The sequence below is a fragment of the Lineus longissimus genome, chromosome 11 (genome assembly GCF_910592395.1).
Source record: "Lineus longissimus chromosome 11, tnLinLong1.2, whole genome shotgun sequence".
In the NCBI taxonomy this organism is placed as follows: domain Eukaryota; kingdom Metazoa; phylum Nemertea; class Pilidiophora; order Heteronemertea; family Lineidae; genus Lineus; species Lineus longissimus.
In genome coordinates, this window is record NC_088318.1 from 6,938,956 (window position 1) to 7,083,134 (window position 144,179).

Genomic DNA, 144,179 nt, shown 5'->3' on the forward strand with positions numbered 1-144,179 from the left:
TACCACGGTCTAGGACCAGGCAAGTATAGCGACGGTACGATTACAACTGAATTTAATATATGACATAAGGTACATCAATCTAACAACTTAATTGGTTTACGGCCAGGAATTGTCAAGGTGTGGTCATCAACATCTAATTTAGCTTTTACATTTTCTATAACATAACCGAAAATTGGGCGATTATGGTTTTAGGCACCCAAGAATCGTCTCTCCATTGACGTTAACAAAATCCAGTATAGTGTCACATCGATCATATGTATGGTCCAAATCTGCTAAGGAATGGGCGGCTTTTTATTGCAGTATGTTTGTTCTTCCTCTGGTTCATCAGTGAACTATTTTGCTGGACATGTTTGATGCTTTTTCAATTTTTGTTCAGCTCCTAGGTAGTAGAAAAACACGTTATTTCCTATTTTTAGTACGCACAAGTCCTGGCGCGAAAGACCTTTCGCGCCACGTGAGTGCATGCGGAGATTCGAGTTCGCGTCACCCCGCTATTAAGACGCACCGTCATTTCGAGAGCATACCTATGTTCCCCGGTACCTATGTTCCCCGAAGAGGTACCAATGTTCCCCGATGAGGTACGTACCTCTGTTTCCCGGTACCTATGTTCCCAGTACCTATGTCCGCAAAGAAAAGTGTGTTTTTTGTGATACGGTTTGTTTCCACAAATTCCTGGAAAGACCTCACAGAATGAAGTCACTGAATTCCAGGAAATTGCAATTCCCAGAAATCCCCCAAAAAGCAGAGTTTCAGTATTTTTTGTTTGTATTAAAATACATTTTTACTCAGCATAGATTCATTGTTTCGAGACTTAAATGCCAAGGTGCACGCGCCTTTGCTTTAAATTGGTACATACACTGTATCATAAAAACTATATGGGGGAACATAGGTACCGGGGAACATAGGTACCTCTTGGGGGAAGATAGGTACCTCTTGGGGGAAGATAGGTACCGGGAACATAGGTACCGGGGAACATAGGGATGACCCCGTCATTTCCATGTATTGTTGGAGTTGCGGGGTAATCAAGCGCCATCAGCGTGACATCGGAGAAATCGATGTCAGCACTAAGACCCTTACTCTAGGAAAGGGATGGATTCTGGGTCAATCGATATACCATTAAAGTCCATTAATAATTAAATAGACTATAATGAATTGGTAATTGCGTGCGCCAGTCCACATCAATTTGTTGGTTAAACAACGAAAGCGCTATTTCTACTTTTAGTTCATATCAACACGCTAAGCTAAATTACCCAAACACGAAGAATACACGTGATGCGACCATGTTGATTCAATATGCGCAATATTAGGAGGGTCGTTCATTATATACAAATTCGTAAGTATCAAACAATATCTAAAAAAATCCGAAAAAGGTTGATTTCATCAGGGCTGAAATTACATCAAATATTTTGGCATTCACAGCTATTCTGTATTTCATCCGCAACGTTTCCGCCAATATTAGCTTAAGGGACACACGTCTTCATGTTAAATTCGAAAATACTGTAAATTCAAGAAAAAAAACACCACTTCATTAACAGCCGGTGTCGCCGCCCCTGACTCATAGGGTGGCGAACAGAGCTGTTGAGTAGGCCAATCATTGGCTGGGATTCCAGAGAGGGTTGTCCAGGCCTCATATCCAATATACTTCAGTTTCGAGTCCAATCCTTATTGTTTGGGTTGTTGAAACCGATTCGTAGGTCTCCTATAAATGGGATCATGGGATCAGGGCCTTCGGCCATTGTACTGAGTGTCCCAGAACATTTTCAACTAATCGTCATTGATAGTGTAAAGGGTGTCCCAGTGCTAATGGCTGATAGTGTACAGAGTGTCCATGAAAAAAGTCCAACTGACATATTGGCTTCTGCTGGTTTTAGGGACTGACCTGCCCTTTCAAAGTGAGGCACTGCTCAGGGAGGTAATGGAGCATGTCTTCGGGTCTTATCATCCCTTACCAGCTTCGGGCTTTCAAAGATACTTTGCAGTGCGAAATTGGTAAGGATGAGAAGTTGTCCGTCACATATCTGGAGACAAAACCGAACATCCCTCTGAATGTACAGTCTTGTCCGAAGAGATCAGTGAAAAAATAAAAAAGGACAATGCAAATCCCGATTCAATTTTTTTTCAAAGCTAAAGATACACATTATTAGATTGTCCAGCGTTCAGAATCGTACCCACAATCATTCACAACACCCACAGTCAATTCAATTCCATCACAATGTCCTCCTCGACTACATTCACGAACTCTGGTCCATCCACGGCAGTCTCCTCTTCTTCCTCCAAGATAGCATGTGGTCCAGCTTCGATTGGCCTTGGTCGAAACGATGCTTCAAATCAGTTGACGATAACGTCCTCATCAACACCATCCCAGGCATCCCTGATGATGTTGGTCACGTCTCTCAGGCCGATGTGAGGGCAGTCTCCTCGTTCGTCCGTGTGGTCCTTCTTCCACGATTTCCATTGTTGCCGTACGTGACATTTGAAGGACTTCATGAGTGCAACGTCTAACGGTTGTACGAGGGATGTGCAACCAGCAGGTACGTAATCCAGGCTGCCTCTCATGTCGCGAAATTCTCTGTCCGGTGGACCCGATAATGATCGACGATTAACAGGAACTGGTCGGTCTCGTTGTCGGCGACGTAGGGTGATAGGACTTCATCTAACCAGTGGTGCGCCGTTTCCTCCCTCATCCAACCAGTTTCCGATTGGGTAATCTTTACATCTGCTGGTGGGTTGTCTTGGAGGGCTGCAAACACCTGGACAAAACCTCTTCTGCGGAAGGTGATGTGCGCCGGCAACTTTGCTCCAGAGGCTGCGATGCAGTGGGTGACGGTGTATCCCAGCTTGGTTGGTATTGGACCTGGATGATCGGATGTCTATGGCCTTCTCCCCCGTGGTGTTGGCCGTGTACATGGTTCTCATGTCAAACAGGACAAAGGTTTGGTCCATGTTAAAGAAGAACCGCATCTGTATATCAAGACGATCGATGCTCCCAGTAACCTCATCTCGGAAGGTCTGGATCCTTGCAGCAGCATCAGCGGGGACGGTCGTTGTATTCTTGGTCACCTTCCGTAGGGACACGTGGCGTCTCTTCATCAAGCACTCCACCCAGCCTATGGATGCGTTGAAATCCCATAGCTGAGGGCGACAATGCTGAATCCCTTCTCTGACATCTTGGGCTAACTCATTCCACCAGCTTTGCCACACTACCAACGCCTTATCTTGAATGTCGAGAACGGAGACTGCGAGGCGACGCTCTCTCATCTGCTGCAGCCATTGGTAAAGCTGGTCCTCAACCTGTGGCCAGCACGGATCACGGGGCTCCATCACCGTCTTCTTCCGGCCATACCCTTGTTCTTGCTTCTGCTCGAGGTCCTCGAGATTCCACCTTCTAAACGTCTCCCAGTGGATGTTATAGTGGGCGGCGAACTCTCATACTGCGCACCGTACCGTTCACCAGTGCCTCCTTCTGGTCTCTCAGGTACGCAAGTTTTTCTGTCACGGTGTAGCGCCGGCGTCGTTTTCTCAGCGGCTCTACAGCATCCATTGTCGCACAGGTTGTCTGCAATGTGGGTACCCTCAGTGGGGCTTCATTTATAGGCCTGAGAGGCCCTAGAATTACAAAAAAAACACCACAAATCCTAGAAACTTCGATTCTGTTTTCTGCCACGTAGGCCTAGGGAGTCTAAATAAAAAAAAGAGGGTTGTAGATGAGCTCGTTTTTCTTCGGAATTTCGTGACTACTATCATTGCCTGAATCTCACTTTGCTTCACTAATGCAAGCGTTCGTAGATTTTCCTTCAGAGTTTCAATAAGGACTTTTTTTGTTTTGGGGGGGTTTGGATCAATCTAAAAAGTGCTTCAGTTTTATGAGACAACCTGTATAAACGGTCGGCGAGTGGCCTTACCATTTACGTCATTCCACATGCGAACTCATCGACCAGTAGGCCCACAACACTTCGAACCAATAGGGCTGCGGTGATAAGTGGTTTAGCGTAACCGTGACAGCTGAGCCGTCACCAGTTACCGACCGACGCCAAAGATATAAAAAAACCCGTATGTGAATATTTCATTTTCATAATGGATCATGTGTACAGCCTCGTTTTCACCACGGAGGTTCGGGTGAGATATTCTAAAATACCTTGGTACCGTAAAGTCAACTTTTAAATGGAAAATGCATAAGCCTCGTTCTGAGAGTGGAGTGTTTTGGACACGCAACCAAGATGCTCTACCAAAGTTCCCTCGGGTTGCACTAAAATGTGGGACCATGCACACAGCTCACTTCAGAAGTTTGAGGCTCTCAAAACACTGCTTCAAACACAAATCAGCCAAGGAAGCATCAACCACCCTAAGTTTTTTAATGAGCACTACACATATTTGCTGAGAAAAACGCTCCAAATAGCCCATTTGCGCGGATTTTAGCGTCACTTGAGCGAGCCGATCCGGACTTCCTATACACGCTGCCGTAACATAATGTAAACAACGGCGCTACCGGCGCTCCGGGCAGGCGATGGATGGAATTTGCCAAATTCGCACATATTCAAGTTATTTCGTGGCCTATCTTTTTAAGTTTGAGGTATTTTAGAATAGAAATTGAACCCTCGGCTTCGGACCTTGGTTGAGTTACCAAGACACTCTCGGGTGGAGCTAAAATTTCGTCCAAACCCTAGCCTGTCGGCTCGGGTTTGGACTGTATTTTAGCTCCACCCTCGAGTGTCTTGGTAACTCAACCAAGGTCCTCCGCCTCGGGTTCAATTCCTTAAACCCAAACCTCTTGCGTTGGTGCAAAATGTGGAAGCATTTAAAAAGCATTTAAACAACATTATTCGATATTTAATTTGAGATATTTTATAATAGAAATTGATACCTCACTATCGGTATTGATTGTCTCACACAGACTACACGGGTGGAGCTAAAATATTGACCAAAACATCGACTACGCCTCGGTTTTGGTCTGCATTTTAGCTCCACCCTCGTGGTTTGGGTGAGACAACCAATACCTCCAATTCGGTATCACTTCCTTGAATAAAAGTGTTAAGGTGGGGTGGAGGGGGGGGGGGGGGGTATCCATGTTTAGTCAGCCAGGGTAATTTCGTGGTTATATTTTATTGGGACGTTATAATGGTAGAATAATGTCTCGACAGTTGACGTAGAACGGAAACGATAAGAATATCCCGCCAACGTTGCCACCGCCTCGGAGAAGGAGGGGCACGGTTTACGACGGCAAGATGCCGTCAACCAACACAATGCTTTGGACGAATGCTTCTACCTTTGGACATACAGTAACGCCCCACAAAGACCGCTTCGACCGCCGAACAGATTTTGTATATTATTTTCTTAGTCCAACGTACATGTCAAATTTACCCGAAAAATAGATGTAAAGGGGCGATTGGATGATTGCGCTATTCAGTCTTCAGTAAGAATGCCTACAGAAAATTCAACCGACGATATTCTTGATTGGGAGAGTGACACAATGATAGCAACAGGCCTATTTTCCAACGGCTGCGTGATTCGCTTCCTTCGCATTCTTTTCTGTGGACAAATGATCACTTGGCCTAAAGTTGAGCAAGATGGGAATTGAGCGGAATAGGATTACGGCTTGATCACTGTTTAATCAGTGTCTTTTTTATTGCATTGAATTGGCATGAATCTTTTCATGTCACTTCATAATGCCTCGTTGGAAATAATAATATTAAAACATTACTTTGGCAATAAATTACACTTTATTTACATTGTCTCGTCTTCAGTATATCATCAGGCTCATCTAAATCCTCGTCATCACTGCCTTCATCATCATCAGCAACTACTAAATATTGAGGATCAACCAGAGGAGGATCTCCTTCCTCAGGAATAGGAAGACCACTATTCCTGCCGGTCTGAATGCAATACGAACAGCTTCATCATCTATCATTTCACAGGCTAGGCTGATTATCCGTACCACCTTTTTCAGCGAAATCTGTGGGCAGTCCCCATTGTCATCTGTGTGACCAATTTCCATATTGTACGAAGTCTGCATTTGAAGGCCTTCATTATACTGATATCGAGCGGCTGCATAAGGCTGGTACACTTTCCAGGTATAAAATCCATGTGACTCCCAGCATCTTCAACTAAATTCCCGAATTCGCTATTTCTATGTGGTGGATATTGGTCTAGAGTTAACCTGAATGGTTCCTCTGCCACGAATGTTATCAATATTTCATCCAGCCAATTGATGAGCGTCTACGTTCGTACCCAGCCTATCTCCATTCCAGTCACCTAGAAATAAAGAATGATGAATTGCAATGTAGTTTGGGTGATTACAGCCACGTTGACTTTGGCATGGCAATGTTTTAGTGGAATGACTTGTCCAATTAGATCAATAAGAAAGCATTATCGATAGAGAAGAATTTCCATTTCCTGTGGAAATGTCATTTTATTAGTTCATACCTATCCAGGTCAGACTTTTGCATGTGTACTCCATTCGGACACACCCGAGGAAGAAATAATCTATTTATAATAGAAATATCTTAGCTAGTTCGCTTAGCCACACCTAGGCGGCGCCCCTATACAGCCTCTGCCTCGTGTGAGCCGCCATCACTAGTACTTATTACTCGAGTGCACCGAGTAAGTCCCGTTGCTGTGGGGACAGGCATGGCGGGTAGTCTGACCTGGGTAGGTATGAACTAATAAAATGACATTTCCACAGGAAATGGAAATTTTATGTCGTTCATACTCTACCCAGGTCAGACTTTTGCATCGAATACCAACAACCAAAGGAAGGAGGGTAAACGGTGACTTACCATGTAGTGAAGTGAACTGTCTCCAAGCTGCGCAGCAGAACCCAACGGGTGAGACCAGGGGACCCAGAGAAAGAATGCTTGGGGGAGACCCAGGCTAGAGGTCAACAGGCCCTTTGACAACAAAGGGAAGCATAACTGGGAAAACCCATCCCCTCCTAGACGGGGACAAAACCACCTCAACACGGTATAAGCTCAGTACATATCGTCAAGAGACACAATGTGGAAAAATTCTTCTTTTTTTTTACAAGAAGGAGAGCAATAACAAGGAGCGGCCTCACTGACTAACTCTCAAAAGTCCTAGGCGGCTGAACCCTAGGACAGCTGGACGGGGCGAACGCGCAGGCCCGAAGACTGCGACAGTCTATATACCCCCCCCCCCCCCCCGCTTAAAATGGAGGGAGGACAAGACAGCCAGCAGGAGAGAAAATCGACGAGTGGTCTAGGCAGGGAAACACCTAGACCACGTGCTGAGCGGCGATAATTGGACCAAGAGACAGCATACCGTCTGTTAACCTGGAACAATCGCGCATATAATACTGGGAGAATGTAGATTGAGAACTCCACGTAGCCGCATCTAAAACCTCGTTCAGCGCCACTCCCTTATACTCAGCCCACGAAGTAGAAATGGCCCGAATCTCGTGGGCCGTAATGGCGCCTAGGCGACGAAGCTCTGGAGAAACGAGTGTCATAGAACAGGCCATCCGGATGGTGGCCACCAACCATCTGGCGACCGTGGCTGCAGCTATCCCCCTAGTAAACCCCTCTCTATAAGACAAAAAGAGGCGCTTCCTGCCTAGGCGAACATCAGGCTCCTTAGTCTTATTAGAATAGAACTTCATTGCCCGAACAGGACAGAGAGTTCTGTCCGGGAGGTCTCTAGAGACCGTAGCGGATAACGAGGGGATAAAAACCGGGCGCCTGGAGGTGTGTGGCACCTGGTTTTTAGTCAGAAAGCCTGGGACAAATTCTAGGACCGCGCCCCTCTCAGTGAAAGCCAATTTATCAAAGGCTCAAGCATGGAGCTCAGACCGCCGCTGTGCCGTGGCCAAAGCCACCAGGAAAACGGTCTTAAAGGTCAAATGTTTAAAATCTGCCTGATGTATGGGTTCAAATGGGAATTTCATGAGAGCCCTTAAGACCACCGAGAGGTCCCACTTGGGGGAGAGCTGAATGGAGCGAGGACGCTCCAAAGACATATTGCGAAGGAACGATGAAACAGCGTCATCCCAAGACGGTTGCCACGATTCAGTCAGCTTTAAGGTGACCGAAACGGCGGAGCGATAACCTTTCACTCCCTGAACCGAAAACTTCCTGACCGAGAATAGAAAATTCAAGAAGTCGAGGAAGTTGGGAAGAGAGGGAGCGACCGGAGAAACTCCGTGCTCCCGACACCAGTCTCGAAAGACAGCCCACTTGCTATCGTATGAATCAAGGGTAGACTGTCTCTGAGGTTGGGCGACTTTACGGATAACGTCTTCCGAAAAGCCTCTCTCTCGGAGGAAATACCCAACAGCCTCCAGGCGTGAAGCCTGTAAAAAGAAGGGTCTTGATGATAGACCCAGCCGATCGGGTGATAAAGCAGACGGTCCCACGCCGGCAGGCGGCGGGGGTATCCGTCAGCAGCTCCAGCAGAACCGGGAACCAGGCCTGGTTCGACCAGCACGGTGCTATCAGACAAAGTCTGACCCGTGAACTGGCCACCTTGTTGAGTACCGGTAGCAACAGAGGGGTTGGCGGGTATGCATAAGCATTGAGGCCGTCCCAGGAGGCCGACAGGCTGTCCACTCCCAAGGCCTCCCCGTCCGGAAGGGGTGAGTAGTACAGGGGGAACCTCTTGTTCAACCGAGTGGCAAACAAGTCCACGACCGGAGCATCCCACAGGGCCCCCAGGCGAGAGACCACCTCGCGATGGAGGGTCCACTCTGTCTGGACCAGACGGTCCGACCTGGAAAGGGCGTCGGCCAAGATATTTCTCTTGCCGGGGATGTGACGGGGGAGGAGCTGGATATCCAAGCGGCGACAAAGCTGCAGGAACTCCCAAGTGAGACGGCACAATGTGTCGGATCTCGTCCCCCCCCCGTCTCCGAATATAAGCGACCACCGTCGAATTGTCGGAGAAAAGAGAAACCCTGGGACCCCTCAGATGAGACGCGAAGGCCCTCACGGCCAGGATGACAGCCTGCATCTCGAGGATATTGATCGAGAGCCGCGCATCCTCCTCTGACCACGTGCCCTTGGTGGTCAGGTCCCCTTCGTTCAAATTGGCGCCCCAACCATAACGGGAGGCGTCCGTGAACAGGGACATCTGGGGCGACGGAGGGCTGAGCTGCACTCCGCGGAGGAGCTCCGTCTCCGAACCCCAGAAGCTCCACACCTCCCCCAGGAGGGACCCCGGGATAAATATCCGCTGGTCGAGGGAGTCCGTGAATGGACGCCAACTCGACAGCAGGAGGAGCTGGAGTGGGCGCATATACAGGCAGCCGAAAGGAACCTGGTCCGCTGCCGAATTGAGCAGCCCCAGCAGCGACAGAAACTGTCGGGCTGTGGCGCTGTCCTGACGGCGAAAAATCCCGACCAAGGACCGAATCTTGCGAATTCGGTCCGGAGGGGGGACATCAGGCCCTCTCGTGTGCGAAATCGCACCCCCACGAAGACATAATCCTGAGCTGTGTCCAGCTCGGATTTGTCCCAATTTAACAACCACCCTGCCTGTCTGGTTGTGACAAGCAGAAACTTTGCCTGCTTTCCCAGACGGCGATGAGCCTGGTGCCGTAGCAGCCAGTCGTCGAGATAGCAATGGAGCTTTAAGCCCATGGCGTGAAAAGGCGCGGCAAACGCCTTGACGACTGTTGTGAAAATCAGCGGAGCAGAAGCCAGGCCGAAAGGAAGGGCCTGAAACTGATAAACCTTTCCTTCGAAGAAGAAACGAAGGAAGGGCTGAAACTCTGGATGGACCGGGACGTGTAAATACCCGTCCTGAAGGTCCAGAGAGATAGCAATGGAGCTTTAAGCCCATGGCGCGACCGCTACTGACCTGGTTGTCTCCATCTTGAAGCTGGGGACCCGGAGGAACCGATTCAAGCTCGACAGGTCGATGACCAGTCTCCACTTCCCCGACTTCTTGGGGACCAAGAAGACGTGGCTGTAAAAGGCCGGGGAGGATTGGTTGTCCACCAGCCTCACTGCCTGCTTCTTGAGAAGAGACAGGACCTCCGATCGAAGGGCAAGCACCCTGACGGGGTCTACTGGCGGGGACACCGGGGTGGGAGTCGACGTCATAGGGGGGGGGGGGGGAACGGGAAAAGTCCAATCGGATGCCCTGTCGGAGCATATCCGGCACGGGGGAGTCTTTTTGACACCACCGGTCCCAAAAGTCTGTGAAGTGTCGCAGTCTGCCACTCACGACGCTAACTGTGGGGGCGCCACCTGGAAGAGCAGGAGGAAGGACTAAAGAGTCACTTGCGCTTGCCCCCGCGACCCTTCTCTTGGAAGGGACGCTTGGGCTGCCCGCCGCTCCCGCCCCTGCCTGAGGAGCGGTGGCGCTTATTGGAGCGGCGAGAGGGAGCCACAGCTTCTGCCTGCCCTTGGGGACGAAAGGAGGAGAAGCCACGCGAGGACGAGGGCCCACGAGGAGCCAACGAACCTCGGGGGCGTCGAGACCCCACCTGTAGTTCCCTACCCGCGGCCTGTGAATAGGAACGCGGACGGGGGGGGGGGCGGCCTGAGGAGTCGAGACTGACTCCATCAGGCGATCAGACTGTGCCTGAGCACCCATGGTGTCAGGCAGGGAGTCATGGAACAAGAAAGGGCCACTCAATGGAGCGGTCCTTAATGCCCCCCCCCCCCGCAGAAACTGGGACCTGACCGTGCTCAACCCCCCCCCCCCTCCCCCCCCCGATGAGCAGGTCACGGCGTTTTAGCACACCGTTAGCCGCCTCTTTAGCAGTCAGATCACTGGCATGCTGCAGGGACTGCTGGAGGGACATCGCGAGAACGCGCTGTTCCTCCGAGGCATCCGCGGCTAAAGACCTGGTAAGAGCACACAGAGTCAGGTCGGCGTAAGATAACACCGCCTGGGTCTCCTTAGCCAGGGCCTCGTCATTCTTCGCATCCTTTAAGGCAGAAGAAGAGAGGACTTTAGGGGGTACCAAACCCGAAAGTTGGATGTCGTCCTTGAGAGGCGACAGTGAAACCAGGTCGGTTCCCGACGGTGAGACCCGATAATAATCGGGTCTATAGGACAGGCTTGGAGGGGAAGCGGTCGTGAATTGCTTCCCAGCCTGAGTCCAGGCACCTGGTCCCGTAGACGGGAGCGTCGAGACCAGGGCGCGCTGGTGACCCCCGCAAGCAGGCGCTGTATCCCTGAGAGCCGTATCCAACCATGTGGAGGCTCTAATCAGGGCCGGAGACGCGGGCAATTCTTGAAAAGCCCGGTCAGGGACCGCATCCGACTCCTGCTCGGAGGCGTCGCCGAACAAGTCAAACGGCACCTTACCGAGGGCGGGGTTGACCGTCGGGAGAGGACAAGTGTCTCGCGGGACAAATTGCCGAACAAGAGCGCGCAAGTTGCGCATACCCGCGACAATGGCGGAGTCCTCACCCCCAGAGGGGGGGGGGGGTCAGCCTGAGAGGCCGAAAAAGACTGTGAGTCGCTAAACTCACAGTCCATTGGCTGATGACTCAAATCAAAGCCACCGGCCTCTCGGCCGGGCGAGCCGAGGACCTGTCATGGAGGTTGGAAGCCTCCATGCGGTCCGTCAGGCTCCTAAGCAACTGCCGTTGCTCCTCCGTGAGAGAGGAAGCAAGAGGCTGAGGCTCAGAGCTCAAATCGGCCTGCCGTGGGGCAGGTACAGGAGGGGGGAGGGGGGCATGCCTGATCGGCAGCCACACCCGTCAACCCCGACATACCCGACAGAGCAGGGTGGGGTCGGACCGAGCAAATGGACGGTCTGACGGCACCCATAACGGGGGGGGGGGGGCACCAGGGCCCCTCGCCCGTGAATAGTGGTCGATCACCGACCCCCTGCCCACACCGGGCAGGACACCTCTGGGTGCGGTGAACGGCGGCAAAGACGGGAAAGTGAAAACCGGTCATGCCCCGCCAGGGGACGTCCAAAGAGACGACCGACTCACAGAGTGAGGGTCGGACGGACGAGCCCGCCCCAAAGCGAAGGGGTGGCGGATCCCCGGAGTGGCCGTGGACTCAACCGTGGCGCCGGTAAGGACAGCGGCCGCAACCCCGTCGCAAACCCCGGAGGGGGACGGGGGAGCACACCTGAAATGACAGGCGGCTCACCGGGGGCGACGCTGCTCACCAACCCATGACGGGTGGGGGCGACGGCGGGGGATCGGGACGTAAAACGTCCAGAGTCCCACCCGGAGCCGTGCCCCCTGGAAAGGGGGCAGGGCTAGCCCTGGGGAATGTCCCTGAATCAGGGTCACCAACACTCAAACCCAAGGCCTCCCCAGGGGGCACACCCCCAAAAGAGGGGTGCCCGGCCTGGGGGAGGGGTCGGGAGGGGTCAAAACCCCCCCAGAGCCCCGTGGACCTCGCCGCTTAGCGGGGGTCCGTGAGGAGGGCGAGGGAGAGAGAGTCAAAGACCCCCTTCCCTTTGAGGGCCGCGCCCCTCCCTCACCTTCTTCGTCTTCTTGCCGGCAGTGCCGGGAGAAGAGGAAGGCATCCCGGGGGCGGAAGGGTCCGGCCTAATCGGGCGGAACTACCTGCACCCCGACACGGGGAAGAACCCGGCCGGGGACTATGAATCCCCGATACACCCGTAAAAGGACCTCGAAAACCCGCTCTGAAGGGCAGGAGGTCCAGAACAAAGGGTGGAACACCCAAAGAAGTAAGAAAGGACGGCAATAACGATGTCATTACGCCGAATTCCTATTAGAAAAAAAACACAAAAGTATAAAACGAACGGTCACGTGACCAACAGCCCGGGAAAACGGAGAAAAAATTTCTTGGGAGACGGCAGAAAAAGCACGCTCCAAAAGCAGAAATCGAGGGAGGATAGTAAAAGAACGATCTCACCCGTCTCCTAGAGTCAATAAGCGTCCCGAATGTGTCCCGGGGTGTCCTTAAATTCTTGAGCGTAGAATCGGCCAGAATTTGGCGAAAACAACGCGAGAGAAACTCGGTACGATGTGCTACAATGTGCCGAGGAAGAAGTACTGATGATGGCGGCTCACACGAGGCAGAGGCTAAATGAAGGTACATTTCAGGGGTTAACATTTTGAGAATTTTTTCAAACTAATGTAGATGACATCCCACAACTCTCCAACAAAGGAAAGTCATATCTGGACATTTTTGGAGAAATGAGAGACATTTCAAAGAGTGGTACAACTGTGCCAAAGCCACGAAAGAGGACAAAATCAACAAAAAGTCATGATTTTGCAGCCAACAGCACCAAATTCAAAGACCTGCCCTGGCCATAACAAGCAAGCTATGGAGCTGAAAATTTAGGATGTGATTTAGGAATATCTTTGCTGCTTAGGGCACAACTTTCAGAATCAAGGCCTAAGTAGTTTCAAAGAAATTACAAAATGAATGGCAACACAACAAGACTTGTAACAAGAGGCCCAAGGGCCTGGCGCTCAGCTGGATGACCTAATAACATAGGACTGAGGGTGTAAAGTAGTAAATATCAGCTTTATACTACTGTTTGAAGGTCAAGAGAACACGTTATACCACTAAAATTTCCAATGCAGAGCTGCCAGCTGGATGAAATATGATTGAACTAATCAACCATGGTATGTAAATATTACAGGAGGCAACGGAAGATACCCCTAGTTCAGTATGTTGTATCGGTAGCTTTACAGAAAAGAAGTGTCAGAGAGGATGAGACTTCTCCATGGACAACTGTGGTATGTCCAGGCTGGGTTGTACAGCACAAGGATACAAAATTCTGTCTGTAATTGAGAGGTATCCTGATTTAACAGAGGTCAAAATAAATAGAAATGACCAGTTTGGGACTAACACGGTATTTTTTTTGATAAGGTAGAGATTACAGGAGTCAACAAAATTAATTTTATTGAGAGAAATTGACCTGTCCTGCAGGTGATTGGAATTTACAATACAAAGGGTCGTTTTCATATTTGAAAATCCCTTCATAATCAAGGGCTACCTCTGACTAAAACAGCACCCATAAACAATAGACCACCAATTTGACCCCAGCTCCTAAATGCGGGAAAACCCAAGTCCAGCAACCAAAAGTACCAAAAATACATTTTTGTTTACATTTGAACTGCACACATGCGTTTGTTTACAATTTCCCGCGAAATCTCGAAAATCAGGTGACCTGCAATCGTGGATTGAAAATAACATTTATCTGGGTTCAGCAGGTCAGCAGGTATACCGGCTGTTTCAATCATCCCCCTACAGCCAGCTGTTCAAAAGGTAATGTTATTCACCCCACAGGGAGTGCAGGTAATTGATTAAGCCCCTGCATAACTTAACAGCAATGGCTTGGCTTCTGTGAGTGGTAAGGAGAATTGACAGTGTCCGATTAAAAATCCCTCATTTCTGCTCCGCTGAAGTAATTTTTTGAATAAAACCAAGACGTTGCATCAGGGTAAGGTGTCACCACCATTCATGCAAAATTTCAAGGCGATCCAACGCCTCTAAGTGTGACTTTATTCGTCCCCCTTCTAATATTATTATATAGAAGATTTAGACCAGCGATGACGTCATTTCTGGTGATTCCCTGCGTTGTCCAATGAACGCTTTTTAAAGTGTGCCATTTGGCATGCATTAGCATGCAATGTATTTTATCAGCGCTGACAATTGCCGAATAGAATGCCGTAGCTCCGTCAATTTGCAATCAATTTTTATGGGAGTAACATTATTGTGTTGCTTAAAACGTCTACTTTTTACTCATGTAAGAATCGTAGTACTAAAAACTAATATGCAAACAGAATCATGCCGATTCACTGCACATACTGTGGGAATTCTCCACTTCAAAATACATCCCGAACAGAGCGTGCACTTCCGATATCGTTTTCACAGAATTGTGGCCAAATTTTCAAGAACTAATTTCTGAAAGTATTAAAATACCTTATGACTACCCACTGAAAGGAACTAGTGATAATATCGCCTACTTGACTAGTTTTTAGCAGAAAATTGGTTACTTGTTGCAAAATCAATCTTCCATCTTTACACTGGTCACAGTGGGTATGCTGAAATATAGTCTGGTTCCCTGGCCAATTCAATGCGCAGAATACAACTGCGCAACTATACGTCATAACCCGGGCTTTTGAATCGTCAAAAAATCTGTCAAATGTGCCTGTAGCGTCAACTGGCGGTGAAAACTAAACTAATTCCACTACAAGTCAAAATGAAAAATTATTAAAAAATATTCGGCCAGATTTGAAAACAATATTTCCTCTGTGGCCCGAGGTATAAAGGAAAGAAGTTTAAACTTCCCGATGACCTCATTCGCCGAATGTAGGTCGGATCGCGCTGATTTTTGGTTTCTGAGTTCCCCTTGGGTTACTCCTAATTTAGCAGCGTCAGCAAAGTGCCTAGACGCAAGGGCCCAACGCGCCGCGTAGCGGCAAAAAAGCGAAGCTGGCGAAACATTTATAACGGGTCACCGTCACTTATTATTGGACTTATAGCGCATTTACGGGGTTGCAACTATTTTGCTTTATAGTGTCACCAGGAAAGAAAAGCATGCGAACTAACGCCGATCTATTTGTATAAAGTGATAATTGGAAGGTATAAAGTAGGAAATATCAATAAAATAATCATTCCATGTCGTCTTTTGAGGGCATTTTTGATTGTAAAAAATATATGTGTACGTCACCGTAGTCTCTGCAATGATAATTTTATCAGAGCAGTCTCGCGCAAGTAGAAGTTCTTTACCTATTAGTTCTTCACTTATTAGTCTCAACGTCTGGCGCAAAGCCAGACGTTTTCCATTACGATTTCACTACGATGTTTGACAAGAAGGAGCAGTGCGCGAGATATGCTAATGAGCAGACTTCCCTCGCTTGAGTTTCTGAAGAATGTTCCATATCGCGCTAAGCTCATCTCTGCTGATTATGACGGGCGTGCAACGGTAGGTATCTGCTCCCCAACTTCCACCCTAATACGGTACAATAAGTTACCATTTGATGGGAATGGGACAATGCCCTCACTGTGTATGGAGTCATAGGGATAAGAAGACATTATTCATTAGTGTTGGTACAAGTGATTTTGCCCAAAAAGCATGCGCATTCAAAAAACGAAATATGCAAGGTATCACGTACATGACCATGACGACGTGCAGAAAGTGCACTGGCCAGTGCATACCCTATGGCTATGTACTAGTAAACATGGTAAACATGAACAACATCATTATTCATCGGCAGTTCATTTTACTCCGAGCTTTTCCTGAAACATATAGCCATGATGATTAGGCCTACCATGTACCATGACCAATAACAGCACCAGATCATGTAGATGTCAACAAGTTCACATGAACCGTATAATCCCGCATGGCACATGTGGGGCATGCGTCTAAACCAAAGCCCCAAAATCACTTGTTTTGTTCTATTTCACTTGTGTTTCCCCCGTCTCCCAGTCCATAATACATTTCCAGTTTACAATCCCCGATCATGGCCCAACAAAAGGTCATCGGATGACTAAAGGAACACAACTGTTCAATGGATTTATAGTTGAATGCGATCAAACTACGTCTTTTCAATCGTGGATTGTAAATTTAACCCCATGGGCCTAGGGAAGGCCCTACAACAATACTTTCGACACAGTTATTATCTCCGCTGCCTCCACCATGTTACACACAGTGCTCACTGCTGATTCTAAAATGCGCCACCTAGTCAAAACAGGAGATATGTTCTTCTAGGAATAGATCTCTTTCCAATATTTCGTCATTCCACTATCGTCATCACCTCATCATACTTTCATTGACATTACAGGCACACATCCACAGAGCACTCTTCAAATCATCTACACAGTGGTTATCCAACTAGGATTATAAAGGTAATTTCTTAGCCCCCCACAGTGGGTTGCAGTCTTGATAAAGGGGCACTATTGCTAGCAGCTAGGTAGGCAAGATAAAGTTAGCCGAAGTAGCCGATAGGGGTCTCTCACCCCTCAAAGTCCGTCACAACTATTCAAGCTTGTACAAGGAATACATGCAGTGCTGACTCTAACATGACCCAATGGGAATGTCGCACAGTCATCTGTCAAAAACAAGACCTATGTTGTAGTATGATCTCTTGCCAATATTTAATAATTGCACTATCGTCATCACCTCATCATACTTCATTGACATTACAGGCACACATTGACATAGACCACTGTTGCAATCAACGACACAGTCGCTATCCAAGTAGCATTATAGAGGTAATTATCATTATCATACCTCATTAGCATGTGAACCAATCGCGTCGCGTCCTTTGCGATCACGGCAAAGCCTCATGGAATAATGTCTTTCACCGTTGAATAATTTTTCATATTCCATGCCTACAACTTCAATTTCTTCATATTCCATGGCTAGAAGTTCAATACTAATATGATATCCAAGATAAAGTTACAAGAAGTAGTCAATAGGGGTCTCTCACCTCTCACTGTATGTCCACACTATTCACGCTTGTACGAGGAATACATTCAATGCTGAATCTAACAACACCCAGTGCCCTTACTCTGTATATTAGTCACTGGAAGATGGCCCATTTCACTCCTTGCTTCTACTTCACCTATAGTCTCATTGCAAACGCCTCAGGTCTATGATATCACATTCACTTTCAGCTGTCATGCAACGCAAGAACTGTGCTATCTGCCATCGCACATCAACGAAGAAGTGCAGCCGCCCACATTCCACCTCACGTCTGTCCGACCAGCTGCAATCCTCGAGGACGCCCCACTGTACCACGATTTCACTACGATGTTTGACAAGAAGGAGCAGTGCGCGAGATAGGCTAATGAGCAGACTTCCCTCGCTTGAGTTTCGGAAGAATGTTCCATATCGCGCTAAGCTGACCACTGCTGACCATGACAGGCGTGCATTGGACTGGTACAGGTTGGAACTGAACATTGAATATGCTGGTGGTGACGCTTTCTGATGAGAAGTTGGTCGTGACTGATGCAGTATCCTTGGACTTGTCCACAGTATCGTTCAATCATTGCTCTCTGAGCTGCCTTGATTCTGTACTTACCCAAATACTAAGACCAAATGCCTGTTGACTGTGCTTTAAGAGAGACTGGCGCCATGCCTAGAGATATGACTGACCCCTATTGGCAAATTTGTATGACTTTATCTTGCCTACCTAGCTGCTGCCTATAGTCTCCCTTTAACTGGGGAACACTTCAAAGTCCATAAAATGCTATGTTCCACCTTTTAATGTGTTCAGACCGCCATTTTCAAAATAATCAAGTCAGGACACTGCCTTCTAGTCTCATAATAAATTTTGCTTTCCTCAATAATAACATTTCTTCTTCTTCAATGCTTTCATCATTCCAAACTTCTCCTCCTCTGACTTTTACAGGGGTACAGTCATGGCAATCAAAACCCAAATACTGAGACCAAATGCCTGTTGACTGTGCTTTAAGAGAGACTGTCGCCATGCCTAGTCTCTCTTAAAGCACAGTCAACAGACACCAACCCCCTCAGACTCAGAAACCACAAACGCCCAACCCTTCCTGCTACCTTAATACCTCTGGGTCTTACGGTTACAAAATGCCCAAAATTGACATGGAAGGATGGCAGGATGGCAGGAAGGACGGACACCATTCCCTTAGTAATATTACCAGCTTCGCTGACTTTGTCAGCTGAGCTAAAAATGAACAAAAAATGAAACCGAACTTAGACCGGGGTTAGGTTGACTCTTATTTGGGTCAAATTAAGTTTTTTTCTCATTATTTTAGCTTGTTTTGACCTTAAATCATCAGCAACACTAGGTGTTGGCCACCAAGAACTTCATAGTTGTATCCATTGATCTGCAACAAAATTGTACGCCTATCAGTTAGGGTTTACTAATGCTACATACTAATTCCTCCTCTAAGGGCTCTTACAGCATTTACACCAATCTTGAGATTTCATCTCCATTGCACTTGCTTAAACCATTACTGCATTAGCTCTCTCTGGGGTATGCGGGGGAACAGCCATGACACAAACATGACAAAAACTAAGGAGGCTCAGTTAATCTCGGACTGCGTGGCAGTATACACGGGCAACAGATGTTGATTCCCAAATTGAACAGATGATTAGTTTTGAATCTTACATTTTTATTCACAATGTGATCTTATTTCTGTTCCTGAAAAGTTGTTTTCAGTGTATTTTCTCCTTGAAATCGATCACTTCAGGTACTATTACTGTGCATACCTAGCTAAATTAGTGTCTAGTTTCGTCTCTGATGACATTTATTTCGTAAAAATCGCTGTTTTTTTCTAAAAAGGTGTTTTTGTGGTCATTTTGGCTGTTTATTTCGAGGGTACGGTAGGAGGTCATCGTTCACTCGATAACTCTTTTTAAAATGAAATAAAAGCGTTTTAAGATACATGATATGAATTGATATTAATATTCGTTAAATGGGATTGTCGGTGGACGTTCATTGTTGAACAGTTGTGCTGGAATTACGAAAATATATCGATATCGTTGAGAGTTCATTCATTAGGGGCCTGTTCTCAATTTTCCTTACAACGCCTCTAGCACTGGGCAATTGCCACCATCTTGAAAAGCAGTGCCGCGGATGGCTATCGCATCGCCACTACGCATGAGAACACGATGGCTGCCCTGCGCTGCATTGATAGTTCGTAATAAATTCACATAAAAACACACCAGAAGATCTCCGATTTTATTTACAAAGATCATATTTTGTTATTTATTGATAAAACAAGCCATTTTACCACAGCAGGTGACACATATTAGGCCTGAATAAGACTTTAGAATTTGAAGTGGTGGTGACGATGCCGATATCAAAGATGGCGGAATTATACCAGTGGTCAAATCTCATCTATTTTGGGTAATTGCATCATTATTTCTTTTTGTGATTGGTGATTTGTAAAATTGAGAATGATTGAAAAATCAGTATTTTTTCACCCAAAGGCATGAGTGAACATTTGATAAGTTTATTGTGATTTAATTGGTAATTTGGTCGACATTTTGACAATTATATTTAGCAATATTTCGATAAATGCGGACCTGCTTCTTCCTCTTTTCGTAGTGGCGGTGTTTCGATAACTCAGGTCAGTTTCACGGCAAAAATAAGTGGTAGTTTTGAAATTCGAATGTGCATTTATTGATGTAACGATAAAGTACATTTCCGAGAATAATTAGTGAAAGTTTCAGTAGGTGTCGATTTTTGTAAAGTAGTGTATAGGCGATGGATTGGCTCAGCCATGTGCTCGTCGTGTCAGCGGGGCGCAAGCCGTCATGGGGGATGTAGGCTACACTACAATGCACGTGATAGATGGTTGAACATTCACTCTCGTTGACAGTGTATTATTGAAATATTTGATTGTGATGATGGTGTATTGTACTAGGCCTTGCATGCTCCCAACGTGTGGCATATTTCACATTGATACTACCAGTATCAATTACAAAAAAATAGATTGTGAGTAACAATAGGCCTACAATACAATCAATGCTACATGTCATGAGGGTGGGAACGGGGAAGGGGGGGGTAACTGTCTCGACGTTCCGTTAGGAAAAAAGGCTTATCCCGTTTCCCAATATGCAATTTTAGCCGAATCGTGACGCAAAACACGGCTTGTCTCGAATCCCGCTAAAATAAGGGTGTCTATCCCGAATCCCGACAGTTATTTTTGGCCCATCCCAGTGTCCCGAAAATACCCGTTCTCCCCCTCATAAATAGTAGACCATATTGTCACATTGATGTTTTCTTTCATTACAGTTAGACTTCGAGATCTACATTTTCGACAAAGGCCTGGTGTATAAATTTTACGTACTTGATGAAGGTAATATCAATTTCTTCAAATTTGAAGCATGACGTTAATGGGGTACCAGCACAACTTCATTGACTGCTACGTGGCGCTAGTGGTATTTAAGGTATTGCATCGCTCATATCACTTGAAAAAAACATTTACCCTAGTTACGACCAAAGCTGTTTAGCAGAGGGCGATACCTCATCAGGAGCGCCACAATCATATCATTGGTGTGAAAGCATTTGTATGAAGTTTTTCAGTTCTCAATGTGTTCAAAACCTTAATTGTGAAATTGTGCACTTCGAATTCAAATTTACGTCACTACGTTAGTTTGACATCCATTGATGTCACGGTAATTTCACTGTTATGCTGTGCTGCTTTCAGGTTTAATGACACGAATGAGTACAAGTACATTACATATTTTCGACGAAGGCCTTCTGTAATTTCATACGCTTCTTACGGTTAGTATTGATTCATAATTTCTAGTAAAAAAGTTAATTTTGAAAGTGAAAAATATGTTACAATACAATAGACCTGCAAATACCATATACGCAAGTTTTGAACAAATATCACACATATTCCCCAGTTGACTTGTGATGATATTGATAATGGTGGTGGTGGTGTTATCATGTACATGGCTTCTAACGTAGTAAATGTTTTCTTTTCAGCAACATTCAATAGATTTATTTACTGTATTATCATTTCGACCAAGGCGAATTCGACACTTCAATTACACAAGGTTAGTAACTTTTGTTCACAAAATCCAAATGGAGGCAAATACAGAACAATCAAACTTAGTCATTCAAGTCAGTTACTGAAGCACAGTGAAAACTGTCGGGAGCAGTGCAACTGATGGCATGTCAAACTTCCAGTGACTGTCCCTGTCCATATATTTCAAGACAGTACAAATCTTGTAATCATTTTGTTTATGCAATGTACGTTATTATGTATCATTTCAGCACAATCAAACTTAGTCATTCCAGTCAGTTACTGAAGCACAGCGAAAACTGTCTGAATTAGTGCTGCTGATGGCATGTAATTACTCTACTACCACTACCAGTGACAGTCAATGTCCATATATTTTCAAGTGTGCGAAATTAGTACTCGTCTACTTCTTAGTGTTATTTGAATGCAATGTATGTTATAAAAATATTTTTTCAACACTATATCAACATTCTCATTCCTGTCAGTTTCTGAAAATCAGCTAAAGCAATCGCTACCAATGCAGCTGATAACAGCAATTCTTTTTGTTCCCAATGCCCATCCATGACAATATATTTCACGCATGTGACAATCATGTAATCATCCTGTTTTTTTGTGTTCTATTCATGCAATAAATAAATTCAGTATTTTCAAATCATTGGTGCTACAAAACTATTCTCATTATAGATTATTCATATTTTATAAAATGCTGTCATGTCAAATTTTGTGTCCTATAAATCATTATGAAGTCGGCATTTTATATACAACTTTTGTACTCCTCCTAAATAAACATACAAATCTTGTTTTATGTAAACTTTGTATATGTGACCCGTCACAGCAAAACCAGACGCATGTCGCTCTGAGCTTGGCAGGTTGAGATGGACTGTTTGTTCATTTATCTATTGTCTGCCTTTTGTAAAATATGAGCACATCAATTTCTTCCATTATCTCCTGGTGTCATTTAGGCTCATCTTCTGTGCGACATGTACCTGGTTTTGCTGTGACGGGTCACATATTCTATAGATATACAACACTCTAATGTCACAATGCCTCTCTCACTCGCTTTTATATAGCAAGATGTATGAATAAACATGACACACCAACTATGTACAAAATTGCTAACAAACTGCACCATTTGTCAGTACACCACATGAAATACAGAGATATGTCTTAATTCTAATCTTTCATTAGCGACACCATTTCTTACCCGAGTGCCTCCTTCATTCATACATCTTGTACTTTAACTCAAGATACCCATCTTTGAATATTTTTAGTATACCAAGTACTACAATGTCAATGTATTGAAGTCATGTTCTTGTAGTGTTATTGGCTTTCTATTATCTTGTCAAAATACCACTTGGTTCTCGCAAAATCTCAATAAAAACAAATGCTATTGCATGTATTGCATATTCTAACAGCTATCCACTGTATCGATTTATCCATCATCTGTACTATTTGTCACAAAAATGTTATATTATGTAAATCATATTTCATTACATAATGCACACTGCCAATTACTGCTGAACCATTCATATGTCATTTAAATAAATAATTTTCAACTTTTTAAAACCGTCTTATAGTACTGTTCTTGTCACTTAGCTGAACCAATTGCTCTATAGCATGAAATTTCCAGAAATGCGCCAGGGACTGAAAAGTGCTGTTTTAACAGAGAGGTGTCCTAAACTGAGAAGTCGAGTTGAATGGAAACAACCAATTTGGAACCAAAAACTACTGTCCTTATTAAAGAGGTTGTCCTCAATAGAAAGGTGTCCACAAAAAGTAGGCCCACTGTATATGAAAGTACAAACCCTGGTACATGTAGTGACATCATCTACTCCTCGATGTGGACACCTAGCATGTTGGTGACGAATAGTGTCGCAGCATTTCGTCACCGAGCTTACACGAAAATGCACTGTCATTCATTCAGCCATAAGTGTAAGACTGTAGGGTTGTTTCCAACCAAAACATGTTCGAAATGTGTCAAGCATTCGGAACACCCAAAGACTGATTAGAGAAGTCAAAATTGAATGGAAACAACCAATTTGGGACCAAAACCAGTGTCCTTATTGGAAAGGTTGTCTTTAATAGAGAGGTGTCTACTAACGGAGGTTCCACTGTACATAATGTAGGAACCCTGGTTGTGACATTGTCCACTCCTCCAGCTGCACACCACCAAATCCACAACAATGTCACACCAGTTATTTAGTTCATCATGCTTATGGTCATTGTACTTTCATCTTATGTAAAATGTAACTTTTTACACGGTTTCAATAAACGATTTGTAATTTGTAATTTGTAAATTATAAATTTCACTAATAATTTGACGCCGCCAATTCCACTGGTCTTCGAAATACGTAAGCTACACTGTTGACGACTATGACACTCCTCACAAACCACATTGTGAATCAGACGCCGATAGGCTTGTTCTCATTAAAATCCTCCTTAGTAACATCCTTTACACACAGAAGTAATGGTTGATTGTCATCTTTAAATTCTCCATTAAGAATTCTCCTTTTTAGTGTTGCTTTCCACTGTTGATCAATGGGACGGATGTTCCTGGATGCATCTATCCCATTGATCAACGCGCCAACATTGATGCACAGATGGCCTAGAAAATTAAACATTTGTTGATTACTTCACTGATGGCATGTACACTGACAGGCTATAAAAATGAATGATCTATTTATAATCTATGAAAAATATATTAATAAGTTTTTCCTTCAAGAATTCTATTAGATTTTTCATCTTTTTTTTGTAAGATTAAATTGAAAAATTATACAGCTATTTTTCTTGCATTTCAATTACTATTAGTCCACTGTACCCGTTTGTGTGTTTGTTTCTCCCAGACCAAAGACCTCTCCATTTGTCAAATACATTTAATACAAACTTTCTTTTCACACTTTGGGTCACCTTCTTCTTCTTCAGCGTTCGCTCTTTGGCACTTGGAGGGGTCATCCTCCTAGGAGTAATCCTCCTCCAAGGCGGGATGACCGTATCCTGTGCTGCCACTACGGTTGTGCGCCAATTGGGTTTATTGGCCTAGTGGTCCGACTTTGGCGACCGGCTGACAGGCCGAGACTTTGGGTCACCAAGCTGTGTATGAACACGCCAAAGCTTTTGGCTGAAGTTACCCGTGACGCACATGACTTGAAGGTGAAATTGTCGTGTGTACAACGTGAATAACGTTAGATAAAACCAATAAACGGCCTTATAATGGATGTTAGTTGGAAATTCCAAAACCTGGCTTCGTAAGTACCTTTTTGGGACCAGATAATGCTACATGCAAAATTTTGGGTCACTCAGCCATTCGGTCTGGGAGATACGAGTGCACACACCAACAAACAAACAAACACACAAACTTTTCTCAAATTTAGTAAGGATTAAAATTTGGCTCTAATTAAGTCCTTACCCACAAACTTCTCCTTTACTCTTGTTCTTCCGGTCCCACTGGTTTTGTTTGGTGTGCTTTTAAAAATGATTTCATTTTGGTTAAAACGATACAAAATACATTCTGGTTTTACATACATGCATGTACACACAGTCTCACTAAGAGCCACTTCATAACTATTCATTTGCAGAGATTTAATGTGCCTCTTTTCATACTTCTGATGCTTTCAATATCAGTTCTTTACAGGAATGAATAATACATTTGACAATTTAATTAGATTAATTAATGAAATTGGAACCTTTGACAAGTTCTATATGCCAATCAAACCATAACCCTATCAAGGGTCTTGATCAGCCCCCTCCCCCCCCCCCCCCCTCAGTATTGTGAAGAAGCAATCTATAGGTCAGTATTGTTTACATTTATTTGTATACTTACCCTTCAACTGTTTGAATGCAGCACAGAAGTCATTGGATGAGTCTACAAAGTCTCGCATTTCATTGCTTATCTCGCTCTGGTTCTAATCAAACTGATCAAGAGATGTTTTAAGAGTGACATCCTTTGAATCCGAAAATTCAATCTGCAAAATATTTGTTATCAACAGTAATTTTCAAATTTGATCTGGTTTCTTTTCATGATAACAATACGACTCTAGTATCACATCCTGAAACTCATGGGCCCGTATTCTTGAACCCACCTTTAAATAGGGCTAAAGTAGGCCTTTATTAAGGCCACCTTTACTAAGGAGTTACTTTGTTAAAGGCACCTATAAGAAATGGTATTCAAGAACCACACTTTAACCTCCCTTATGTTAAGGTCCACCTTTACCTCAAAGTTGCTAAAGGGTCCCTTTGAATAAGGGACACTTTCAAAAAGGCTCCCTTTATCCTTATAATGATCTGAGGTAACAGGACGATGTCAGTTTTGAAGTCTCGTGTAATAACTATAGTGATTACACTACCATTGTTATATTATGCCGTGGTCTTGATTTGAAGTGAAGTATATGCAGCTAGGCCTAAATACATGAGAGTTCATTGGGTAGTGCGGCTGTGGAAGCGACAAGTAAATGTACTCAAATTTTGCGGACAACCAACATGCTGAAAACAGGAAAAACCAACGGTTCTCCGGATGACGGCAAAACACAAAAATCGCGTAGACGGTTCAGTGAAATAGAAAAACAGTTACTAATGCAACTGGTCACTAAGGAAAAGCATATAGACCAGCGGGAAAATACTACTAAGGTTCTGACTGCCAAAAATGGAGCCTGGGACAGAATCACGAAAAAGTTCAATGCGCAGCCATGTATCACACCTTGCGATACTACACAGCTTAAGAAAGTTATCGATAATTTGAAAGTGAAGGCAAAGAAAGACGTTGCACAGGAAAAGAAATGTCGCCAACTGACAGGAGGTGGATCAATGGAGAAAGATTCCGTCGCTGATGATGTATCCCACATGGTAGCATCCTATTGTAGCGAAGTACTCCACCCACTGGATAACGACTTTGACGATGATACAGGGTATCATAAACCAGAAGGTAAATTATTGACTTAATACTATACAGCATTGTTTTAATAGAAATAAATAATCTGCCACATTGTGGTGGCTCATAACTGATAACACTCATCACAAAAAGGTAGCACTAATTCGTTCAAATTAATTTTCAACTCTTTTCACTCTTCGTATTAAACTGACAGTCCAACCGTTCTCCAAGTACCACGTATCCATCACACACATGATAACTGCATTGAATTCAAGAGCATTAATTAGGGTCTTTTTCCAGCTTTATGGAATTGAAGCCACAAAAACAAAACTGTTCAGCATTTATCTAGACCAAACGGAAAACTAAAAATGTTTTACTTCTGGCTTAAGCAAGAGGTTTAAAAAGGTCCCTATTGAATCAAAATGGCAAATTGAATTCTTCAAAACCTCGGTTTTTCAGCCAAGAAAACAAAGCCATCCGCTAGCGCCGGAAAGCCTGACGACTACGAGGACTCATCTGAATATGATGAACCCCAAGTCATTGAAGAATTAGACGAACCAAACACACCCATTACTGAAGCCCGCTGTACTCGAAACGTGAGGAGAGGCCCCGTAGTAAATCTCCATCAGCCGTAGGCAACCGCGCGAACGCAGTTGATTCAGCTTTGGCAATGCAGAGGGAAGAGCACGAATTCCAGATGAAGTATCTGGAGAACAAAATTAAATTTGAAAAAGACGAGCACGAACAACGGATGGAGGTGTTCAGGTTGCAGCAGTCGTTTTGGACGAAGCTGAATAGTCGAGGATTCCAAGCAGTCACATGTCCAGGCGCCACAGCCAACAATGCTGTTGATGACTACCAACTATCTTCACCAGTTTATACAGAGTTGTAATAGGTAAACTTGTTACTTTTGATGCACAATTAAATCCCTTTGGTACATTGTACATGAACAGCAGATCAAAATAATTGTCAATAAATTGTGCTTATTGAAAATGTTGTTGAACAATTGTTTGTCTGATAGCAGCACCCATGACATTATCATCCCTATCGACTACAGGGACATCGTCATCCTCAGCCTCAGCCTCTTCACCAACATCTGGCTCCTTCAGATCAATGGCAATATTGTGCAATACTGCAGTCGCAATGATGACGGACATTGCTGTGTCAAGCTTCACTCTTATACCCTGTTTCAAACACGGAAATTTGCGTTTCCATATACCAAACATTCTTTCAACTGCAGATCGTGTACTCTTGTGTGATCTGTTGTATCGCCTTTGTGCACGGCCAGCTGGGTTCCGAAATGGCGTCATTAAAAATGGTAGGCAAGCGTAGCCTTTATCTCCAAGCAGAAGGCCTTCGAATTGGCGTTGTTCAAGCTGGAAACAAATCCGGCTGTTATCGAAAATACGTGAATCATGAGTTGACCCCGGCCATCGATTAACAATGTTGATGAATTTCAGATCTGTATCTGCGATGCCTTGAACATTCAGCGACATGAAACCCTTGCGACATCTATAAATTTCACGTTCGTCCAAGCTTGGGGCTTCGATGGGCACATGAACTCCGTCAACGCAACCTAGCACATCAGGAAAACCATACTGTTCATAGAATTTCCTTTTATTTTCAACAGCTTCCTGTCCAATTGGAAAACGAAATACCTCGGCCCGTTTTCTTGCTAACAGTCCTGAAACCCTTTTGACAATTCTTGAAGCCGATGGCTGGGACACTCCTTGCAAATCTCCGTGAACGATCTGAAACGAACCTGTCGCATAGTAACGGAGTGCAACTAGCACTTGGGTCCTTGGTGATATGGGGTGTCCACGATTGTTCTCAGGTTCCGGGATGTCGTCGCCAATGAAGTGCATCAGCTGGTTAAATCCCTCCTTGGTGAACCGAAATCGATCAAAAAAGGCGTCGTCACTGAAATCATCCTCTCGAAACTGAGGAAGCAGTGTCCGGATGCGTGGCATACGCACATTGACGTCATAAAGACGCACTAGTCGGTTGACATAATCGCCCATCGCTGAGTTATCAGAAGAGATCCTTCCACATCGGCTACTAAAGGGAGACTAAAGGATACTCCAGACCAACCTTATGTTTAAAGGCCTCCTTACAGCAATTTAAAGCATTTCCTGTAATGAAGGAAGGTTCTAGAAATGGCCCAACCTTTGTTTAAGGAAGATACATAAAGGAGTCCTTTAGCCAGAAATAAAGGTTGGTTCTTGAAATGAAATTTAGCTAAAGGTTGACTTAAAGTCTCCCTTAGTGTTAAAGGAGGGTTCAAGAATACGGGCCATGGTCTCATAACAGACAGTATTCCTCCATGATTTTTTTCGTAGATTCACCTTTAGGCCCACTGCCAATGGCAACATGGAGGCTCTTCTTATTTCAACTCCCTCCGGGAACTCCCTGTATAAACCAATCATGTGGTATCTGACCTGCCAGCCTGTGGTGTCACTCCCGCCAAACTTCCACATGGTTACTAACTGTACGGTATTTATTTAGCTGTTTTGCAGTTTGGCATCGTGGTGTGTTCAGTAAAACTGAACCATGTCAACAGCTCTTTATTCAATAGCCCAGAAGTTGGAAGTCCATACATGTATGTTCACCATTCAGTTACATGAGTAACATTAAGATATTCATTCAAATCCTGATGCTTAAGAATCTTTTGAAAACATTGTTGTCCAGGAGCTCTTCACATAATGGTAACTGGCAGACATTTCCATGTTACCATCTCCTCCCACCCTATTTATACTCCAGGTGCCCCATAAACTTTGGTTGCCTTGCATACAATTACAAGTAGGCCTACTATACTACAGAGTATCGTAGTAAAAGAAATTACGCAAATGCACTCCCTGCCTCCCACAACAATGCATCCATTGGCGCGAACGACCACGTGACCGGAGTTGATTGGCTGGTTTATTTCCAGCTGGATGCATTGCAAATGCACAGGACTCATAGCCGTCAACCTCGTCTTTCATTACCTCGATCCATTGGCATTCTTGATGAATGAATTGCTACACTGTTTCTGACGTTCACGTGATTGGTTGGTTGGATTCAATAGAGACCTTTGGCAGGACGTTTTACGTGTACGCGAACGTGCACAAAGAGCGCGGACGTAATAGCCCCCGTAAGTGGATATTTTTGGATTTGGCAGGGCGTTTGGAACTATGTGGTTCGGCAGGATGTTTCCGCGCAGTTTAACGCGCGTCTCGTGTGAGTCGTTCTACGTGGCTTTCTTACCAACATAAAACAGTGAGGAAACTTACATTTATCTCTAATAGTGAGTTATTATTTCATAAAAATATGTTTCGTTGCGATTATGGAACAATTTGCCCTCTTTTTAACATAGGTCCAGGTCCGTTTGTAAACTAAATCGCGCGAACACGCACTAAGTCGGGAAAAGGATTCGTTCTGGTGTAGATGGACTTGGGACGTCATAATTGCATATCTTTGGAGAGGAAAGAGAGCTCGTGATTTAGAAATGTACCTTGTATATCTAGACATGGACGAATTGGTACCTTTATTGAAAAGACGACCACCGGACACTGAGGAATCTCCGTTGGGCCCTCGCTTTGACCTTCAGCAGTACACAGACGAAGAATGTCGAGCCTCATTCAGATTTGGAAAAGCTGAAATTCCTCGGCTATGTACGGCACTAGGAATCCCCCAACGTATCGAGTGCAAGGACAGATCCGTGGCATCAGGAATGGAGGGTTTATGCATTTTTTTGTATAGACTGTCTTACCCGAATAGACTCAGTCGCATGAGGAAAGTGTTTGGACGGCCAAAATCTGTTCTTTCGATTATCGTAAATGAAGTGCTGGATCAGATATTTCGACAACATGGCCGTTTGTTGACGGATTTCAATCAACTGTGGTTGACAGACGGCATCGATGATTTTGCCGATGCTGTTACTAGGAAAGGAGCCGCATTAGACAACGTACGGGGGTTTATCGACGGTACAGTACGTCCAATTTGTCGCCCAGGTCAAAATCAGCGAGAATGCTACAATGGACATAAGAGAGTCCATGCCCTGAAGTTTCAATCTGTGGTAACACCAAATTGTCTCATCGCAAACCTGTACGGACAAATAGAAGGTCGACGTCACGATTCTGCCCTTCTTCGTCTCAGTGGACTTTTGCAACATATAGAACGTTTTGAAAGAGACGGGCAACCGATGTCCTTGTATGGCGATCCTGCCTATCCGATTAGACTTCAACTTATAGGTCCATTCAGAGGTGCAGCCCTCACTCCTTTGGAACAGGAGTTCAACCGTACCATGTCAAAAGTAAGGACGTGTGTAGAGTGGACATTCGGCAAAATTGTCAATTAATTTGCCTTTCTCGATTTCAAGAAAAGTCGGAAGTTACTGCTACAGCCTGTCGGTAAATACCATTGTGTAGCCATCATCCTGACCAACTGCCATACATGTCTTTACGGCTCGGAGACAGGCGATTACTTTGGACAACAGCCACCCGAACTCGAAGACTACTTGAATGTGCATCAAGGCTAAATGGATAGGCCAAAAGAAGAACAAAGATTATTGGTATGTACATGCATGTATTCTTATTCAAACCAACCCAATTACATTTGACTTCAAATACACGTTTTTCATTAGGTCTTTTGCATTCTGTTTATTCATCAAAAGTCTGATGATTTCCATCCTCTCCACCCGCTCTTTTTGTCTTTCTTCCAATTCTTTTCCCATCCTTTCCTCTCTCTTCTCCTCCAAATCCATCTTTCGTTCCATGATTTCCACAATCGGATCGACCTTTTTCTTCGGCTTTTTTTCTGCGGGCTTAATTTCGGGCACCAATTCGGCTTTTTTTCTGCGGGCTTAATTTCGGGCACCAATTCTGAAGAAAAAAGAACGTGCAAGAAATAATACTTGAAGATGCACTATGGAGGACTGCACTGTAAAAAGAGTTATGCACCACACCAAAAATTGTCCGCGATATTAGCTCGAAATTCAGCTATATTTAGTAATCTTCCAGATGCTTACTTGCTTATGAGAGACCACCATAGGTCGGGCCAGAAAAGTGACCCCTTAAGTTAAGGCTTATTAACAGTATTCTGGTTAGAGTGTGTTTTCCTGACCAACCCGATTTGGTACCCAATAATCAGATTTACAACGGTAATCCTGGAACGCGCTCACTAAAGAGCTTGTCTGCTACCAACTGTACATATAAAATCAGGAGGATCTTTGCCTCTTCCTACCAGGTTAGAGTTGCCATGTATACATATACTGTAGAACTGTAGCGAGCACGTTTGCCCGGTGCTTCTGCATGAGCCGCTGAGGCCTCTCACGAACCGTTCTCGCAGTGACAGAGGCACTACTCCCCGTTTTGACCAGTGCCGTGTTGACATTTTCTGCAACTTTGTCCCATAACCCGACCGACTCCAATGGGTTGGTTGCAAGCACCTCCCTGAGCAGCAAAATGTCTGTGGCCGGGGTGAAATGAATAATCCTTTTTTTTCTCGTCCATTTTCTGCAAGCATAACGAAATTTAACAAAATATTATGGAAAATGTATAATAGTTGAGGGATGCATAATCAGAATCAAGCTATACCGACCGCTTTTCTAGGGCACAGACTTTAAACGCGCCTTGGGTGTCAAACCATGCTCACCGCCGAAAAAGTCTCAGTGGCGCACTGATCAACAGATACAAATTTGGTTTTGTTCCTTTTCCTACCCCTTTCCTGTTCACAAATCCTCAGTGTTAATTGAAAAATACCTTGAAAGCTCTCGAAAACTAGTAACCCAGCGCCAAATTCCATATATGTATACTATAGTACCATTGTGTATGCTACTATATTGTTGGAATAGTTTTCCAAAAATCGAGAATCGAATCGAGACAAATCGAAAATCGAGGAAGTCCAACACGTTTTGGACAAACGCACACTTACCTTTCCGCACGTTGCAGAAGCTCCGCGAGTATGCCACCACAGGCTCGAAACACCTGCATTTATACAAAAAGTGATGACCTAATACGCAATAGGCTCACGTAAGGGCCTCTGTTTCTCTCATGCCAAACTGTGATTATTACATACGATACCAGCCATTGGAAAAGTAGGCTTTAGTTACATGCAAAACCCCCGCGCACCTAAACGTATGTTCTAACGCCCTTGCAGGGGCCTATAACGCGAACAAAAGTTGTTGAGACACACACAAAGCGTCGACGAAGTACGCATAAACGACCGGGACTTTCACGTAAAACGTCCTGCCAAAGGTCTCTATTGACTTCGCGCGACGTACGCGTCATTTCAACTGTGGTCTTTTTCGAATGGAACTCAAAGAGAGATGAACTCCAGATATTTTTTTCCAAATGACAACTTGAAAAAAACCCGGATTTTTGGAATGATTTTTACACACATCCTACACTTTCAGAGGAATGCTTTTGGTAAGGCATTTTATTCTTATGCTTCATCATTCGAATTCTCGCAAAATTAATGCTACTTTTGCAGGTTACAATGTTGCGGCGTAGCATGATTGATAGAATATTTTCGTAATGCATTCGAGACGTGTTCAACTACGGGCGGGGCCGCCGGGAGCCAGACGCCCTCACCCGGCCCAGTTCATATTGGTCAAAGATAACTAGGCCTACCTTATTAAATGTTTTTCAAATATTTCAAATATTCAGTAATAGTAGGGCCAGGGCCTATCGAAATATGATTAATCTTATGAGAATTATGGAGAATCCCTTTATTTTATAATTCCCTTTCAACCCATCCCAGCTGAGAAAATTTTAACCAGTTTAATCCTCACATATCAAACTTTTTAACAAAAGATTCCAGCGCAAACTTTCTGCCTCAGTGCAGGCCTCAACCTGTCTGAACTCAAACCATTGGCCTGACTGGGCATCATCTGTTGATTGCTACAATGTATCTATTTACGGCATCTAGTTCAGAGAAAAATAAATATTCTCCTCATTACTATTCAAAGAGGCCAGGGAATACCCAGTGATGTAATCAGTGGACATTGGGAATCCTTTTAAAAGATTAACTAGAATTTTGAAGTAATAAAACCTGGGCAGGTCGCCTGCCCTTTTTGGAGTGAGAAAAGCAGGGCAATGTGCCCTGCCCTTTTTTGAGAGATGACTGATTTGCCCTACCTTTTGGAATTTCTGGCTAAAACACAAGGTCACAATAGCTGTGTGTTTGATGACATTTTAATATTCTGAGTACTCCTCTAAAGTCATTCAAACTGATGTTGCAATTATAATCTCTTTGATTTATTCCTTTACAGGCATTACAGGCAATGGCAACAGGAACCGCTAGCTGAAAAGAAACAGCAAACAGCTCAATGTAGGAAGCCAGAGTTGCAATTGAAAGTATTGGGCGTCACCACAGTGAAGAAGCTGTAGTGTAAGTTGGAGGGTTTCACATCTTTTCATTGTTCATATTACATCAGTTTTTCCAGTGAGTGTTTGAACTTACTATGTGTTTACTACTAGTATTAGTAATTCTCCTCCGGCTTCGCAGAATCCTCCTTGATGTTACTGTATTACCATCTTGAGAGGAGGCACATCATCATTGGCATCAGACAATAATACTATACTGACTAACATCATCATTACCGATAAGGATTTTCAATTCATGGGGCAGGCTCATATGGCAAGCGGAGTGTCCAGTAATTAAAAAAACCTAGATTTATTCAAAAAAACTTGGTTTTTTACCTAATAAACTAAGTTTATTTGGTAAAAATATAGGTTTTTTTAAAACAACCTTGTTTATTAGCTAATAAACCGAGTTTCTTTAATAAAACCAAGTTTTTTTACTTTCTTTCCTGATAAAGTAGGTTTTTTAACAGAAACCATTTTATGCTAAAAAAGCTGCTTTATTACCTAAAAAACTTTGTTTTTTACCACATAATCGTATAAAATATAAGTTTCTGTACAGAAATGTCCATTTATTCAATAAAACAAGGTTTATTACCAAAACAACCTAGTTTATTCAAAAAAACTAAGTTTATTACTAATAAACCTAGTTTTTTAAAAAAAACCTGGTTTATTAGAAAACTTACATTTTTAAACCTCGATCCTACCTACATTGAGTTATCTGGGATGAGGTTAGGGTCTCACTAACTAGCTTACAGAGTGCAGTGCAGTGCAGCATTAGTACCACGTGGTGCCGAGGTTGCCCATTCTCGTGCCGATAACATCGCGGATTTGTGTACATGGGGCGAGGTAGAAAATACAAGTTTCTCGATAGAAAGTAGGTTTTTGCACGCCGTTTGTCCAGTTATTCAAAACAACCTACATTTTTACAATAAAACCAGGTTTTATTGCAAAAAACTAAGTTGTTTTGTATAAAACCAAGTTTTTTACGTAAAAAGGTAGGTTTATTAGCCATTTGTCCAGTTATTGTTAATAAACCAAGATTCTTTGCTATAAAACTAAGTTTATTACCACTGCATGAAAAACTTACATTTTAGGGAATAAAACCAAGTTTATTTGTTAACCTTGACATTTGTGGATAGAAACAAGGTTTATTAGGTAAAAAACTTGGTTTTATTAAAGAAACTCGGTTTATTAGCTAATAAACAAAGTTGTTTTAAAAAAACCTATATTTTTTCCAAATAAACTTAGTTTATTAGGTAAATGAAACGGCCAGGGGCCATTGTGCTCACCGTATACATCTTTTAGTAGGCAGGATCATGCTTAGTTTACAGGTGAATATGGTGAACACAATCAGGCATGAAGACTTTTTTTAGATGTGTATTGATGTCAAGTAATGAGACAGGGCAGTATAAATAAGATTATGATCCAACCAATAATTGTCTATGACATCAACAAGATCAATATCGTGTGATTGCTAAGAGTCCCTGCAATAAAAATTTCATCGAAAAAAAGTCATTAATAAGCGAGATATTGCACGTCCTACCTTTTCAGTTTTGACCCCCTGGTGGCCAAATCAAGAATCAGATCAGGCCAAAATTCGGCGTCAGAGATTATCTGATGTAGGGGGTTACATGTACCAACTTTCAAGTTCATAGCTTCAGCAGTTAAGAAACGTGCCATAGTTACACTCTAATGGCCAATTTAGGCCATTTGACCTCTGTGACCTAGAAAAGGAGGTCAAATCCAAAAATCGTAGGACATGTGGTGTATCCTTGCTAGAAGTCCCTGCCATAAAAAATTTATCGAAAACAATTCACTCAAATGAGCAAGATATTGCACTTCTTACTTTTTCCATTATGGCCCCCTGGTGGCCGAATAAAGAATCAGATCGGGCCAAAATTCGGCATCAGAGGTTATCTGATGTAGGGGGTTATATGCACCAAGTTTCAAGTTCATAGCTTTAATGGTTAAGAAACGTGCCATAGTTTACACTCTAACGGCCAATTTACGCCATATGACCTCTGTGACCTTGAAAAGTAGGTCAAATTGAAAACCCGTAAGATATGTGATGTATTCTTCCTAAGAGTACCTACCATAAAAATTTTATCGAAAACAAGTCACTTATAAGCGAGATATCACACTTTTTAGATTTCCACTTTTGGCCCCCTGGTGGCAAAGTTGAGAATCAGATCAAACTGAAATTCAGCACCAGAGGCTATGTGATATAGGGGGTTATATGTACTAAGTTTCAAGTTCATAGCTTTAGTGGGTAAGAAACGTGCCATAGTTTACACTCTAATGGCCAATTTACGCCATATGACCTCTGTGACCTTGAAAACAAGGTCAAATTTAAAACCCCTATAATATAAAATGTATATTTGCTTTGAGTACCTACAACAAAAGTTTTATCGAAAACAAGTCACTTATAAGCGAGATATCACACTTTTTCGATTTCCACTTTTGACCCCCTGGTGGCAAAGTTGAGGATCAGATCAAACTGAAATTCAGCACCAGAGGCTATGTGATATAGGGGGTTATATGTACCAAGTTTCAAGTTCATAGCTTTAGTGCTTAAGAAACGTGCCATAGTTTACACTCTAATGGTCAATTTACGCCATATGACCTCTGTGACCTTGAAAACAAGGTCAAATTAAAAACCCGTATAATATAAAATGTATATTTGCTATGAGTACCTATAACAAAAGTTTTATCGAAAACAAGTCACTAATAAGCGCGATATCACACTTTTTAGATATCGACATTTGGCCCCCTGGTGGCCAAACAGAGAATCAGATCGACAAGACAAGATGGCGTTGAGTTCCACCGCCACGGCCGGTGGTCTCTTTCCAATTCCAATTCCAATTCCAATTTCCGAGGAGAATAACGGTTTAAGCCAAAATTTAGAGATGGAGAAGGAGACGAAGAAGACGAAGCAGACGTTGATCATCGGAACAAGTATTGTTAAATATGTGCAAATGTATATTTCGACAGAAGCAAACATCACGTGTGTAAGAGGTGGCAAAATGGAGCATGTGATTGAAAAGGTCAAGGTCATGGATCCAGAACAATGGGGGAATCTGGAAAAGCTAATTATCCAGGCCGGTTCAAATGACATAGACAGTCGTCAACCCATGGCAATTGCTAATAGTTTTCAAGAACTGATAGAGTTAGTGTTAAAAAAATGCAGTACGGCGAACAATTCAAATTGTCAAATTGTTATTTCAAGTGTGCTTCCAAGACAAAACATTGCTTTTTTTTAAACAAGCAGCAAATGTCAACACGGCAGTCAAGATGGTGTGTGATGAAAACAAAGTGTCGTTCATAGACAATGACCCATCATTCTTTCTTCAAAGTGGGGAGGTGGACGATGCAGTCTACGAGGATGAGTGCCATATTAATAAAAACATTGGAACGAAAAGACTGCTCCGCAATTGGGGTTTCAATTTCAGGAAAACACTCAACGATGGCAAGGATGATGGCATTTTCAGTGAAAAAATAGATCAAAAGAACACAGTGAAATGCAAATTTAAAAATCCATGGGTATCGGCATCCGACATCATTCTCGGAGTCCCAGATTTCAAATGCATCATCCAATTGGTGAAAAGACCTAACGGGGTCTGGGTGATAACAACGGACACGAAGGAAAACTTCGAAGAACTCTTGACAAAAGGCGTGAAACTCTTTGACGAAGTCGTCCATTGTTACGATTTTAACGAGAGTATAAGACCAGTAAAACAAGTGGATGTCACTGACGTACCGTTTCAAGTAAATGATACAAAGATACACGAGATCCTATCCAGCTTCGGAGAAGTAAAGTCAATAAACAGAAAATATCATGAGGGTACACAGATCCTCAACGGTCGTTTAGAAGTGTTTATGTCAGTAAGTGCAAACATCCCAAAGACAATACAGGTGGCAAAAAACGTTTTTGTTAGTGTAAGCTACGACAATCAAAGAGATCCATGCAAAAACTGTAAATCGATAACCCACTTCACGAACAGGTGCCCCCACCCAAGGCCTTGTTACATATGTAACAGGTGGGCCATAAAGGTCCTGAATGTAGCCAAGCCAAAACTTGTTTCCTATGCGGTAGGAAAGGACACCTCAAGCATCACTGTAGAGAACCCCAGCTTGGCCAGGGACCATCCAAGGAGGAGAAGGCCGGAGAGATAGACTCAAATAAACTAAAGTCAGAAATTCATGTACCGGTGGTGACACCAAATGACTACAAAACGAAACCTGATGGTGAAAGCAACACGGACATTAGAGACAAACAAACTCTAACTAAGCCTAAATCTAGAATTGCAGAAATCGTGGAAGAGGAACTAAAAACACTAAGGAAAAGAAACCGCGAATTAGAAGACGCGAATGCCAGCCTCAGTGCTAGCATGATACTAGGCGAGGAGCCTCAGAAACAGAGCACACCTAGTAAACCAAACAATAAAAAAAAGAAAAAACTCTAGTCGTCTTTACGGACTCAGTCATTACAGACCAGCATTTGAGTGGTTACCACTTATCAGACAATCATTTCATAAGTGTAGAGATGTATATATTTTATTTTTTTGGAGAGTTTATGCTTGCGTGATGGACATTATATTCTTTTCCAAATCACCATTTACCTGTTTGTATTTTTATAATGTTTATTGTGTTATGTCATGAAGGTAAAATGTATGTCTTTGGTGGAATTTTGTTTTTTAAAGTACTGAAAGAGGTACAGGTACCAATATAAAGAATGGCTAAAACTACACAAGATGGGTTTCTCACTTACAATGTGAGAGGACTAAGAGATCCTAAGAAAAGAACCAAGGTTTACAATTTTGTCAGTTCACTAAAGTGTGACGTAATATGTTTGCAAGAAACTCATAGCGACAATAGTGTATTGAATAAGTGGGCATCCGAACTCTATCAGTTTGAATGTATATGGAACAGTAATACCTCCAGAAGAGGGGGTACAGCAATCCTTTTTAATAAGGCATCTGACCCTAGCATAATAGACACCCTTCGATTACATGAAGGTAGAACCATCATAGTAGAGGTAGATACAAACAATGAAGATTTTAAAAAGTTGGTCATTGTAAATGTGTATGCCCCGGCAGATGGGGCTAAAGAGCGTGTGAAATACTTTGAAAAATTGGACACTGATCTTAAGGCTAAACTCAAGAAAATAGATGGTTCTTATAATCTTATGATAACGGGGGATTTTAATTGTGTTGTAGATCCAAGTGATAAGTCAAATTTCTTTGATATCACTAAAGACCAGTCTAGCAGGTATTTAATGTCTATGATGGGTAAATATAACCTCTTTGACAGTTGGAGGCGGTATAATGGTGATATAAGGCAATACACTTGGAGACAACTGGACAAAAAAAATGAAAATAGAAATGTGGCATGTCGTCTTGATAGGTGGTTAATTCAGAACTCACTCTTGGGAAATGTCATGAAGTGCAATATTTTGCCAAGTGTTTTATCAGATCACCTACCTGTTGTGTTAAAAATGCAACCCTTAAATAATGTAAAACGAGGGAGAGGGTATTGGAAATTTAATAACAATCTTTTGAAGGATGATCAATTTGTAAAAAAGACCAGAAGGTTATTGATAGAACATAAAAGTATTAAACCACTAAATAGGGAATTGATCCATAAGTGGTGGGAAAATGGTAAAGCTAAAATAACAAGAGGCCCAAGGGCCTGGCGCTCAGCTGAAATATATGAACATGGAAAGTACCCGATAGATCTCTTTCAACCTCAGTTTTGTCAATATATCAGGCAAACATACCAAAGTAAAAAGACTTTTAAATGGTGACAAATATGCCACTTATTAGTCAAATCTAAGTGCCTGAGCCAGGCTGACCTTGAAAAGTAGGTCAAATAGAAAGCCCATGTGATATCATGTAAAGGAGACTTATTGTACACCAACCATAAAATTCATGTCACTCTGGATACAGCAAAGGCTTTAAAATAGAAAAAAAAAACCAAGATGGCCGCCCACCAAATTATTCAAAAAAGTAAAGAAAATGTATTTACAAGTGAAAAAAGTAAAAATTTAAAAAAAAAATTTACCTGAAGTGGGATTGAACCCACAACCTTCAGAGTCATACAAGAGCGGGAAATTCAAATCAAGCTTAAACTAGGTCAACACAGATTTTGGCTCAGTAACGCCAACTGGTAGTATCAATCAAAACTACTCTTAGTAGTTTCAAGACCTACATGCATGCGGTCCTTTTCAACTTTATTTCAAGCTTCTATCTGCTTGAATAAAGCGCCAAAAAATTGTTTTGTGATTTAGGCTTTTTGCCCCCTGGTGGCCAAACTGTTAATCCTGCCGGACCCACACTTGGTCTATTCAGGAGTCCTGAAGGGTCTAAATGGCTTATAGGGAAAATCTATCGCCTATCCGCCATAGTTTTGAAACGTGCCTGTTTAACGGACAGACAGACAGACAGACAGACAGACGGACATTCATTCTACCATTTACTCATATGAATAGCTGAGCTAAAAAATCTTGCTATAGAAAGGAGCAAAGAATTGAAAAAGGGGCGAGATACTATCCTCCAAAATCTGCTACAACAGTTACAAAAATTTCTAGCTGAGTTTGACAAAAATCCCTGTTGTGAAACAAGTCAGAAAATTGAACGTTTAAAATGTGTTGTGGAAAAAAATGAGAATAGTAATTTCGAGGGAGCGAGAATTCGTTCAAGGGTAAAATGGTTTGAAGAGGGGGAGAAGCCAACAGGGTACTTCCTTAGGCTTGAAAATAGTAAAGGGAAGAGTAAAACATGGACAAGCATTAGGAAAACTGATGGGACAATAACGTCAAAAATGGATGAAATTTTAGAAACCCAAGTCGATTTCTACCAGGATCTGTATAAGGAAGGGGTCACAGACCCCCAAACGCAAAAAAATATCTTAGATAACATAAAAAACCCATTAGACGAACAAGCAAGAAATGAGTGTGAAGGAGCCATAAATGCAAATGAACTTGATAAAGCTCTAAAATCATTTGATAATAATAAGTCACCGGGTAGTGACGGGCTATCCAAAGAATTTTACCTGCAATTTTGGGACATTTTAAGAGAAGAACTTATGGATGTTTTTAATAATGCTTATAATATAGGGAATCTAACTGATAGTCAGAGAGAAGCTATTGTGACTCTACTTTATAAAAGTGGCGAAAAAGAAGATATTAAAAATTGGAGGCCTATTTCTCTCCTCAATGTTGATTACAAAATACTCGCAAAATGTATTGCGAATCGGATAAAAAATGTAATGGGCAAAATCATTAGTAAAGACCAAACATGTGGAGTACCAGGCAGATCAATATACGAAAATATAATTTTTACCCAGGATGCAATATTTTATGCAAATAAAGCCAAAAAACCTCTGGCAATGATAAGTATAGACCAAAGTAAAGCCTTTGACCGAGTAAACCGTAGCTACTTACTTAAAAGCCTTGAAAATTTTGGATTTGGAAAGGATATAATTAACTGGATAAAAATCATGTATACTAATACCAGAAGCAGAATTTGTACAAATGGCTTCCTATCGGAGGCTTTTATACTTACTAGAGGAGTGAGGCAGGGTTGCCCACTATCGCCTTTACTATATGTTATTGTAGCAGAAACTCTGTCTTTAGCAATTAAAAATAATAAAAACATAAAAGGTTTGATACTACCTGATGGCACTGAATCAAAAGTAAAAGCATACGCGGACGATACCAACCTGTATCTCAGAGATATAAAATCGATAAAGGAACTCTTCAAACTTCTAGACGTATACAGCAAAGCAACAGAAGCAAAACTCAACCAGAACAAAACTAAAACACTTCTGTGTGGGGAGTTGACGGGAAAAAAACAAGATATCCAAATTTTAGGTCTAAAAGAAGAAGAAAAACTCAAAATTTTGGGTGTCTGGGTTGGTAATGGAGATGTCAGTGATGACAATTGGAACCCAATAGCAAATAAGGTCAAACAAGTATTAAACCTATGGAGTAAAAGGGATCTCACCATATTTGGTAAAACACAAATAGTCAAAACCCTAGCCTTGGCTAAATTATGGTATGTAGCAACAGTTACTGTTCCTCCTAGCAAAATTATTAATGATATAAATAAAAATGTATGGGAATTTATCTGGGGAAAAAAAAGGCAAGCAGTATCAAGAGAAAAATGTTACAAGTCTAGAGAGGAAGGGGGTTTAGGGATGATTGACATAGAGACAAAATGTATTTGTCTAAAGTTAAAGTTGCTTGTCCAGCTATTGGAGGGAAAAGAAAAAAGCGATGTTTCAAAACTAGCCTCTTTTTTTATTATGAATTTCGATAAAAGCTTCAACTCATATCAAGTCATAACTACCCAACTAAAAAACTGTAAAAATGAAAATGTCCCCAAGTTTTATGTTCACATTTTAGACACATGGAGACATGTGGGCTTGAGAAGGATTAAACCAGAATCCACTGGAACTATTCTGGAGGAATACTTGTGGCTAAATACAGAAATAAAATATAATAACAAAGTATTATATGACCCAGTTTGGATACAAGCAGGAATCCTCAAGATTAAAGATATCTGGAATAGTGAGACAAAAACATGGGTAGATTTCAAACAACTACGTGCAAAATTCCCACCATTTTTCAGAAATAACAACGTGGGCATAAGAGAAATGTTTCGGAAAACCCAAAGGGTCGACCTTCTCCAAAATGCAAATGATGTAGGCATACAACATGAGACAAACTTTCTCAAAGCATGGTATGGTAAACAAAGTAAGGAATTAGGTAGCAAAAAGATGTATGATATGTACATGGAAAATAAAAACAATCAAATGAGAAAAATTGATGAGAATACCTCAAAATGGTGGAAAACCCTGTGCTTATCAGATTTAGATAGAAAGATCAAGCAGTTGCTATGGAAATCTTACCATAATGCTTTATCTTTAGGAGAAAACCTAAAAGTTTGGTTTGAAAATGAAAACGGTTTATGCGTCTTTTGTAATGCCAATGAGGAAAATATGACCCATCTTTTCCTAAGGTGTGAAATTGTAAGAAGATTTCTTGACTATATTTTGAATACATTTACAATAGGAGGTCCCTTAGGAGACCAAGGTTTACAAACCAATTGGGTTGGTACAACCAATCTAGAGCAATTTTTTGTCTTAGGTATGTGCAGAAAGGTTATATGGGATTTAAGAAATGTTGCAAAATTCAAGAGTCTTAAACCGGACATAAATAGTTTTAAATTAAACTTCAAGTACTTGATGAAAAGTCATTTGGAAAATTTGTATAATGTGTATAAAAACCACAGTAAACTGGGAGAATTTGAAGATTTGTACCTCGATAACCATGATTTCTTGTCCTTGGATCAAGGAAAGATATCTATCAATATTATATTTTGACATCAACATGTAAAATTTACTGTTTTATATATGTCACAATGTTATAGATTTGCTAACTCAGCTCACTCCTAGAGGCCGGGAGTTTTGTAGGCTCTACTTTTTGAATAAAAGATGATTTAAAAATAAAAAAAATCAGATCGGACCGAAAATCAGTGTCAGAGGTCAGCTGACCTAGGGCATTCTGTGTACAAAGTTTCAAGTTCATAGCTCTAGCAGTTAAGAAACGTGCCACTGTTAGGATACGACGACGACGACAACGACGACGACGACGACGACGACGGACACAGCGCTATCATATAGACTCCCCTTACGGTGAGCCAAAAACCAGGTTTTTTGAATAAAACTAGGTTTTTTTAATTACTGGACACTCCGCTTGCCATAGGCTCAAGGATACTATGCTGAGGATTCATTACTGATAAGGATTTTCAATTCATGGCTCAAGGATACTATATTGAGGATTAACCAGTGCATTTGTGATGTGATAGTATTGTAAACCGCTATGGCACTACAGTAGTTCCCTACTATCAAAATTCATGGCTGAAGGATACTCTCTGAGGATTAACCAGTGCATTTGTGATGTGATAATAATACCGTAAACCGCTATGGCATGTATGGCACTACAGTTGTTCCATATGACTCAGTGATAATACTATTGGTACTAATGAAAAACCAGTGCATGCCACTGCAATCATGATGAGGTATGTTCACTAGTTTAAAAGGATACAATCTGATTCTGATTGAAGTTAGTGGAGTTCAAAAATCATTGAAAAAACTAAGATTGAACATGTTTCTGGCCATTCATTCTCATATCAAAAAACATCGTAATAGAGAGAAAGGGCCAAACTTTATGCAATATTTTGATATACTAGTATTTCTTGTTATTATTTATAATTTCTATCCTTATCTAATTATTCTGAAGTACAATCTGATTCTGATTGAAATTAGTTTAGTTCAAAAATTATCAAAAAAACTAAGAACATGAGATTGACTTGAGATTGAGGAGAGAGGTTTAGGACTATCGCAGTACATTATGACAAGAAAAAGAAGGGTTTTTGATTCAATATTGGCGCAGCATTTGGAAAATTCCCTTGTCATTTGCCCTTGACATGCCTGATGAATGTAAAGCACTGTACAGGTGTGACGTGTGTTGCGGCCGACATATTTTCGAAAATGTTGTCAGTGTGTACAGAGTTTAATGATTAATTATGCTAACAAAGTTTTGCCTGTCATGCATGTAATTGTTACATTTTTATCTAAAAATGAATTGAAAAGATTAACATCTCTTTTTGGTTGTCATTTATCATCACCTGGCTAAGTACTACTCACCTGATCAAAGAACTTTATTATGGAGGACTATGTGTAGCCCATCAGGTTGTGTTGTTGCTGTTGCTGTTAAGAGTCTATAGATGTTTTTCATAACAGCACAAAATACAATGGGTGAATAGTTTGTTTCTGTCAATCTGTGGTTGTGATTAATGTGAGGAGAACCCTGTCCCTAGTCTGTAGTCAGGTTGGTGATTTTGTGACAATGACACATCAAATACACATTTAACTTGAAGAAAGAAATTCTCACATTTATACTGCAGATTTTCTGTAGGTTTTGTGGTGACTGACTGAGTGAGAGATTGATTGCTATATTGGTCTATTGCTATTGCATAGGATCTGTGATTCTGGCATGACGTTGTACGGTACTTGAGATTGAAATCACAATAGTGTCAGAATGGGTCTCTCCTCTCCAACCACCACTGTTGCAGATTCAATGCTCTTACTATCTGATTTGACTGAGATAATGACAGTGACATGACATAGACACTTCATTGAGGAGTGCATCTCCATGCTGACAGTGACAGCATCTTGACCAATGTCCAATGACCACCAAGGTAATTTCTGATACCAAGAATGATAAAGTATTACTGCCTGCAGTGCATGGCTATGTTCAAAGACAGTACCATGAGGTTCAGGATGTGTTGACCAGTCACGCTGTCAGGATGTAGTGCCATGGCCGTGGCATGGGCCCGGGGGCATGGCATGACTACTAAAGTATAATTCATGCTGGTTGCAATTGCATGACTACCAACCATCATGACGACCATGCAATTATGCATGACAATTCAACTTTCTCTGATCTGCTGATAGACCGTATCTATCACGTACATCATTGCACATCAATACATCATGACATACTTACGCCTATATTTATAGTACATTGCAGTCAGCCTAACGACAACGTTGGTTACAGTACACGAGTGGGTAGGCCCTAGGCTAGCACTAGGGCAGGCCATAGTTGATTGATATAGGCTTCACACTGTGCTTTGTTGCCTTTATTACTGTATTTCATTTTCTGTTGTGCTTTGTGCTTACCAATAGACTATTGTCTTGGGACAGTCTGGATGAAGTTGATGGCTCCGGTTGCTGTTGTGGGGATATCGATTTGATCCTTGATACAGGCCATGACATCCCTTTTGATGTTCCTCTGCCTTTCCTGACCAAGCGTGATCCCCGATCACATCTCCCATCTTTTTCCTTTCGTTGGGAGTTTCTAACAAAAAGGAAAATGCCTGGTTCTTTCGTATCCTCCCCAAACCACCACCTTTTTTCCTGGCCAAGTTGACGAGGTGCCATCGTGCCCCTGTGCTCCGTCTCAGTGGATGTGTGTACATGCAGGTGACAGACGAAAATATTTGACCTCGCCACCAGAAAATATTTCAAGTGATCTGTCAATTGACGACCATTTATATTCGAAGGCGACCATAGTGAATTTGGAGAGATCTTTTATATTCTGCAAAGTAATTTGTAAACCCCGATTGATTCTTATAAATTTGTGATGATTATTTAAGAGAAAACCATTTGCAGCGAAAATGGGAAATCCCAGAGACGAGGTCATATCGTCTGGGTTTTTCCAATTCTGGTTGATGTACACACATTATACACACATGCACAGCAATGCTTGGCGCTCTCCAACAATGGCGGAATCAGCGCCGCTGTCACCAATTACGTCGTCATTTTCATTGGATTTTTCCTGTTCAAGTGATGAAAATAATGAAGCGAAGAGTTTAACGGATAAATGGAGTTTTTCCGCTGTTACTGTTAGTGATATTAGTGATGACGCGATCGACGAACCGAGTTATATGGGTGGCCTGTATGAAAACCTAAACTGTCAATGTTCCTCGCCCTGTGCTTTGCAAATTTCGCCAGTCCACATTAAAGAAATTCAGAATGACATCGCAGCCAAGGGACGTGAAAGTAGAAGACAATATTTTTTATACTTAGTAAGGCAGCAGCTTGGTAGAATTGGTTCAGTGTTTGTTATGAAAGGGTGTCAGTTGTGCCTAAAGGCATGCAGTAGTGTGCATGGTATTTCTGAGAAGTATCTTGAGGATGTGGTTAAGGATGTGCGATCAGGACATAGAAATGCACATGATTTTAGAAAAATGGTCTAAACGACTATCATATAAAACAGGCCTGTGCATGGCCTGGGTTAGGGACTTCTTTCTTGTAATGGGAGAACACATGCCAAATAAGAAGGTTACCTACCTTCCGGGCTACACAAAACGCTCGGTTTTCCGACGGCTTGAAAGGTCATTTCGAAAGCGGTATGGTGACATAGCAGATGAGCATGTCATCACATATCAGCATCTATGCAGTGTCTGGAAGAGGGGGGATGGCCCTGGAAGTGTGCGCCTCATTTGTGGAAAAGTGAGTATGATGATAATCCTTCAAATCTCATTCTCCATAATGCCTCACGTGCGTCGTATCTGCTATTCTCCCCACGACTAGAATTGGTAAATGATTAGAAGAGGGCAGGCCCGATGATAACCTGAAGTCAGTGAAGATGTCAAATGTGTTCTTTTTGCTTAATCCAATAAAGGCTATGGAATGAGGGGAAAAGCAAGAAAATAGACAAAGTGCGGCCAAAGTTCCATGACTTTGTTCCCAATTTAATGAAGTATAGGGCCTATGGGTCTATAGTCAGTGTTTAAAGCTGATTTCGAGATTACATAAAAGATCAGTTGAGGAAAACGCGTTTAAATCTTACTTTTCAGCCCGATGGGTTCACAAAATGCACTACATGCACTCGACTGCATGATGCTGCCAAAGCGGCAACAACACAATCTGTTGTTATCCATATTGAGAAATCTCTTGAGCTACATTATAAGACTGTGGGGTAAGTAAGATTCAAGCAAGGTGTACACTGGCAAAATCTTTGCAACATGTTGACAAAGAATTGCATTGACAATGACTGTGACACTGCATTCAATTTGCAACATTTTTTCAGCATTTTTGCAACATGTTGTATTGCATGTAGTTTTTGTTTGACCGTCCTTGTGGACCCCGATTGTTGATCTTTATCATCGAAAGTACCAATCTTTGCTTGCATTGCATTGCAGTGATTTGCGCCTTGTTTATCACAAGACTCGAGAACAGTCGCAGTCCCCAATCTCCCGAACCACAACAGTTATCATCGATGGGATGGATCAAAATAAAACCAATCTACCGCATCTGACCACAGAAGATAAAACAAGCAAGGGTCAGATAAGACTGAAAACGCATATCACAGGTAAGACAAGTATAAGAATGCAAACCAGACTTGATTTTTACGTAATAGTGGTCCAATTAAAATAGAAATCCCCTTATTCCCAGTGCAGTAGTAAAGTTGAAATATGCGTTTGAAATTGCTGAAACTTGGTAAGTCCAGTTGTCCACTTGTGTGAGATCTGGATAGGTCTGTGACACCCTAGAGCAACATATTATAGATTTAAAAGAAAGGGGGTACATCGTTACAATCTCAGAGCAAGGTGACTTGCCCCAGATCAACAAAGACAAAATCACAATTTACTGTTGTCAGATGATTTTAATTTTTAGATTAAATCTAACCTTCACTCTGAAAATGGTATGAAACATCAACTTACATCAGGCTACAAAATTGTACTTCCTTTGTCTGTGGCTTCATGTTTGTCTTATTTTACTGTAGTTTTAGAAACACACACCATAGGTGTGTATGTTTACTGTATATCTTTTCAGGAATAAAAATTCACTGTTCGCCTACCGAGGACACAGATTCCGTCATCGCAATAGTTTACGTTGATGTCAATGAGTATCCTCACGACTCCAATTTGACCATTTCCATCCTGCTTGATGTGCTGCTAATGCACCACCGCATCTTTAAACCCAAACCCCATCTACAAATGGACAATTGTTGGAGGGAGAACAAGAATCGCTACATTCTTTCATTCTTGTTCTTCCTTGTGCATATAGATGTTTTTGAAGATGTAAGCTTCCTCATGTGGATACCGAAAAGACACATCAGTTCATTCAATACTATCTTTTTTTGCCCTATGTGATGACCAGAGGTCAAGGAACTCAATGGACATAGGGACATGCCTAGTTATAGTATCAGTTCTAATTACAACATGAGACAAGACCACAATTGATTTTTTAAGCCTTTTAGCAGTTAAATTGTCAATGTTTGACCGCGACGCATCAAAGAACGCGTGGTGTTGTGAATCTGAAATTTAGATTATGTTATTCCGGACAGTCGGGCAAGTAAATGGTGAAAAATAAAATGGTGATTGACCACGGAAATTTTTTTTTAATCGACAAATTAGACAGACTTTGATATTTCCACTCTTTTCAGCCAACTGGCAGAAAAAACTCAAAACACGCCCCCTATTACCAAATTAGCAAAATTCGAAATTAATTTTTTCATCAAATAATTTCTTTATATCTGTAGACTTGCCACAACAAATATTTTTTCAATACCTCTCCAAATATGTACTTGAGAGTAAAAAACATGCACTCGTCTAATAGATAGGCCTGGACCCTCCAACCTATGAATATTCATTAGTGGTCTTGTCTCAATGAAGGTACATTTCAGGGGTTAACATTTTGAGATTTTTTTCAAACTAATGTACATGACATCCCACAACTCTCCAACAAAGGAAAGTCATATCTGGACATTTTTGGAGAAATGAGAGACATTTCAAAGAGTGGTACAACTGTGCCAAAGCGACGAAAGAGGACAAAATCGACAAAAAGTCATGATTTTGCACCCAACAGCACCAAATTCAAAGACCTGCCCTGGCCAGAATAAGCAAGCTATGGAGCTGAAACTTTAGGATGTGATTTAGGAATATCTTTGCTGCTTAGGGAACAACTTTCAGAATCAAGGCCTAAGTAGTTTCAAAGAAATTACAAAATGAATGGCAACACAACAAGACTTGTAAAAATTAAACCGAACTTAGACCGGGGTTAGGTTGACTCTTATTTGGGTCAAATTAAGTTTTTTTCTCATTATTTTAGCTTGTTTTGACCTTAAATCATCAGCAATACAATATTCTAAATGAATTAGAGTGATTTGAGCACATTCAAATTTTTCACTATATTGACCCAAAATGTAGTGTAAATAGAGACAAGACCACAATTGATTTTTTAAGCCTTTTAGCAGTTAAATTGTCAATGTTTGACCGCGACGCATCAAAGAACGCGTGGTGTTGTGAATCTGAAATTTAGATTATGTTATTCCGGACAGTCGGGCAAGTAAATGGTGAAAAATAAAATGGTGATTGACCACGGAAATTTTTTTTTAATCGACAAATTAGACAGACTTTGATATTTCCACTCTTTTCAGCCAACTGGCAGAAAAAACTCAAAACACGCCCCCTATTACCAAATTAGCAAAATTCGAAATTAATTTTTTCATCAAATAATTTCTTTATATCTGTAGACTTGCCACAACAAATATTTTTTCAATACCTCTCCAAATATGTACTTGAGAGTAAAAAACATGCACTCGTCTAATAGATAGGCCTGGACCCTCCAACCTATGAATATTCATTAGTGGTCTTGTCTCACATACTATTTCCGACCTACAAACGGCAGTTAATTTCGAGCGAAAAATTATTTAATATAAAAGCAAAAGGTGTGCATTGCATTTTTAATGTGGAAAAGTAAAACTGTTCTCTTATAAATACTTGTTTTCAGGTATCTCTGAACTTCTTACCAGTTGGTCATACGCATGAGGATGTTGATCAGATGTTCAGGTAAAGAGATCGTTTCCTGGCAAAAGACCATTCACTCATTGTTGAAAATGTGTTCCTACATGTCCTATGTCAAATGTCGGAGGACGTCACATTCAGCGATGTGTACATTACCATGCAAATACATCATGGTAAAACATTATGGTCTTAGTTAAATGGGTGAAATATTCAAAACATGTGGATCATATCTACACCAATCCTGGTAAAATTGTTATCAGTTGCAATGTCTTCTTGCAGATGTATCAATACAGCCATTTCTTCCTGCGGCAATATCAATACTCTGGATGGTAAGTTTGACTTGATGTTTCACTGATTTTTGAATTGAGGAATTGGTTGTCCTATCAAGATCGCTCGGGTCGACCAAAAATGCAGACCAAAACCAGAGGCATAGAGATTGTAGTGCCCAAAAGTAATTGGGAAACAGTCCGCAGTTGTTTATTTCTCTTGCTAACTAATTGTGGCAACGCTCCTCAAACATTTAGACTGGGGAAACAAGATGGCGGACACATTTTTTCTACTTCCTTGGTTGCGATACCAAGGACCACTAAAATCAAAACGAGTCGTAAGGCATTTTCCATTAGAAACATCAATATCCTGTGACCAAGGCCTTTTAGAATATTGAGTCAAGAGCGGGCGACATTATTTGGGCAATTTGTTCTGACACGATTGAGGATGCAAACTGACATATTGTGGTATTTGCTTACATTGGCATAATGAAGTCACTTAGTCTTAGGTTTCCTCTTAACATTATGGTTTCAGAATTCATGGATAGACTAACGGACAAAGACACATTCTCGCCTAAGATTGAAGTACATAATGTACAAAGTGTGTTCAACTGGCGTGACCACATAATTCCATTCTTGCCTGACAACTTCAGTGGCCAATCCAAGCCACACCAGTTCCAATTCAGGAAAGTAGATGGGCAGGCAAGGATGCGCTATCGCCTGTGGGCTGATGACCCGTGGAGCCCTGAGGGACCAGGCATGACATGCCTTGAGGTAAAGATATACATGTAAATTTGTCATTGGTGATTAACTGACTACGCAAACGACACGTACTACTACTACTTTTTAGCTAAGCCGAGACCAAGACACTTCAAACGTGAGATGCCTTTTAGCGCGATTCGACTCAAGTGTTTAAATTACTTTGCCCTTTGGTATATTGGCCTGATAAAGACATACCGTCAACAAAATGGAGGTTGAAAGAGACCTGCCGGTACTTTCCATGTTTATATTTCAGCCGAGTCCAGGCCCTTGGAGGTCCAGGGTTCGATTCTGGATTATTAGATGTGGATTATGGCGCGAAAGTTTGAATTTCCCGCACAGATTATTTGTAAGCGCATGCGCACTCGCCAAATTACGTGAAAACAACCGGAGTCAGGAAGAACGGAGTGGTCGGGGAAAAAGGGTCGATTTTCATATACTGTATGGGCAGACTGGTAAGAAATCTATCTGTATTATAAGATCAATATGTATAGAGAGTGTACGCCCCTCAATATGTAAGAAAGACTCCTGGTAATAATAGTAATCGCCATTGGAATTGGCGAAGGTTCATTTCCATGTGGTCGCGCACTGTTCATCAATGCAGTGCTGCCCTCTTTTATTCAGCTTATAACTAAAGTAATAGTAAGAATACTGTAAAATCGCATCTGAGACATCAGTTTGCTGGGAATTTCTAGTTATGGTCAATGTTAATGTCACATTCTGTTCACATTGTATCATTGTAGGTTTCAAATGACCTTTTGGACCTTTGTACATTTAGAAGTCAAGAAAAATCGAGTCATAGTAAAAGTCTGCGTTTCGTCCATTGATTGAATACAACTCCGACCCCTGCCTTCTCTCTTCAGATTCCATTAGTACTTCTCTCTCTAAGGACACCCTTGGGCTGACCACAGTCAACTGCTGTCCTTTGTTTGAGAAATGATACTGAATACAGAGGTCTTCTTCTTCTTCTTCTGCGTTCTCTCTTTGGCACTTGGAGGGGTCATTCTCCTAGGAGCAATCCTCCTCCAAGGCGGGATGAGCGTATCTTGCGCTGCCACTGCGGTTATGCGCCAATTGGGTTTATTGGCCTAGTGGTCAGACTTTGGCGTGGCCAGGGATATACTTCCGTGCCGAGAGAGATAGAGTCCACGTAAGCTACTCATGTTCCTCACTTGGTGGGGTCTTAGCTTGCCCCGGCATAGACACCAGATACCAAGGAACCTCAGTTTAAAGTCTCATTCGAAGGACTGTGAAGAGCCAGGAATTTTAGTTCCTGAAAGCCAGGCTGGTTCATCCAGAAATAAGAACCTGGGTTCTCCCTGGGATCGAACCCGGGCCCTATTGCGTGGTGGCCAGCAGTGTTGACCACTAGGCCATGAGGCTCCTCACATACAGAGGTCAAATTGAATGGAAAGGACCAATTTGGGACCAAAGGCAGTGTCCTTAAATAGAGAAGGTGTCCTCAGTATAGCAGAGAGGTGTCGGCTCATAAAGGGAAGAGCCACTGTGTACCTGAATAGATAGGTTAAATTACTGTTTACTTTAACTTGACATATTATATAACATTGTTTTTTTAGGATCTAGTGCTTTCTGAGGATGGAAAAATCATCTCTTGCAATGTGGGCAGTATCAAAAGAGACAATTGAACTCAGATTTCATTTGAATTTAACTTGCCTAATCTCTGTCTTGAAATTTCAGGCTTTCCCAGATTTAGCCGACGAACCAGCAGTGGTTGAACCCAGCTCCGAGCGGATGGAGCTGGACGAGGTCCGCAAAGGCGTCAAGGCTCTCGGGCCAAGACTGGTGTCCCGAGATCACCAGTGGTGGGACCGCTACTTCCTAGCACTGGAAAATCCTAACGTAAGCTAAAAATATTGTCACTGTGGTAAAGCTTTTAACTTGCTCGATCACAGTGCTATCATTTTAAATGGATTTTAAATAAACCTGAGGTAACTGCATCATAAGCAGGCTGTTAGTTGTGCATGTACTTGATAACAATGCTTTCCAATATCAAAATTCGAAAGTGTCTAGACTAAAAGGAAAAGGAAAAATTTGCTTAACATTAAACAACCCCAAGCCTTAATAAAGACTGGTCGTATCCAGTAACTTCTATTATCAAAGAAAAAGAAGCACTTTAAAAATTGAATCATATGTACAGTGCATTGATTTGTGGGTGAGAAGAATAGAGGAGCCACTCTCAGATTGAATGATAAAAAGGCTGTTGTCACGGCAAGCTGCAGGTTGTTGTGAATATTATGCCATGGAATTATTCGAACTGCATGATTTTGTGTACAGGACCCGGTACACAAAATGAAATAAAGAGGAGGGTTACAGGTAGGATGATTGGGTGAGTGGAGACACCAGTCATGTTTGTCAAGAAATATAACAACATTTGTGCATTCCTTCACAAAGAAGGCTTGCCGATTCCGAACCTGGTCGGGGCCTTTACTCAGCACTCATGAATGATAGTGCTATCTAAAGGCAACTTTACTCATCGAAACAATTAATTTTTCCAAGAACTTAACAGCGCTGCCACTCGCCATTGTCGCCAAAACTAAACTCAAACCTGGTTGGCTCAAATCTGATGCAACTTGGCTCAAACTTTTCAAATGCTTTTACTGTTGAGTCAAACATCAAAGTCAGAAAAAATCCTGGTAAATTACCCATTTGGCTAAACTTGTCAAAAATGCAGAGCTGCCCCAGAAATTACATGTCCGGTGGTGATCTATGACAAGTTTGAAATAAGAAAGATGAACCTGCTACCACTGTACCATGACAAAGATTTCACAACATCATCAACCAAACTTTTCTCCAACACAACTGCTTTTTCCCAGACAAGATAATCACTTAAGTGGAATTTGGTATTGCACTTGCAGGTCAATGACAAGGAATGGCCGCTGCCCAAAATCAGCCAAACGATCGGCTTTTGGGAAATTGATGAAGATATGACAGACGTTCCGCAGCATCTGTTGGAGATCAGATCCGGCCTCACACAACAATGCCCAGCGGTAAGTTAAATTTTTGAATGAACAAAATAAAAGATGATCAGAGAGTAAGAGAACAAAAGACAGCAAAAACTTAAAAACAAGGCTTATCTTATTCCAGCTGCAGGGTTGAATCTTTGGGCTAATAGCCCTTATTCGAATGAGTCCCTCTGGTCTGAAGTTAAATTCATCAGCTTCAATCATTTTGTTCGAGTTGGTTGCAATAGTGAGATTTTGCTATCCTATTCCACTGCAAGGTGGGGAATTCCTCATCATCTCTGTGTAATTCATGCAAGATAAACAGACTACTATTTCGATGTCCTTATACCCTTGTCACATGCTGTAAACTGGGTAATGCTCACCACTGCTGGATTTATTAATGATTCTTGATAATCAATTTCTACTGTAGTTTATAAAGAATTTTTTCACAGTTTTATTTGTTTAAGGTGATCATTGGTAATCAAGGACAAATGCCGGCAATTCAAGAGGTAGATCGAACAAAAATTGAGATTGGTGATCTGGCGGCAATATACACCGTGGAAAAGGAGGGTAGACCATGGATCGCCAAGGTGATTGATATCAATGAGGACACGATCAAGATTCATTGGTTCCATGGGTCTTGGAATGGAGTTTGCCGGCCATGGTACAACAACATCAGCAAAAAGCAAGTACCATGGCTGGATGAAGTTCATGTGACGAGTGTTGTTCTGTGGGGGTTTAGATTGACAGAGAAGGGTGCTTGTTTGACTAGGACTGTGGCCAGAGAGTTGAAAGACAGGTACGATCAAATAGAAAGTGAGGAGACATCTTCCTCTCTTTCATAAATGACCAAACCACCCTGGCTAATAAGGGGTGGTCCATAATTTTCAACATTTTCACAAGCGCACAATACGTACGGGAGAGGGAGGGGTCAAAACACCAATGTACACTTTCTTTAAGAAATTAATAAAATGTTGATCATCTGTATTGTACGAATCGCGGGACGCATTTAAATTTCGCGCGCTGCTCACACGGTTAGCTCTGCTTGCTTCCTATTCAACAAGACAATGGCCGCACGTGGTGACTTTGATGCGCTATTTTTGTTAATTAACAAGAGTGATACGACTATTCACAGCCGACCCAGCAATGAATATGAACAATAACTTGTTTATATTATTTTGAAAACAATGTTCATGTCAAGTAGCTTAAGAGTTACTGAATTCATACTCGTGCGTTGATGGGCAGATATCTTCAATTATGACGGATATATTAATCAGAAACATAGCAAGGGGTTGCTTTTCCCCCGGGGTTGCTTTTCCCCCACTTTACCTTACATGTCATTTTAGGACACTTTGCTTTTATGTTACCTTGCAATTAAGTAATGTGCATATTTATGACACCATTTAAGTATTTCAACTGTCATTTGGAGTGATTGCCAGATTGTAAACTGGCCATTATTGGCTTCAATTAAATTCAGAATTCTTTTTTGAGTGTGAATATTATTGTCGTGACCAAGTGATCCAAGCGTTAGAATCACATTTACTATCTACCTCCAATCAGGAGATACGTAATGGGGTGAGGCCCAGAATATCTGTCTTGTTACAAGTAGAACTAAGAAGGCTCAGTTCGTATACTTTCTTTATCAGACCCTTACGTGATTGAACTAGAAGATGTATAATGTACACAGGTTTCTGGTAGGTTGACCTAGAAAGTTATATATAATTTGTCTGTTCCCTTAACTTTGATAAGATCCATCTGACATCTGGGCTGGGTTGTTCAAAACCAGATCCATCTGACATCTGGGCTGGGTTGTTCAAAACCACGTTAACTTTAACGGTGTCGTTAAGTCTTAACGTGAAAATTTTAATGAAGTTAACTGAAAGAGATAACGTCTTTTAGGATACTTAACGTAACAGTTAGGGATAATGTGAGTTTTGGGCTTTCGAACCAGGCCCTGGACTTTAAAAAATATTCAGTAACTAAGGATACATGTAGAGATTTCTAAGTCAAGTCTCACGTCAACCTGTCAGTTTAGAGAGAACTGTGATTGTAGGCCAAATACATCTGACTAGAGGTGAACTCAAACATTAAGAAAATATCGTCAGGCATGAAATGTTGAGCAGCATCTTTATCATGTCACTTGCATCGATACTATGTACTCGTGTGGACTCCAATTTTCAAAATTTTGTCTTCTCCAAGAGCAAGTATGTTCCATTTTAATCTAAACTACTGTCAGACATGAAATGTTGAGCAGCATCTTTATGATGTGTCTTGCATCTATCGTCCTACATGTAGATTGTGTAAGTTCTCGTTTAGGCTCTAGTCTTTTAAAAACTATAAACTCATTTCCATGCCTCCATCTTTCAATATGATCTTGAATCATCATTCACAGCTTCCAGCTGCAGGAAAGTATTGAGTGACAAGGCTTCAAGGCCTGGACTCAAGGGATTTTATGAGCTACACTTATTAAGACGCTGCAAGTAGTTTGTCCAAAATTATCCTATCTGATCACGTTTTGCTCAGCTTGACAAGTACATAAGATTGCAGCTTTTAGTTGAGCTCTTGTCATCAATCCCTTGAGTTTCGTCCCAATAAGTGTTATTGGGCCCATGCAGTCATTCTGGGACTCATCAGCAGACCAGCAGACCACAAACTTGAGCCAACAAAACGCAAACTGTAAACATTGAAGGAATGAATATCAAAAGAGAAGTGCAAAGACTACTTTTCAGTCAAAACACCTTGATTTGATTTATAACACAGAGTCAAGCATGACGTCCCTAGGATGATGTTAGTAAAGATTTCAACAGAGCATGCAGCATGGTCAAGCAGTAAGCAAAGCAGCAACAAACAAAAAAGACAAACTTTAACTTTTTGAGGCAATGGAAAGCAGTGCATAGGCTTCAGCAACTCAATGATCTGGGATGTTTTGAGATCAGCGATGGGATATCCTAGACTGGCATCACATAACAAAACCTCCAACAAAGTCTCCACCAGGTTGCTTTAGAGATTCACCACCACTACACCAGGCAGCAGAAGATCATTATGATAGTTCATTGAATTTGTTTACAGTTTCACAATGATGTGAATCTTCAACTAATGAAATGGCCAGGGCCATTGTGCTCACCTCATGTGGAGGAAAGATGGATAAAGAGCATGGTCTTGTGTCATGTAGTGTTAGGTTTGATGTAGGTCCAAGCAATTACAATTTCCCCAAAATGGCCAATTTACAGTACATTCGACCTCTGTGACCTTGAAAAGTAGGTCAAATCAAAGAAGACCCGGGTGACACATTGAATGGTTGTTAGAATTAGATGTACCTATGATATAAAATTGGTGCCAATCGGGCAAGTCATTAACTAGGAATAATGGCATTTTGAAGAATTTAGGATTTGGCCCCCTCCCTGGAGGCCAAACGGCAAATCAGATCGCACCAAACTTCGGTACCTGAGATCACCTGACCAAGGGGTACATGTGTACTTAATTTATGATCAATAGTCATTGCAGTTAAGAAACGTGCCATAGTTACGGCCTGACGGCGAATTTAGGCCATTTGACCTCTGTGACCTTGACAAGAAGGTCAAATTAAAAACCTGTGTGACATATACTGTATGGTGGTTAGATGTACCCATGATATCAAATTGGTGGCAATCGGGCAAGAAGTTAAGGAATAATCACATTTTTAAGGTTTTTGGATTTTGCCCCCTGGTGGTCAAGTGGTGAATCATATTGGACCAAACTTCGGTCCCTGAGATCACCTGACTAAGGGGTAAATGTGTACCAAATTTGGTATCAATAGTCATTGCAGTTTAGAAACGTGCCATCGTTACATCCTAACGGCCAATTTACACCATTTGACCTCTGTGACCTTGAAAAGGAGGTCAAATCAAAAACCCGGAGGATATATGATGCACCTTTGCTAGAAGTACCTACCATATTTTTTTCAAAATTTCCCGACTACTATTAAGGGAGATATTGCATATTTTCACTTTTAACGTTTGGCCCCCTGGTGGCCAAACCATGAAACGAATTGGACCGAAACTTGGTCTCCCAGGTGTCATTACATAAGGGTACATGTGTACCAAGTTTCAACTCAATAGCTCTAACAGTTACGAAACGTGCCCTGCTAACGGACGACGGACGACGACGACGACGACGACGACGGACGACGGACGCCACGGTATGGGATAAGCTCACCTCTGCTAAGAGGTGAGCTAAAAACCTGTGTGACATATACTGTATGGTGGTTAGATGTACCCATGATATCAAATTGGTGGCAATCGGGCAAGAAGTTAAGGAATAATCACATTTTTAAGGTTTTTGGATTTTGCCCCCTGGTGGTCAAGTGGTGAATCATATTGGACCAAACTTCAGTCCCTGAGATCACCTGACTAAGGGGTAAATGTGTACCAAATTTGGTATCAATAGTCATTGCAGTTTAGAAACGTGCCATCGTTACATCCTAACGGCCAATTTACACCATTTGACCTCTGTGACCTTGAAAAGGAGGTCAAATCAAAAACCCGGAGGATATATGATGCACCTTTGCTAGAAGTACCTACCATATTTTTTTCAAAATTTCCCGACTACTATTAAGGGAGATATTGCATATTTTCACTTTTAACGTTTGGCCCCCTGGTGGCCAAACCATGAAACGAATTGGACCGAAACTTGGTCTCCCAGGTGTCATTACATAAGGGTACATGTGTACCAAGTTTCAACTCAATAGCTCTAACAGTTACGAAACGTGCCCTGCTAACGGACGACGGACGACGACGACGACGACGACGACGACGACGGACGACGGACGCCACAGTATGGGATAAGCTCACCTCTGCTAAGAGGTGAGCTAAAAACCTGTGTGACATATACTGTATGGTGGTTAGATGTACCCATGATATCAAATTGGTGGCAATCGGGCAAGAAGTTAAGGAATAATCACATTTTTAAGGTTTTTGGATTTTGCCCCCTGGTGGTCAAGTGGTGAATCATATTGGACCAAACTTCAGTCCCTGAGATCACCTGACTAAGGGGTAAATGTGTACCAAATTTGGTATCAATAGTCATTGCAGTTTAGAAACGTGCCATCGTTACATCCTAACGGCCAATTTACACCATTTGACCTCTGTGACCTTGAAAAGGAGGTCAAATCAAAAACCCGGAGGATATATGATGCACCTTTGCTAGAAGTACCTACCATATTTTTTTCAAAATTTCCCGACTACTATTAAGGGAGATATTGCATATTTTCACTTTTAACGTTTGGCCCCCTGGTGGCCAAACCATGAAACGAATCGGACCGAAACTTGGTCTCCAAGGTGTCATTACATAAGGGTACATGTGTACCAAGTTTCAACTCAATAGCTCTAACAGTTACGAAACGTGCCCTGCTAACGGACGACGGACGACGACGGACGACGACGGACGACGACGACGACGACGACGACGACGGACGACGGACGCCACGGTATGGGATAAGCTCACCTCTGCTAAGAGGTGAGCTAAAAACCTGGGATGCTTGTTGAAAGTGGTGGTTAATACTGAGACGAGCGCTTTTCCACCTTTGCATCAAATTTTAATTATTTTTGGGGGGTAAAGCTTGAGGGGGGTTTAAGATGCTGATTGATGGTCCATAAGATGTGTCTTAGCCTCTTTGTACTCATGTGGACTGCAAAGTTCAAAGTTTTGCCATCTTGGAGTGCTAGTATCTTCTTCATCTTCATCTTGTTTGTTCCATTTAATTTCGGGCTAAATTACTGTTGCACTTCATGAAATGCTGAAGTGTCTCTTGAAACTCTCATCATTAGTTCATTGTATAAGATGTGTCTTGGCCTCTAAATTGAAATAATCTTGTTAACCTATTGCATCTATTGTTAAATGATTGTCTAAGTTGTTTACAGACAAATCACTTCCAGCTATACAGAAAAAAGTTCCTGTCCACAGCTAGCAGACATGGCTGATGGTGATTGATCATGAACATTCCATACATGGATGGCTAATGGAAAATCCCCATGATAGATCAATGGATTGAACTCATGACATAGTCGTATCTAGGATTATAGATCCATGTATGGAATATGCTGTAATTTGTTTTAACAGGCCATCAAAGAAATTACGTTAGAACCTGTAAACTATTATTATTCATTATTAATTTCAAAAGGTCTGAATACTTTTTACAAAGAATGTATAAAGACACGGTTTATACATTCTTGTACTTTGCTGCTTACATTAATTTTTATGAGACCAACTGTCCTATGACAGAACTACTATCAATGGATGGCCCATGGGCCATCAGTGGCTCTACCATTGGCAATAATAGAATCTATGATGGGATGCTTATGTAAAATGTAGTTTGTGATAATAAGCAAAGACCCGTACATTGGTCAGTCAGTGATCAATCAATGCACTTTTGTCTTGTAAATGCTGAACAGAACTAAGCCAACTAAACTCGGTATGAGGGGTTACTATCAATTCCCATTCCTATCTTTGTGTATTTAGAAAGTTCCTTGTATCCAAGATTACAGTACATTAGGTCAAAGAACAGTGCCTTTGTTATATGATAAGTGACTCTGACACCACCCCCCCCCCTGAGATAGATTAGGGGGCTGCGTGTGTGATCCAGTTTTCTATAGGGGAACGGGGGTTAGTCCGTGGTCAAATCTAGGGTGTCAAAGAAAAGGGCAAAACGGGGTCCTTTTTCAGAAAGATTTCTTGTAACTCGTTAAAAGGGGTGATTTTTCATCAAAATGTGTGAAAACTTGACTTATTTGGCCTTGGCCCGGTTGTTCAAAACAAGTTTTGCCACTAATGCTGGTGTCAACTTAGTTTGGCCATACATGTATCTCCTTCAGTTAAACCTTTAGACTTAACACCAAGTTAAGTTTACGTCAGCGTTAGTGACAAAATTTGCTTTGAACAACCGGTCTCTTGTTTTCCGTTCAGTATGAAAAATCATGGTACTTTTTGGTTAAAAAGGTGATTTTTTTAACCAAAAAGTACCTGAGCAAGGCGATGAAAATTCATAAGAAAAGGAGGTCATTATAGACTACTAGTACGAGCACTGTCCGACACTTAAATTGGTGGAGTGCGTGTGTGTTTGGCGGGGGGGGGGGGGGGGGGGGGGGGCTCTGACATATGTGAGTATGATAAGTAATAAGTACATTCATCAATTACATAACAGTATATATAAGGAGTACCTGGCAGAGTGATCCAATATCTGTAGCAGTAGGCATGTTACAGTATTTTGTTATCTGTCAAGAGTTACTGGTACATACTGTGGAGACGCTATTAAGCCTGTTGAACAGTACCTGTGGAAAAAGCCTACATGACGTGTGATAGGCCTACCGGAACTTAACCGGCTTAATAGAGTAGACACAGTATATTATTTGTTAGGCAGCCGTTATATAGGAATGAACAATTCACTTATGAGGCAAACATGTACGTATCAATTGTTGAAATCTGTATCAGGCCAGCTGCATAATCAGGCCATGATACAGAAATGGAGGATGATCTGCTCCAATAAATATTGTGCTTTCTCAGAACTACTTTTTTGGCTCACGGAGCAAGGGGATCAAAATTCATATGACGATAGTACGAGCACTGCACCCCTTAAATACGTGGAGTGCGTGTGCGTTTGTATATGGTCCCAAATGGGGACGAGTATATATTTCCTCACCTTCCAAATGCGGACCCCCCGCCAAATGGGGACGTCCCCATTTGGATTTTCATTTTTTACCTGCATCTGGGGACGAAATACGACCGTTAAAAATGTGCCTGCACAATTCTGGCGACGTCCCCAAATATACCATGTTGTACGGTTACAATGGTTCCACACTTTGACACCACGTGGCGTATCAACGCAGGTGCCACACTCACGATTCTGGGGATGTCCACGATTGCTTTAAGCACTACATATGACGTCATGGTGTAGCGAAATCGACGCGGTAAATCACCTCACGTGTTTGCGCTCTTCACGTGTCACCATTTTTGCTGTTTTGTTTGTTTTCCAAATTTATAAGAGTACCGTATATCGGAGTATCAATGAACGAGATCCACCGAAAGGTAAGCTATGAATGATTATGTTAGTCGTCATTTGTAGGACTATGATAACTTTTTCTCAGCCTACCGGTATCAGTTCAAGGGGAGGCTTGTTTCTGACAATGACATGTAGGTTGGTTGGCTAGCCTAAAGAAATAGATTCACCTGCCGCCATGTCCCGAAATCGAAATGTTGTACACTACGATGTGGGCCTACCATGTATGTAGGCTATTGTAAAAACAAAATAATACAGGTTTTAAAACCCAAACCTTTTCTTTTTCATAAAAGTGCAAGCTCTAGTGAACTCACGTAGGCCTTTTACATGATTTGCGAAAATAAATCCGGCCATTTTGAAATGTGGCCTTTCACAGGCAACGTAAGTTGTACCATGCCAAAAAAGTAAAAATAAGCAAACTCACTCAAGCAATTTACTTTAAGTTGTCCAAATCTTCCAATGTCCGTGATATTGAATGATTTTGGTGATTATTTTATCTAAAAAATGACTTTTCGTCATGTAAAATTTCAGTTGCCTGTGAAAGGCCCCGTTTCAAAATGGCCGAAGTTTATTTTCGCAAACCATGTATAGAGGTTCTTCATGTGACGTCACGTCGTGACGTTTAGACGGCCAAAATGGCCACCTGCCAATGCATTTTCCTTTACGTTGATGGCCAAAATGGCCGCCCTAAACCATTGGCCGCCCTAAACCGTCAGTGAAGAACCTCTATACCATGGGGCCTGGGGAAATTCCTCCACACGCACCCGACCTTTATGACACATTTTTACCTAGGCAGGCCTAGTTTTTATGCAACTTCACACCAGGCGGAGGAAGTCACTGGGAGCCACGTATATTGGCCCCCAGTGGTTTCCTCCGCCTGGTGTGAAAGAATCTATACTACAATCAAGATGTACAGACCGGGGTCGCTGGCGGTACGTACCTATAAGTCTTTGCAGTAGTCTCGCGCGTACCGGATATAACCCATCAAGCTTTTCTCCTTCAAAGAAATACTGCGTTGCACTCAAGTACCTTGGTCGAACGTAATCTTATTCACAGCCTGTGAATAAAATTAACGCTCGACCAATAAGAAAGCCGCATTACCCTGCATACAAGGTTGGACGGGTGATCACTTAGTGACAAGTAAAAATAGAATCAGACCACATGTTTCTATGGAAGTTGAGCGCAACACAGTATTTCTCTGAAGGAGAAAGGCTTCAGGTTATATCGGGTACGTGCGAGACTACCACAAAGACTTATGGGTACGTACCGCCAGCTCCCTGGGTCTGTACATCTTGATTGTAGTATAGGTCTACGGATATCTAATGATGTATAAGATACGCAGCACGCGCAACCACGTATCTTTTCAACATGGTTTCATCGAGGAAAATCTGCGAAAAACCGGTCTCCTGCTGTTGATATTTGACTATCGTAATGATGCTTGACCGGGATGTGCATCTGCTCTTTTTTAAACACAGTCCTATTCAGGTTTTATTGTAAAATACTTTGCAAGCCTTGAGTTAGGCCCGAAAAACTCATGGTATCAAAGTGAAACCAACAACAATCTTCATGATCATGCAACGTTGACATTGTCGTGTCACACTGGTCATCCTCTGTTGGGGATCTATCTTTTTAAGTTATGCGTGGGATCAGAATGATGTCATTTTGTAAACAAAGGTATGCATCTATAGCATGATAGAGGTTTTTCACATGACGAGGTTTTGATGCGCACGCATCGAAGTATCTTTTTTAAGTTATGCATTGCGTGATGTCAGAACGACAGAATGACGTCATTTTGTAAACAATGGTATCCATCTATAGCATGAAAGAGGTTCTTCACGTGACGTCACACCATGACGTTTTGACATCCAGACGGACCACCAGCCAACATTTTCCTTTACGTTGACGGCCAAAATGGCCGCTTAAAACCATTGTCGACGTCAATATGTAACATCAGGGAATAACCTCTATATATACACACTTCCTATAATTCCTCAGCTTATTTTGGAACTAGCATTTTCCTCCTTTGACGTCATTATAACATTCAAAGCTGCTGTTCAACCATGACTTTCACCTTGGCTTTGTCAGTCCTCGTCATAGGCCTATTTTCCTACTATGACATCACTATTATTGAACATACAGTGCCACCATTATAGGAAGGGAAGGGTGTATACTATAATAGCCAGGCCTGCCTACATGTACAGTCTATACCATCTCTTGGCAGAGAGAGTGCAAAGCCAAAAAAGAAGTGCCCATGCATTGGTGAAATTTTGTGTACAAAATAAACTTTCAAAATTGTTTAATAAAAACACGTCAGGAGACAGAAAAACATTGAGTAATGTGATGATGGGTTTTTAAAAATTTCCGAGGACGACTTTTTCATGGTAGTACGGCTTTTTGAAAACGAAACTACTTGACATCATAATACAATGTAATATACAGGCCTCCACAAGATATTCTGTGTGCCTTAGAGATGGTATACCTAGAGTATTATGCCCGCTTCTGTATTCTGCTATATAACTCAGGAACTGCTTGTCCAGTAGACTTGAAATTTTTATGGTGTGAAGGCCTAGGATAGTTCCCTATCGATTTTGGGCCAAATCCAAGATGGCCACCAGGCCACCATACTGTTTTTTGCATTCTGCCGCTTAAATTTAGAACCAAGTGAGTGACAAACCTGAATTTTCTGTGGTGTGATGCTCTAGTGTAGGGGAGGATCCCTATCCATTTTGGGCCCGACCTAAAACCAATCATGGCCGCTAGGTGGCCCTCTTTGTTTTTCGCATTCCGCCCCATAACTTGAGAACCGAGTCAGTGTAAAAAACCTAACTTAAATGTGGTGTGATGTTCTAGTTAAAGGGAGGTGTCATATTCATTTTGGGCTCGACCTAAAATCCGTCATGACCGCCAGGGGGCCATCTTTGTTTTTTTACCTGGCGGCCATATTGAAAATTGAACTAAGTCATATGTCTCTGAAACTAATGGTTGGATTTCAACGAAACTTCTTGTGTTTATGTATCTATGTACCTATAGACATCACTCTAAAAAAACGCTTTGTCAGTTACTACAGCAGGGTCAGGAACCATTCAAACATTCTTATCAAACTCTCGGGAAACCTCGCGCTCAGAGGCAGCGGCTCTTCAGTTTCAAATAATATTACCTCTCTATCTCAAGCTCTCAATATACCCAGGGACACACTTCATCTCAGGCCTTGTGCCATTCATAATATATATGTACCTGCGAAGACCTTCGTTGGCGGGCCCGTGCCATACGTGAGTTCGCTGAGTACAGGGATGCTAACCCAGCAGAGAGAGAACAAATCAAAAATATACTTCACTTCTTGTGTTTATTATAATATCATTATTTCTCACCTGATTTCTCCTATGTGCGGTATATATGGCCTAATTTGCATATCAAAAATGTGTTCAGGACTACTTTTTTCTCAAATATGAGCATGCAGAATGGCTTTTATATGGCTATATGCAGGAGAACTTATTTAATGCATGCAGGACATGAAATGAAAATGATAGGCCATGTTCTCAACATATCTCACGTCCTGCATATACTTTTTATCTCCTGAATATGTTTTATGTCTTGCATAGAATATTTCACGTCCTGCATACACTTCTGCTGTTCTGCATATATTTCTTAGATTTTTCTTGTCTTGGATATTAATATTTAAGGTCCTGCACATATTTTTCGTCTCCTGCATATAATTTTAATGTCCTGCATGTATTTTTCTTGTCCTGAATATAAATCTAAAGTCCTGCATGCACTTCTCATGTTCTGCATATATTTCTTTTGTTCTGCATAAATATTTCATGTCCTGAACATATTTCTCAAAATGTCCTGAATAAATTCCCTTTTGGCTTGCCATATATGACCTTCTTTTCAAGGTCACATAGGTCAAATGGCGTAAGTTGGCTGTTACCATGGAACGTTTCTTTAACCACAATGACCAGTGATCTCAAATTCAGTCCACATGTAGCCAATAGGTCAGGTGATCTCAGGGGCCGATGTTGGGTCCGATCTGCTTCACCGTTTCAAGGTCAGTGAGGTCAAATGGTGCAAGTTGGCCGTTGCACAGCTACTAGAGCACAATTCTTAACCGCGATGACAATTGATCCCAAACTTGATACAAATGTAACCTATGGTCAGGTGATCTAAGGTGTCGAAGTTCGATCAGATCCGATTCACTATTTGGCCGCCAGGGGGCCAAGTCTGAGAACCTTAGAAATGTGATTTTTCCTTTATGAGTACTTCCCTGATTGCCACCAATTTGATAACATTGGTACATCTAGCGACTACAGTATGTCAGTATGTGTCACATGGATTTTCGATTTGACCCTGGAGTCAGATGGCAATTTGACTGTAAGCTATAGAACGTTTTAATGTAACCATTCGGCATAGAATGGTCAACTACATATCGCTACAGTGAGCACAATGGGCTCTTGCTATTTTATTCTTTCCAGGGATAATTTTTTCCAGGAGGATAGGTCAGGGATGGCCATGAAGGACAAGCAAAGAGTTAGACCATGACCACCATTCCCCTACCCTGGAGGAAATCGGATCTACTCTACATCGCATTACAAGAAAAATTCTAACAGATAAAATATGAATCTGTCATTTTCAGAAGTAACATTTGAAGATGAGGTAGAGGATGATGTCGATAATCAGACTGATGAGGACGATAATGATGAAGGTGAAGATGAAGGTGGTCATGATTATGATCAGGATGAGTCTGATGTTGGTGTTGCCGAGGCGGATGCAGGTATGTGGCCAAGATATAAGGATGTCACATCACAGTACCTGTTTTGCCAAAATTTCTTATGATTCAGTGGCTCACTCCCTGCAGTACTCAGCTGCCGATTTTGGATTACTTAGCAGTCAACTGCGTACCTCATGAGACAAACGAAAACCTTCCGAAGTGGTAGCATAAATTGCAGAGTAGCCTCAGTCCTTAGCATGATCAGGGGTGTTAGGCATAATGCAAAAATGGCTAATTTCCTGAAATGATGGTCGTAGGTTTACTCTCTTCTGGTAGAAGCCACATATGAATTGGCTTTCTAATATGACCTATTTTTCAAGGTCACAAAGCTATGGACAGCTAACTGAGTTCAAATATACACTTCGGTAATTTCAAAGGCCATGGTCCATTCTTGAGAATTTACCACCGCATAGTAATCACCTGTGATGCATTTTAGTACTACCGTCCTACTGACCTAGGTCTGCCTGGACCCTGGCCTTTAAGGGGAACCCATGAGCTAAAGTGCAATCTCATTCCTTGTCTGGCTGAAATAATGATGTTACATGAGGAAAACACAATGTTTCTGGACCATTTTAGCTTTGGTATGTATTATGTGAATTATTCCAATTTTGTCAGGTCTGCAATGAAAATATTTGACATTGTTCTAATTCTAGTTCCAAGTTCTAGTTCCAAGACTTTGAAGACAAAGAAAACAAAGAAGAAAAAGGAAGCGCCCCACACATCAAAGAAAGGTAATCTAAACCTGATGAAAAGAAGCAATATTAATTGAAAAACGTTAATGGTACAGAAAAGATGGACCTGTGCTCTCCATGTCGTTACAAACCCTGCCAGCATCTTGGCATGAAACTGTAGAGCAAAGCTAAAAGCCTTATAAGAATCAGGGAAATAGGTCTACTTAGTTTGAGTAGATTTAATTGAACTTTCTTAGCTAGGGCAGACTTCCTTTGGATGTTGGTAAAGTCCATTTGCCCTCTCCTTCCTCGCCCAACCTAGGTTTGAACTCCCATTACCGTCAGATCACAAAAGCCAAAACAAAAAACTCCTTTTCCACGATATTGGTGATTGGGTAATATCATCATTAATTGTAACAATAATCAAGGGAGATTTGTCAATTATCATGACTTTTCATCATTTTGCATTTTGCAAATTGCATTAATAAGACCAGGTGAGGTTCGGTTGTTCACATTGGCTAACGGGATCAGTCGGTAATATGGGTACCAGTTCAACTAGGAAGTTGCATGCGCTGGACTGACATCCCATTCTGGGGGAGTAGATACTAGAGCCACTTATTGTCACAGAAACCGGTGATAGGCAAAGCCCTTTGGCTAGAACAGGCTTTACTTTTTCCACTCCTCAAGATCACAAAAGGTCAAGGCCTTCTTATCCTGCATACATGTAGGTGAATAATGTTAAACACATGGTCCCTGACTATTTTATTGTGGTTTGAATGATATTCCCAAGCACTTATCCTTATTTGTAATGGGTTTTTTCAGCTCCATGGACTGATGAGCAAAGGGAAGCAGTCCTAAGGCACTTCCAGCGTCACATAGCTCTTAAAAAGTGCCCAGGAAAGAAAGATGTAGACGATTGTAAAAAAGAGGAGCCATGTGTTAAAGATAGGGATTGGAGGAACATCAAAGATTTTGTGAGACATCAAATTGTGAAAGCCAAAAAAAGGCAGGCTGATCAGTATAAAAAGTTCAAGTAAAATTTATTGTAAGAAGATGTTTTGAGAATACCGTTACCGTCACATGGGATGACTTTGAACAGCGGGGCGACTTTGAAACCCCCCAGAAATGATTCTTGTGACGAGAAACATCTACAGCTGGGTGTTCAAAGTTACCCCACTGTTCAAAGTCACCCCGTGTGACGGTACTTGGGTTCTGTATGTCATGTGCATGTATGTCGACTAAAGTTTGTGCAGCCAAACTGCCAATAGGCAAAAACATTGAGTCGGTGGCTGATGTGATTATTTTCTCGAGCTAAACTTTCTCCATAAATATGATAAATAGATATCCTGAACATCAGGGGTTTTGTATTGCACTCATACCTCCCTTAGCTCTATCCCTGAGTTTGAAGGGGGTCACCTATTTGTCACAATTTTTCACCGTCGGGTTTACGGCAGCCAATCAGGCTTCATGTGTAATATGGTACCCCTGATGTCCAGGGTGTAAATAGAGGGCCTGTGACTGAAGGCTAGCAAAGAACAGCAAAAATCTGTGGAACGATGCATTGGTCATTATCATCGTCTCTATAACCAATATATTCAGTTAATCGCATTGATGAGACTTTTTTGCCATTTTCAGAGTGGACAATTTTTGCAAAAATGTCATGTCATCAATCATTGTTTAAGTCAAATGGTTGGCGCAGTGTGCATTTGCACCAATTTACATGTACTTAGTATATCGGTGCAAAATGTACACATAACTGTATCATCTCCTTTTGCAATGTATCATGTGTGTATGCTTGCAATTGAATTCAAGTTGGGACCACCTTGCTCATTGGGAGGTGCCCGTTTGAAACCTGGAAGGAATGTCTGGACATTGCATGTCCCTATTATCAATAGTGTAGATGAAGAGTCCCTGTTTGGTCAGTAAAAGACAAATCTCCCAATATTTTGGTGTTTTGTGATATCCTCTTCCTAAATCATCTTTTGACTAGGACTTAATAGCCTGACTTTCTTACTTTGGAAACTTAATGATAACTTTAGGTGTTTAGGCACGTGACCAATACTATTTTGGGCACCATATTAGAAATCATGTAAAATCAGGTGCCTGACATACAAGGTTTGAGCCCAAGTTTAAGTCATGAACTTGAGTGAGTTAATAATTCCACAGTCCAAATAACTAAATACTTTGTAGAGGGCTCATGGTTTATAGCGGGTCATTGCGCTTTCAGTGTCACTCATATTGTGGCGCTTTGAATCACTTCAGAGTGTAGTGTGACGCTACCAAAATGTATGCCCTATAACCAAAGCGAATTCCGCTATTCAATATCAGAAAAACGGTTTGATAGGGCTTTTAGTGTGAACACAATGTATCTCAGGCTACTGAGTAACAATTAGTGGGAGCAAACAAAATCGTGTTTCTATGGTTACTTAGACAGTCTGGCACCCAATATAACAAAAGTTATATGCAATGGGGAAATATAAAATGTGTAAAGTTGATGTACTCGGATAAAAATCACTAGTACTTGTGGCAAGTGTTTGTGGCTAGATGACATTGATGATATTATGTAGAGAAACATTGCATACTACAGTGTGGTGAAAAAGCTCAAACCCACACTGTGGAACAAATTGTATAGGTATTTGCTGAATTGTTGTATACTTTGATTAATTGTTCATGCAAAGTCAATATCATGGCCTAAATGCCTTAACATTAGACTTACAGTCGGCTTATATCTGTGAAATAAGGCTGTTGCATTAGGGTCGGTAACAAGCAGAGGAGAGGAGTGGTTTCATATTTTCAGTGTCTGTAGTACCGTCACACAAGGTGACTTTGAACAGTGGGGTAACTTTGAACACCCGGCTGTAGATGTTTCTCGTCACAACAATCATTTCTGGGGGGTGTTCAAAGTCACCCTGCTGTTTAAAGTCACCCTATGTGATGGTACTGATGATCTTCAACTCGGGCTCCAGCTATTGTGCAGTGGCATGCAGTTATGTTCATCAGTAAGCCTGATGTAACCTTGTGAAAAAAAGTCCTAATTAAATTACTTAGTGAAGTTTGAAGTATTTTTTACTAAAACTATTATACCATTCACTGTAAATGATAGTGGCTCAGGAAAGTAATTATCGGACCGGCTATTGGCGATATATAGTACTTAGAGGGTGCCTATTGTGTTGTGTATGCCTGCGTACAGGATGTGGTGTCCTAAAAATCACTAAAAGGTGTGTACTTTATCAAACTATGCTCCTAGACAAGGCTCAAGAAAGAGCTTAGTTTTTATTTGGGCAGGACTGTAACTCCTAATTATTGAGGCAAATGACTTCGCACTTCACAAAATCTAAGTGTAGTATTATTGGGAAGCCATTGCTGAACCATCTAAAAATCTGTTACTGTTTATTACCACTTCATAAGGAGTAAGTCTTCATATTTTCTGATTATTTAGTAGGGCATTTTATGTTACCGAGGTAATCAATTTTCATTTGCTGAGGAAATGAGTATACATGTATTAACTAGGTCTAGGGGCTCACGATCTCAACGAATAGATAGTGCAGGAATAGAGTCCCCACTTAGTCAACACAGAGTGTGTCCTTCTGCTCAACCCTTGTCAAATGGGGACAAAATGTACAGAGGCATTTGTGTCCCCATTTGTTGGATTAAATATGGGTAGTCCCCATTTGGCACAAAACATATGTATGTGTGTCAAACTATGCTCCTAGACAAGGCTCAAGAAAGACTTTAGTTTATATTGTTGGCAGGTTATCATGGTTATTGAGGCAAATGGCTTTGCACTACACAAAAACTAATTGTAGTATATTTGAAAAGCCATTGCTGCACCTTTTAAAAATCTGTTACTGTTTATTACCACTTCATAAGGAGTAAGTCTTCATATTTTCTGATTATTTAGTAGTTCATTTTATGTTACCGAGGTAATTAATTGTCATTTGTTGAGAAAATGAGCATACATGTATTAACAGAGGGTCAAGGGGTTTGTACAAAGTTGTTTGAATTGAGGGTCTTGGGACCTATCTAAATTTGTGTGCAAACTTCTACAGATAGGTTCATACACGAGCCGTGGAAAAAAGAATATCAATAGATTTATACAGAATCTCCTCAAATTGCCATCCTAGCATCAAGATGATGAGGAGGTGTTTCGGTTGTCTAAACTGGGTCCCTTATAGATCTGCGACTGTATCTCGATGTGCCTTTCTCTCTTGTATTTGTTGCCAAATGGGGTCACTTTCCCCAAATCGACCACACAAGTTTGAACCCCTAGCAAATGGAGCCCCCACTTAGTCAGCACAGGATGTGTCCTTCTGCTCCATCCTTGTCAAATAGGGACAAAATGTACAGAGGCATTTGTGTCCCCATTTGTTGGATTAAATATGGGTAGTCCCCATTTGGCACAAAACATATGTATGTGTGTCAAACTATGCTCCTAGACAAGGCTCAAGAAAGACTTTAGTTTATATTGTTGGCAGGTTATCATGGTTATTGAGGCAAATGGCTTTGCACTACACAAAAACTAATTGTAGTATATTTGAAAAGCCATTGCTGAACCTTTTAAAAATCTGTTACTGTTTATTACCACTTCATAAGGAGTAAGTCTTCATATTTTCTGATTATTTAGTAGTGCATTTTATGTTACCAAGGTAATTAATTGTCATTTGTTGAGAAAATGAGCATACATGTATTAACAGAGGGTCAAGGGGTTTGTACAAAGTTGTTTGAATTGAGGGTCTTGGGACCTATCTAAATTTGTGTGCAAACTTCTACAGATAGGTTCATACACGAGCCGTGGAAAAAAGAATATCAATGGATTTATACAGAATCTCCTCAAATTGCCATCCTAGCATCAAGATGATGAGGAGGTGTTTCGGTTGTCTAAACTGGGTCTCTGATAGATCTGCGACTGTATCTCGATGTGTCTTTCTCTCTTGTATTTGTTGCCAAATGGGGTCACTTCCCCCAAATTGACCACACAAATTTGAACCCCGAGCAAATGGAGCCCCCACTTAGTCAGCACAGGATGTGTCCTTCTGCTCCATCCTTGTCAAATGGGGACAACATGTACATAGGCATTAGTGTCCCCATTTGTGGGATTATTATATATGGGTAGTCCCCATTTGGCACAAAACATATGTATATGTGTTAAACTATGCTCCTAGACAAGTCTCAAGAAAGACTTCAGTTTATATTGTTGGCAGGTTATTGAGGCAAATGGCTTTGCACTACACAAAAACTGAGTGTAGTATATTTGAAAAGCCATTGCTGAACCATTTAAAAATCTGTTACTGTTTATTATCACTTCATAAGGAGTTAGTCTTCATATTTTCTGATTATTTAGTAGTGCATTTTATGTTACCAAGGTAATTAATTGTCATTTGTTGAGAAAATGAGCATACATGTATTAACAGAGGGTCAAGGGGTTTGTACAAAGTTGTTTGAATTGAGGGTCTTGGGACCTGTCTTAATTTGTGTGCAAACTTCTACTTATAGGTTTATACACGAGCCGTGGAAAAAAGAATATCAATAGATTTATACAGAATCTCCTCAAATTGCCATCCTGGCATCAAGACGATGAGGTGTTTCGGTTGTCTAAACTGGGTCCCTGATAAATCTGCGACTGTATCTCGATGTGTCTTTCTCTCTTGTATTTGTTGCAAAATGGGGTCACTTCCCCCAAATCGACCACACAAGTTTGAACCCCTAGCAAATAGAGCCCCAACTTAGTCAGCACAGGATGTATCCTTCTGCTCCATCCTTGTCAATAGGGACAAAATGTACATAAGCATTTGTGTCCCCATTTGTGAGATTAAATATGGGTAGTCCCCATTTGGCACAAAACACATGTGTTGGGGGGGGGGGAGTTAATGGGCTTTGTATGCTTTTTAGTTCACCTTTGGTAAGTCATACACCCTACCTAACATTGGGGCGCTGTGTGTCTAATTATGAAGTATAAAGAGGAAACTCTAGGACCTCTCATTGACGAACAAAGTGAAAGTTACAGTTGACCTTTAGTGCTGAATAGGCGAGATCTACTACTTGTGATGCAGAGTGGAGACATTTTTGGTCATTATAACCCAAGGAAGGGTCTATAGTAATTATGCACCGTCCATTATCATCCATTGTCGTAAACATTTGGTGGCACATTTTTTTACGGCTGAAGCCGTTTTATTCAAACTTGGTACAGTGTACACTTCTGGGTGACGGCTACTTCCAATGTAAATATCTCTGAAACGACTCGGTTGAGGTTATGGCATTACTGAAGAGGATAGGCATATTTGGTTACTTCTACACAAACTCTTCAAATGGAATTTCGGGGATAAATTTAGACAAAATGACCGATTTTGGTAATGCCATAATAGAGGGTTTAAAAGAAAATAAAAATTCACTATCCTTATTGGAAGTGCCTTATTTCTGTCACACATAGGGCCTTGACCCAACTGCTTCAGAGGTATTTACATCAGAAATGTTCCCCTTATATGGCTTAACTGCCATTTGGCCTCTGGGTCTATTTTTTTAGTATATTCACTGGCAAGTTACGAAGTTATTAACTTTGTTCAGGATGTGCTGGCTTACTTCAAGTTATTTTGAACTTCCATTACTGTAGTTTTAGTTAGACATATTTTTTTTATGTACATGCACTCTTGCAAGAAAACAAGTTTGTAATTAACATCATTTTTTCAGGAGATTTTTGCAAGGCATCCTGTTCTGACCTTTGTCAAGTGCCAATTTACCAAAACAATCGAAGTTCTGATCAGTATGGGCTACCCGGTATGTTATTTTGGTTACCAAACGTCTCTCTAGTGGCAGAGATTTGCTTTTGGCTAAAAACTAGAGCAAAATTGTGACGCAAATTTGAAATAGATACTGTTAACAGTGTATTGGTTCTCGCCAAATACTGCCTGGAAAGTGGGTCACCCACAGCGAAAATATAGTGTGTTGGACGTGACTGTTTTTTTTGTAATTAATGGCCAATACCAAACCTACCTCAGCAGAACGTTTGAGAACCAAACTACATGATATGTGTGATTGTGTTTCACAAGGAGTTCATTAAAATATTCTACTGGGTAGCTAGTCTTGTTAATACATATTAGTATGTTGGATTGTAATTATGTTCTGCAAAGTGTTAATTGAAATGTGCTAACAGGTTTTGTTGGTCTAAAAAATATTGTCTCTCCGTGTCCAATAAATGCAGTTCAAAGGGAAAGCCTACATATTTCTGTGTCCTGCATGGTTAATGCTGATGTTGCACTTCCTAGATTTTACCCATCCTTGATAACCAGGGTCCTGGTCATTTCATACTTCCAATCCAACTCAGAAACCACAGAATTTTTGGAGTGGTGCACTGCCTCAGATAAGTCTGAATGAGATTGAACCAAGAAGTTTTAAGTTGATACCAGCATTGTCCTGTGCTGTCTGCTCACCACTGGCAATGGTTCTCAATTCACTTGTATGACCAGCTTAATAGGCATCATTGTGTATTTTGAACATCGTTGATGTGTTCTGCTGTGAACATGGTGAATATAGCATCATTGTGTATTTTTAACATCGTTGATGTGTTCTGCTGTGAACATGGTGAATATAGCAATGATAATTTTATCAGCTTCAATTTTCCGTTTTCCCCATATTGACAATGTGGGACGTACCTGTTTAAATGGTCAAATTAGAAATCAAATTTATCAGACAGATACCTTATAGTCTAATGTTACTTCATGAGAAGTTATTATCTTGCAGCCCTTAGATTAAGGTGGTCCACATTTAGGGGGTTTGCTGTTAACATGGTGAATATAGCAATGATAATTTTATCAGCTTCAATTTTCCGTTGATGTACCAGTACACTTGGTCCATGAGAATCAAGACAACAATCAATGTAGGCTTTGTCAGCATGGATATACCATTTAGGAACAGTAGCCCGCTAAGCTGAAGTGTCCAGCTCACTCATTTTAAGAAATTTCGCCGGGGATTCAGCTTGTGTGGGTTTTCTATATGAGTGGATGATGTTTTTTAGACCATACCTGGCAAAGGATTCCATGGTGATTTCTGGTTCTCATTTAAATCAGTTGTTAATGATTAAATAAATATGTTTCTCTTAAACATGATTTTTATAGAGATGTGTTTTCTTTTCTTTTGTTGCCTGTGATGCCTACTCAAGGAAAAAGTAAACTTGCAACAGTTTGGGTGAATATTTCTAAAAATTGCACTAAGAACATAGTAGGTGGGCAGAAAATAACAGTCTCTGGTTCACCGACCAGGAGTATTTGCTTTGATGTACATTTTGATACATTCCCTGGTACATTAACCTATTCTCACGATGATAGTTATGAAAAATTGGTGTCCGTTTACTTTTTCCATGAGTCGGTGTATAGGCTTACTGACTAAACAAGTCAGTGCACTTCTGGTCATACGAGAAAACGTAGGTAACATTGGAACAAACGGTGTTGATGCTCTTGAATACTCATGTGAAGCTGAAACCTTAATAAGTCCACAACCCAGTTGCATACATGTCCCGGGTTAATCGCTGAGTAATTGAGGTCCACCAGACTCTCTATTCATAGTAGTTGCTTGTTGCTTCTCCAAACTACCCCCTGAGCAATTGTGGACGTCCCGTCCCCATTTGGAAAACTCTCAATCAGGATCCTCACCACTTGCTTTTCTAAATACACATTCATTTCTATGGTGGAAAGCGGGGATAAAGTTGGAACATCCGTATTCTATTATTATCATTATCATAACCATACAGAATTTATATAGCGCCCTAATCAGAAAATCTGCTCTGGGCGCTTTACAGAGATAAATGTTCATTTGACACAAATCTTAAAAAAGAACATGACAAAAATATTCTACCACACAAGCGGGGAAATTTTCAACCTGTACACTTTGTCTCCATTTCGCTAGGATAGAACGGATGCTCGTGGCTGTGTCCCATTCCCTGGCAATCAAATGGGGACATCCTTTCTGTCCTACCTACTAGTGTATGGGGGCATTATATACAATTACCGGAGAAAGGATGTACATGTGGTGAGGACCTCATAGGCAGGCTGTCAAACAGGGACGTCCCCGTTGCTGAAGTACTAGTTAAAATGTGTGCGTCCACATTTTCCACCATATACAAAAACAGGCGCTGAACACAAAATGCCCCCCAAGTGTAGGAATGTAGCCCCACTTAGTCAGCAAAGGACAGTTGCATCCTTTCCATATTCACCCTGGCTAAAGAATACTCCACCCTCTCCAGGGACCCGTCCACTAGCCGCGTCATATTTTACCTCTACAGGCGTTTAAAATGACGGATATCAGCGGGAGCCGCATTCAAAGCGAAATAAGCACAGAATCTGCCGGGTATGTTAAATTTACAACTGCTCATCTGGTAGCTGGATATTTTCTGTTCATTTCAATGTGCAAATTGAATTGGTGAGTGGTTTATTTATTTCTATCTTGGCCTTTCAAATATCGAGCCGGTCATGTTGTGATTTGTATCCCCTTTTCATACAAATCACAACAAAGCTGGCTCAATCTTTTGAAAGGCTGAGTTAAAAATATATAAACCACTCACAAAAAGAATTTATACATTTAATTGAACAAAAAATATCTATGTACCAGATGAAAAAGGTAATTTAACATACCCGATAGATTGTTCGCTTATTTCATCTTTGAATACTTATTTCATCTTTGAATACGACTCCTTCCAAACATTTTGGAGGTTCGGCCATTTTAAACGCGGGTAGAGGTAAAATCTGACGAAGCTCGATGACGGGTCTGCGGAGAGGTGGGAGGCCCCGTGGCTCGATGGAGTATTCTTTAGCCAGGGTGATCCTGTCAAATGGGTGCGTGACCCCATTTGTGGGATAAAATATGGTTGATCCCAATTTGACAGAAAATACTTATACTGGCATGTTATGTCATGGTGACGAAAAATATTCGGCAAACAGTTCGATAACAGTGAAGGTAGGCATATAGGTCCCTAAAATTGGCCCTCTCATTTTGCTATTGTTTGCTATTGACCCTTATCCTCCGAAGTAGACAATCCAAGTGCACACATACGTGTATAAGGTGGCAAATGGGGACACACTGTTTTTCATCGCACGAATGGGGACACACACAGACATGTACATTTTGCCACCATTTGTATGGCATAGACCAGTGTAACAGAAATGCAAGTCCCCCAGGAATCTAGGTCCGTTCCTTTTGTTAGAGTGAATAGAGTCGCGGAGTTCCTTTGTTGAAGATTATAGCTAACCACAGCAAAACCATTCGAGGACAATACCCGGCTATTGTGTGTTGTCCTACATTCCTAGGACTTCTATTACCTTTACACCGGGTTGGTCCTTCTAAGCCACTTACATGTATATGGAGCCTATCAATTTGTGGACTTTGCGTAGAATACCTGTACAAAGAAGAGCAAGTTGTTAGGACCCCATTTGCAGGTTTCCAAAGGGGGACGTCCCCACTTGGCGGGAGTCCGCATTTGCATGGACGAATACGGATTCATGTCCCCAAATGGCACCAAATACTAGTACAACCGCAGACCCTCCAGCAAACTGGGACGTCCCCATTTGGAAACTGTCGATCGGGTCCTTTCCTCTTCTTCCTTCTTCACGCCATACTAACCCTTATACCGGCCCGGGTATACAGAGTGTTCCACTGAGCTCCTCTGCCTTACCTGGTGCGGTGTCGCAAGCAAGACTCTTACAGTTTTGTGTAGTCACAACCCGAAGCCGGGCAATGTCACAACCAGGATTTCATATTCTTCAACTACGGTGTTCTCCATTAGGACTGTCACAACCTTTGGACGGTCTCTTCCGGCTCTCACAGCCTCGAGGGGGCACCACAAAATAGGTAAAGTAGGTATGCCGTGTTTTTGCACTTTTTTAATGCATACCCTATGCTTATTATTTTGGTACAGTTATATTCGGTATTTGGTACATGTGCTTATAAATCAGCAAAAAATAATGTGACCAGTGATTTTGATGATCAATTGCACCATAATTCATAGTGAGGGCAACATTGATCGGCTTTAGCATTTGGGTGGCGCTTTTATACGTAGTATGGAAAGCTACAATCGAATGCAACAATGATTTGGGAAAAGGTACCTCAAAACTAATTTCCTTTGTAAGTGCATGCACGGATGTGTCCCATTACCTGCCAATCAAATGGGGACATCCTTTCTGTCCTACCATCGCTCTGACACTTCTCTTATTCCACTCGGGTTAGCCATGCTAACCCTTTTACAGGGTTTTTCACTAAGCTCCTCCTCTGCCTTGCCTGGGGCAGTGTCTCCAGCAAGACTTACAATATTGTGTAGTCACAACCGGAAGGGGGGCAATGTCACAACCAGGACTTCAACTACGGTATTCTCCATTAGGACTGACACAACCTTGGGCCGGTCTCCTCTGTCTCTTGTGGTGATTTTGCCCCACCCGTTGCCTTTTTCATGGCCTTCTTTAGGCATTGAAACTTATGTCCATGAATATTATGGAGATATGATCCTTTGTCCTGAAATACCATGATGGAGTTATGATCCTATTTCTATGCAAATACATAGTGTGGGAATAGAGTCCCCACTAGTCTGCACAGGATGGTCAATTACTGTCTATCCTATTTAATGGGTAAAAAACATATAATACCTGTATTGGGAGAAATGCATTTGTGGATCCTCTTTAAACCCTATTGTAATTTTCACTCGTTTTTCTCTGTCTTTGCCCTCTCCTACCAGATAGCTAATGACTATGCCATCCAAGGTCAGTTTGCATACTCGGTTGCACAAACGTCAGCCAATCAGCTGATCTGGAGAGCCAATCACGCTACAGCAGGAGTTACCGCTGTGCTTCGGACTTCATCGTCTTCAACTTTGGTATTCTCCGTTAGGACTGTCACAACCTTGGCACAGTCTCTTCCGTCTTTTGTGGCGGTTTTGCCCCACTCCTGTGCCTATTTATGGCCCTCATCATGTAACTTTTCTTGTAAATAACCCAAAATACTTCATGCTACTCATTATAAATCATTCAAGTTTCTCCGGGCCTACAGTTATCTTATTTTCAATAAATGTCACTCAGTGTCCTTATCATGTCTACTAGTATATCATATCGGTCATCTTGTCAGTTTGTATGTCCAGCTATGCGGAGGGAGTAGCTTGACCACCACCTCTATAGGCCAGACTATCACTATTTCACCAATTCCACTCGGGTTTAGCCATGCTAACCCTTATACAGGGTGTTCCACTAAGCTCCTCTGCCTTGCCTGGTGCGGTGTTGCCAGCAAGACTCTTACAATTTTGTGTAGTCACAACCGGAAGCCGGGAAATGTCACAACTAAGATTTCATATTATTCTTCAACTACTGTACGTGTTCTCCGTTAGGACTGTCACAACCTTGGGACGGTCTCTTCCGGCTCTCACAACCTCGAGGGGACACCACAAAATAGGCATACCGTATTTTTGCACTTTTTATCGCATGCCCTGTGCTTATAATCTTGGTGCAGTTATATTCGGTATTTGGTACATGTGCTTATAAGTCAACAATTAAAAAATGATGTGACTGGTGATTTCGATGATCAATGTTGCCCTCACTATGAATCCTGGTGCAATCGATCAGCTGTAGCATTTGGGTGGCGCTTATACATGTATTATGGAAAACTACAAGCAAATGCAACTATAATTGGGGAAAAGGTACCTCAAAAAAAATTATGCATGCACGGATGTGTCCCATTCCCTGCCAATCAAATGGGGACCTCCTTTCTGTCCTACCATCGCTCTGGCACTTCACTAATTCCACTCGGGTTAGCCATGCTAACCCTTTTACAGGGTTTTGCACTAAGCTCCTCCTCTGTTTTGCCTGGGGCGGTGTCTCCAGCAAGACTTACAATGTTGTGTAGTCACAACCGGAAGGCGTGCAATGTCACAACCAGGACTTCAACTACGATATGCTCCATTAGGACTGACACAACCTTGGGCCGGTCTCCTCTGTCTCTTGTGGTTGTTTTGCCCCACCCTTTGCCTTATTAATGGCCCTCAAGGAAAAAGTAAACTAGTTTTGCAACAGTTTGGGTGAATATTTCTAAAAATTGTACTAAGAACATAGTAGGTGGGCAAAAAATAACAGTCTCTGGTTCACACACCAGGAGTATTTGCTTTAATGTACATTTTGATACATTCCCTGGTACATTAACCTATTCTCACGGAGATAGTTATGAAAAATTGGTGTCCGTTTATTTTTTCCATGAGTCGGTGTATAGGCTTACTGACTAAACAAGTCAGTGCACTTCTAGTCATAAAAATGTCACAACCAGGATTTCATATTCTTCAACTACGGTGTTCTCCATTAGGACTGTCACAACCTTTGGACGGTCTCTTCCCGCTCTCACAACCTCGAGGGGGCACCACAAAATAGGTAGAGTAGGTATGCCGTGTTTTTGCACTTTTTTATCGCATGCCCTGTGCTTATAATTTTGGTGCAGTTATATTCGGTATTTGGTACATGTGCTTATAAGTCAACAAAAAATGAGTGATTTTGATGATCAATTGCACCAGGATTCATAGTGAGGGCAACATTGATCGGCTATAGCATTTGGTTGGCGCTTTTATATGTACATGTAGTATGGAAAACTACAATCGAATGCAACAATGATTTGGGAAAAGGTACCTCAAAACTAATTTCCTTTGTAAGTGCATGCACGGATGTGTCCCATTCCCTGCCAATCAAATGGGGACATCCTTTCTGTCCTACCATCGCTCTGGCACTTCTCTTATTCCACTCGGGTTAGCCATGCTAACCCTTTTACAGGGTTTTTCACTAAGCTCCTCCTCTGCCTTGCCTGGGGCAGTGTCTCCAGCAAGACTTACAATATTGTGTAGTCACAACCGGAAGGGGGGCAATGTCACAACCAGGACTTCAACTACGGTATTCTCCATTAAGACTGACACAACCTTGGGCCGGTCTCCTCTGTCTCTTGTGGTGATTTTGCCCCACCGGCCGTTGCCTTTTTCATGGCCTTCTTCAGGCATTGAAACTTATGTCCATGAATACCACGGAGATATGATCCTTTGTCCTGAAATACCATGATGGAGTTATGATCCTATTTCTATGCAAATACATAGTGTGGGAATAGAGTCCCCACTAGTCTGCACAGGATGGTCAATTACTGTCTATCCTATTTAATTGGTAAAAAACATATAATACCTGTATTGGGAGAAATGCATTTGTGGATCTTCTTTAAACCCTATTGTAATTTTCACTCGTTTTTCTTCGTCTTTGCCCTCTCCTACCAGATAGCTAATGACTATGCCATCCAAGGTCAGTTTGCATACTCGGTTGCACAAACGTCAGCCAATCAGCTTATCTGGAGAGCCAATCACGCTACAGCAGGAGTTACCTCTGTGCTTCGGACTTCATCGTCTTCAACCGGAAGGCGGGCAATGTCACAACCAGGACTTTAACTACGGTATTCTCCATTAGGACTGCTACAGCCTTCGGCCGGTCTCCTCTGTCTCTTGAGGTTGTTTTGCCCCACCCTTTGCCTTTTTAATGGCCCTCACCATGCAGTTTTTATTATGAATAACCCAAAATACTTCATACTGCTCAATCATTATAAATCATTCAAGAATCGCCGGGCCTACAATTATCTTATTTTCAATAAATGTCTCACTGTCCTTATCATGTGTCTATATCATATCGGTCATCCTGTCAGTTTGTAAGTCAGGCCATGTGGGGGGAGGGGGGGAGTAGTTCAACAAAAACCTTTATAGGCCTGACCACCACTCTGGCATTTCACCAATTCCACTCTAACCCTTATACAGGGTGTTCCGCTAAGCTCCCCCTCTGCTTTGCCTGGGGCGGTGTCTCCAGCAAGACTCTTACAATTTTGTGTAGTCACAACCGGAAGGCGGGCAATGTCACAACCAGGACTTCATAGTCTTCAACTACGGTGTTCTCCGTTAGGACTGTCACAACCTTGGGGCAGGCACCACAAAAATAGGCATTTTCTATCGCATGCACTGTGCTTATGATGTGAGGTGTTACCAGCGAATGTTGAACACTCAAATTCAGCACGCAGGCCTATGCCCGGTGTAATAGGAATGGGTATCCTAGGAATGCAGGACCCAATAATAGCCACGTATTGTCAACCGTTCTGGTTAATGATTTGGTAGGCGAATGACGTTTTCAGACTTATTTTGCACCCTGTTGCACTTTAGCCGAAATAAAAATGTCCCCATATATTTTCTTTCAGTTGATACACTCCAAATGTCCACATATAATGATGATGTTTTTGTGCACCTTATGTCCCCATATTGACAGTGTGTGTTGTACTCCAAATGTCCACATATGATGAGGATGTTTTTGTGCACCTTATGTCCCCATATTGACAGTGTGTGTTGTACTCCAAATGTCCACATATGATGAGGATGTTTTTGTGCACCCGGTGTCCCCATATTGACAGTGTGCGTTGTACTCCAAATGTCCACATATGATGAGGATGTATTTGTGCACCTTATGTCCCCATATTGACAGTGTGTGTTGTACTCCAAATGTCCACATATGATGAGGATGTATTTGTGCACCCGGTGTCCCCATATTGACAATGTGGGACGTACCTGTTTAAATGGTCAAATTAGTAATCAAATTTATCAGACAGATACCTTATAGTCTAATGTTACTTCATGAGAAGTTATTATCTTGTAGCCCTAAGATTAAGGTGGTCCACATTTAGGGGGTTTAGAGTTAACGTCCCCAATTGCCACCTTATACACGTATGTGTGTGTTTGGTGGGGGGGGGGGGGTGGCAAATCAATCATTCAGTTCCATAAAGTTCCAGGTGATGGCAGCACCGTCGTTTTGGTCGTGACCCCTGTGGCTTTGGAAGCGTTACCGTCAGGTGCTGCCATCAAATCTCCTGAACGGCGTGGGGAACTAATATAATGGCGGATAGGACTGGATTTCTGTGTTTTTTCGATCGAACAATTGCCATTTAAGGCTATTTCTATGGATCCAAAGGTGATTTTTTTTGAAAAACTGAAGTAGTTAAATGCTTGACTATTCAATCAAAGCACGACTTATCCAAGGGGTAATTGAAAAAACGAAGAAATGTGTGAAACATGGCAGGCACTGGTCAACCTGCATAAATTTACAAGTATGACATCTGTAATCAAGACGAAAGAAAAATATAGCTCAAAATTTTTAGTCCCTGTCCGAAGTTATGTAAGTGTCATTGCTCATGCGTAGTTATGTAATATACCCGCCATTTGTAACTGCCATTTACGTGACCTTGAGCATTTTACATAGTGATAGTATGTGACTGTGGGTCTCATTCTCTTCATTCCAATGAGTCAAGCTTGGGCTGCACCCTGCTATGCATTGCATTCCAGGTATTCAAGGGAGGTGTTTGACCTTGGTGTTGTATGTACATGGCTTAGTGCATTATATGCATTGTGTGTACTATGAGTAGGCCTATGGTAGTGTATAGGCGGAGTTGAGTGTATTAATGCAGTGCAATGGCCAATGCAGAAGACTTGAAATAAAATAGTGAAGGAAATCATTTAGCATAAGCCTGAGGCAAAGTTTTGCCAAATATTAAATTTCACAGAATAAACCTTGTGACAACTAAAAACGATGAATTTGCACTTGACTGGCACGGCAAACCATTGGACCCTAGGCCGGGTTGCCAATGGCAATGTCAGTCGATGATTGAAAAACAACCCATGAATGTGTGACCAAAGACCCCTTGCAATGACGTCTCGATTGCAGCCATCTTGGGGGGCAGATGTCGACCTTGATCTTTTGGGGGGCAGATGACGTCGGCCTTGTTCTTTTGAAGACTTTGCGTCAGGACTTGTGGCGTATTATATAGCCGTATACTGTTTGCGGCCATCTTGGGGGCATTATGATGCGTATTGCAAACACTCTATACCATTGCCTGGGGGCGTTTTACCAGAAAAAAACTAGCTGATAAAGTACAACTGTTACTGTATATTATATTTAAAAAAAATAAAGCCTTAATTGACTAGGTTTTAGGTTTAGAGCATGACAACATTTGCCACGGCTTTCTTTTTTCCAGGAGGCGTCGTGCCTGGGAACCCTCAATGTCATGTTTTTGTCAATCAATGCTTGTTCATTATTTTCCAGGTATTGGTGAAAACAATATGAGGGTCATCTCAAACATAAAGGCCGATGAGACCATAGAGTTGGGATTTCCACCTAAAAAATCAACAGAAAGTAGCAGTTATGGCGAGTAACATTGAAGGTACAGTACCACCTATAGAGATATTGTATTAAGACAGAAAGAAATAGTTAAATTTTGTCAGAATCTGTAATCCTCTCTGAAACCATTTTGTTGAAGGAAATTGTATGATATGATATTCACTCCAACATTTTCATTATACTTTAATTCCTGGGCCTCATTTTGTCTCAGTTGTCGTAGAGTTAGAGTTGATTTTCTGGGTCTACTTATGTTGTGAAAAAAAGGAATGTTTTGCGTGTTGTTCATATCTTTTCACCCAGTTCGTAGTTGTGGGGTTAATTGTCAATTTTCAACCATTTATTTCAGAAAATTCACTCTCGGTCTCAGCAACATATGATTGGCAGAAGGAGGCATCGCTTGTTCTCCAAAGGGTAGCTTTCTACAAAGGTGGAAAACGTAGAGGAGTGGAACCCTCTGTGTGGTTCAGAACACCAGGTAAGTAACTTGTTAAGGCTGAAATATCAATTGAACAGAGTATTTGGAGTCAGACACCATGTAGTGTGTACTTTAGCGGATGTCATGGAGTTGAGGTGACTGGCATTGATTGGTCTATGCATATTGATTCTGTAATGCCAGAGATCGGGGAAAACCAGTTGTTTCCGTCGTCATGACGACGTGTGACCATATTTGGGAGGGATTCTTCCGGTAACTAATTTATTTAAGTAAACAGTGCAGACGCACTTCTATTTTCTCTTCTAACTTAAGTTTAAGATAAGTTCAGTAATGCAAACTTGCGGGAGGTATGTATTTGTACTCTCTGGTTAGGTTTTGATATATTGTAAATGTATTTCTGTCGCCGTATTTATGATTCAGAGCTTTCATTGTAGCGCGGTTTCTGCATGTATATTTTCACTGTACATTCTCGCTGAGATTCGGCCTTTTACCCCGTCTTCCGTCCATGATTACGACCGTCATTCTTATTCTATTTCTAAACGTAGCCTCAGGTTTGATTCATCTTGCAATGTAGAATCAAACCTGTGTGTTCATTTCTTTATAATTCCCAGTCTTTATAGTTTAAACATCGTTTTTCCGAAGCATATCTACGGCCTTTCTACGTCTCGCATCACTGTTTACATTTTTTGTCGTTACGTCATGTCATCTGTTGTCCTCGCGTCATGATTGGCCGAGGCGCAGGTGACGTCTCTCTGTTTGTAAATATTGGCACGTGTACGTTGTGCGGGAGTGGTGAATGGATCGCCGTAGGTGCAGGAAGCATCCGAGGCAGTGTAGGTTTTAATGTACAAAGTGAACAAAGTTTTGATTAGATTTAAACTGTATTTCTTGATTCAGTTATTCAACGTTAAGAGTGGATCTTGTAGAGACCAGACCCAGAACGCAAGAACTGTCAGATATGACAATTCAATGGGTCATCAGATGTGATTCAACCCGGAGGGGCAAGGTTTCTTTCAAATTGGTCGGAATAGTGTTGAATTTCAACTCTCACTAAGCCAGCAAACTTTCAGTTTCTTGCTTTATCACTAATTTCTTTTTGACCAACTGTGAATTTGTTACCAGTTCATTTATTGAGGTTGTCTTTCAGTTGACCAAAGTGTTGTTCTTGATTATGTCAAGAAAGTTAGAGAACCCATGGACTTTTCTACTATCCTAGAGAAACTACAGGTAAAAAATCAATCAGGTCAAAAGTAATTGCCTGCATGGTTTATAGTCTTCCATTACCAAATCTGCTTTGTTTGCTGCGAATTCCTGAAAATTTAGCTGTCTTTCTTCACTCTACGTCACCGCTCCGCTCTACAGGACTTGTCCAAACTATTAATGCTCCCCAAACAAAACGTTCATTCTTCACTCTCTTCAACGTCCCAATTCCTGCCTTTGTGGACCAATTCCTGGGCATCTGGTCTAGCACGATCTATTAAGTCGTGGGATTTTGGTCCAACAATTCCAAGCCAGTGCAACCCATCTAACTAAACCTTAGTGTCTTTTGCCACACCCTGTGCTTCTTGAAGGAGTAGCAGGTGCGCTGTACACTGCTAATGATCTGCATTTCACTTGTTTACCATGGTTCATTATTTTCACTCTTTGTCTTGTTTATTTTCAGAATGGAATTTATAAAGATGTAGAAGCGTTTCACTTTGATATGCTTCTCATTAAAAGCAACTGTATCACCTACAACAGCCCAGCTGACCAAGTGTATGCAGATTGTGAAACTCTATTCAAATATTATGAAGTGGAATATGGAAAGTTACTGAAGAGATTGGAAAATGTAGATTAATCATGATACACCATCAAATCAGCTACAACAAACGTGTGGTCATACTCACAGGCGTCCTCTCCTTTGAGTTTCTTTTCTCTTGTGAGCTACATGTAAGGGGGAGGGAGAATACACACTGTGAATACAGGGGCCACATACAGAAATAGTAATGGCATGATGTGATACATGTAAAATGAAATGGCCAGGGCCATTGTGCTCACCTCATGTGGAGGAAAGATGGATAAAGAGCATGGTATTGTGTCATGTAGTGTTAGGTTTGATGTAGGTCCAAGCAATTACAATTTCCCCAAAATGGCCAATTTACAGTACATTCGACCTCTGTGACCTTGAAAAGTAGGTCAAATCAAAGAAGACCCGGGTGACACATTGAATGGTTGTAAGAATTAGATGTACCTATGATATAAAATTGGTGCCAATCGGGCAAGTAATACTAGGAATAATGGCATTTTGAAGAATTTAGGATTTGACCCCCTCCCTGGAGGCCAAACGGCAAATCAGATCGCACCAAACTTCGGTACCCGAGACCACCTGACCAAGGGGTACATGTGTACTTAATTTGTGATCAATAGTCATTGCAGATAAGAAACGTGCCATAGTTACGGCCTGACGGCCAATTTACGCCATTTGACCTCTGTGACCTTGACAAGAAGGTCAAATTAAAAACCTGTGTGACATATACTGTATGGTGGTTAGATGTACCCATGATATCAAATTGGTGGCAATCGGGCAAGAAGTTAAGGAATAATCACATTTTTAAGGTTTTTGGATTTTGCCCCCTGGTGGTCAAGTGGTGAATCATATTGGACCAAACTTCAGTCCCTGAGATTACCTGACTAAGGGGTAAATGTGTACCAAATTTGGGATCAATAGTCATTGCAGTTTAGAAACGTGCCATCGTTACATCCTAACGGCCAATTTACACCATTTGACCTCTGTGACCTTGAAAAGGAGGTCAAATCAAAAACCCGGTGGATATATGATGCACCTTTGCTAGAAGTACCTACCATATTTTTTTCAAAATTTCCCGACTACTATTAAGGGAGATATTGCATATTTTCACTTTTAACGTTTGGCCCCCTGGTGGCCAAACCATGAAACGAATCGGACCGAAACTTGGTCTCCAAGGTGTCATTACATAAGGGTACATGTGTACCAAGTTTCAACTCAATAGCTCTAACAGTTACGAAACGTGCCCTGCTAACGGACGACGGACGACGACGACGACGACGACGACGACGACGGACGACGGACGCCACGGTATGGGATAAGCTCACCTCTGCTAAGAGGTGAGCTAAAAAGCAATGGGTGATACAGAGATACCCTTCAATGAAGTTGCGCCTTTCCGGGTGCCAATGTCTGGGCACATCACAAGCAACGACAACATCATTATTCCCAATGACGAATCGAAAAGGAACTTTTTACTAGTATTTTCCTTGCAATTTTGATACCCGCGATTAGATTTCAGATGATTTTAATTTAACAAACCACAATGATGTCCAATTCAAGTGGATCACATAGTGGTGCATTATTAGTATAGTACTGTATGCTTTCATGCAGACAATTCACAGTATGGTAGAATAACTATGTTCGTTTTGCAGGTTAAAACTGCTCAGAATCAAAAGATATGGAATATAGGCTCCTTCATGCATGCAAAGAAAGTTGCATGGGAAGATGGTACATTGAAGATTGTCGGTGACCAGATCAATAAAATGGAGGCTACAATAATGGAAAAAGAAAATAGGATCCATGAACTTAATGCTGATGTACGTATTTTCATTTGAAAATTTTACTGCATGCATGTTTTTCATAGGAAGGAATTTGCTTTGGATGGTTGCAATGCCTGAACTTGGCTTTTTGAAATGTGACAAATCTTATATTCTTATGAGAAAAAAATGGTGTCCAAAATCTTTGAGCTGGAGAAATTTTCCAAAGTTTACAAGTTGATACTCACTAAACGAGTTATTGGGTCACTATTACTCAAGCTTTAATGACCTTGTCAAAAAAGCAAGTAAGCTGAAATTCTGGACAGGAAAAATCCAAAATAATGACTAAGCTGGTAATAATGTGCTTTTGAAAAGTTGCCAGTGTGTCACATTCCATTAATCAGCAACATCGAGTGCAGGAATCGGACAAAACTGAAAGTGCTTGAATGATCTGCATGTCGTGATTATGATATTTGTATTCCAGATTGCATGGCGTGAAAGGATCAACTGTTCCTTCAAGAACCACACAACAACAAAAGAAAGTGCTGTCCAGGTAGATGTTCATTTAAAACCAACGCAAGGTGCAGTGCCAACAATACCAACACGGGTTAACCAAGCTAACTCGGAGTCCGTAAACATTCATCCTCACACAGCCAGACAGAAAATAAAAAAAACAATTCGTGCTGTACAACATATTCATGGTGAAAATCCCCAAAGTGTGGTTGATGGACTGTGGCTAACTACAGTACGGACATTGACACGAAAGGAATTAGAAAAATATGTTGGTAGAAGTAAAAAGTGTAGAAATCTGAATTTGGGAAGAGTGCCCAAACCACTTGACCGGTTTTCAAAAGAAAATATTGTCAGAAGTGTTAGGAATTTGTACAAGGGTGGACTGATTAGCAGTCGCAAGTATTCCAATATTGTGAAAGAAACCAGTGTTACGTCTAAACCAAAACTTGTGCCATACAAGTCACTAATAGCAGAACTTAAAACGATTCAGTCTCGGCTGGAGGTTACTAGGTTTTCTGATGGCGTTGATGCTTGTTACCGCAATTTTGAAACTGCTCTACTTGAGGTTGGTGCTGTTTATCTCAAGATAGATGAGCACTTGATGTCAATGACAGGTTCAGGGTTGAACTGGTTTAACCGCAATCGTGGTCAGTTTTCAGTTGCCCTTGGTGCTGATGGTGCTCCTTCTGGTAAATATGGTACTAGTACATCCCTACTGTTCTCTTTACTGAATGTTGTTGACAAAGTCGCAAGTTGTGATCACAACTATTTGCTATTTGGCGGTAACGTGAAAGAAGATGACGAGAGCATCATGTCATACCTGAGAAATCTTGTGCCAGAAATACAGAAAATTGAACAGAAGGTTTACAAGATTGGCGATACTGATGTTACTTTCAGTTTAGATCTCATTCCAGGTGATAACAAATGGCTTGCCTCTATTTCGGGTGAACTTTCAAATGCCGCAACATATCCATGTAGTTTTGCAGATGTGCACAAAGATGAGTTAAACAAAGTAGATGGTAGTGTTGGTTCAGAGGGCTATTGGAAGCCATGGGATTATGAAAGACGACTGGGCTTGGCAAAGAAAGTTGAAAAGATGAAAGAAAACAATGCATCCCGACCTATTATTCTGAAAGAAATGGCAAAAATGAAATCCAGGCAAGAATTTGTTCCAGTTCTGGGTGAGTACATTAATAAATGTATGATAGATCCACTCCATATGAAGAACAATATGTGTCAGCAAATGAACGCATTAATTGTCAATGATGTCATTAAGAGAACAGATGATAGCATCCTGAAAGGAGGGCTACAGTCTCCTAAATTTGGCACTTCACCTCTAGGGAAATATTTCCATGCCCTGAAGAATAATCTCAAAGCTGGAAAATTGTACATCCAGATGAAGAGATGGTTTTGCGAAAACAAGGCATCCGATTTTTCAAAGTCCTGTAAGATTAGGTTTACTGGTGAAGGATCGCTCAAGTTCTGCAGGGAATTCTATCATCTCATTGCGGCATGTGATCAGTCCGATGGACAAACCCCTGATTTCCAATCATTCAGGCTGTTGGTCCTTCACCAAATGTGTTTGGTAGGAAGAGATGCAATAGCATCATGTCACAAATGAAGTTCTCAATGTATGACTTGCAGTGCCTCAAGGAAAAGTGTGAAACATACCATAGAATTCACGCAATGTTTCTTGCTCATGTTTCATTAACAACCTGGCATGCTGGCTACATTGTCCCTTATCATGTTGGTCTTGTGTATCTCAAATTTGGCACAGGATTGGGTATAAACACACTCCAAGGTAGAGAGGCAAAGCACAAACAGATTGCCAACTATGGTAAGTTTTCCACTCCTGGGAACAAGTGGGAATGCATATTTCGACATGAGTTCGCACAACTCATATGGCTTCCTGATAACGATGCACTTGAGGAGGAGAAACATATAGAACGGTCTAGGCGAAAAAAAAGTAAACTGCATGTCTATCTTGAAGGATCGTTCAAAGATGATTGCTCTTGTCGACCATCTGATGATGTAGACTCTCTCTGCAAACACTGCAGTCACCCTTGGAAGAATTTGATCGTTGATTCTTGCAACAATGGTAAGATAACACCTGAACTGAAAAGGGTGCTTGAGAAATTCCATGCTAAATTGCACTGAAGTATTGAACTGATGCATCCCTGCATGTACACTCTTGTAGGAAAGTAAAAGGACACCAAATATATCTCAGTATCTCGGAGGGATTTATGTATTTCTATCCTGTATACATGTCACATACTGCTCTGGCATGTTGGTTCAACACTCCTGTGCCAGAATAATGGTTATGAGATTTTCATTTAATTTTTTCACAGGAAGTCTTGATGAGTGATTTCTTGTTAAAAGATTTTTAATGGTAACTCTTCCCTGACCCTGTATTTTGTGGTTTTTACTCCGTGTCCAAAATGGCTGAAAGTGATACTGATGATGATTTTGAATAATGAATGTATTTCACCTCAAATTTGTGAATGATGAACAATGATCAAATGTTTAAATTAATGATGAATATTCGTCCAAATGGTACTAAAGTGTTGATTGTTTTACTCATGCTTTTTTCAATATAAATACATGTTGAAATTCAATTTTTGTGTTGTTCTTAAAATGGTCTTTCCACGCATAGCATCCCATGATGATCATATTATGTCATGACATTTCCAAACACCTTGCAATTCATCAACATTGTACAACAATGTTGCACCTTGTAATGGCATGGAGATGGCCCTCACGCACTAAAGAAACCAGGCCTGGATATGCTATGTTCCCTATTCCACTCTTGTCTGGCCACAATTACAGTAGAACCTCTCTATCAAGGACACCCTTGGGACTGACAAATGATGTCCTTAATAGAAAGGTGCCCTGATTACTAAGGTAAAAAGACGAGAGACAAATCTCAGATATAATTATACGACTTGAAAGTTGTAGGACTCGTAGCTGGAGCCATGGTTGCAATTTCGTGAATGTCTCTGGAAGGGACATTGTGTAAAATTTAATGACCTCAGTCCTTCACTAGAGGTGATAGCAACAAAGTTGTCGACATGGAATTTAGTAAAGGAATTTGAAAAAAGTTGTCTTCCTCTTGTAGTTTCAGGGCAGTAGGAGTCCCAAGACAACATGTTACTGCTGGGACAAGCATGTTTTGATGTGGCAGGAAAGTCCGAAACAAATTTAAAATATTTCACATCCTGCTCTTGTGGCACATTCATCCAAGAGGTTCCATGGACATAGACATCTTTGACCATATCATCATGATGTCTCTTATGAGATTTTTACTGAGTGGCCAATGCAGTTAAAGATTACTAGGGTTTTTAGGCAACATATTCTTCGTGGTGATCGTATCTCAATGCAAGGTTCAATTGTTTCAGGTATCCTGTGGATGTGGCCCTCACTCGCCAGGAGCATTTGAAAGCGAAAGCGATGGTGAACTTCCTTCCCCAGATCCAAACCCATCATCGCCAACTTGGAAATGGAAAGGATCGCCGCCACTGCCATTGAAGGTCCGGAAAAAGACGCGGTGCAGCCCCAGATCGCCAACTCCGCCAGCATCGCCGGCCTCCCGGAAAAATCGTGCAACAATTTCCAAGGAATGCCGAGGAACAGAGACGTCAGTCCGCTGTAAACAGCAAAAAGACATGTCCGGTTTATACACCACGCCGAGATTCTTCGTCAGGTAGGCATATTTATCCGAAAGCTATAGCCATGATTTTGTTATAAGCTGATGTCCATTCACAGATATCTAAGATGTAAAAAAATGCGTTTAAAAGGTATTCCAGAATACATTTATTCATATGGACAGAAGAATTACAGTTAATGATGTACCGGTATATTTTTCCAGTCCATCGAAGACTCCCAAAAGTGCACCGACCAAAGGTGCAATGGCTGTGTCCAGATTAGCTGCAACGAAGTCCACTCCAACGACTCCTCCACGTCAGCAGGCTTCCCTTACGAAACCATCAAGCGAGTTGCTGGATGTTGAAAAACAACGCCTAGAAATAGAACGAGAACGACTTGGAATTGAAAAGAAAAACCATCTTCTTCTACAAGAGATTGTCAACCTCCAGAAGAAACGTCTTGAAGTTGAACTTGCCCGTGATACTGCCCGTGACACTATGAAGCATCAAGACAACGTATTTGACATCTTTAAATAGACTCTAAATCGATGAATCAAACTTTTTGTTGATACAGATTACTGTTTTTCGGTCATGCCGACCTTACCTAATTATTTTTTTCTTAAGGGTTGGCTATAGGCACCGCCATTTTGGCTAGAGCTTGAACTCTTGGAGCAACTAGAACTCATTCAAAATGCAGTTACCGTATTTTCCGGCGTATGACCCGCGGCTTTTTGCCCTCAAACAGGCCCAAAAAGTGGGGGTGCGGGTAATACAAAGGTGCGGGTCTTGCGTGGATTCTGAGAGGGATAAGCCCCAACCCCAAAGAAAAAAAAGGGGACCAAACTGGTTACTTGATAAGGATTTATGTCCATCGTTTTCGCATTGTTTTCAACCAATATTTCCGCCATGATCGCATAGTTTGTGATGTCTCCGCTAGGGAAAATAGTTACGGCCATGCTGGAATTGATCCACTTTGGTTAACAATTAAAAAAAACATGGCGGTTCTAGGATGTCAACATCAATGAATGGCTTACTATTTTTGGAGAATGCGGGTCTTGGAGCAGTGCGGGTCATAATCAGGTGCGGGTCTTGCGTGGCTTTAGGTAATGGTCAAAGGGGGTGCGGGTCATAGGGCAGTGCGGGGGATAATCCGGAAAATACGGTAATACCAATTTCAAGGCTGTTATGCAGTTCCCTGGACAAAAAGGAACTGCATACCATCCTTGAAATTTGCATTCACTTCATTTTGAACAAGATCTAATTGCTCCAAGATTTCACGTTCTAGCCAAAATGGTGGTGTCTATAGCAAACCCTTAAGACGTTAGAAGTCTTCCTGGATTTGTGCGGTCTTTCTTCCTTGACCTTTTCTACCATGTGATTTGGATATAACGAAGACCTTTGTTGCATCCGACAGATTCAAGAACAGGAATAAAATGTTGTATATTTATTTTGAACTCACCTTGTATAGTGTCTTGCTGTTTTCCTAAGTTCAGAAATGTTGCTGGATTAGTGCGGTCCTCCATCTTTGACCATCTCTATCGTCTTCATCACCAAGAAGTTCATCATCGTCTGAGTGTTGGGCATCTTCATTATTCACCGGTTCGTCAGGATGAAGAGGGACGCCACGCTCCTCGCATATGTTGTGTAGCACTGCAGTTGCAACGATTACTTTGCAGCACTTCTCTGGCTTTAGAGTGAGTGCCCCACCTGAAAGTTGCATGAAGTATATATTGTCAGTCTGTGAAATTTGTGACATTCTGAAAAAGACGTGTAGAGTTGGGGTGTGGCCAGGCATGAAGTGGTAAAAAAAGTAAGGAACGATTAGATAAACATTATGAATTTACCACCCTTGTTGGGGTGTGGCCTTGCCTAAAGTGGTAATAACATTGGGAACCATCAACTATGAAGGTATATGAGCTTAATTACCATCCTTGCTCAGGCAAAGCCATCTTGTCTTCCATCTACCAAAAGTTGCCTCAATCCTCTGTCTTGCTCTTTGATGGTGACGGTTGTAACGACGTTCAGAATTCGTCACTGGCCTACGAACGGGAGTCAGCAGCCAAGGGCGCAACGGATAAGCTTTGTCTCCAAGTAAGAATCCATTGTTTACTGCTCCTCTCTGCAGCATCCGGTTTATTCCACAGTTTGCCCAAATAAATGCATCATGGGTACTGCCAGGCCAAGACGAAACTATACTAAAGTCTATTTCCGAAGAGAGTGTGGCGGCAAACCATCCACAAAGGCAGTAGCTATCGCATTGGAATGCAGTATTATGCTTATCACCACATGTGGCCTACTATGCTATCAAGTGGCTAAACCCCATTCTGATTTTACCAGTGAGTCAACCTTGATGATTCAAACAAAATGAAGTAATCTTCAGATCCCAGAAGCCTGTACCGGTCGGTACCATTAATTCATTCCGATTCAATCTAAGTTTACCTACATGTTGCTACACATCCTACATCATTGTAAGCGCTTTGAAAGCTCAAATCATGCTATAAATACTCTGACCGAGACAGGAAATTCCCAGTAAACTGCGAGGTCCGCTGTTTCCAAGCAAAACAATACCCTGTTCTGAATTTTAGAGTAAAATGTTCATATGAATGCCTTATATCCACTTATCATCTACACATAAATGTATCCAAGCAATCAAAATGATATAGAACAGGCCATAGCTACCTGAAACTCCAAGGAGAGGCTGGGGATGCCCCAGATATTTATGGCTGACTTGATAAGTTAAGTGGCTGCTCAGCAGGGGTCTGTTTGATGTAGCCGCCACACTCTCTTCGGAAATAGACTATAGTAAACTTCAAATCGTTGGTGCAAATTCCTTGAACATTGATGGCATAGAAGCGCTTTCGACAAACATATGCCGGCTCGTTGACAGAAGGAGCTTTGATTTGAACTAAGCTGCCGTCTACCACGCCAACCACATTTGGCATCCGGTGCCGGTCTGTGTAAAATCCCTCCTTTATTGCATCCAGAGAAGCGTCATCGAGCGGAAACTTGATAAAATCTCTTGCTCTGCTAGCCAAAGCGTCAGTAACTCGTGTCACGATGCGAGACATAGTTGGCTGGCTAAGATTCACGGTATCGCCATCAACTAACTGAAAGGTCCCTGTAGCATAGCATCGAATTGCGCTGAGCACTTCCGAGGATGCTGGCACTGCATGTGAACGACTCGTGGGATGCGCGACATCCTCATGCAATAAGTCAACAACCTGCATCAGCACCGGCCTTGGCATACTGATATCGTTTGATTAAGTCGACGTCATCATAGACGTCAAAAGGATGCAGACGGTCGCGAAAGACGCGTTCCCGACGTAGGGCCCGCCGATTCTCCTCTTCCAAAGCGAAATACACGGCTGCCATATCTCAAGACGTTGAGTACTCTGAGTAAAGCCCGCCTAGAATAACCATTGAAAAGGTCACGCAATTAAGTAAGACTTAAAACACTTTACGTAAAGTTACGCAGGCTTCGTGAATAGGGCGAAAAGTACTATGAGCGACTCTAGAGAGACATAAGTTAGACTCAGGCGCTAAGTGGCCTTTGTGAATAAGGCCCCAGGTTATTTTCAAAACCTAGACTTTTTACCTCGTCCCGGACTGGCCCAAGCATGGCAGGGGAGAGGTTGGACTTTGCTTACCCGGCGGGTTAGCAACTCGGGTTACGGATTTCCTCAGACCTAGCACGCACGCCCCATTACGCTTACTCTGCATGCGCAGAGAGCGCGTCGATCGCACATGTCAGAGGTCGAATGTCACAATCAATAGTAAGTTTTCTTTCTCACTTTTGTGCCCGGTTTTTAAATGGTTGGCTAGTGACTCGTTACTCAAAACACTCAGCTTCATATCAAGAGAAAGATATCAAGAGAAAGATCGTTGCGTTTCTACTACATGTATGTTGATTTCAGTGCGCTGATGATACTGCATGTAGGCCCTATGCACAGCTCTGACCAGCTCAGTGAGCCGACAGTGACCTAGTGACAGCATCGCAATCGGATTCGGAGATAATAAGAATGTGTAGATGCATGCGAGATGCATGCGTAGGCCTGCATCAGCATACTACAAATGTACTAGGCCTAGACTATATAGGCTTACAGGCAATGACATGGCAAGACATGATGGATAACAGTTAATGATGCATCGATGGATAAAGTGACAGCTCAAGATATGCACTGATCTGATGCTGTGACCAGATCACCAGGTGACTGAGCTGTACCCTCACCGAAAGGCAGTGCACTGAAAATGACTGCATCACACTGCTTTTGACTGAAACCCCCACTGCATATGACTGTCTTAGGCATATCATTTTTTCTTAATGTTTTAAAACCACTGATTTTGACTGAAAGACCACTGCAAAGCACTGCCACCTGCATATCATTATGAACGACGTATTTCAAAAACACTGCCTATGACTGAAAGACCACTGATTTCCACTTCTCCAACTCTGATCGAAACCCGTGGCATTTTCAACATGACTGAAAACCACTGCTTTATGACTGGTGAGATTAAGACTTGATGGCAGTGTAAAGCAGTGGTAATTGCAGTCAAATTCAGTGTTAAATATCACCCATAATGCAACCTGAGACAGGAAGCTAGTAAGTTTGAATTTGATAGTCAAACATTCAAGAAATCATGGTAGCTCTTCATATTTCTCGATATTTACCCGAATTTCAATATGAGAAGAGGGGAGTTTTAGTCAGTTTGAATTGGAACACATAAGGAGCCAAAGGAATGCAAAAAGGGTAATCTAGACAGACACTGAAGTTGTATTTTCAGCAAATTAAGAAGGCTGTACCCTCACCGAAACGCAGTGTGATATCAGTCAGGGTTCAGTCAGGTTGCAGTGTTACCTCACATTTTTATGGCAGTGTTGAAATCAGTGAAAAGCAGTCATAGGCAGTGTTTTTCAGTCACGCAATACCAAAGCATACAGTTATACAGCAATCAAAAATAGAGGTTAGGGAGTCATAAGCAGTGGTAAGACAGTCAAAATCAGTGGTAAGGCAGTCAAAAGCAGTGCTCATTTAAATATTTAGGATGACTGATTTCCACTGCTTTTGACACTGAAAATGACTCCCCACTATGCATCATGCACAGGGCTGGCAGTGGGGTTCAGTGTTAATTTAAATATTTCGCAGCACACTGAATCCACACTGAAACACCACTGATTTTGACTGCCATTTCCAAAACCTCTTGGAGGGAGCAGTCATTTTCAGTGTTAATATGAATAATTTATTTAATGGCATGCAGGCATGGATGCCGAGAGAGGTTTGGGGGACGTGACCCCCCTGTGCTGATGACAACCAAAGAAATTGTTCGAAAAAGCAAAAACTTCTAGCGAACTGTTACTTTTGCTGTCCTATTTTAGACGGTGTGTTTGCGTCCAATATGGCAGTGATGACGTCATCTGCACAAATAGAGGACATCGCCATTGCATGATGACGTGACACAGTAAAAAGATGACAAATTCACGTCCTTGACCTACATCATTGCAAACTTTGTCATAATGACAGTGGTCAGATGGGTTACTAGACAATTGAAACGACACATGGCACATAGCTACTGTCAGTGATGTCAGGGATTGAAGCTAGATCAAATTGACGTCCAAGTAACTGCACGCGGCCTGTAGAATAATGATCTACTGATTGATGTGTATTGAGCTCCCATGCAGATAATTTGCAGTGTATGCATACATTACAATTAACATCTATAGGGCCTACAGTAGATGCATGAAGATACATGCAGATATCTTGCAGTGTATGCATGCATTACAACACCTTTTTTAAAAAAATTATGCGCACGGTGTATTAACATAAGGGAGTGGTTTTCTAAAATCACAAGCCTTCTTTAGTGTTGGGCAAAGCCTCCAAGTTGAATCCAAGATGGCCGCCGACTGGGTGGTGGACGCTGGTATATTTTAGACAATAACTTGCTCATTTTACACACAAATGTCATGAAATCCTCAAGAAACACGGAAAATGTCCTGCTTATTTCGTTTGTTGACATTAGATTTTATTTTGATGACTTTCAACTTGATTTTAAACCTGGTGGACACTGCTGGACGCTGGTGGACGCTGTTTAGGATGACCCAAAAATACAGTGATGATCATAATGAGCATGTCCTCCTAGGTTGAAAGTCAGTAATAGGGCCTATACTAAAAAATTCTTGTACAGTGTTATAATTTGTTATCTCTTTTTTGCAGTGTCCGACAGTTCTGACCTGGATGATTTTCAATCACATCTGAACAAGGCTATTGCAAGTGTTGGCGTAATACGCCACAGTTTCAACCCAAAGATGAAATGGCCAGGGCCATTGTGCTCACCTGTCGATATGAAAGGGAGAGTTTGAGGAAGAAGTTGTCATTGTTAGGGGTTGATCATGCAATAGTTGTGGGATGGTGTGGTTTGTCTTGAAAAAGTGGAGTTGGTCAGATTGTTTTCCGCATGCACATGGTACTAACGTTGGAATAGCTGAATGGGGGAAATTTGTGGGAGAAGCTGAGAGATGTTTTCTGGCGAATTAAAACAGGTTTACATGTGTCTTAGATATTCAGTGACTATTGAAAATGAACAGTGCATTTACATTTTGTAAAATCTGCTGTCATTGGCTGAAATTTGAGATGAATGGGATGTACCTGTGGAATTGTGCGTGATTACGCTATTTTGAAAAGAGTATTAACCTCGCCTTGTGATTGGAGAGAAATGTTGAAAAATATGATACAAGGACAATGAGGGACTGGCGTGAGTAATCTGCCACGTGGCGATGCAATTGATCATATCAAAACTTTCCATTTCCAATGCATTATCACATTATTTCTGAGCCCAGAAATGACTGCTTATTTTCGACTGATTTCGGCGACGTTTGCATGTTCCTGCTTTAAATCTACTGAGCTATCAATTTTGTAAGATAATTTTGCGGAAAATATGCGCGATGCCAGTTATTGGGCACGTTTTGTGTTGTTCAAATCTTGTGCAAAAATGTATGCAATGGTTTCGCGCGATTGACCTCATGCGACGTCAACAGACCAGAAAATGATGTCATGACGTCAGAAGGTACGATTGATTGTGGCGCCGCCGTTGGCATTTATCGTTATCACCAGTTCCTTATTGAAGCAAGGAATGCACAGTATAGAATATGATGTACTAAGTAACTAGGTAGCAGTTTGTATTCATTTTTGAGAGAATAAAAGGTACACATTCATGATGAAAGGATGTGGTGCTGTGATTTTCTGAAGAACAGGTGGCAATTGTACTGGAAGGTCTGGGTCTGTTCAAGGTAAGCTTGGTCGTTGGTGCTGAGCACTTGTTGTGTTGAAGATCAGGATGAATGTGGTTATGACAGGGAAAATGGACTGTGAGACGATTGACTTTATTGTGGAGGGGTATTAGTCCAATTTGGAGTGGTATGGTGAGAGTTGGGGTTTGGTCAGTGTATGACTACAAATATGACAGGGCACTATAGATTATTTTATGATCAGACCAATAATTATCTAATACACCAACAAAGTCAATGTTGTTTGATGGGATGTCATTGCTGAAGACTAGATCTAGTTTGGAATTGTAATCAGTGGTGTTGTTGGTCATGTATTGTCGTAGATTGTATGCTTGGAACATGTATGTTTCTAACTTAGCATTGTAGTTTTTAGTTCCACTAATGGATTTCATATTGAAATCTCCTATTACAATGTATTGTTCATTTGGTTCATAGGAAAATAGACATTCTTGTAATTTATAGACAAGATTTTGGAAAGTGCAATTTGGTGATGCATATATTGCGATGACATGAAGTACTGTATGGTGACGAGGGGGCTGTATGCAGAGTGATATGGATTCAAAGTCAAAAGTGCTGATGGATTTTTTTTCCAATATTTTGATATCAGTTTTGACATACATAATCAAGCCATGTGGGGGTCTTTGCATACTATTGGCTATTGTTTGGTCATTGCGTATTAGCTGGAAGTTAGGGATAGAATAATGAGTGTCAGGATCAGAGGGTTTGAGCTTTGATTCTGCGAGTGCAACAATAGATGCAGCATTGTTGTTTGGGTCTAGTCTTAGATCATCGAAATTTGCACGGACTGATCTTGTATTGTGGTAGACATATTTGACTTGATTGTCATTCCCCAAAGCTGGTCCCATCATCAAATAATACAAATTGCCCTGTCCTATCAACCTAACAGAGCATGAGTTAATGTTTTGAGAATTTGATTGATTAGTGAAGACCATGTCTAACTCTGTATGTGTACATTCTTTTTTGGATAATGGTGGTTGTGTTTTAGTAGTTTGTTCTATGATGAATTGTTTGAAATTAAATGTCTGTGACATGAAAGTTTCTATGTCTTCTGTGTATTTGTTGTGCATTATCATCTTTAGGCGTTTGTCATCTTTGTCTGGGTTGTGAACAAGAATGGGGTTGTCAATGTTACTGAAATTACCAATGAGGAAGAAGTTGGCCATTTGTCTGTATGGCAAAAGGCATGTATGTAATTCGTTGGTGAGTGTTGGCCATGAGCAATTTTGGTAAACATTAATGATAAGGACATGAAATGTTTGTGAACAGTGTGGCGGGCAGAACGACACCATCATTATCTCAAAGTGGTCAGTTCGATCAGATCGTTTTTCGAAAATAGTGAAATCATCTTTTATGTATAACATAAGTCCATGTGGGGGTCTTATGTGGTTGTCTGTTGTTGGCTGATCATTTCGCAGCAGTTGAAAATTGGGGAAACTGTATGCGTTGGAAGGATCTTTTATTGTTAGCTGAGAAGTTCTTGCATTGCTTTGTTTTAAGGGAAATTGTGTTCTCAAGACTGTATGATGTTTTCCCCATGGAAATTGGCGTTTTACAGCAAATATAGGTGTCCAAGATGGTTGGATTTCTGTTGAATATAGTGCTCGATTAGATGTCCGTCGCTTTTGTCCAATGTTTGTTTCTTCGAATTATACCCAAATTATGGATGGATTTTGTAGGTTATCATAATATTGTATTAGCTTGACAATACAAGACGTACCATTGACTAGACCATCATCTATATCTGTGTTTATTGTAGTGGAGTATGTGAGAGAGATGGCAATATTTAGAGTTCTCTGAAGATTTGCGGAATCATTGTACATGTCGACTGTTTGTGGACTGTTTGATATGATTCGCTTCTGTTTTTCAGGGCAATCGGTTATAATGACATCATGTGCGTGTATGATGGCTTTTGTAGTGGTTGCTTCTTGGAACATTTTGTTGTTATGTTCATTTACTAATTTATTGGTCAAGAAAATATGGGGTACATTGTTTGGGTAATTTGAATCATTCACTGAAATTGAACGAGTTTTTAGAACTGACATATCATCATTTGTTTGTTGTCCTGTTCGTAGTCTATTAAGGATGCTGGCAAATTGATCATGTCCTTGCTGTCTCATCATTTCATTAAGTTCATATACAGTAAAGTTGTCTCGCCACAAATGATTTTGCAAGAATGCATTTGGTGCATTTGCATTTTCAAATAAATAATTGTCGAAACATGGTTGGAGCTGATACATATCTCCTATGGCGATCACATGAACCCCTCCAAATGGTTTTTGAACACCTAATATTTCTTGTAATCTCTGGTGGATGAAGAGAAACATATCACAGCCAACCATAGAGATTTTGTCAATGATGAGAACTTTCAAATGTCGGTACTTTGTGCGAAGTGTATTACGTTTCTCAGTTGTGAGGGGTTTGTATTCCGTTCGGTAATTCTTTTTGTATGGGACAGCAAATGCAGAGTGTACTGTTGAACCTTGGACAATGTATGCTGCAAATCCACTGGGTGCTACAATTTGTATTCTGACATCTTCTGGATTTTGCCCTTCTTCAGAACATACATGTCTCAGTAGAAATTGATACAAGGCTTTTACTACTTGAGATTTTCCTACTCCAGCTCCTCCTGTAATGAACATGTTGAGTTGTTCATGAGTTGTTTTCATTGTTTGTGTTTGTATTGTTCATTGGGCAATCTTTTGTCAATGAGTTCAACTTGTTGATCTGTAGGCCTTACAGTTATCCCTAGGTCTTGAGCAATGTCATATTTCTTTTGAGAGTCAGAACGATCAGGATCAAAAAATAAACATTCAGTACTTTGAATAGTGTTATCAACTTCATCCTGTTCAATGAGAGTTCCATTTTCAGCTTCGGCAATAGCTTCTTGCAGTTCTTCATTGAATTGTTCGTATTGTCTTCTTTTTACTTCGATATTTGTAACTGTTTTCAGATACTTGTAGTGTTGCTCATGGGTTTCGAATTGTCCGAGAAGGTTATTTTCAGATCTTATCCATGGGTTCATTCTCTGTAGTATGCTTCAGAATCATGGTCTTTGTTGAAATTGACATATCTGATAACTTGTGGATTTGCTCTCTTTGTGATTTCAATTTCACTCTTTGTGATATAGAATAGTTGTACTGTGAAATCGTGGTCATCATCATTATTATCTTGATTATTCATTGGACTTGGATCATGGTCAGTGTCAGATGATGGGTCATCTTCTAAATTGTCTTGAAATGGTTGTGGAATGTTTTCTGATTTTGGGTATTTAATGGTAAAGCAGGAAACATAATCAGCCAGGCAGTATTGTTTGAGGCAAACTGGTCTGTAGGCATAGTAAGATATCATACTTTGTGTTTGTATATTTGTTGATGAGGGTGGGAGTTTTTCCAATCTTGTCTGGTCTTTCAATATGAAAGGGCATTCTTCAGGCGTGTTTGTGTTTATGAAAACAACATCTCTTGAACACCGTGTTAGTGGTGTTTGTAGAACAAGATAAGCTGCTTCTTGTGCTCCTGTTTCAACAGCATTCAGGAATTTATTTCCCATGTGACGCACTGCTTGTTGCAATTCCATTTTGTCAGTTTTTGCTTCTTTAGCTGCAGTATCAAGAAGATTAGACATCCCTTTTTGAGACTTACATGTATAGGCAATGATGTAGACAGCTACAGCATATCCATCAAGAATAAATTGAATGTCATGGTTAGCTTGCCAAGCGCTTAGTAAATGTTTCATGTATGGGTTGATACGAATTTCAAACGGTTCTCTTTTAAGGAATATTTTTGGGGATTTCAATGACGACTGAATACTCTTGATATATTCATCTTCTGACATGTCTAGTTCTTGAAGAAAGTCATCAAATGTCCAAACAATGTCTTTGCCATCTCCCATTGATTTAAAGTTTTTTGTATTTTTGTGAAATTTTCCTTGTATGTTTTCAACAGTTGTTCATTGGTATCTGGATCTAGTGGTTCCAAAACTCTTGTTTTTTTCATTGGTGGCATTGGGAAACCAAATCTGCATATTGGGCATTTACCTTTTCTGCATGTCCTTGAATGTTTGTGATATTGCAGGGCGAGGAATGGCATATCAGATTCATTTACATTTGCAGACACACTGATTATGGAGTCAATGAATTGAACAACTTCTTCTTCGGAAGAGGATGCATACTTGGGAGCATCTTTTATCCAAAGGGCCATATGTGTGAGCCGGTAGATTGACTAGGAAATCAGGGGGGACCCAAAAATTTGAGGCGCAGTACATTTGAATTTCGCGGTTTGAAACTTTATAGTTTTGCGGGAGTTGTCGAGGTGATGCGTGGTTGCTAAGCGGGGCGCAAAGCATCCTGGGATCGCGTACCTTGGACACAGTGCTTTCGCCATTTTGGGAATAAATTTCCAAGTCTATTCAAGTTTGAACTCCGGTTTAATTCCTTCATATTCCCTCGTATATTTCAGGTTAGTATCTCGAGAGCTGTACCAAAAGGACCATTAATATGTGTAGAAAGGTCTGGTGGTCGATTTGGCGGCCGGCACAAGGTTTTAGATGAGTTCTTGTCATTTTAGTTGCACGGTATTTTCGCCAGCATCAGCGGCAGGTCGAGTTCCTGGGCTGATGGCTTGGCCGGTGTAAAAGTGATGATATTACGGAATCGTGCCCGAATTTGCACTAAAGTTTGTCATGATGAGTAAGAATATCAAGTGATTTTGAGATGCCTAGAGTTTGGCACAAATTCTGCCAGTTTCGAGCAGTTTGAGGTATATTTTGTATATATTATAGTTCGCGTCATTATCGACCGGTGGCGACACCTCCGGGTGAGACATTTCTTCAAGTTAGCTGTTCTTTGCCAAATAGGCATTAAAATGTGAAACAGACATTTGAGAGATGCTACAGGTGTGCATTTATCGTGTGTCAGTTACTGGGCTGCTGTACTGTGTAGAGTGAGATGTATAGAGACAATAGTTCATTCTGAGAATTGGTGTGATTGTGACAAGACAGTTTTCTCTCTGCCAGAGTGTGGTTGTGACATCAATGGTGTATATTGGGTATGGACTTGAGGACATACATGTACACCATTCCTGTCTGGGTTCAGCAGTACTTTGATCTGCAAATTAGTGTATTTCGGTCACACTGGTGGTGCTGAAATCTGATGGTTATTGGATGATTATGACCATGTGATTTCAGACCGCTGCTCCAGGATGCATAGTTATGATAAACCAAGTTAGTGGACTCGATGTAGGTGAAAGATTTCTGATATGTGTGTGCATAGACATTTTGTGTAGAAATCTCGGGATCAGTTAACCCTGTTCTCTATGGTTGCCAAAATGATTATTGTAATAGTTGTCATGCCACTCTATTATGTAATCGTTACAGGGCTTTCGCCATTTTGGGAATAAATTTCCAAGTCTGTTCAAGTTTGAACTCCGGTTTATTTCCTTCATTCCCTCGTATATTTCAGGCCGACCCTATAGCCCGGATAACATATGCACATGAGGACTGCCTCTTTGTTGAAATTCAACTCTGTAGAAACTATCAATGCACATGAGGACTGCCTCTTTGTTGAAATTCAACTCTGTAGAAACTATCAGTGATTACACCCAATGGATTATATCCCAGCTAGCAAAATTTTTGGGAACCACATGGGTTTTACCTGGGCAAGCAGGGTCCCATCTGGCCCACATGTAACCCATGTGGGACCAAGATGGTTTATCTCACATGGGATTTCACCATGTGGGGCCCATATGGGTTTTGAGTTATGGGCCCCATGTGGGTTTGCGATGGTTGATATGGGGATCAATTGAGAATTGCAAGCGCAATGTATCCCATATGAACCCCATATCAATCCCACATCCGAGAATTTCCAATTATATGTTTTAACAAGAGGCCCAAGGGCCTGGCGCTCAGCTGGATGACCTAATAACATAGGACTGAGGGTATAAAGTTGTAAATATCGGCTTTATACTACTGTTTGAAGGTCAAGAGAACACGTTATACCACTAAAATTTCCAATGCAGAGCTGCCAGCTGGATGAAATATGATTGAACTAATCAGCCATGGTATGTAAATATTACAGGAGGCAACGGAAGATATCCCTAGTTCAGTATAGCTTTACAGAAAAAAATGGGAGTAACATTATTGTGTTGCTTAAAACGTCTACTTTTTACTCATGTAAGAATCGTAGTACTAATAATAACTTCAACTTATTTTCCAGTTATGATAACACAACACGCATCTTCATGATCATGATCTTTCTCAAACTAACTGAATGACCTATTAGTAATCGCCTTGGACGCACAACCTAACCACATATCAATCCGCCCCGACGATCGACACATCCATTCGATTCGATAACCGGGTAACCCTCGATAAAGTTTGATAAATAAACTAGAACTGAGATTTCACAGGAGCACCTGTGAATTCATGACTCCAGGGTTGTTTTGAGGGCGATATTGTAAGAGTTGGTCTTGAGTATGGGGACGTGAAGGTCCGTGTGAGGCACCTGGGGAGAGAAGACTAGTTGAACGATGGGATCATGGAGGTATAAATAATTATTTATACCTCCATGATGGGATCTGACACGGACACTACTACATTACAAATGAAACGGCCAGGGGCCATTGTGCTCACCGTAAGTATTTTTAGTAGACAGTTACAGAAAGTGCTACAGTATGTAGGCCTCTCATAATTTATACATGCATCTGTGACCAGTTCAGAGCCGGCCCTGGCCAAGTGGTGAATCCGAGACTTGTGGTTCCAAGCTTGTAGAGTCTAGGTGAAAATGATAGTGAAGAAATGTGCCACTCCATGACAATGGTGAATATATTTTTAACTTTGACCTCAGTGACCCTGACAGGTAGGTCAAATAACAAACTAGGGTGATATGTGATGTAGACACATCCACCCGACCATAACAATTCCATCACTCGTTACACTACAGCAATCGGCAAAAAACGATTTCCAAGATGGCCGCCTAATTAAATCTATGGCACCAAATAAATCAAAAATTGAAGAAAATGTAAGATAGAACTCAGAAAAGAAAAAAGGAAAAGATGAAAAATAAAAATATTTTCGGCTGTCCTTGACCGGGGTTTGAACTCACGACCTTTGGATTGCCACAATACGAGGAATGAAATGGCCAGGGCCATTGTGCTCACCTCATGTGGAGGAAAGATGGATAAAGAGCATGGTATTGTGTCATGTAGTGTTAGGTTTGATGTAGGTCCAAGCAATTACAATTTCCCCAAAATGGCCAATTTACAGTACATTCGACCTCTGTGACCTTGAAAAGTAGGTCAAATCAAAGAAGACCCGGGTGACACATTGAATGGTTGTTAGAATTAGATGTACCTATGATATAAAATTGGTGCCAATCGGGCAAGTCATTACTAGGTATAATGGCATTTTGACGAATTTAGGATTTGGCCCCCTCCCTGGAGGCCAAACGGCAAATCAGATCGCACCAAACTTCGGTACCTGAGATCACCTGACCAAAGGGTACATGTGTACTTAATTTGTGATCAATAGTCATTGCAGTTAAGAAACGTGCCATAGTTACGGCCTGACGGCGAATTTATGCCATTTGACCTCTGTGACCTTGACAAGAAGGTCAAATTAAAAACCTGTGTGACATATACTGTATGGTGGTTAGATGTACCCATGATATCAAATTGGTGGCAATCGGGCAAGAAGTTAAGGAATAATCACATTTTTAAGGTTTTTGGATTTTGCCCCCTGGTGGTCAAGTGGTGAATCATATTGGACCAAACTTTGGTCCCTGAGATCACCTGACTAAGGGGTAAATGTGTACCAAATTTGGTATCAATAGTCATTGCAGTTTAGAAACGTGCCATCGTTACATCCTAATGGCCAATTTACACCATTTGACCACTGTGACCTTGAAAAGGAGGTCAAATCAAAAACCCGGAGGATATATGATGCACCTTTGCTAGAAGTACCTACCATATTTTTTTCAAAATTTCCCGACTACTATTAAGGGAGATATTGCATATTTTCACTTTTAACGTTTGGCCCCCTGGTGGCCAAACCATGAAACGAATCGGATTGAAACTTAGTCTCCAAGGTGTCATTACATAAGGGTACATGTGTACCAAGTTTCAACTCAATAGCTCTAACAGTTATGAAACGTGCCCTGCTAACGGACGACGGACGACGACGGACGACGACGACGACGACGACGACGACGACGACGACGACGACGACGGACGACGGACGCCACGGTATGGGATAAGCTCACCTCTGCTAAGAGGTGAGCTAAAAACCCACAAAACATGCAATTTCGGCCATATTTGAATTCCGATCTGGCTGAAACATGGCATACAAATAGTGGCTTCTTAGATGCATCATTACACAAAATTAAAACTCTTTACATTGAACAACGACAAAACGTACCAAGAACGGTAAAGTTTTCAACTTTGACCTCTGTGAACTTGAACGGTGGGTCAAATCAAAAACCCGTAAGATATGTGATGTATCCTTGCTAGGAGTACCTACCATGAAACTTTTATCAAAAACAAATCAGTAATAAGCGAGAAATCACACTTTTTGAGTTTTGAGTTTGGGCCCCCTGGTGGCCAAGTCAATAATCAGACCGAACCAAAATTCAGTGTAAAAGGTCAACTGACCTAGGGGGTCATTTGTTCAAAGTTTCAAGTTCATAACTGTTGCGGTTGAGAAACGTGCCATAGTTACACTCAAACGGCAAATTTACGCCATTTGACCTCTGCGACCTTAAAAAGTACGTCAAATCCGAAAAATCGTGCAACATCTGAGGTAAACTTGCTAGGGGTCCCTGCCATAAAAATTTCATCAAAAACAATTTGCTAATAAGCAGGCTATTCACTTCTTACTTTTTCTGTTTTGGCCCCCTGGTGGCAAAGTCAAGAATCAGATCAGGCTGAAATTCAGCACCAGAGGTTATCTGATATAGGGGGTTATATGTACCAAGCTTCAAGCTCATAGCTTTGGTGGTTGAGAAACGTGCCATAGTTACACTCAAACGGCCAATTCACGCCATTTGACCTCTGCGACCTTAAAAAGTACGTCAAATCCGAAAAATCGTGCAACATCTGAGGTAACCTTGCTAGGGGTCCCTGCCATAAAAATTTCATCAAAAACAATTCGCTAATAAGCAGGCTATTGCACTTCTTACTTTTTCTGTTTTGGCCCCCTGGTGGCAAAGTCAAGAATCAGATCAGGCTGAAATTCAGCACCAGAGGTTATCTGATATAGGGGGTTATATGTACCAAGTTTCAAGCTCATAGCTTTGGTGGTTGAGAAACGTGCCATAGTTACACTCAAACGGCCAATTCACGCCATTTGACCTCTGCGACCTTGAAAAGTAGATCAAATTAAAAACCCGTAAGATATATGATGTATCCTTGCTATGAGTACCTACCACAAAAGTTTTATCAAAACAAGTCACTAATAAGCGAGATATCACACTTTTTAGATATCCACATTTGGCCCCCTGGTGGCCAAGTAGAGAATCAGATCAGACAGAAATTTAGTGTCACGGATCATCTGACCTAGGGGGTCATGTGTACAAAGTTTTAAGTTCATAGGCCTAGCGGTTAAAAAACGTGCCACTGTTTTTGAACTAGGATACGACGGACAACGACGACGACGGACGACGGACACTGCAGTATTGCATAGACTCCCCTACGGTGAGCCAAAAAGTGAAAACAGATCATATCATATTCCTTGGGATAAATTAAAATAGGAGTGCGGGAACAAGGTTTTTTAGCAGGAGGAAAGCGAGAACATTTTGCGCCGTCGTATTCCGATTTGGCTGGTTAGTGGTGAAATCTGCTTTTAATTTTGCAAATTAACATATTCGTTTTTCTGGTTCTAACGTTGTCTGAATTAAAGATGCTTTCAAAATGCTTGACTGGTCTGGCAAGAGGCATTGCCAGGAAAACGTGACGTCATTTTGGCCATTCTTCTTACCGCACGCCCTCTCTCTCCGTAAAAGTTCCTGACATGGTGTGAAGTGGGAGGGCGCACAATGGGAACCACACTGCCGCGATGTTAATAGTTTCTATTTATAGAATTCAGCGGCAGAGATTTTAGGCACGGAAAAAGTGGATTAACTCGGCTAATCTCAATGGATTTTACCCAGGAATGTTTTCAAGGCGAGAGAAACATCTGATTTAAGTACTGCGCTTATTAGATTTCATGTTCAGGCCGAAGATTGGCCTAAAACGTGGACGAAAAGAGTGCATTATCGAGTGTTGGAGAGGTCACGTGATTGGACGAGAAACTTTTAACTGTCAACATCAATGGCTATAATATACTCCTACAGAATAGTAGAACTAATAGAACTAATTTCCGAAGTTTCCAATAGTTTGAACACAAATCAAAACATCGCCCATCAGCTGGACTCAGATCTGCATAAATTACGATAAATAATGAAGTCGTCGCTTCAATTTCGCAAAGAAAGTTGACTCCATTCGAAGGTTGTTTTGACCAAATTCTGTTGAACTCATCGTTGTGAGGGCATTTGAACACATTCTCGTTGATCTTTTCTATAAACGTGTAAAGTTTCGTACCAAAATACGTTTCCGTAAAGGCTTAAAAAGAAAATTTGTCACTTACAAAATCATCGCTCCGGTAGAAATAAAAAGGTCGCCGCCATTTTCTTGATATATGGAACTCCAGATAGGCGAGACGAAATGGATGCTAATGGCCAACTATAGGCCACCGTCCAGTCATCCTAAACCTTTCGTCGAAAAGACCACAAAAGTCTTCGATGCAGCATTCAGCAATTTCAGTAACGTCATGCTCATCGGTGACCTAAACTTCGACATGTTGTGCATGGTGAAAAGTGCTCCTTTGATCGAATTGTGTGATATTTTCGATCTGAAAAATCTGATTAAGGAAGCAACATGCTTCACTAAAAACAATGATCCATCGTCTGTCGATGTGATCCTCACAAATCGCCCGAGAACTTTCAACAGAACGCTCGTGTGTGACACAGGACTGAGTGATGTGCACCGCTTAGTTGCCTGTGTCATGAAAAATACTCTGAAACCAAAGCCGAAGGGTAAAATCCTGTACCGCAGTTATAAAGGCCTTGACGAGGCAGAGCTGATCCGTGATATCGAGAATGCACCCCTGCATGTCGCCGAGCTTTTCGACGACATCGACGACACCTGTTGGATGCAAGAAAAGTTGCTAACCGATATCATAGATGAACACGCCCCTGTCAAGGAATGAAAACAGAGGCCGACAAAGGCACCCTATATGAACGGGGAACTACGTCGTGAAATAAACTATAAGAAAAGACTCAGACGAAAGTTCGAAAATTCCAGAACGAAACAAAACTGGAACACGTTTAGAACTCAGCGTAATAAAGTGACATCCATGAAAAGACAAGCCATCCGAGACTACTTCTTCAAAAGGTGTGCTGGTGGGCCACAGTCCAAGGACTTCTGGCCCACCATCAAGCCTTTTCTCAGCAGGGGCTCAGGGGGTGGTCAGGACATCTGTTTATTGGAGAATGGCAGTGTTGTATCCAATCAAATCGCCGTCTGTGATATTTTCAATGACCATTTCTCTAAAGTGGCAAAGGACATCGGTAAGGACCTCAGTGATAACGAAGTCAAAGGTCACGCTAGCGTCCAAAAAATCAAACAGAATGTGCCAAATACTCAACCATTCACTTTCAAACCTGTCTCCATTGAGCAGGTGGACAAATACATATCCCGTATCAGCAACCAAAAGGCGACTGGACTGGACAATATTTCCGCAAAGATGCTAAAGATAATCAAACCGGCCTTTTCGGCTCACTTAACGAAGACAATAAATAGAATGCTCACTGAAAGCAGTTTCCCAAGTGAAATGAAAAGCGCCAGGGTCACTCCTATTTTTAAGAAAGAGGACCCTCTTCAAAAGAAATACTACCGTCCTGTGAGTGTATTACCAATCCGGTCGAAGGTCTTTGAGTGGGCCATGGTCGACCAGCTGAATGATCACTTTCGGAGCCTTTTCCATCCTTCTTTATCAGCATACCGTAAGGGCTACAGTTGCCAATCTGCTCTTCTGGCCCTGACGGAGGATTGGCCAAAGTTCCCCTCTCCCAATGTCCAAAGGTGTACCTCAGGGATCCATAGCAGGCCCCATCTTATTCAACATTTTTATAAATGATATTTTCTATTTTATCAATGATAGCAACTTGTATAACTATGCAGACGACAACACTCTATCCTACTCGAACAAAGATTTTACTGTCATGAAACGAACCCTGGAGGCTGAAGGTAGTGTACTGGTTGACTGGTTCACAGAAAACCAAATGGAGGCCAACCCAGGCAAATTCCAAGGTCTAGCAGTGGGCAAAAAGACCCGCAACCGGAAGCCTACTTTCAGCATCCAGGGTGTCGACATTGAATGTACTGATGATGTAAAATTACTTGGTGTAACCATCGATTACCTGTTGAACTATGATACCCATATTTCAAACATGTGTAGCAAAGCAGCCCGACAGATTAACATCCTAAAACGTATTGGCAAGCATCTGCCTTTTAATTGTCGCAAAGTTATTTACCAATCTTTTATCTCTTCCAATCTTAACTTTTGTCCAGTTATCTGGCACTTCTGCAGCGAAAAAAACACTAATGAAATGGCCAGGGCCATTGTGCTCACCTCATGTGGAAGAAAGATGGATAAAGAGCATGGTATTGTGTCATGTAGTGTTAGGTTTGATGTAGGTCCAAGCAATTACAATTGCCCCAAAATGGCCAGTTTACAATACATTCGACCTCTGTGACCTTGAAAAGTAGGTCAAAGAAGACCCGGGTGACACATTGAATGGTTGTTAGAATTAGATGTACCTATGATATAAAATTGGTGCCAATCGGGCAAGTCATTACTAGGAATAATGGCATTTTGAAGAATTTAAGATTTCGCCCCCTCCCTGGAGGCCAAACGGCAAATCAGATCGCACCAAACTTCGGTACCTGAGATCACCTGACCAAGGGGTACATTTGTACTTAATTTGTGATCAATAGTCATTGCAGTTAAGAAACGTGCCATAGTTACGGCCTCACGGCGAATTTACGCCATTTGACCTCTGTGACCTTGACAAGAAGGTCAAATTGAAAACCTGTTTGACATATACTGTATGGTGGTTAGATGTACCGATGATATCAAATTGGTGGCAATCGGGCAAATAGTTAAGGAACAATCACATTTTTAAGGTTTTTGGATTTTGCCCCCTGGTGGTCAAGTGGTGAATCATATTGGACCAAACTTCGGTCCCTAAGATCACCTGACTAAGGGGTAAATGTGTACCAAATTTGGTATCAATAGCCATTGCAGTTTAGAAACGTGCCATCGTTACATCCTAACGGCCAATTTACACCATTTGACCTCTGTGACCTTGAAAAGGAGGTCAAATCAAAAACCCGGAGGATATATGATGCACCTTTGCTAGAAGTACCTACCATATTTCTTTCAAAATTTCCCGACTACTATTAAGGGAGATATTGCATATTTTCACTTTTAACGTTTGGCCCCCTGGTGGCCAAACCATGAAACGAATCGACCGAAACTTGGTCTCCAAGGTGTCATTACATAAGGGTACATGTGTACCAAGTTTCAACTCAATAGCTCTAACAGTTACGAAACGTGCCCTGCTAACGGACGACGGACGACGACGACGACGACGACGACGACGACGACGGCGACGACGACGACGACGGACGACGGACGCCACGGTATGGGATAAGCTCACCTCTGCTAAGAGGTGAGCTAAAAAGCTTGAGAAATTAAACTTCAGGGCACTCAAGCAAATATCGACAAGTCCGTCTCTTTGCAACTCGAAAGACAGAGGCAGATAGCCCTGGAGGTTTTTAAAATCATTTCAAAACAGTGCCCACCATACCTGGAAAACCTAATTAAACCCATAAAAGAAGGCAATAATCTCCGTAAAGTAAATGTTACCTTACCCGAGTTTAAGGGAATCACTTATGGCAAAAAAAGTTTTAGTTTTTTCGGATCCAAACTATGGAATGATTTGCCAAGATGCATCCAAACCAGTGAAAATTTCAAACATTTCAAAAAAATGATAGGAAAATGGAATGGCAAAAAATGCAAATGTGCAATGTGCATGTAATAATCTAGTCCGAAGACCATTTTCTCTTCTAAATCTTCTTATCCGTAAACTTGTAATGTATAAATGTTAAATTCCTGTTAAACTTTTTCTCTACCTTTGTTGTGTTTTACTCGTGTCTTTGTTTGATATCGGTCCAAGAGCTTTGGAGCTCATGTTTGTAATTTTATCTCATACCGATGAAAATAAAGTTTATCTTATCTATCTTATCTTATCTTTGATGATAGTGCTCCAGGTAACCGGCGGGAAATTTAAAGCGGGGTCATCCGGGGTCAAACAACAGTTTTGCTCACTACCGCCAACTGGTGATATAAATCCACACTAATCTATTTTATATCAAAACTTCTGTATCATGAAGACCTTTTCAACTTTATTTCGAGCTTTTATCTGCTGGAATAGAGCGTCAAAAAATTGTTTTTTCATTTACGCATTTTGCCCCCTGGGGAGCTGAATTTGAGTCGAATCGCCCAAATTTTTTTCCGAAAGCAACATTTTCTGCGGTGTTTATAAGCAAGACTAGATTTGAAGTGCCTCGGTTGTATGATTACAAAATGCCAAACTTTGCCTACAGATGGCTGGATGGATGGAAGGATGGCAGGATGGGTGGAAGGACAGACACCAATCGAATAGCTATTTGACTAGCTCCGCTGACTTTGTCAGCTGAGCTAAAAATAAAGGGTTTACATGAGGCCCATTCAAGATTATGATAATGAAATATGTTTTATAAAATTTATGAGTAAAGCTGGCATTTTACAAAATTTGTTTGGCGCCAAAGCAAATAAAAATTGTCCCCATTGGCCTCCGAGTGCATCGTGCGTCTCCAATGGAGCTGAAAGAGCTGATGGGGACGAGTATTGTCGCCTCCTTGCACGCCATTGTCAGCCGCCATATTTGATTTTGTTCTTCACGCCAGTACTCAATGAAATGGCCAGGGCCATTGTGCTCACCTCATGTGGAGGAAAGATGGATAAAGAGCATGGTATTGTGTCATGTAGTGTTAGGTTTGATGTAGGTCCAAGCAATTACAATTTCCCCAAAATGGCCAATTTACAGCACATTCGACCTCTGTGACCTTGAAAAGTAGGTCAAATCAAAGAAGACCCGGGTGACACATTGAATGGTTGTTAGAATTAGATGTACCTATGATATAAAATTGGTGCCAATCGGGCAAGTCATTACTCGGAATAATGGCATTTTGAAGAATTTAGGATTTGGCCCCCTCCCTGGAGGCCAAACGGCAAATCAGATCGCACCAAACTTCGGTACCTGAGATCACCTGACCAAGGGGTACATGTGTACTTAATTTGTGATCAATAGTCATTGCAGTTAAGAAACGTGCCATAGTTACGGCCTGACGGCGAATTTACACCATTTGACCTCTGTGACCTTGACAAGAAGGTCAAATTAAAAACCCGTGTGACATATACTGTATATTGGTTAGATGTACCCATGATATCAAATTGGTGGCAATCGGGCAAGAAGTTAAGGAATAATCACATTTTTAAGGTTTTGGGATTTTGCCCCCTGGTGGTCAAGTGGTGAATCATATTGGACCAAACTTCGGTCCCTGAGATCACCTGACTAAGGGGTAAATGTGTACCAAATTTGGTATCAATAGTTTAGAAACGTGCCATTGTTACATCCTAACGGCCAATTTACACCATTTGACCTCTGTGACCTTGAAAAGGAGGTCAAATCAAAAACCCGGAGGATATATGATGCACCTTTGCTAGAAGTACCTACCATATTTTTTTCAAAATTTCCCGACTACTATTAAGGGAGATATTGCATATTTTCACTTTTAACGTTTGGCCCCCTGGTGGCCAAACCATGAAACGAATCGGACCGAAACTTGGTCTCCAAGGTGTCATTACATAAGGGTACATGTGTACCAAGTTTCAACTCAATAGCTCTAACAGTTACGAAACGTGCCCTGCTAACGGACGACGGACGACGACGACGACGACGACGACGACGACGGACGACGGACGCCACGGTATGGGATAAGCTCACCTCTGCTAAGAGGTGAGCTAAAAAGCAGAGAAACTTTCCCATAATTTCATTGATTAGAATAGTTTTTTGTTTGCCAGGTTAGTTGTGACCTTGTCTAAAGCACCAATCTTGATGTTTGTGTGCTTTATATACATTCTTTCAATACAATCCTGCAGATTCTTTGATGTTTTTGTTGTGATATCCCGTTCGTTGTAGGCTGCTAGTGTACTGTAACTGTACATGCTACACTGTACATTTAACTGTGTACATTTATGTACGTGAAAATACACTGTGCAGTGTGTCTTGCCTACCTGTTTTGCCGTTTTATCATGATCATGTATTGTAGGCCTATGAAGTGGTACTCGTAGCCTTGTCAGAAAAGTATTGTGATGTACATAATACTGTTACACCAGAGTCTTTCTATACAAGGGTCTGGTCACTGGTTTCAACATCAAAGACACCGCCCGTCTCGAACGACGTGCGGTGGGACAGCGCTCTCTCGGATCACGTGGTACACCCAAGCCAACTTTTTACGCCATATCCGCCATTTTGGTTCACTCGGAAAGTCATCGTCTCAATCTCTCTCACAAAAACATGTTTTTACTGCCTGAAGGATATCAAGAATCGCTTTGAGTTGCTAAAATCAAGATAGACTTTTATCTCACGGACAGTTAGGTATGTTTCAATTTGCGATATATGTTATTAGTTTTGCACCAATTGGTCATCTTTGTAGACTGTAGTTTTGACGGCGATTCGAAAAATGTCCAAATAGTTTTTTTTCTTCTCGCAGTTTTCCACATTTTTGTTGTTAGGCGTTCAGTATGATGTCGTTGTTGATTTGACTTTTTAAAAGATTCACATTGTTCTTTATGGTTTGATCTAACTTAATAATCGCGTGTGGTTAAAATTGAACCGAACAAACTGACGTTAGAGCGGGTTTTATTCGAGTCTCTGAAAAAAAACCTAAAAAACGCCTGAAGAAAACAAAAAATTCTCGGATAGACGAAAAGTTGTTGTTAGCAGTTAGCATGTTTATCGTGCAAATTTCATTATCATAGTACATTTGCTAATTGGATATAACTGTCTTCTTACTAAATAATCAACTCTTGTACCTTTTTAAGTTTTTAATCTTGAGTTATTATTATTACAAATTGGTCCCGTTTTCCTCAAATTGGTTCTGTCATTCAGCGGTTCAGTGTGTAGAGTACCCGGATGTATATAGCTTCATGCACAGGTCATGACAGATACTAGAAAAGGTTCGATGACAGGTTGAAATAAAATGTCATGCAAAGCATTATACTCAAAAGTACTCAAATCCACTGTTGTGTTATGTGTGTGGTTTACATTACCTGCATTACTCATTATTTCTCGGCTCCCTGCAATGTATGTCATGTGTTGATAACTTTTGTAAACAATAACACAACAGCTTGTGTTGTATTTGTATTTGTTTTTTAACCTAACTTAAGTAGGCCTGGGCCTTATAATTGTAATTCCTGATTTGAGTCACCTGATGAAATGAACTTATTCACTCTGTTGTTTTATTTACCAGTTGTAATTTTTGTTGTTTTATTTAGCAGTTATAAATTATGCTGTTTCACTTCTTCACTTTAGGTCTGGTTCCATCATGCCGAATAAGAAAAAGGGTTCAAGGTCCAGGTTTACACGTCCCAAGAGCAAGAAAGATGATAGGTTACCGAAGGCGTCAGTGTTTTTACTTCACTTTATGTTTCTGGTATTACCCGGTAATAAAATGTTTTTATGTAAATCAAATTGTATTGATTTTTTTACTGGTTCTGGTAATGGTACACCCGTATTGCTTTTGGATGGCAGATGAACTCTGCAACAAACAGGACGACAACTTTAGTACTCCCTACCAGAAGATGTAAATTCTGTATGACCGGTTGTTGCTGAGGAGACGGTCACAACCGTGATACTTAGTATTCTGTTGCCTATGATTCCTCCCAGATATACCTGAAGGTTGTTCAATGACCTCGGGAGACAAAGACCAGTATCATGGTATGTTTCTGTAGAAAGACATTGCCAAAACGGACCTGAGCACAACTCGATTTAGCCAGCTGCTTGGCCTCCCAACAACTGCAAGACCGTATACTATGGCACAGCATGTGTTGTCCCATGTTTATCCTGTCCCTCCAATGGAATTAAGAACCACTTGCTATGGGGACAGTCACAACCACGTCTCATTACTTCAGAAAATATGCCCTTGTCTTCACTAGACATCTAAGGACATCCAATCAGAAGACAGGAACAATTAACCGGAAAATCTTGAAAGACAACTCCCTCGTCCGCCATTTTTGTTGTTAGTGTCTTCCTCATTCGGAACGGTTCGGAGAAACTCGGTGAGCTTCGGCGAAAAAGCGCGCCACCATCGGAAGTTGATAGAACTGACTTACGACGTTTGCGCAAAATATAAGAACAAATTAAAGGGCTTCATCTGGCTCCAGTTAATTGCCCGAGAGAGCCGTGTGATCAAAGGAAAGTTGCCGGTGACCAGACCCTTGTATAGAAAGACTCTGGTTACACTATACGTCTTTGGTTTCAGGAAGTGTTCGCAAACATGCCTATCAGAAGCAGGCAACAGACGGCCATCGCAGAGAAAATGTCAACATGGTTCACGAATGCGCGTGATCGAGGACTAGGAGGAAAACGTGCGGCGAGAGGAGTTGAAGTCGTCAATGAACAACAATTGCCAGGTGGAAATGACCCTGCCCTGCCAGAGCCACAAAATACTGATAGTGACAATTAAGAATATAACCATAGTGATGAATAGTGACTTGCCAAAATATGGAAATGCAGGACAAAATCTCAGGTTTATTCAATGACATTGGTGCTTTGACATTGTTGATACTCTGTATATTATAAGTATTTCTATATCAACTGCAATTCATTATAGAAATCAAATAAATATTTTCATTTTTTTATCATACATTTTGTTTCGTTTTTCCATTCTCAATGAACTCAACTCAGTGTCCCCATTCCCTTTTTGAGACAACGTGTCTGGGGATGACATAGACTATTCAAAGAAGTGTGGAACACATTAGACGAGGTGGGCACTAACTGGGATTTACAGGGGTTTAAGGTGGTGCTTGCCCATGCAACCCCCACGTCATACCCAGATACCCCACTTTGCCCAGATGGTACCCACATGGGCGTCCACGGTGCAAAAAAAAAATGGGCCCCACATGGTTGAAGTGGGCCCCATGTTTCCCATCTGGGTCCCATATGGTTTGTTTAGATGGGGCCCATATTGGCAACCCAGATTGCCCAGTTGGCACCCATATGGGTCCCATGTAATTTGCTGGCTGGGATGGTCCTTTCAAAACAATTTTCATGAATTGTTGAAATCGATGATCAAAATATCTGGCAGAAGTTACAGGATCTGAACTGAGTAACCTGGTTCTAGTTTGAATTGTTCAATTTCCTCATCAGAGTACTCAACCTTGTCAATCATAATGTGGAGTCCATCTGGTATCAGCAGCTGATAAAGACATGAACAGTGTTGGTACGCCTAGTTGGCGAATCATTGCAAAGACTTCTTTCTTTTTATTTTCAAGATATGGAGGAGAATTTCGAATTGTCCTAAAAATGTAATAGCCCTCATCGAGGCGAACCACTTTATTTCGTACTTTATTGTCTAACATTTGTTTAGCTGTGTAAGTAACTCCTTTTGATTTTCAACGACGGATGGCTAGTTTTACTTTATCCAATATTTGTTTAATTTGGAGATTTTTGAGTTTGAAGAAAATGTTTGGAATATTTTGGGCTACTCTGCGATCTACACTTCTCAATTCATATTTACAAATATCACTATAATGAACGGTTAGCTTATTGTCAGATCTGCCTTGTCCACAGAATATTGTAGGAAATGAGAGGTATTCAGCATTACTGTCATGGAATAAATTCAAAGGTTTTTGTCCTTCACCAGGAGCAAATATGTATTCAATAGGTTCAGGAGTATCTACAGAATCAAGCATGGTGTCCATATTTCCAGATGTTCTTTCAGTTTCATCGACTTCACTAAAGGTACTATCATTATCGTCACTGGCATTGCTATCAAGATCACCAGCTGAATCATTGTTGCAGTTGTTAGGATCATTATAGGTCTTGTTTTTTGCCTTGTTACTATCTGTAGCAATATTTCTTTGGGTTAGGGATTGTTGTGATGTGCTTGGTACAGGTGCAGTGTTGTTTTGCTCAACAAATTGAAACATGTCTCGAGACTGTTCTTTTTGAAGAGATTGTGTCCATATCATATTGTCAGTGATGTTGACATCCTTGTAAAACAGGCTATTATCTTTTAACTACTTCACAGCATTAAGTACTTTTGTGGGTCTGATGTTTTCAATGAATTCATTTGTTTTGTACTGTAGTCTTCTTTTTAGTTTTACTGGTACAGTGTCAATGTCAGATAAGTTCCTTGATAGAGACATAATTGTCTTCGAGACATCAATGGGAACATTAACTACATTTCCTCGTACCATTTTTTGTCCACCAACAGGGAGTTCTCTCATTTGCATGAATGGGATGCGTAATGCCACAAGTCTTTCTTCCAACTGATGCAAGTTCAGTTCTTCTGGTTTTTCTTTTATTTTGAACCCAGTGTTATTTTCTATAGATAACTTTGGGACTTTTCCTTTGCTTATTGATTGTTTGCATGTTCTACAGATCCATTCTTTGTTCTGAACTGATGTATATCCTGTGAGGCACTGCGTGAACAGATCTTGTTGTTGAAGTGATGCATGTATGTTTTTCACATCTATGACTGAATCTTTAAACCACATTTGATGGCAACAAGAACAAACATAAATAGGTCCAGTCTTTATTTTTTGATGAAACTTAATAATGCAGTGATCAATGTTGGAACCATAGTCACTTTTCTGTTTTAGGGCTTTTTCTTTAGATTTGTAATCATTATCAGTTCTTGATCTTTGCTTCTGTACTTTACTTAGTAGTTTTTGGTAATCTTTATAGTTGCTGTTCGTTGTCCGTTTCAACTTTTTTCTGTCTCTTTCAATTTGTTGAAATTCAGTATCAGACCTTAGTTTCCTTTTTCTCGAGACATCTTCATTTTGTTCAATAGTGTCTACGTGTGGATTATCACGACTTTTCTGTTTGTTCATTTTTTCTTGAACTTGTCTTTGTGGCTTAGATCGAGCTTGTTGTTTATGAGTAAGTTCTCTGGCTTTATATTTAAGATCAGTACGAAGGTTTCGTTTGTTTGATGTTTGTGTTTTCTTTTCTATAGTCTTGTAATGTAAATGTGATCGTACTTCTTGTTTCCTGTGCAGTTCTTTTGCATTATATTCTGGATTGGATCGAACAGTCTGTTTGCTTTGCAGTTCCTTGGCGTTATATTCTGGATTGGATCGAAACTTTTGTTTCCTTTGCAGTTCCTTGGCTTTATATTCTGGATTGGATCGAACACTTTGTTTGCTCTGCAGTTCTTTGGCTTTATATTCTTGATTGGATCGAACACATTGCTTGCTTTGTAGTTCTTTGGCTTTATATTCTTGATTGGATCGAACACATTGCTTGCTTTGTAGTTCTTTGGCTTTATATTCTTGATTGGAATGAACAGATTGTTTGTTTTGTAGTTCTTTGGCTTTATATTCTTGATTGGATCGAACACTTTGTTTGCTCTGCAGTTCTTTCGCCTTATCTTCTGGATTGGATCGAACAGTTTGCTTCTTTTGCAGTTCTTTGGCTTTATATTCTGGATCAGATCGAACATGTTGCTTGTTTTGCAATTCTTTCGCTTTGTACAGTGGATTGGCACGTGTCTGTTGTTTTCTTTTTAATTCTTTTGCCTTATTTACTGGATCAATACGAATGTGTTGTTTTCTCTGTGTTTCTTGTTCTTTTTCTTTAGTCTTATAATTTCGATTACTACGAAGGGTCTGTTTAGTTTTCAGTTCTTTTGCTTTATATTCTTGATTTTCTCGTTTTTTACGCATATGTTGTTTCATATACTGTTTTCTTTGTTTTAACTTCTGTTGTTGATCAGCAAAATATTGTGAAAGATGTTCAAATGATTGTTGTGTACTTTTTGTTGGTTCAGTGGTGTGCTTGTCATTAGTAATTGTGTGGTCATTTAATTGGTGGTCATTACTGGTCTTAGAATATTTTGACATGAATTATGTGGACTTGGAATCATCCAAATTAGATTTGCCAGGCTTTGCTTGTGTCTTTATCTGATTTTCTTTGACTTCATTTTCAGTCAGAGTAGGGGCTGTTGCCAGTTTTGACATTATATGTTTTTCATTTTCATTGATTATCCTTTTTTGTTCATTTGTGGTATGGATACTGGTAGGAGGCTGACGATTTTGTCTCTTGACTGCTATGGAGAAAGCTTTTTCTGTAAGGATACTGATCTTAAAGAAAGTTATTTCGAAGATGTTTTGATGAAGATATTCAGCTAATCTGATAATGTAAATGTTAAGCTGGAGCTGGTTATCAAATTTTAATAAAACTGATGTTCCATCAGGTACATGATTTCCATATCTGTCTCTACTGTGTGAATCAAAAATGTAGTAAGAGTTGTCATCATGTATCACTGCAATTGTTTCTCCTGCAATAATGAGGATTGCTCTAGTACAAGTTGACAAGTTATCAAAAGCATGTTCAAGGGATATATTAGGGAACAGAACATTTTGTTGGTTCAAAATAACATTTTGTGATGGTCCAAAACGTTTCAATTTGGAATTGTGATGAAAAGACTGGATAAATATTGGTATTTCATCAACAGCAAGATATGTGTGAATTTGTATACTTTTATATAACATGCCACCATTTCTTAATATGTCATTCAGGTCTGATGGAATCCAATGTGAAGGTGAAAGGATCATGGAATACACTAAAGAAGTAGCAGCATTTGCAGTGCATTGTTTCCCAGCTGATTCTGAGGAGAATAGGTTGAGATTAGCTTGATGAAAATGGCCTTGGACAACTTTGGATATTTGTGCATTGACTGGTCCAGGGTTGGATTCTATGTCATTGCACTGTTTCTGTATATTAGTGCTGAACCATTTATGCAGTTCATGAAGAAGGGACACTTCCAGTATACAGTATGATGAGTAATAATTCCATGTATTATGTAATGATGCTCTGTATGCATTGTCTTGTAACTTTTCTATATGAGGATACAATCCTTGTATTTGAATTTCATCAAACCATATATTGTATGTTTCGTGACAATCAATGTCTTGTTCTGTATGAGCAAGTGTTTTGAGAGGTGCATGAGGTTTTGTGCAGCCACATTGATCATTAAGATGATTGTTACTAGCACTGTAAGATGATGCTTTGAAATAAAAATGACCAACAGCTGCACGGTATTGCTCTATAGAAATCATATTACAATGAGGAGGAACTTTGAGCAATGTATGATAACTAAAATTGCTTAAGAGTTCTGTTTGCCAAAGACAAGTAAATGAGGAAATACTAAGGTATAAGTAAACTAATGATTTGAAAATGATGATCAAGTACTTTTTTTACACAGGAAGTGTTAGTGTACAGAGATAGGTAAAAAGAATTGTGGGAAATTCTCTGAATGACAATGTATTATCGGATGCTGATTGTGAGTGGTCTTAGCTATTTGTTAAATTGAGTGGTAGACTTGGTAATACAATGAGAAATTGTTGTAAATGAAATTCTTCTTCCGTCCGTAAACGATGTATTATTCTGTAAATGTCGTTTGGCACTACTGAGTTGTAGAATTGTAAATGTCTTTTGACCTTACTGAGTTCTAGTTGTGAGTGGGCTTGCCTATTTGTTTAATTGAGTGGGAGAGTTGGTAATACAATGAGAAATTGTTGTATATGAAGTTCTTTTTCCGTCCGTAAACGATGTATTGTTCTGTAAACGTCGTTTGACGCTACTGAGTTGTAGAACTGTAAACGTCTTTTGACGTTACTAAGTTCTAGTGTGAGCGTCTTTTGACGGTATTAAGTTTTAGATGTTTACGTCCTTTGACTGTATCAAGTTCTTCATAGGATGATTATGAAGTTGTGTTTTTACGTCTGTAGACGGTATTAAGTTATTTTAACTAATTAAAGGCTGGAGAGATGGTCTTGACTTTTTACATTGATGGTTGAAATGTACATGTGTACACATTGTTCATGAATTTAAAGAAATTGGTGAATGGAATAGACAGTACGTTGATCAACTGGTGGCCACTTATGACCGACAAATTGACTTTCATCTATTTCATGGTGGTATAAAAGTGCTTTACTGGTACTAAATGCTAATATGTAATGATGGTAAAATGATATGTTTCTTTTTGTTATGAATTTAAACTGACCTTAGTGTGGAACAGGTCACTTTTGAGGATTGGGAAACCTTTTATAGAAGGAAACAGCGATATGTCAGTACTAGAAAAGAAGAGGAGTAAAATTGTAACAGTTGACTGAACTAATTGGGATGTGTAGTTACTAATAATTTTCATGGTGTGGTCTTTATTTGAAAATACACTAATTCACCAGTGAACAGTGGTCCATTACAAAATGGATGTACAATGAAATGTGGGAGTGTTAGGATGGTTTCATAGCTTTCATTAATTTCATAATATATCTCAAAATGAGTGCGATTCGAAGATTTCTGAACATCTTGGGCAAGCGCAAAATGCAAAAATTTCATGATGAGTTCAAAGACTTTTACAAAATAGGTGGTGCTGGGTTGGTCGCCCTTGGTCCTCCCTGCCTGTATCTTGAACCTCATGGTTTTATAACTATAGATTCATGCACTTGATTGGGAACAACGTTTACATGACGTAGTGTTGACTGTCGTCACGTCACCATGCATTTCACATGATGCATGGTGACGTGACGACAGCCAACACTATGTCATGTAAACGTTGTTCCCAATCAAGTGCATGAATCTATAGTAATAAAACCATGAAACCATGGAACTATACCTTTGAACATGGCCAGGCAGTAATAAGCCTATAAATCTTGGTAAGATGCAAAAAACCTTGGTGATGATGATACTCTTGCTATGTTCACACCTAATGCGCTTTCAAACCGCTTTCCGTAAAACGCCCAACGGAAGGCGCTTTCGTTACCACGAGTGGCGTCACACTACAAATTAAACCGCTTTCGATTCGCATTAAAACACGTCACACTCAATGCGCATTAACAGCGTGCGACATCTATGATAGATCAATGGAACTATCAGATGGGGTGAAGGTCATTCATGCCAATATGGATGCGCCCATGAATCGAGATGTAAACATGCCGAACGCGATTAACTTTCATCAGTTACTACTTTTCATGGTGATATCCTGGAGAAGGTTACAGCAAAACAGGCGAAGACGAATGTTAAGAATTCGGAAAATGAACAAAAATGAACGTAAAAGCTGATCAACAAGCACAAATGCTTTCCCCATGCGATAAAACCGAAGTACTGCACTGCGCAAGCGCTGTTCGATCTCAACGCGCTCAATGCTTAACGCGAATTAAAGTGGGTCACACTTGTAATTGTGATGCGCGTCAGTTATATCGCTTCAGCCAATGCGCATTAGAAATGCGGTTTCGCTAAAGCGGCTTAGTTTTGGTTTAATGCGCATTGAGTGTGACGCGTTTTAGCGACTTAAGGCTTTAATGCGCATTCGATGCGCATTAAAAGGCTAGTGTGAACACAGCATCTGCCTGTGAAGACCATGAAACATGCACATGATGCAAAAAGGGTGGGAGTGCATTTAGGCTAGGCCTATAGATCCATGCACTTGATTGGGACCAACGTTTACGAAAACGTCGCGTCACGTCACGTTACATTAATGTAAAATGCATGGTGACGTGATGACGGCCAACACTACGTCATGTAAACGCTGTTCCCAATCAAGTGCATGAATCTATAGTAGTGTACAAAGAACAATGTGTAGGCTGGGCATAGTACTAATGACTTCTGCACTTGACTTGTTTTGCATATCATTCATTGTCATCATGTGTTGCTGTTGGTAGCTCATGAGGTAAGAGTTCAAAACCAATTGTGAATGTTAGACTAAGGCCTAAATTATCATGTCATTCATGATTATTCATGCCTACAGGCCTATTCACTTCAGTATAGTATTCAATGTGATATGTTGGTTGGGTACCATTGGCATTGCTTGCTAGTGGCACTAGTACGTAATAAAACTATGGGTCATTGCTTACCTTGCTTTTGACCGACGCTTTTGTCGTTATCGGAATACTATAGATTCATGCACTTGATTGGGAACAACGTTTACATGACGTAGTGTTGGCCGTCGTCACGTCACCATGCATTTTACATTAGTGTAACGTGACGTGACGGGACGTTTTCGTAAACGTTGGTCCCAATCAAGTGCATGGATCTATAGTATACGGAAGCGTAAGGGTAAGTCTTCAAATATCAAGTCAAGAAAATATCATTGACAGACGAGATATTCATGTTCGTCATGCATGTAATGAGTGATTGATCATTTTTTTCTTTTTATGCGGGTGGTCAAGTTCCTAGTCGGCCGTCCGGCTGTAATGTGCTTATAAAGGGGCCGTAGCAAAATTAAAGTGAAGCGAAGAGAAACTAAAAAAATTTGTTTCTCCTGCAACCCTCTCCCTCCCTGAGAAAGTAAAAACTATCAATTTTTGGGTTCACCTTCCATGGCCTTCATTTTCATACTTGAAAACAAACACTGATACTTTGAGTTGGGTCATTGTGGACGGGTCGTTGAAGGTCTTCATTTGGGAAGGGTGTCGTGTCACATCCTGGATTGGGGAAGACCAAGATCTTGAGCATCTGCTGATGATTACATGTCGCATCGATGCAGTTTGGAGGCGGACTTTACCTTCTTCATTAGGAGGGGTATCCTGCTACATCTTTGGACAGGGGAAGAAACGCAATAGACTGATGATGTCTGGGGATCTTGAGAGTGAAGCCTTTTTGGGAAAAAACGAAATGTCTCACTGATTTTTGTTGACCACTCCCCCTCCCCCTAAACGAATTTAAATAAGTTTGGATACATTTTGGTATAGTTAGCTTGTGGCTTACTGGACTTTGCGCAACGAAACGAAACGAGCGAAATGGGGGAGTGACCATTATGTTTAACCCCGGTACGTCAAGTTCGATACATAGTGTCAGTCACCAGTATGGATGTGTTTTCCATTATGAATACGTGTTCTTAAAAATCAAAATCATGAATTTCCTTTCCATTAGAAGAAAACGATGACGACGTTTCAGTTTAGGAGCCTCAGTTTTGTGGTCCCAATGGCCAAATTAATTGTTGGCTGAAAAGTCGATTCACCGGTCACAAATGGTCGATAATGACCCCCAAAACTTCAGACCCCCAAAAGGGTAATTATCACGGTCAGCCCACAACAAAATTTCTATGATTTTACAATCTAACCCCGGGCTGTATTATCTGCCGGAAATTGACTTTCATCGGCAGGTCTGGGAAAAATCTATGGGGCGCTAAACTTGACCAATTCAACTTTTTAATGCATTAGCAATTTGATAATAAATGTAGTTTGTACCCGTAACCGCTTGAGGTCTGCACTTAAAACTTTGTTTACAAATTCACACCAAATTTCGTTTCAAAATTATTCTTTGTTTGGCACCAGGGGGCGTAATGCAAAAAAACATGAAACAGACGATACGGCCCTTAGTTTTGTTGATACGAATCGTTTCCTGTATGGCCATTACAAGCCGTCGTCTGAATATGATGTGAACCTGTTTACCGTGTTTACCGTTCAATGCTGCTCCCTGTGACGCTGTACCGGCAAATGTTCCATGAAAAAAATGCTGATAATGACTTACGCGGCTTGTTCGCATCGTAAACATAGTGGTACCCGGGTTAACTGTCTTTGCGTTTGGCCTAATTTTACAACGATTACTCCCCATGTAACCACGATCTAGGATAGACAGGCTGTGTATTATGAATGGCTCACTGGACTTTGCGCAATATTTCGCCAAAAAAGTATTCTACGCAACGGTCCCTTGGTGACTTTTCCTATTCATAATACACAGCCTGTCCATCCTAGATCGTAGACATTTGAGCTTCCAAGCTTTGAGAAATAACAGGTCATGTGCGAATTTGGCATGTAATTCTGGTAATTTACATGAGTACATTTTCAACCCCGAAAAGTGTGAAGTGAAGTTATGCTTTTATTTAGTAAAAATCGGTAGGCATGTCCAACAAGACATGTGTCTCAGCTGCCTGGGTGGGTGCGGGTCACCACTCAAAAGTCGTTCTCTGCAATGCATGCAAGCACTGCGTGTGTGTTTGATTTGTGTATTTAATGTACGTTACCCTCTCTACTTCAAATGAATGAACCTCATAAGGGTTTGATTAATTTATTGTTGGTCGTACCTTCTTCGATCGAGGTCCGAACAAATTCATGATTTTGATTTTTAAAAACACGTATTCATAATGGAAAACACATCCATACTGGTGACTGCCACCATGTATCGAACTTGACGTACCGGGGTAAAACATAATGGTTGCTCCCCCATTTCGTTCGTTTCGTTTCGTTGCGCAAAGTCCAGTAAGCCATTATGAATAGGAAAAGTCACCTCGGGACCGTTGCGTAGAATACTTTTTTGGCGAAATATTGTGCAAAGTCCAGTAAGCCAATGTAAAATGCATGGTGTCGTGACGACGGCCAACAATACGTCATGTAACGTTGTTCCCAATCAAGTGCATGAATCTATAGATGTGTCCAGAACATGAGTGGGGAAGCATTCTTGAAGAAAAATAGCTCCAACAAAAAGGAAAAGATTTTTTTTGTGGGAGCTATAGCTGTAATTTTTACAGTGATTTTGGATAGGAGGGCACGAAAGAAATAGGGTGTGGACAAGGCCATTGACTGGGGGCCATGAATTACGTTGAGAGGAGGACATGGGGCATATCACTGTGTTCTTTATATTCTTGTGCATGTTAACTTTTAATTTCATGTCCGATGAACAGAGAGAATGTTTCTAATAAACCTTGATTAGTCCATGGAGGTATAAATAAGTTCCAGCAAATTCGTACGCATAATAACTGAACTACGGCACTGTGTATAAGTGGATTTCCATTTAATCGGACCACGATTAAATGGAACGGCCTACCCCTTTAACTTTTAGTATGATATCGGATAAACAGAGACAACTTTCCCAATAAAACCTAGCTGTTCAATTTCGAGCTAGTCCATGGTGGCTGGTATCTTGTCCAATCTCATGAGTACAGCTAGATCAGCTGACTTGAAGCTCATTTCTGTTTGGTTGGAAACATTTGGAAACATGTTGTTAAGTAATTGCATTTCAATTTAATTGCAACAAGTGCACACAAATGTTGCTACTTGTGTCGGGAAAAAAATAGACTCTGTGTACACTATGAACCTTTTTGGAACATACTCCTGTATCCACTTGTATCACTTGTTTTGTGTGACTTATATCGGAAAATGTTACCAGTGTAGACAGGCCTTTAACCAAATGTCGTTGTCAACAATGAGATTTGCTTTGTGCATGACGTTGCGTCATTCATGACATAACTTTGTCTGTAATGCATTTAATGAAGTTTAGCACAGAAAAGGTATCTTGCTGCAAAGCCATCAACATTTCTGGGGTAGTCTGTACTTTTTGGAAAGTTGGAAAGGTGGAAAGTTGATGACAGGTGGAAAGTTGCATGGAAAGTTTAGTGATATGCAGATGGAACGATAAATGTGTTATGAACACTGGGAATCTATTGAAAAATTCTCTATTACGGCAGTAGGCCCTAGCAGTTTTCTTGTCCATCATGTCCACACTTGTGTTGTCAGATGGTGGTGTCTTATCTGGGAGTCTTGTAAATCACAATAGTACGGGTAGCATTGGTTTCTTAAAGAACATAAGAAGGGAACTTCGCAATTTTGCGGGTGGACCAAAGGGGGAATGTTGGATTTCGATTCTATGAGACACTAAAAGTAGCCATGCCAGCTACGATCACGGAATTTATGTTTGACCATTCTCTTTATTCTTTGTGATGTAAAGAATGTTCGAAAATCCATTTGAAATACACTTTATTGTACAATTCGATAGATTCCGAAGTATTCAAACTTTCCGGAATTCCAACTTTCTGGAAAGTACAGACTACCCTTTTCTGGTGCGATTGTAGTCGAAGGAAAGTTAAAAAATGGATAGAAACGCTTGGCAAGTAGGAAATATTATCATTGAATGTCCATTCAGGACATACAAAATGATTTGAGGTGAGCTAGGTTTTTCAAAATTGAAATATTTTGAACAATATCTCAGGATCTTGGACGAAACTATGAGGACCATAAGGGGCAATCGGTAGGCGATCTGTAAACATTGCCTTATAAGGAAATGGTGCAAAAGTTGGCACGCAGCCAAAATTAAGTTGCCACACCGGTGAAATTAATTTGGCACATAGTCAAAATTTTGGATCAATGAGAAATCGTTTTATTGAAATATTTTGGCAGTTCAAGATCAGGTGATTTGTTTTAGCGAATGACATTCCTTGACAGCTTGTTCGTCGTGAAATTGCGCAGTATAAAGGCTGTGGCGAATCTCTTGAAATCAGACAATGTAAAATTCGCCGAGAGCTGATTTGCGGAGGTTTTTGTTTTACTAGTATTTTGTTGCGGGTCTTTGAACATGGCGAACGTGCGGAAACTCAAGATACTCAACCAACGAATTCAACGGGGCGGAGGTACTGGTGCGTCATCGCAAAAGCACCAGCAGCAGCAGCAGTGGTTTTGTGACGTGGTAGTCCACCAAGAAGATGCGACGTTCACGAATGAAAATCTGATCGTCCCGAACAGTTACATCATGGTAACAAATCCAGTCATTCCAAATGCTGATCAGAAGATTATCCGGCTGCAGAACAGTTCAAAGGTACCGGTATCAGTTACTCTTATTATTGTCTTGATTAACCAGTTAACCGCGTAATTAATTTTCTTTAATCGCGATTCCATTGCGGAATTAATTTAGCAAAAATTTTATCAAATTTATTTAAAAATACTTATGGCTAAATTTGGCAACATTTCTTTGCATTACCAGCTTGATTGAAGATCAAAGAATCATATAAGGGTGTTTAGAACCAAAAATATTGCAGATTATCAATTTTTGGGGACTTTTCTCAAAAATTCATGAAAAAATCAAAAATTCTAAGAAAACCCAAAAATTCTGGATGAATAATAAACCTAAAAGTACCAAAATTGGCTCCAAAAAATTTCATCAAAATCGCACTTCAAATAAAAACACTAGAAGCATTTATATCTCACTGTAAATAGCCTAAATTTCAAATAAAAGTGGGGGGAAATTTGGCACCAGCGGGTGGCGCCTCACAGCGTCCGACTTGAGAGGCTGACCATGCCTAGTAAAACAATAATTCCCACATGACAAGTGGCGCCGCGTATTGTTTGAAACCTAAACTAAGCACTGCTGACGATCTTTCGGGGATTCCCCACTTTCCCTGGCAGTGTACCATTGAATTAGTTGAGTAATAAATTTAGGACGTAATATTACGTCCTACGTCCTACGCAGTTAACATGTTAAAAGAAATTTCAGTGGCATTGTCAATTCTGGTCAAAATGGTAACAACCAACGATACTCGTCGAAAACCCTACTTTTGAATTTTTTCATGGCATGGGCCTGGGGACTATGGCAGATTGACTGGACCTGTGGACTAGGTCTACTATGCCTAGCCTGTATCTTCCACCGAAGAAGCACATGTTTCTTGTACTTAGAGTTAAGACAACTGATGTAATATTTAGACATGGTTCTATACCAGTATTGAATTGTTCAGGTTTATCAAGGCTTTTGGCCTGGATGCTAGCATATTGTTTTGGTAGAGCAGGTCACTAAGCCCTACTACAATTCACCTGTTTAATTGTTTGAAGCAAGTTCTAATGAATTTTTAACTTTTACCTTCCAGATTTATCCAACAGAGGAGTTTCCTTGTGATAATGTTGAAGACAGATTTTACAATTCGGAACTTGTGACTGTTGCTGAAGCAATGCAGTCGCCCAAGAAACGTCGCCTGAGCATAAGTGGTACTGTTGAAAATGTGAGTAAAAAAATGCACTGTTTTTGTGAAAGGAATGTATAGATGGAGCTAATGAAGCATGTCACTTGAAGTTGGAGTGAAATCATTGCCAATTAATTGGGTAGTTGTTCATTTCCCATTTTAACATACTAGTAAATGGGTGGCTAGCAGAAAATCTGCTTCTGAAATAGAATACAGGTAGGCTATAGCAAGTAGGTTGCATGTCTTTGGCAACACCACGTCATCTACAGTTCATGTCTTGATGAAAGTGCAGGTTCATCAACAGGTCAGGAAAGAGCAACTAGAACTAGAATTTTGTTTTTGCACTAAAACAATAACATGCATGAAAAGCAGAAGCATAAACTTTGATGTTATAGGTATGTACTTTATGATAAGTTTATTTACTATTCAGGTATCGCCTCGGAAAGTCGGAATCAACTGGTCCAGGCGTGATGTCACCATTGCTGATCAGACAGGGAGTGTGGTTTGCAAGTTGTGGAATACGTTTGACACCTTGCTGGATGAAAGTAACCGAAGTGGAGAAGTTCGCCTGAATAATCTCGAGGTCGACAAGTGGGGTCAAGACACCTCATTAAAAACAACTCAGGAAACTGAATTGCAGGCAAGTTTGTAATGTTTGTCAGGATATGAATCAAGCACTTGTCACAAAAGTAAGAGATATGTCATTCATTTCAAACTTGTGAATGAAAATTTATTTGAGTTAATTCCAAGAGTTCCAGTAGAGTAACTTTGTCTTCAGTAAATGAAGCAATACCAAACATGATCAATGGCAATTCGAAAGTAATGAAGTTCAAATCAGACGGTCACTGGCCAAGTGATGTAGAGTTTTCGTCCAGTAAAGTTGTATGGTCTCTTTAGAGGTTTTTAATGAATAATTTGTAATGATTTACCGCTAATTCATGGAAGGTGGTTTTTTATCCAAAGTTAAAAAATGGTCTTGGAAATTACTTTTTATGTAGCATTGCTCATAAATGTACATGTACTTCGCTAAACATTGTCTTCCAATTTTCAGGCAGTTTCAAACACAGAGCAGAACGTTCTGGTTGAGGTTCTTGCTCAACATGGTCAGCAACTGTTGTTGGTGAAGCCTGGCAGTGACGATGCTGAGGAAGTGAATGTGGATTTGGACGTTGATATTCCGGACTTCTATTTTCCAGCTGTAGCAACTGTCGATATCAATAATGGTATCATATCCGCATTTCACTAGGTCCTGTGTGGTGACCTGTCCACTGATTGTTTTTATGACTACTTTAGTATATTAGGGTCATTTGTTTGAATCAAGATTGTGAATCTATCTTCTGTAATCCAAATTCAAGACTTTGTTAATTGAATGTAACGAAGCTGGACAAGTAATTTCAATCAGTTTTGTTTGCTGTACTGTTGGTCATCAGGTGACAATGTTCATGTTCTAAGTCCTTGTTCAATTAGTCGCTAACTGTTGTTGATCAAGCCTGGCAGTCACATTGCTCAGTTAGATGGTAAGTCTGTATGGAAGCAGATGTTGTAATTCCAAACATGGTCTTTGAGCTGTACTGTGGCATTATTGCTGCATTTCATTGGGTTTAATGTGGTGACCTGTCTACTGGTTGTTTTTATGACTGCTTTAGTGTAAGTGTCATTTGTTGAAACAAGATTGTGCATCTACCTTCTGTAACCAAAAGTCAAGACTTTGTTAGCTGGACAAGTAATTTCAATCAGTTTGTTGTACTGTTGGTGGTCAAGGGACAATGTAAGTCTGAAATTAGCTGATAGCAATTGTAGAATAGTTTGGGAGCACTAACTTTAGACACGATAATGTTGTTCCTTATTGAGTCGCAGAAACCAGTGTGAACTTTGATGGACAGTGTAGAACATCAGAGGAGATACTAGTATTTGCACAGTACTGACTAAACTTTGTATCATTTTTGTGCATTTAAAAACACTTCAGTGTGAATATACTTTTATAAAGGTTGAAACAAAGTTCTGTGTTTCTCGTCTTTTTGTTTACTCGTTCAACTTTTAGAATCTTTGTTCAGTTGAGGATGTTGGAAGTCTTTGAAGAGGCAACAGTCTGTTCTGTCTTGGTTGTGACATTGTCGAAGATGGTAGACATTCATACTCCTGTACATGTACAGTATATACATGTAACTAGACCAAGACCAAATAGAAGTTCGTACAAAATTGACACTTAGTTCATTTGAAAGGAGGTTTATCCCACCTTTTACTTCGGTATCGCTTGGCCAAATTCATTGGACCAGGATCCACCATGTCCACGCATGTTCTAAAGAAAGTACAGCACTTGGATTCATTGCAAGGGCTTTTAAATTTTCCTGCTACAGTAAAATGATGCAGTGTAAGTGTACAGGTCATTGTAACATCCAAGCTTGAAGACAGTAGTTCAGTCTAGGACCTGCATAACATGAAGCACAACATCATCAAAATCGTGGAGACAAGAGCAGTCCAATTTGTATGGAATTGCACCTGGCACAGTAATGTCACTGCTATGATCGAACTGAAGTGGCCATTGTTTGACAACGCAGAACGGAGACATGTCACAACACAAGGAACATCCAAAAGAAGAAACTGTGAACAACTTGAACAAACACCTGATTCCATTGAGATCCATTTAAGGTCATTTAACCTAGGAAGTTATCTTTGAGATACTAGTACATACCTCTATGATTTAAGACTATTTTGTATGGTACCAGTAATCTAACAATAGTTGGATTTAGAGAACCATTGTTAGTTCTGAATAATGACAGAGACCTAAAGGCAAACTACGATGTGATAATTATCAATGACATAACGCAGCATTAATATGATAGCAGAGCAAATGCCATTCAGCACACGGCATGTCAAGGGGTGCATATGCCAGACTTTTTCTTGAAGGACCAGTCTTACTAGGCGAACTAGCAGTAACCGACACAGTAAATAGGAAGTCATGAGCAATTTCCCCAAATCTTTATTTCTGGATTAGCCCTTTTCATTCGCTTAGTTAGAAGCTCCTTTTCCTTCATTGCTGGATCAGCTCTTTTCATTTGCTTAGTTAGAAGCTCCTTTTCCTTTATTTCTGGATTAGCCCTTTTCATTCGCTTAGTTAGAAGCTCCTTTTCCTTTATTTCTGGATTAGCTCTTTTCATTCGCTTAGTTAGAAGCTCCTTTTCCTTTATTTCTGGATTAGCCTTTTTCATTCGCTTGGTTAGAAGCTCCTTTTCCTTTATTTCTGGATCAGCCCTTTTCATTCGCTTAGTTAGAAGCTCCTTTTCCTTTATTGCTGGATCAGCTCTTTTCATTTGCTTAGTTAGAAGCTCCTTTTCCTTTATTTCTGGATCAGCCCTTTTCATTTGCTTCTGAAGAAGTTCCTTTGCCTGATAGTCTATATTTTTGCGAAGTTTCTGTTTACTTGGTGTTCCTAGTATTCGTTCCTTTTCTTGGAAGAGTGGATTAGTCCTTTTCATTTGCTTAGTTAGCAGCTGCTTTTTCTTTATTTCTGGATCAGTCCTTTTCATTCGTTTCTGATGAAGTTCCTTTGCCTCATATTCTTTATTTTTGTGAAGTTTCTGTTTACAAAGTGTTCCAAGTAGTCGTTCTGTTTCTTGGTATAATGGATGTGTCCTTGTCATTTGCTTCTGATAAAGTTCCTTGTTCTTATATTCAGTGTTAGTACGAAGAGAGTGTTTATTTGTCCTATCATTCAATTTTTCATTTGCTTTGTATAACTCATCCTTTCCTTTTCGTTGCATCAGTCTTTTCATGTACTCATTTCTAGTAAGTTTCTCCTTCTGATCCGTTATGTATGTTGTTAAATTGCAATGGTAATTGTGTGATGTAGAAGTGGCTGGCTGGGGATCATGTTGGCTTGTGGAAGATTCATCAGAAATGCCATGTTGTATTGTTGACCTCTTTTCTCCCAGGGCAAATGCTTTTGATGACATTAATTTCAATCTGAAATTTATATTTCTACTATGGGAATCAAACAACAAATAACGACCGGACACACAAATCAAGGCCACAGCGTTCCCTTGAATGATCAGAATGGAAAGTCCCATTGGGAAAAGTTTCTGAACAGCATGCCGTAACTGTATACATGGCGTCCCGTCATCATCAAGAAGTAAACTATTTTCAAGTAAAAGCACACTTTTAGTTGCACCAAGTGGTTTTAAACTAAAGAAATGTTTGTTAGAGAATTCAATATAGGGGTGAATCTGATCTATCGCTATATAGCCAGCGATATTCCATTTCTGATACAACTGATCTCCTTGCAGTAGAATATCATCTAGATCATTAGATGTCCACGAAAGAGGTGCTTTAACATATGAAAAGGCCAATGCTTTGACACAGTTACAAATACACTGTTTGCCAATGGACACGCCACGAAACCTTGTCACATCACCCTGATGGAAATGACCTTGAACTGCTTTCATTATTGTAAACTGGCAAGGTCCTGGATTACTCTCTACATCACCAGCCAACTTTAATCTTTCAAAGTTAGCAAATGAATGATGAAGCAGTACATTTTCCAAGATCCAGAATGAAAAATAATATTCACATGTGCTTTGTACAGAAGAGTAAAAGGTATTCAATATTATGTCGTCAACGGACAAATCAGCACTTCTGGGCTTGTGCTTTACAGTCATTTCATCAAACCAAATGTTGTACCCATAAAGTTCTGTGACACTGTAAAAATCTTGAACATTGTTTAAGAGAGGAGTCGTATGTTTGCAACCACACTGAGGGGCGTCCTTGTCCTTTTTTGTTATTGCTCTTGAAAAGAAACAACCCACAGCTGACCGGTACTGTTCAAGAGAGATCATGATGTTGTGGTAATAGAGCAATTTGTGACAGTGTGACAGATGTTATTCAAATTGTTGTACTTTGCTTGTCTTTAGCAAGATGAAATTTTGTAATCTTTGTTATGTATGGAAAGCACGAATGTAGTAGGCAAACAATCACACAATGTAGTTTTCAGGAGCAACTGTGGTTGTTGTCAAGGGCAGCGGACTTCAGGACTTGAAGAACTCTCACCAGTATTGTCTGAACAGCAACTGGATTCAAAATCAATAAGGGCTTATTTTCCTGGAAGTATTACAGACAAACCTTGTGGCACAGTTTTTCTGAATGTAACTACTAGGGATGCGTACAGCCTTCACAGAATGTGCCTGAGGAACCTCACTCTGGTGGACCAACTTCAGGACTGACAAGGGCAGGCGTACTTAGTAGACTGAATGAGACAAAGTATTTTCTAGAACCAAGACGAATTCTACTGTTTTGTCTCAAAATCTAATGCATGCAATCACGGATATGAAGAAAACAGACGAAGAAAAGCACTGTGGTACTTGCTTTTCAGCAATTTATCACTTTAAATCAATCAATTACAGTTCAGTCAATTCAGTACGATCTACAACCTACAATGTATAATGTAGCAAATTGTGCAGTGAAAGTGTTGAAGATATAGGAACGAGGTAGATGTTTACGATGATAGTTACGAATTGAAGGTTTCAGATGGGAGGAGTTGTTGATAGACAGACAGCACAAGTTTGTTTGATGTATTATGCTAGATAATGTCAATTGATGAGATTTAGAGGTAGATGGTATAAGGTTTCTTCCAATGCTTGACCTTGTGATGTATGAAAGGTTTCTTCAAAGGCTTGGCCCTGGGATGTATGAAAGGTTTCTTCCAAGGCTTGACCTTGGGATGTATGAAAGGTTTCTTCCAAGGTTTGACCTTGGGATGTATGAAAGGTTTCTTCCAAGGCTTGGCCCTGGGATGTATGAAAGGTTTCTTCCAAGGCCTGACCTTGGGATGTATGAAAGGTTTCTTCCAAGGCTTGACCTTGGGATGTATGAAAGGTTTCTTCCAAGGTTTGACCTTGGGATGTATGAAAGGTTTCTTCCAAGGCTTGGCCCTGGGATGTATGAAAGGTTTCTTCCAAGGCTTGGCCCTGGGACGTATGAGAAATTTCTTCCAAGGCTTGACCTTGGGATATATGGTTTCTTTGAAAGGTTGGCCTAGGGATTTGTGGCCGGTTTTGTCCCAAGGCTTCACCTCGGGATTTTTGAATGATAGTTTTGTCCGAGGCCGTTGACCGTGGAATGTATACGTTTCCTTTTACTTTTTGGGTCTTTTATTGTGGCTTGAGCATCTACTTTGCCAGTCTGGTCCACTTTGTACTGGAAAAAAATCAAGAGAACCTCAAGGATACTTCAAGCCAATCAATCTGAATCAAGGTCATAAAAAGCTCTGCGGTATTCAAACATTGTGTTAATCAGACGAATGGAATTGAGCCATAAGGAAATATTCTGCTACCAGGCTTTTCCTTAAAGGTCATATATCAAGGTTTTTTGCCATTTTCTGCTGTAAGACGATTTCAAAAGTGTACCTAACACTTTATACAATACAGAAAACCAAATGCAATTAGCTCCATCCATTTTGAAGATATAGCCAATTATGTGTTTGACAACTTGATTGCCTGATCAGGCTAGCAACTGGCTTGTTAGAGCCAGGCGGCGGGTTCAGCAAAAGTTGTGATGTAGATCATGTCATGCAATCATAAAAGCAGGAGGGCCTTAATTAGTTATGCACACCTGGAAGTAATGTGTTTCATTCACTATGGTGTATTGTGTGGCTCCGAATTGTGTCAAGGCTAGCACAAAGAACAATCGAATGACGGATGGGACCCATTTTCATGAATTTCCAAAGCCAGTTGAACGAGAGAGGAGGAAGCTGTGGATTCGGAAGTGCAAACGTTTGGAGTGTTGGAAGCCTGGGCCTTCGGCCAAACTTTGCAGTGATCACTTTATCGATACGGATTATCACATGAAGCCGGATATCTGCATCCAACTGAATACATTGCACTTCAACGAGAATTCCAAACGTGCCCAAGCAGCGAACAAAGATGGGACTAAGCGATGGTCAGTCTCCTATCCGAAGGCAAAGAAGGGTGAACCTGTGGCAAGGGAAGTGAAAGTACCAGTGACTTATGGTAGGAACCTTTTCAAAAAAGTACTTCTATATCATACATGTAGGTTGAGGATGCTCCTTGAAAATGGCCATATATAGAAAGGGTGACAACATCCGATTGCTTGGCAGAGTGCCAAAGTAGTGTTGTTGCAGTCGTCTTCCTAGCCGCTGATAAAGACTCTCGCCTAGCAGTGGTATATGAAACCAGGGGCGGGACATACCACTGCCGTGGGAGTGTACTCTATTAAGGAGAGCACTTGTCAGTCCCATGGGTGTCCTTAGGGACCATCTCAAAATTTACTGATGCAAAAAAAGAGGAACAGTGTTTGTCTGGGGGGAGTTTTCTAGGTGCTCAGTGTTCACAGAGAGACTAACACTGTTCTTCTATTTTGGCATCAGTCAATTTTGAGATGGTCCCTTTAGAGAGGTTCCACTTGACTGTGAACACCATTTCCATTTCCAGAGGTATTTCATGGAGATGATCTTGTGTCACCAAAAACAACAGGACATCCTATAAATACAAAATATTTATTGTTCAAAAAAAATCAAAATATTCGTTCCTTTTCAGAATACATTAAACTTCTACTGAATGAGGTATTGAGACTTCGAGAGAAAATGCCCTCGTACAGCACTGCATTGGCCAATAGAGAAGATCGCATCAAGTCTACACCCAAGCCAGTCTGTACGAAATACACAAAACGTCAAACCAAACTTGAGGTCGTGGATAGCCGGAAGACTCGATTTAATCGGACGCTCAACTCTTTGGATAACGAAAGCCAGTGTACTCCTCTGAGGGCCAGGTAGAGCGAATCTTGTCACGAGCACAGACTGGAAGAGGAAGTCTTCGCTTTTTGCCCAAACGTTGCCAGCACCAGCGCACAAATCTGCGGTATGCAAGGTATCTCCATAACCTGAAAAGACAGTTTGAGAGAAAATTTGAGTTCAGATGAAACATAATGCATACAATGTAGTATGGTCATGAATCCTTTGTGCTGAAAGCAGTTGTTTCTGTTTTGTAAATAAATAGGAAGTGTACATGTACAAGTTTCTGTTATTTTACTTATTTCAACTTACTTGTGCATTGGCTGATCATTTCCTATTGGCCCTTGATCTTGGATAAATTCATACATGGCACTTTCCAGGACATATCAGTCAAGGCAGTTGCTTGCGAATCCGGGATGCAGAGTTATGCAGGCAACTCCATCTGGCTCATAACTTTCCTTCTTGGCCAGAACTGGGGAATAGTCACTGCAGCACATCGACTCTGTTCCAGTGATTTGAGCTGTGCAGTTTCCACAGTCACACCTGAAGTGATAAACGTTTACATATTTACAAAAAATGATGATTAACACTAGACCAGTTGCCAGTTGCCCTCCTTGGCTTCCCTCAGTCTCAGTGATGATGAGGCCGAGTCCATGACATGGCAGATGGCAAATGTCCTTCAGAGACTGTTCAAATACATACAACCATTGAACCAATACAAAGCCATCCAAGAAGTGCCAGAGCATCAGATAAAGTCCAATTGTGTATAGTAGTAGTGGATGCATGTCATGATGTAGTGCTGTGTGCATAGAGAACAGAGTGAGAATGTAAACAAAACTTGCCATTTTCTGTTGCCTGCACGTTCAGGGCGTTCATCCTCCACTTCCTCATCACTTTCGTCCGAATGATCACTCTCATTATGATCTAGTGATATCAATGGCTCGAACATGTATGGCTCAACGTTTAAATATCCTTCTGTATCGACCAAAACATCCTCAAATTCACTGCTCTCACTCTCTGAACTGTATGCGGAAGCCATCTTGCTTTGTTCTGACTGACACGACCTACGTCATCAAAAAATCCCTAGCGGCCACATGTGGAACTAATCTAAAGTTGTGTGTGGTGGGAAATTCAAATAGTTTCAAATTGAAAATTGAAATAACTAAATAATGACTTTATTATTAGAATTTTTTTAATGTCTGGGATCTTGTTTTTTTAACCCTCAACATATTTCATGAGTATCAAGCATGTTTTCAAACCTTGATATATGACCTTTAATATCTGCTTCAATTCAACTTCGTCATTTTAAAATCCTGTCACAATGCTAGTCATATCACACACAATCTAAGAACTGTGAATCAATGTGAGAACAATGAATCCAACAAATATTAGAGTGAACTGACTTTGAACTGAGAGAAAGTGCTAAGCAAGCAAGGTGAGATTCCTAAGGATATCTGCAGAAGGTAAAGGAATCTTTGTAGAAAGTCCCAGCATTCTATTTGATTCAGAACTCTGCTTTGACTGCAACTGCATTAGAAATATTGACTTTGCACGAAGATATGTTTCCTGTGCTAAATGCAGTGGAATGGAGTGCAGAAAAGTTATGTCATGAATGATCTCACGTATGATCTCTTCGCATGTTAAAGCCTGTACCAATTTTGAGTAGAAAAAATCTCCCATGCTGTTACATATTGCCTTATTTTGGAGAGGTTGTGGTTAATTCTAACTTTGGAATGGAATAGAATGCTGGCATGCCTGGGGTTGTGTTTGAGGTAGGTATCATGAGCATTATTCACATATCTTGAAAATCAGAGCAATCTTCAAGATTTCTTAGCCATGTGGATGAAAGTATAGGCGTATAATATTCAACATAGGATCATGAATATGCCAATAATTGAAGGGATAGAGAAGTAGTAGGCATGGTAGGGGGGAATTTTTTTCATGAGGTCTTAGCCTCTGTCTATGTCTTTTTCGCTTTCAAGCTCTGTAGTGTAAGTGTTAGTAGCCCTCAGGGGCCTGTGAATATCAAGTAAAGGGGTAGACCGTTCGATTGAATCATGGTGGTCCAATTTAATCATGGTCGGATTAAATGCAAATCCACCTGTACACAATGTCATAGTGCAGTTATTAAGCGTAGGAATTTGCTGAAAGTTGGTATTTATGGTGTATATCAATCTACACAACGGTTATGCTTTTAAGTTTTAATTCAGTGTGTATTTTCGAAACAGGGAATTTTCCTTCTGCTAGCTACACCCCTGGTATCTTTGGTTTCATAGAATTCAATGGTAAAGAAAAAGTGAGCTGCATGATGCCATTGCCATTGGCATTGGTGAAAGTTTTGTGAAGGAAATGAACTTTCGATAATTTGGACAAGAACCTGTCGTCCTATCTTGACCACCAAGGTTTTTGCATCTTAATACTAGGATTTAAAATTGGATGAATTACAAAGGAGATTTGGCGATGGAAGATTGGCCAAGCATGTTTAGGCATTGATATTAAGGCTGGCATGGGAATAGACATGTGCTACCGGCTACTTGAGCACGGTTGTATGCATGGCACCCAAAACTCAAGTGTGCTTGGAACATGAAAAAAACAAGAATATCAATGGAATCCTTCATGGGTATTACTGCCTGGCTATGTTAAAACGCAGTAAAGACCATGAAGTTCAGGATGCTGTCGTCCAGGAGGCAAATAAACATTGTGGTGGCTAAATGTCCGAGTAGCTAGGGCTTTTTTCCATGGGAGTATGACTTTTTGAAAACGGAATTCGTATTCGGTCATGTAAGTTAAGGGTTGGCTATAAGCACCGCCATTTTGGCTCGAGCTTGAAATCTTGGAGCAACTAGAACTCATTCATAATTCAGTTAATACCAATTTCAAGGCTGGTACGCCGTTCCCTGAAAAACAAAGAACAGCATACCATCCTTGAAATTTGAATTCACTTTATTTTGAATGAGTTCTTGTTGCGCCAAGATTTGACATTCTAGCAAAAATGGTGGTGCCTATAGCAAACCCTTAACCCTTTTACTGCCGAAGTCGCACTTCTGCGACAACCATTATTTTCCGTTTACTGCCGAAGTCGCATTTTTGCGACATTCTGTGTATCACTAAAAATCAATAGATAACACGAAGACTAGCGTAGTTTTTCAAGAAGTTCGTAGATGGCGTTGTAGTACGATGATAGAGCTTGCAAATGGCGGCGCCCATGGTATATCGACCTGTACAACTTTTGGGAGAAAATTGAGTTTGAAGTTGGTGAAATGGCAAAAAGATTGTCACTGACGGAGGTTCTGGACGAACTAGATGTAGTGAATGATTCTGATTCAGGTGAGGAGTTCGTAGATAGTGATTCGGATCCAGAATACGATGTAAATAATGACGATGCTGAAAGCGATAGTGACAGTGTGTATAGCGATGTACATGACGATGTAGGCACTACACAGGGTGTCCCAGAAGTGCCAAATGTCCAACCTATGCCTAGGCCTGATTCTCCCATTGAGGACAATCCTGCTGATAGTGAAATGGATTCTGATGATGAGCAGGATGTTGTTCCTAATCCTGCTGCTCCTGCTGTAGCTGATGTTAGGGCTGGTGGTGATGGGCCTAGGGGTGAGATGCGAAAACTTGATATTTTGAAAATTTCCGCACATGGATACCTCCTCTACCATGGCATTATTTCGCATTTTAGGCAGGACACAAACAAATTCAGGGTTCCCATTCAGGAAAAACAAAGAAAAGACATTATTACTATTGTTCAAACAGTTTTATTTGAAAAAAGAATTGAGTTTGAGTCAATTATAGTGTTTCTTTGAGATTTTTTGTCCGTCCTCACTATAAATTCAAGATGGCGGTATGCAAATTAGGTCAGAACTCCCAATTTTTTTACCCCAATTGAAAGAGGGGGTCATACTGAACAACTTTCATATACATTGTTTGGCTGTATCTCCAATGGTTTTCTCTCACTAGGCTGGTGAAATATGCTGCCTTAATTACTGTAAAAACTATAGAATCTACCGGCAGTTGGGGTTCATGGAAATTAAAATTGGCCGGCAGTAAAAGGGTTAAGCTTTATCCATGAACAGTGCTTAAGCAATTTACTGAAACTACCCTAGAGATGGTATAGCGTATAAAGTGAGAAATAAAGAGGGGCTAAGTTAACTTACCGATATTGGGAAATGACCAGTTGTAAGTTGGGTAGACGTTATTGGTACTGGAACGTGTACAACGATAGTAACTGTAGTGAAGAGGCCCGAGTCAGAACCAAGTCAGAACGACACCGTAATCTGATTCTCAATCATTGATTTCCTGATACGAGACTTGATAT

The 144,179-nt window shown here is 41.1% G+C and overlaps 1 protein-coding gene and 3 long non-coding RNA genes across 12 annotated transcripts; 2 read left to right on the plus strand and 2 right to left on the minus strand.

Annotated features, from left to right (window-relative positions):
* The first annotated feature begins 20,530 nt into the window (after positions 1-20,530).
* LOC135495513 (uncharacterized) lies at positions 20,531-22,202 on the plus strand. The gene is made up of 3 exons (XR_010448577.1): positions 20,531-20,697; positions 21,049-21,125; positions 21,333-22,202. It is a non-coding gene; the product is annotated as an uncharacterized LOC135495513 (long non-coding RNA).
* A 592-nt stretch (positions 22,203-22,794) lies between these two features.
* LOC135495514 (uncharacterized) lies at positions 22,795-45,616 on the minus strand. The gene is made up of 4 exons (XR_010448578.1): positions 45,322-45,616; positions 25,190-25,331; positions 24,776-24,831; positions 22,795-23,974 (listed from the first exon to the last, which is right to left on the minus strand). It is a non-coding gene; the product is annotated as an uncharacterized LOC135495514 (long non-coding RNA).
* Positions 45,617-45,927: 311 nt separating this feature from the next.
* On the plus strand, positions 45,928-93,371 carry LOC135495512 (uncharacterized). Of its 9 annotated transcripts, none has more exons than XR_010448574.1 (13): positions 45,928-46,656; positions 47,004-47,125; positions 47,349-47,518; positions 47,983-48,230; positions 49,942-50,000; positions 50,235-50,284; positions 50,757-50,995; positions 52,679-52,840; positions 53,857-53,988; positions 54,411-54,742; positions 66,603-66,740; positions 67,391-67,468; positions 68,231-75,517. XR_010448574.1 is itself a non-coding variant. In XM_064784231.1 (12 exons), exons 1-12 carry the CDS (start codon positions 46,312-46,314, stop codon positions 93,256-93,258), a joined length of 2,268 nt encoding a protein of 755 aa, XP_064640301.1. In that variant the 5' UTR covers positions 45,928-46,311; the 3' UTR covers positions 93,259-93,371. The 9 variants fall into 9 exon arrangements, 6 of the variants coding, with proteins under 6 accessions (XP_064640301.1, XP_064640304.1, XP_064640305.1 ...); XR_010448576.1 differs by having other exon boundaries at positions 54,411-54,533; XR_010448575.1 differs by lacking the exons at positions 66,603-66,740; positions 67,391-67,468; positions 68,231-75,517 and adding exons at positions 84,520-84,637; positions 84,941-86,180 and having other exon boundaries at positions 54,411-54,533.
* A 46,568-nt stretch (positions 93,372-139,939) lies between these two features.
* On the minus strand, positions 139,940-141,119 carry LOC135496182 (uncharacterized). The gene is made up of 3 exons (XR_010448625.1): positions 140,698-141,119; positions 140,168-140,398; positions 139,940-140,004 (listed from the first exon to the last, which is right to left on the minus strand). It is a non-coding gene; the product is annotated as an uncharacterized LOC135496182 (long non-coding RNA).
* Between the last annotated feature and the right edge of the window lie 3,060 nt (positions 141,120-144,179).

Coding starts and splice junctions, on each gene's coding strand:
- LOC135495512 (XM_064784231.1), top strand. CDS start 46,312: ATGGTATTTCTGAGAAGTATCTTGAGGATGTGGTTAAGGATGTGCGAT. Junction 54,534..92,475: donor GTAGACCATGGATCGCCAAG/GTGATTGATATC, acceptor CAATTGTTTCAG/GTATCCTGTGGATGTGGCCC. Junction 92,781..92,945: donor ACGCCGAGATTCTTCGTCAG/GTAGGCATATTT, acceptor ATATTTTTCCAG/TCCATCGAAGACTCCCAAAA.